The 119,238-nt window shown below is 32.7% G+C and overlaps 16 protein-coding genes, 1 non-coding gene and 1 pseudogene across 22 annotated transcripts; 8 read left to right on the top strand and 10 right to left on the bottom strand.

Annotated features, from left to right (window-relative positions):
• The first annotated feature begins 6,782 nt into the window (after positions 1-6,782).
• LOC107426725 (bZIP transcription factor 29) lies at positions 6,783-11,000 on the top strand. The gene is given in 6 exon segments (XM_025077206.3): positions 6,783-7,160; positions 7,338-7,795; positions 7,798-8,803; positions 8,885-9,017; positions 9,112-9,196; positions 10,453-11,000. Coding segments are annotated over 5 exon segments (1,767 nt in total). The 5' UTR covers positions 6,783-7,160; positions 7,338-7,506; the 3' UTR covers positions 10,707-11,000.
• A 1,614-nt stretch (positions 11,001-12,614) lies between these two features.
• Positions 12,615-12,698, top strand: TRNAL-CAA (transfer RNA leucine (anticodon CAA)). Its single transcript has one exon. It is a non-coding gene; the product is annotated as a tRNA-Leu (tRNA).
• LOC107426709 (tRNA-dihydrouridine(47) synthase [NAD(P)(+)]-like) lies at positions 12,688-17,154 on the top strand. The gene is made up of 10 exons (XM_016036955.4): positions 12,688-13,169; positions 13,615-13,731; positions 13,851-14,087; positions 14,216-14,465; positions 14,565-14,821; positions 15,207-15,479; positions 15,737-16,018; positions 16,179-16,299; positions 16,534-16,703; positions 16,808-17,154. Exons 1-10 carry the CDS (start codon positions 12,882-12,884, stop codon positions 16,904-16,906), a joined length of 2,094 nt encoding a protein of 697 aa, XP_015892441.1. The 5' UTR covers positions 12,688-12,881; the 3' UTR covers positions 16,907-17,154.
• Positions 17,155-18,167: 1,013 nt separating this feature from the next.
• On the bottom strand, positions 18,168-20,346 carry LOC107426528 (amidophosphoribosyltransferase, chloroplastic). The gene has a single exon (XM_016036725.4). The coding sequence runs from the start codon at positions 20,234-20,236 to the stop codon at positions 18,473-18,475; it is 1,764 nt and encodes a 587-aa protein (XP_015892211.3). The 5' UTR covers positions 20,237-20,346; the 3' UTR covers positions 18,168-18,472.
• A 6,647-nt stretch (positions 20,347-26,993) lies between these two features.
• LOC107426588 (uncharacterized) lies at positions 26,994-29,191 on the top strand. The gene is made up of 3 exons (XM_016036809.4): positions 26,994-27,161; positions 27,456-27,521; positions 28,881-29,191. The coding sequence occupies exons 1-3, from the start codon at positions 27,114-27,116 to the stop codon at positions 28,926-28,928; spliced, it is 162 nt and encodes a 53-aa protein (XP_015892295.1). The 5' UTR covers positions 26,994-27,113; the 3' UTR covers positions 28,929-29,191.
• Positions 29,192-34,562: 5,371 nt separating this feature from the next.
• Positions 34,563-38,304, top strand: LOC107426535 (uncharacterized). 2 transcript variants are annotated; one of them, XM_016036731.4, is made up of 5 exons: positions 34,563-35,289; positions 35,386-35,648; positions 36,283-36,420; positions 37,162-37,410; positions 37,968-38,304. In XM_016036731.4, exons 1-5 carry the CDS (start codon positions 34,668-34,670, stop codon positions 38,082-38,084), a joined length of 1,389 nt encoding a protein of 462 aa, XP_015892217.3. In that variant the 5' UTR covers positions 34,563-34,667; the 3' UTR covers positions 38,085-38,304. The 2 variants fall into 2 exon arrangements, with proteins under 2 accessions (XP_015892217.3, XP_015892218.3); XM_016036732.4 differs by having other exon boundaries at positions 34,566-35,289; positions 37,171-37,410.
• Positions 38,305-40,449: 2,145 nt separating this feature from the next.
• LOC107426611 (probable ribosome-binding factor A, chloroplastic) lies at positions 40,450-43,337 on the bottom strand. The gene is made up of 4 exons (XM_016036837.4): positions 42,877-43,337; positions 41,652-41,825; positions 41,189-41,392; positions 40,450-40,904 (listed from the first exon to the last, which is right to left on the bottom strand). Exons 1-3 carry the CDS (start codon positions 43,237-43,239, stop codon positions 41,246-41,248), a joined length of 684 nt encoding a protein of 227 aa, XP_015892323.1. The 5' UTR covers positions 43,240-43,337; the 3' UTR covers positions 40,450-40,904; positions 41,189-41,245.
• Positions 43,338-43,608: 271 nt separating this feature from the next.
• LOC107426624 (uncharacterized) lies at positions 43,609-45,958 on the top strand. 2 transcript variants are annotated; one of them, XM_016036853.4, is made up of 6 exons: positions 43,609-43,765; positions 44,653-44,818; positions 44,891-44,959; positions 45,096-45,171; positions 45,265-45,329; positions 45,516-45,958. In XM_016036853.4, the coding sequence occupies exons 2-6, from the start codon at positions 44,654-44,656 to the stop codon at positions 45,582-45,584; spliced, it is 444 nt and encodes a 147-aa protein (XP_015892339.3). In that variant the 5' UTR covers positions 43,609-43,765; position 44,653; the 3' UTR covers positions 45,585-45,958. The 2 variants fall into 2 exon arrangements, with proteins under 2 accessions (XP_015892339.3, XP_015892338.3); XM_016036852.4 differs by having other exon boundaries at positions 44,565-44,818.
• A 778-nt stretch (positions 45,959-46,736) lies between these two features.
• LOC107426746 (protein GFS12) lies at positions 46,737-54,544 on the top strand. 4 transcript variants are annotated; one of them, XM_016037014.4, is made up of 17 exons: positions 46,753-47,047; positions 47,203-47,291; positions 47,397-47,460; positions 47,547-49,475; positions 49,659-49,986; positions 50,078-50,293; positions 50,434-50,506; positions 50,592-50,797; positions 50,884-50,946; positions 51,210-51,418; positions 51,558-51,669; positions 51,799-52,320; positions 52,541-52,851; positions 52,950-53,193; positions 53,265-53,338; positions 53,462-53,597; positions 54,212-54,544. In XM_016037014.4, exons 1-17 carry the CDS (start codon positions 46,998-47,000, stop codon positions 54,359-54,361), a joined length of 4,776 nt encoding a protein of 1,591 aa, XP_015892500.3. In that variant the 5' UTR covers positions 46,753-46,997; the 3' UTR covers positions 54,362-54,544. The 4 variants fall into 4 exon arrangements, with proteins under 4 accessions (XP_024932899.3, XP_015892500.3, XP_015892499.3 ...); XM_016037013.4 differs by having other exon boundaries at positions 47,397-49,475; positions 50,455-50,506; XM_016037012.4 differs by having other exon boundaries at positions 47,397-49,475.
• A 3,570-nt stretch (positions 54,545-58,114) lies between these two features.
• On the top strand, positions 58,115-59,068 carry LOC107426617 (protein SMALL AUXIN UP-REGULATED RNA 12). Its single transcript, XM_016036843.4, has one exon. It carries the CDS (start codon positions 58,212-58,214, stop codon positions 58,662-58,664), a length of 453 nt encoding a protein of 150 aa, XP_015892329.1. The 5' UTR covers positions 58,115-58,211; the 3' UTR covers positions 58,665-59,068.
• A 5,241-nt stretch (positions 59,069-64,309) lies between these two features.
• On the bottom strand, positions 64,310-65,229 carry LOC132805447 (uncharacterized; annotated as a pseudogene).
• Positions 65,230-76,267: 11,038 nt separating this feature from the next.
• LOC107426754 (auxin-responsive protein SAUR50) lies at positions 76,268-77,157 on the bottom strand. Its single transcript, XM_016037022.4, has one exon. The coding sequence runs from the start codon at positions 76,988-76,990 to the stop codon at positions 76,676-76,678; it is 315 nt and encodes a 104-aa protein (XP_015892508.1). The 5' UTR covers positions 76,991-77,157; the 3' UTR covers positions 76,268-76,675.
• A 5,139-nt stretch (positions 77,158-82,296) lies between these two features.
• On the bottom strand, positions 82,297-85,751 carry LOC107426753 (transcription initiation factor TFIID subunit 14b). The gene is made up of 6 exons (XM_016037021.4): positions 85,330-85,751; positions 84,809-84,897; positions 84,488-84,709; positions 83,575-83,762; positions 83,376-83,497; positions 82,297-82,663 (listed from the first exon to the last, which is right to left on the bottom strand). Exons 1-6 carry the CDS (start codon positions 85,357-85,359, stop codon positions 82,577-82,579), a joined length of 738 nt encoding a protein of 245 aa, XP_015892507.3. The 5' UTR covers positions 85,360-85,751; the 3' UTR covers positions 82,297-82,576.
• A 131-nt stretch (positions 85,752-85,882) lies between these two features.
• Positions 85,883-88,089, bottom strand: LOC107426752 (pentatricopeptide repeat-containing protein At3g12770-like). The gene has a single exon (XM_016037020.4). The coding sequence runs from the start codon at positions 87,885-87,887 to the stop codon at positions 86,379-86,381; it is 1,509 nt and encodes a 502-aa protein (XP_015892506.3). The 5' UTR covers positions 87,888-88,089; the 3' UTR covers positions 85,883-86,378.
• Positions 88,090-88,186: 97 nt separating this feature from the next.
• LOC107426756 (auxin-responsive protein SAUR22-like) lies at positions 88,187-89,197 on the bottom strand. Its single transcript, XM_060820369.1, has one exon. The coding sequence runs from the start codon at positions 88,694-88,696 to the stop codon at positions 88,400-88,402; it is 297 nt and encodes a 98-aa protein (XP_060676352.1). The 5' UTR covers positions 88,697-89,197; the 3' UTR covers positions 88,187-88,399.
• A 1,344-nt stretch (positions 89,198-90,541) lies between these two features.
• LOC107426755 (auxin-responsive protein SAUR21) lies at positions 90,542-91,502 on the bottom strand. Its single transcript, XM_016037023.4, has one exon. It carries the CDS (start codon positions 91,075-91,077, stop codon positions 90,778-90,780), a length of 300 nt encoding a protein of 99 aa, XP_015892509.3. The 5' UTR covers positions 91,078-91,502; the 3' UTR covers positions 90,542-90,777.
• Positions 91,503-92,307: 805 nt separating this feature from the next.
• LOC112492762 (auxin-induced protein 15A) lies at positions 92,308-93,688 on the bottom strand. Its single transcript, XM_025077013.3, has one exon. The coding sequence runs from the start codon at positions 93,284-93,286 to the stop codon at positions 92,990-92,992; it is 297 nt and encodes a 98-aa protein (XP_024932781.3). The 5' UTR covers positions 93,287-93,688; the 3' UTR covers positions 92,308-92,989.
• A 2,718-nt stretch (positions 93,689-96,406) lies between these two features.
• LOC107426685 (auxin-responsive protein SAUR21) lies at positions 96,407-97,315 on the bottom strand. The gene has a single exon (XM_016036927.3). The coding sequence runs from the start codon at positions 96,889-96,891 to the stop codon at positions 96,589-96,591; it is 303 nt and encodes a 100-aa protein (XP_015892413.1). The 5' UTR covers positions 96,892-97,315; the 3' UTR covers positions 96,407-96,588.
• Between the last annotated feature and the right edge of the window lie 21,923 nt (positions 97,316-119,238).

The raw sequence follows: 119,238 nt of genomic DNA, 5'->3' as shown, positions 1-119,238 counted from the left end.
GTATTAATTAATGTATGGATTTTCGTGCCTTCGTGGAATTGAGAGGTTGAAACTGATTTTTACTATATTTTAAGTTATCTCAATCAAATACTTACTATAAGAAGATTTATGTTGTTATTATTTATTCAAATTGAATAACCTTTTTAATTCTCATATATCGAAATAAAATTTATGTTAAAAATAAATGTAAATCTAATTTAAATCACCAATTGATTTCGTACACAAGCAAGATTTATATGATACAATAAGTCTAAAGAAGTATTAACCGAAGGGGTAAAAAAAAAAAAAAAAGGTCTAGAATAGTTTAAAAATATAATAATAATTACAGTTGATACGAATCATATGTTGCAACAAAAATTTATTTGTTGTGTATTTAATAATATTTCTTTCGGATCATTAAAAATGGATAAATAATCAACAATATATATGTAGATGACCAACGAAGCAAAAAGGGTCCTTTGGTTGTATTTATTGAGCTTTTTTTTTCTTTTCTTTTTTTGTGGTTAAAACGAAAAGTCCCTAAGCAATTTCAATTTAATTAAAATTGTTTTTAAAAAATAGAAAGAATATACATAGAAAAAAATGGTGAATTATTAGATTTTGCAATACGTCACTGTTTCTTTTGTTTTAGATAAACGCTGTTCAATTAGATTGTTTTATATTAGATATAAATCAAGAAATAGTTTTCAAAACAAAAACCAGATTATATGTTTTCTTTTATTATAAAACCAAATTATATCCTAGAATAACCAAAAAATCAATGGCAATTTTTTATTCTAAAAACACAAAGTTCGTGATGTTGCATGGTCAGTCGTGAAAACAAAGAACAAAATATAAGAGCTGAATGACAATGGTAAAAGACAAATTCACCCTTGTACTCCATACTTTTGACAAATAAGAAAAAAACATGAAAGATTTTAGTCATAACCAACCAGGGGTTTACCTTTATAATCACACAAATTTCCAACTACTTCTATCTTGCCTTCCTTCTTTTTCTATTATTTTATTTTATTTTGTTTTGTCGTTAATTAAATAATTAAGGTCTTGCATGAAAGATAATCATTGCTGTTCTTATTTAAAATAAACAAATAAACAGAAGGGAAAAAAGATAAATCACCTTTTTTGTATTGGTCAAATTTGAAAATAGTTTATCATAATTATGTTATGGAATATAGATGTGACATATTTCTTCCTTTTGGATGCATTGCTGGTTAAGCCATTTGGTGGGACTAAGATCTTCTTAAAGATCTTTCTTCCTTATGGTTGGCTTAAAATTTGAAGGATTTAAATTATATTTTGAAAACTTTAGTAAAACCCAAACAAAAAAGGGTAATTGCATGCATGCCCTTTTAAGTAGTCTGTTAGTATTTAAAACTTCTTATCCACCTCATCTAAAAAGTATAAATATAATAACAAGAAATTAAGAAAACAAAGGAACAAGACATTTATGAACAATTATTTGTCCACACTGATTGGACCACCCTCCTACCTCAGGTACTCTCACAAGCTGAAATATTTATACAGGCTATTGGCGATTCCCTTCTTATTAATAATTGTGTTGTGTATGACTTTAGAAAAAACTTTTATACTCCACCAGACACCATCGTTCTAGGGATAAGATAGTGTAATAAATAATTATATGAATAATATGATATAACAAATTATTTAAAATAGAATATTTAATAATTTTATTGTATTTATTTATTTTAGTTTTATGTTGTAAAAAATTATAAATTGTTCAGTATACATTATATGTGTAATTAAAAATTATACAAGTGATATAATATAACTATTAACAAAGTCTAACATTGATTAAAATTGGAAATTCTAAAAAATATATAAGAAGGTTAGAACTATTTTTGAATTAATATTGTAGAATATAACCTCAAATTTTAAAAGTGGTATTAGAATTAGACACAAAATAGAGCAATGAGTAAATGCAAATTGAATTAAAACAGTGGTGTTATAATTAAAAATACATGTATTTTATTCTTTAAAAGAGTACATTTTGACGTTCAACAATTCTACTAATTTCCTACATCAATAACTTAGTTAAATGGTAAATTGTGCTGTTTCGAAAATTACATTTTGAATTTGATAAATCCAGAACATTTTTTTTTGCTGGGGAATCAAGAGAAAATTCTGATTCTTACAGTGGGAAAAGAAACGAAAACAAGAATAGAAACCCTGTCTCTATCAAATTAGAAAGCGCACACAGTTTGGAAAACTTTTTATTTCTATGTCAGTAAGAATTGGTTTTTCTTTTTCGTGTATAGAAAGTATATAAAAAGAAAACCTACCCTTTGATTTGGTATATATATTGTATATGGTATATATGTGAGGTTTATTTGATGTTTGAACCTATACCGCAATTCGGGTTGGTGGGTCGTGTTCGTGTCAACCCGTTTAATATTCGTGTCAAAAATGCCTAACCCGAATACGACCCATTTATTAATCGTGTCAGGTACCTAAAACACTAACCCGACCTGTTTATAAACAGGTCAACACGACACGACCCGTTTAACACGATTATTTTAACGGGTCGTGTTGACCTATTAACCCGTTAACCTGAAATTGACCTATTAACCTGAAAATTAACATATTAACCCGTTAATCCGAAAATTAACTTATTAACCCGAAATTTTTTTTTATATTTTTTTTTATGTTTTTGTTTTATTAAAGATGTATTTTTTGTTTTTAAAAAATTAGTAATAGAAAATTATTTTTATAAAATTTTTAATTTATAATATTTTTTAGTTATTAAATATTATATTAGTGATAAAATATTAATTTAAAAGGGTTGTAATAGGTATATAATCGTGTCGGGTTGAAACTGACACGTTTAATAAATGGGTCGTAACGGGTCAATTTCGAATTAAACAGGTCAACCCGAAAATGGCACGATTAATAATCGTGTTAAACGGATTGACCCGATTATAACCCAAACCCATTTATAATAAACCCAAACCCATTTATTCTTTGTCGTTTTCGAGTCGTGTCGTCGCCGTATCATGATCCAAATTGCCAGATCTTTGAACCCATTTTGTATTAGCCTTTTAGAATGAAGTTCCAAATGCAGGAGAGTAATCAAAACGATAAAGCTTTTCGAGATTGGCAAGGTGCCAAGAACACGAGTCATTTTAGCTACGCCAAGCCAAAGGGACCACATCTGAAACCTCGTTTCTTCTCTGTCTTTTTTCTTTGTCAAATAAACTTAATAAAATTAAAAATTCTGCATGGATGCCAATCAACTTTTACCTTCTGACATGTGCCAAAGGCCAAGTATCTAACACCTCAAATTTAGCTATATGTGCAAGTAGTAGCTTGTTTTTCACTCATATACAACTTAATTACTACGTAACAACATGTCCTAAGGTGCCATTTTGGTTACACGTTGTTGTTGTTGTTGTTTTTTTTTTTTTTTTTTTAATAACTTAATTCTGTATGATTTGTTTATTTTAAATATTTATTTTATTATAATAAGAATATGTATGGAGTTAATTAGCAAGTAGTTAAGTATTTTAAATAACTATAAATTAAATTAAATTATACATATCAAATTGAAAACAATTTTAACTGTTATTAATTTGGTATATATTTTTTAAATTGTGGTTAATGAAGATGTTTATCAAATTTTGTGACTAATAAACATTGAAACAATAAAACTACACACAATTCAGTCAAATGTATTTTCAAGCCAAATCTAAAATATGAACATTTTGTGACTAAAGACCTTAAAGCTTGATTTTTGGTCTTCCATTTTGTACCAAGTCTAATATGGAACTTGTGATTAATGATATTGAAATTTGCAGGCCATATTTAACAACAAATTTTACATATAGAATCTGATCAATATATATAATTTTCTTGTTCTCTCTATCCGGCTGCTTTGTTTACAATATACATGTCGGTCTTTGTTTTCGGTCACATTGGCCATCTTGGTCCTAACAAAGCATCCATTTGCCAAATTTTCATCGATCAAAATCTTCAAAGCTTTGGTTGGAGTTCAACTATGGCCATAGAACAAAGAACAATAATTTAAAATTCTAAAATAGAAAATGGAGAGTCATAAACTGCACCTTCCTAGAAACTCTTTACTTTTAATTTATTTCTTAATACATAAAAATATTAATATGCAAGGTGTTGATTTTTGGGGTTAGGTAATTGTAAAATTTGGTAGGTCGAGGTTACGAGCCTTTTTGTGGTAAGTCATGAGCAAAAAGGCTAAAGAGGGGTAGGTTTGGTGATAATTCTCTCGCACTCTCCCTATTATGATTTTTTATTAATAGTTTTTCATTATTATTTCTTATTTGCCTGCGGGTGGGGGGTTAATCCTGATTATTAACCAAAGCTCTTGATCAACGGAATTATTCAAAATTTAAAGTTTTTTTTTCAAAGAAAAAATTAATGTTTATATCTAGAGCTAATGTAATTACTTCATATATATATATATATATATATATATTTAATAATGTGTTATGGGATAATTCAAGTGACACTGTGGTATTATATAATTCTAAAATAAGGTTTTTGTTTTATCTGCTAATACCAAACATAAACAAAATAACAACCTTATTTATATTTACAATATTACATACATATGTATATTCAACAATGCATTTCTTTGTTAAAGGAAAATTATATTTTATGCGAAATACATCGTGATTTGTGAGACGTGCATGCATTTGTTATATTGAAGTTGATAATGGAATAGTGGCGTTGGTGTATTTTGGGTAGCATTCACAGGACACAAGAGAGTCTTGACGTCACAAAATAAGTATTCTTTAAGCAAGTCATATAAATATATATTATAATTAATTTGTATATAATTGTTATCTATATATAAATATATATATATATATATATATATCAAATTTAATGTATGGATATATATTTGATTCTTGTAAACCCCCCTGCATCTATATAAATTAATTACCTGCCCTTTAACAAATGTCCATTGAATAGTAAATTTTGTTCGTTTTCTAATTTGAAAAGTAAAAAATTGCAGGAAGAAACACGACAAACCTTAGTTAGAAAGCTCGTATCATCAAAGTAATCCATTGTTCTCTAGGTTAAAATTTTTGACAAATTAATTTTTAAAATTAAAGATAAAATTATATTTAAAAAAAATTTAAATTGTTTTTTTTGAAATTTTTAATATGATATTTTTATGAATGGAAATAACTTTTGCACATAGATGAGAATATAATTTCTTAAACCTACACTTTTTTATCTCAAAATAAATATACAAACAGAAAAAAATTATTACTCTTCTAAAAAAATCAAAATTTCATAAATTTTATCATTATTTAAATAAATGTAAAGATTGTTTAATTTTTTACTTCCAAACTAAAAAATTTTCTTTCTATATTTAGACTATAAAAAAATATCTTAGTAATTATAATACAAAACATAAACAACAACTTCAATTCCTAATATGTTTTTTTTTTTTTCCAAAACAAAATTTATCAACACAAAACTTGTAAATTTTCAGTTTTAATAATTCCAAATTTGAATTAACACTATGGTGTGAATTGTCATGGAGAGTATTGTGCTATATTGAGTAAGAAATATAATTAGTCAAGAAAGCATAATAAGAAAAGGAAGGGAAAATCTACTCATAATAGTCAATGTTCTTAACTATTCTAACAATCTAAACTTTTCCAAATCATATGAAGATGTTGAATTAAAATATTGTTTTAACCTTAAATTCAGGATATTAACATATAAAAAATATATATCAATTCCCTATCTCGTGTAACATCTAAATATAAATCAAGGTTTTGGTCCGTTAACTTAATTTGCTATAGTTTATTGTCGGCCTTCTGCCGATTCTTAAACCATATATCTAAATTCTTGTCATCATACATATGACATCTTTTTTTTTTTTTTTTTTAAATTTATTTTACAAGATTGATTAAGTTTGTTAGAATGGGGAGAAAAAGAAGAAGAAGAATTTACCAACCCCACCGCCAGAATTAAAAAAAGAAAAAAAAAAAAGAAAAAAGGATTTTATTGAAGTTAGAGGTTAATATACAAATATAATATTTATTTATTTATTTTGTTTCTGAAATTTGTATAGAAAATGAGAGATAAATATTTAAAAAACAAATAAAAAACTTTCAAAATTAAAAAGAGATACAATAAAAATAATGTGGAGATTCGGTAATTTTTTTTTCTGAAAATGTTACCGACATCCCAAATTAATGTGCCAACACCTTCGTATTTCTCTCTCTCTCTCTCTCTCTCTCTTTCTCTCTCTCTCTTTTTATACTCTAAAAAAGGAAAACATTCTAATCACCATCCAAACAAAACAAATATGTAAATAGAAAAAAAAAATCCAAATTTTCCACAAAAATAAAAAAATTACTAATTTCTTGACCCGCCTTGTGCAGTGAAACATAAAAACCAGTTTTTTTTTTCTTTTTTTTTCTTTTCTGTGGGTAAAAAAATGTTCATTGATTGTGGTGGAACAAAAAATCAAAACGTTATAAAAGGTTAAAAAAAAAATGAAAATTCATACCTGGTTTTTACGCGGTATAAAGGGCGCGTAGGATAGTGCACAATTTTCGAATTTGGGAATTAATAAAAAAAAAATAATATTGTATTTTAGAGAAAAAATAATAAAAAAATACGAAAGAGAAGTCCATAGAGAGAGAAAACATAAGCTGCGGCGGAGACAGAGGAAAATGAGGTCGGAATGAAATTGAAATGAACTTGAAATTCAAAATCGGCCTCAAATGCAAATTCTTATTAAATTCACGCGTTCTTCTTTAATTTCTTTTAAGCCATGAAATCCGTGTAGGAGAAGTTACACGTCTCGTCCTCGCTCTCTCTCTCTCTCTCTCTCTCTCCGTCTTTGCCTTCTAGAGTGAGAAACTAAGCTGTGTGTTTGGAGAGAGAAAAGAAAAAAAAAAGAAAAAACGCTAATTTTCCGGTCTCTTCGGCATTTCCGCCGCGAAAACGAAATGAAAAATTAAAACCAAAAGAAGGATTTTTTTGGTTTTCGGCTTTGATTTAGAGCAATTTCCCGTCAGTTGTGGCGAAAATTTATCACCTTTTTAATGTCACCAAGACCTTCCTGGGTTATACCTTCGCTTACTTGTTCTTGCTACGCCATTGTTGCTTCTTTTTCTTGCTGAGAATCAAATGCCGTACTGGTAATGACTTGCTCTTTCTACTTTCTGCCACCCAATATTGTGTAGGAAAAAAAAAAAAATCTTTTTTTCCTTATCTTTTTGGTCTGAGTGTTATTATTTTTTTTGGGTCTATTTACAAATTTTATTTTTAAGTTATTTAAAAAAAAAAAATTGGTTATGGTTTTGATTTTGGTGCAGATTGTTGGGATTTGATTTGGTTTTTTTTTTTGGGAGTTTTTGGATAAAAGTGAAATTGGCTTGAGCCAAAAAAAAGTCCTTTCGGAGTGGTATTATTTTCTTTTTTTCATAGGGTTGGGTTGAGTTGAGTGCAGTGTTAGAAGTGAAACAAAAATAAATAAATAAATAAATGGGTGACACTGAAGAATCACGCGGTGGTGATATGATGCAAAGGCTTCATTCTTCATTTGGGACTTCTTCTTCTTCGTTTCTGAAACAACCTTTAGCCATGGACCAACTCAACATACCCCAATTCAACCATTCACAAATTCGTTCTCGCCATTTCCAACAGCAGCAAAGCTTTGCTTCTGGGGATACTACAAAAAGAGTTGGTATTCCTCCTTCACACCCACACCAGATCCCACCCATTTCGCCGTATTCTCAGATCCCTGTCTCCCGTCCGGTGAACCAGCAAATGGGTCTCAGAATTTCAGTCCTGGACCTACCCATTCCCGATCCTTATCTCAACCATCGTTTTTTTCCCTTGATTCACTACCCCCACTAAGCCCTTCACCGTTTCGTGACTCTCCGTCGACTTCAATTTCCGACCAGCTGTCCGCCGATGTGTCTATGGAGGATAGAGATGCCAGTTCACACTCTTTGTTGCCACCTTCTTCTCCTTTTGCCAAAGGTACTTCTCCAAGGGTCGGTGAGAGTTTGCCTCCTCGTAAAGCTCATAGGCGGTCTAACAGTGATATCCCATTTGGGTTTTCTACTGTTATGCAACAAGCTTCTCAGCCATTTATACCATTGAGGAGTTGTGGTGGTTTGGAGCGATCGGTTTCGGGTAGAGAAAATTCTGGGGTGGCAAAGCCTGCTCAGTTGGTTAAAAAGGAAACTAGCTGGGATACTGGTGGTGATAACAATGCAGAAGGGATGGGTGAGAGGAAATCTGAAGGGGAAGTTGTGGATGATCTGTTTTCTGCCTATATGAATTTGGAAAGTATTGATGCATTGAACTCATCGGGGACTGATGATAAAAATGGAAATGAGAATCGTGAGGACTTGGATAGCAGAGCCAGTGGGACTAAAACAAATGGAGGTGATAGCAGTGATAATGAAGCAGAGAGCAGTGTAAATGAAAGTACAAGTAGTATGCAAAGAATGGGGCTGAATTCTTCTACAGAGAAGAGGGAAGGAATCAAAAGGAGTGCTGGTGGTGATATTGCTCCCACCTCTCGGCACTACAGAAGTGTTTCCATGGATAGTTTTATGGACAAGTTGAATTTTGATGAGTCGCCTAAACTGCCACCTTCACCTGGAACGCGTTCAGGACAGCTTTCACCCAGTAATACCATTGATGGTAATTCTAATACCTTCAGCTTGGAGTTTGGAAACGGTGAGTTCAGTGGGGCTGAACTGAAGAAAATTATGGCTAATGACAAGCTTGCTGAGATAGCATTGACTGATCCAAAACGTGCAAAAAGGTATTCCATTTTTCATCTTCTAATGCTTCCCAATTTTCAACATCATTGGACATGTTATTGATCATTAAGGGTTTGTTTTAGGATTTTGGCAAATCGACAATCAGCTGCTCGTTCCAAAGAAAGGAAGATGAGATATATTTCGGAATTGGAGCACAAGGTTCAGACTTTACAGACAGAAGCTACCACATTATCTGCACAGCTTACATTATTGCAGGTGGGAATTTGTATTTAATGAGTTGATTTAATATATACCATTCTTTTCTATATTGTTAAATTTCTTGGTACCATCTTGTTTACAATGCGTGCAGAGAGACTCTGTTGGGCTCACAAACCAGAACAATGAACTGAAATTTCGCCTTCAAGCTATGGAACAACAAGCGCAACTCCGAGATGGTATGTATTATTGACTGACTCCATCACACTGTTTGGTATTAAAAAGTATAAATTTTGTAGGTGTACACATAAAATTCTTTAGACTTTTTAGATTTAAGATAAAATAAGATTCATTGAGATTTTAGAGAGAGAAAACGAAAAAAAAAAAAGCCAAGTCGATGCATGTTATGCTTTAGCCTTTGTTTTGATTTGCAGTGACTAATTAATTTGACTTTTGTGTTTATAGACTGGATTTAGAAATAATGTGTTTGGTATTGGTACCAACCAATGTTCACTTGTTTTTCAGCATATACCATGTGCATGTCATAACATGTTATACCTCAAACAAGTTGGTTGTTCTTTAGCCACCAGTGTGGATTTTTTCAATGGCTTTGACGAGAAAAAAGTTCTGGTTGTGAAGAATTATTTATTATCTCTAATTTCAATATCTCTTATGTACCTTTACTTCCACAAAGAAAGCAGTCATTTTCAGGCATCATGTATAAATGTAGTTTCATAGATGCTGAGATAGAAGTGTTGCAGATACTCATCTCATTTATGAAGTAATTATTATGCTAGCTTAATTTCCAAGCATTATTCTGTCTGTTATTGTGGAAGTACTTGATGAATAAAAGAGCTGTAAAACAAAATATGCGTTTGAAAGAAAATGATTGTTAGAAGGACAATCAGAACATGAGCTGTAGTTCTCAGCATGGCTGCCACATTACTTGCTCTGAATTCGGTAAGATTTAAGTTAGTGCTCACTCCCACTCCCACCGATTACACCTGAGAGTGTTGCAATTGCTTGGATTATGCAATTGCATTTCTCTTAGTTGTGGATCAAAAGTTGAAGTCAAGAACCTCTCTCTCCTGCCTTTCCCCTATATCTCTGCGTGTGTGTTCTGGTCTACGCACGGATAATCCTAATAATTTGAAACAACTTAACTTGTAGAATTGAGGCATTTTTTAATTTCTAGCCATTGCCCCTTGATGTGAAGTGAATGATATCTTTGCCTGGCTCTTTCTCCTGCTCATATGAACTCTTTTAACTTATAGAATTTTGTTGAGTCAATGCTTTATATAGAGAGTCTTGTAAGTTAGAGGATTTATGAACAATATTTTTGTTTTGGTGTTTTACATATGTTCAGGAACTTTCTACCATTGCTACCACTCTCGTTGATCATCCAATTTCTACTAACACTTAAATTTCATCAATTCTTGTTCCTTTCCATGTATATTAAGTGTGCTTATGCCACTTTATGCTTGTGTTATGACAGCTTTAAATGAAGCCTTAACTGCTGAGGTCCAACGCTTGAAGCTTGCAACAGCAGAGCTTGGTAGTGATTCTCACCCTTCAAAGCGCATGGTTTCGCCGCTTTCTGTTGGCCCGCAGATGTTCTCGTTGCAGCAGCAGCAGCAACCTCCATCCCAATTCAACATCCCTCACCAGCAACAACAACAACAACAACAAGCATCCCAACCTCAACAACAGAATGGTAGCTCAACCTCTAAACCGGAGTCAAATCAATAGGTTTTGAAGGATGACTTGCCGTTGCAAAGTGGGGCAGTTCATGTAATTCATTGTTGGTCTTTAATATACGTCAGTGTTACTTTCAGTGCATTTATTCATTAGTTTTTCTGTCTCCAACAGAAACTCTTTTTAAAGGTGTTTGTGATCATAAATTCAACCTGCAACGAGTGTCCAGCCCGGACTATGGTATTTAGGCTTTTTTGATTTTGTTTTGTTGTACGACATTAGAAGAGTGAAACTCTTCTGTTTTAATTATTTAATTTTCCTTAGCGAAAAATGACTTCATTTTCTTTATGGGCTTTGAAAATGTAATGTAGGTCAGTGTTTTTGATGACTTTCAACACGGATGAGTCGCCATCTCTGTTTCCAGGGCCATTTAATCGTGGTCATAGCTATTTTTCAAGATGTATAAAGAAACCTAAAGGTTATTCCATTGGAAAAGGTTTATTAACAGTCGTTGAAAAGTATTATTATTTAGATCATTATAAAATAGTACATTCTGAAGGGCAAATACAATTCGATCAGAAGCCATAGATTTATTTATTTGTTTATTTATTTTTTAAACAAAGTGTTTCTATATATTTGCACGAATTGTTTTAAGTTACACCAAATCACTAAAATTATTGTTGGTCGATCTTTAATATTTAATAGCCCCAGAAAAAAAAGTAAAAAAAATCCTCGATAATTTTAAACCATTACATTTACTGTAACCTCAAGTAGAACCGAGTGTCTTCCATGATAGAAGAAGAAATATTTTGTGGCTATCCGAAGTATAAAGTAGAAAACTTTGGATATCTTTTAATGACAAATCGTTTATAAAAACTTGGAAAGTTACAGGGAAAAAGAAAATAAAGAAAAAAAATAATAATAAAGTATAGGAGGACCAAAACCAAAGGACAACAAAAAAAAAAAAAAAATACATTTCCATTAATATCAATTTGCAGATTTTGTGTATCAAATTGCTTTTGAAAACGTAAAAACCATTAGCCGACAATCACTCATAAGGAGATAAAAGGCACCGCATTTTTTTTTTTAATAATTTATTGAATTTGTTTGCAGTTGATTCTTTTATTTATTGGATGGTTAAAAAACTAATGAAGAATCCCACCGACACCTTTTGGACTTTTGGTGCAAACACAGGATTTCATACTTGAATTATCCTAATTTTTTTTTTCTTTTTTAAAGTTTGAATTATCCTAATTATATATACTATTTTTGTTCTGGTTTTGTGCAGTTGAAGTAATATTTATCCATTTTTCATATATATTCAAAGTTTGAAAAAAATATGCTCGTAGAATACGGTGTTTGCCATTAATATTTCATCTTTGTGAATACGGTTTTTCTTTTTTTCTTTTTTTTTTTAATTATTATATATATATATATATATATTTTTTTTTTTTTGAGAAGCAATATTTCATCTTCCAACCTAGTTTAAAAGGCATATTATGTACAGTTCAATGACAAATTAGATATATATTTCCATAATCAAATATATATAAAAAAAATGTATTTATTTTCATAGTCAGACAATCCAATGAAAAGTATTTTTTAATTTTTTTAACTTCCTTGTCTTGCCTCAGACAATAATCTTAAGTTAGAATTACCTCCAATATATATATATATATATAAGAAAGTATGCTTTCACATAATATTATTATTAGCAAATATTAGTGAAACATTTTTGTATCTATAATTTTTGTTCTAATATATAAAAAAAAATATTGAAATTAATAATCATTATTTCTTTACACAGGTGATAATCAGGATTTGTGACAAATAAATAAAATTGTTATTATTATTTTGTTAAATAACACTGACGGTTAATTTATTTATAGAAAACAAAAGTCGGTTATCATATAATCGAACCAAAGAGAACATTAAATTAATTCTGAAAATCGATGCACGTAAGTCAGGATGGCCGAGTGGTCTAAGGCGCCAGACTCAAGTTCTGGTCCTCGTTAGAGGGCGTGGGTTCAAATCCCACTTCTGACAGTTTTCTTACTTTCTTTTTTATATTTTTATGTTTTTGGCTTGCTGGAGAGTGAAGATACAGTGAACAAAGCCAGGGAGGCGTCTCTGCTTCAAAAACCCTACTCTTTACTCTTTCAGTATTATTACCTGTTTACCTTTAAACACCATCATTAGGGTTCCCGAGTTTAACTCGCCTACCACGCCATGGACGAGTCACAGGCTGAACTCGTTCAGGACCACCCGATTGTTTCTTCGGGCTCAACTCCATCGGCCTCCAACGGAGGGACTCAGCAAACTCCGGAGGAGCTCGTCGCGAGAGCCATAGCTCCTGTAAAGCGCGAGTTCCTTCGCCCTCCGCCTGTCAGACCCTCTTCTTCATCTTCTACTACCAATAAAGACGACGCCGTTACTGATGCAAAGGATAAGCCTGCCCAGTCGGCGCTGGATAAGGAGAAGAAGTCCAAGCGCCAACTCAAACGTGAGCGCCGTCAGGTATAATTGCCTTTCTTATTCCTATCTACAACTGCTTTCTGAAATGTATGTCATATATATACATATAGGTATATATGCGTTTGAAATTCATATTATTTTATTTTATTTTATTATTTTTTTTATACATTGGTAGGTTATGTTAATGAAGTTGGCAGATTTTTTTCCTTTTTTTTGTTTTTTTTTTTTTAACCAATTTTGCAAATAAAATGTAATAGGAAAAAAGGGTTAAATGGTTTGTCGAGACTTTTGGATTGTATTTCAAATACATATGGAATTTAATATGTAAGTTTTCTGAATTGAAAACGAATAGACTGAGTAATCCTGGTAGCAGATGGAATTTACTGCTTTTTGTTTATTTTTCATATTTATAATAAGAAGTAATGTTGTAATAAGCTGTTTTTTGATGATTTTCTGACCATAAAGAGAACTTTTGGAAACATTGCAGCAACAGAAATCTGCTCTAAGTATCTGCCCTGAGGTGGCAAGGACAGGAGATGTTAGTACTTGTCCTTATAATGATAAGTGCCGCTTCAGCCACGATGTGGAAGCTTTTATGGCTCTGGTAATGGAATGAACATCTGGTTTTTTTAATTGGGTTCTTATTGTTATTGGGACTGATATATTTTATCATAAATGATAACCACATTCGACCATTTTGAAACTTAGATGTTTTAAATGCAGAAAGCAGATGATTTAGAGGGCAAATGTCCTTTTATAAGTGATGATGAGCCATGCCCTTATGGTTTGGCATGTAGGTTTTCGAAAACACATCGAAGTGGTGTTTCTGTGGGAAATGCAAACACTCGTAGAAAAGGCTCGGAGGTGAATGGATTGAGCAAAGATGTTCAGAAGCTTTTATGGAAAAATAAAATGAAGTTTCCGAAGGCAGATGCCAAACTTAAAGCTCTTGGACTTCTGGTATTGACATATAGTATTACTTCCTTTTTTTTTTGGGGGGGGGGGGGGTAAACAAGTAGTATTACTTATTTCTTCTTATTTTGTTCCTCACTTTATATTTTTAAATAACAGCCGTTATTCTGTTGCAGGGGCCTGCCAATTCAAAATCAAAGAATTTGGTAGATAAGGAGGTTGATCAACTTGATTCAAATGATTGTCATGTTAACAATGAAAATGGCTGTGTCGACTTGACAAATGACATAGATGTTAAAGGGGACATATCAGCCAAAATTGAAGAAGAGGATGCTGTGAATGAAACATCAGCAAATGATGAACATCCACCACCTTTGAAGAAACCAAAATGTGCTACTGAAAAGTGTTGCCCCGGTAGAGCAGAAGGTGTTTACTTTTCTCTAGCTTTTTATCTTATTTTAATTTTTCCTTAAAATTTTGGAGGCACCTTGCTTATTGTTTATGCATTTGCTAATAATATGACAGATGAGAGTGTTGGGGAGAAAGTCGTCAGTGACAGCAGTATAGAACCTGAAATACAAGTTGCTGCTGATACTATACACCCAGAAACTGAGAGAAGCCTAAAATTGCATCCGCGTGAAAGAAAGATTATTGATTTCAGAGAAAAGTTGTATCTTGCACCTCTGACCACTGTTGGGAATCTTCCTTTCAGAAGGGTTTGTAAATTCCTAGGAGCAGATGTAACATGTGGAGAAATGGCAATGTGTACGAATCTTTTACAGGTTTGTATGCAGTTTCTGCGCCCTTTACATTTTAGAGTAGTGCATATTGTTACAATATCTGCTGGTTTGAAAACGTGTTGAAGCTGATAATTATATACATCTATCTTTCTCTTTACACATGCACAGATAAGTATATATGGGTGTTCTAGGGGAAGAAAAATGATGTTTTCAAATGATGGAGCTTGGCGACAAAATATTTTTTTCCTGATTCTTCATTTCCATCCTTTTAATGTCGGGATTTAGTTTATCTATATTTGAAGCCAATGTTGAAAAATTCTTCATTTCCATCCTTTTGTCGGATTTGGTTTATCCTGATTTGAAGTCAATGTTGCATGTTTGAGTTGCTGTATTATATTTCTTTAACTGCATTTTCACGTGATAATAGGGTCAAGCATCAGAATGGGCATTGCTGAGACGACATTCATCTGAGGATTTGTTTGGTGTACAAATATGTGGGGCATATGCAGACACTGTGACACGTGCTGTGGAACTTGTGGATCAGGAATGTGTGGTGGATTTTATTGATATAAACATGGGGTGCCCAATCGATATTGTTGTAAATAAGGGTGCAGGATCAGCTCTTCTTACAAAGCCAATGCGGATGAAAGGCATTATAGAAGCTGCTTCTGGCACCACGGATAAACATTTAACTGTTAAGGTACAACTTTCATACCAGATTTCATGTAAATACTTTATTTGTTTTCAGTTTAGTCAATACCAGTTGAAAAATGTTGTCTTTTAGTTGATTTTCTGTTGTTTGACATGAAAGTGTGCTTGTGATGCTTTCTGTGTTCTTTGCATCCTTTTTATCTGCTAGTGCTAGCCTTTGCTGTCTTTTCTTCTGCAGTCTCCCTTTTTCCTGTGCATTTTCATCTAAGAATGTTGAGTATATCTGTCGTTTTCCTGCTGTGTTAGGTACGGACAGCGTATTTTGAGGGGAAAAATCGAGTTCATTCACTTATTGCTGACATTGGCGGTTGGGGAGCCAGTGCAGTAACAATACATGGTCGGTCAAGACAGCAACGCTATAGCAAGCTTGCAGATTGGGAATACATATATGAGTGTGCTAGAAAGGCTCCAGATGCTTTGCAAGTGCTTGGAAATGGGGACATCTTTTCATATTTAGATTGGAACAAGCACAAAGCTGACTGTCCTGAGCTTTCTTCATGTATGATTGCTCGAGGAGCATTAGTTAAGGTCTGTTCTATGGTATTTTGGCTGGGTTACAGCAACCTTCCCAGCCTTTTAAAGTACATGCGTGAATTTCTTAGGAAAGGCACAGCACAAACATATTTGATGTAGTAATCGATCTGAATTTTGTTTATATCTTATGAATGCTATTGACTCTGCTTTTCAGCCTTGGATATTTACTGAAATCAAGGAGCAGCGGCACTGGGACATCAGTTCAGGGGAGCGTTTAAACATTTTAATGGATTTTGCACGTTTTGGTCTTGAGCATTGGGGTTCTGACACAAAAGGTTTGTAATATTACTTTAATAGCTGCTAAGATATCCTGCTGTTATTTAATTCATTAGTAGCTTGCCTTCTTTAAGAGCTGTGTGCTCATGATTACGTATTGATGCATGAAGGACATGATTTACTGCTTTTGTTTGCTAGTCCAGTACGTGGAATTGTGTTGTATTAAAACTACAAACATGTTTGCATATCGAAGGTATGTTTATCATTGGTTATTTTGTGTCTTGCATCTCCAGGTGTGGAGACAACCAGGCGTTTCCTGTTGGAATGGCTCAGCTACACGTGTAGATACATTCCTGTTGGCCTTCTAGATGTCATCCCACAGCGTCTCAACTGGCGCCCACCCTCCTACTTTGGGCGCGATGACCTTGAGACACTGATGGCCTCCGATTCTGCCGCTGACTGGGTATGCAAATGTCTTCTTATTTTAGTTGATTTCACTGCTGTCATCGACTCACCATAGCAAGTTGCTAAACATTGTTGGTTGATGATATCTCCTTGTTTGTGCAGATTAGGATCTCTGAGATGTTGCTTGGCAAGGTTCCTGATGGGTTCACCTTTGCACCAAAGCATAAGTCAAACGCTTATGACCGAGCTGAAAATGGCTGATGTTGCATGGTTTCGTGGATGCCTGTGTTCTTGCCTCTTTTTCAATTAAATACTCAATTTGTGGATGCCAGTACTGGAATCAGATGAAGGCATATGTGCTTTATTTACAAAAGAAAAAAAAGAAAAAGAAAAAAAAAAAAAAAGGAAGAAAAATAGTCAAAGCAATTCATGTTTTGATTGGATAAATAATCCAATGTATCATGCATTGCACAATTATAATTTAAAAGGTTTCATATTTTCCAAAGTAATCCTGAATTTTCATGGAATTTATTCGCCATATTTGTAGTAAACTTTGTAATGGTGTAAAAAACAATGGCGGGGTACTAATGCTTGTTCTTCATTTGCGTTCATTGGCCGTTGGTGGTGGGGTTGCTGAATGTCCAATCAAAAACTATGTCCTTTAGAAGACAAGTAGTCAACTGTGAATTCTAAGACTTCGAAAGGCAATATGCGCCGAAACTTTTCATACTTTTCGATATAATATAGGGATTTTGACCAGAGTTATTCGTCTTTTAGTCCGACAAAGTCATTAAGAAAGGAACAGATTGAATATTAGAGTCATATCTTGTCTATGATGAAGTGATCCACAATTTTCCCAAAACCTCAAATATGCATACTAGGTTCAAGGAGACAGAACCCAAATTTCCCAGCGTAAATTTCACTCAAACTCATTTTATTGCAAATCGTCCCGTTAATAAATAGACAAAAAGTAATGCCAAAATGGAAAAATGAAAAAGGGCTTTAAGCGCTCCAGATTGAAAAATGAAAACCAGCTTCCTTATGTGGTGATATGCTTTACAATCCTGCTACAACCTTTATATACTTTTACAAACTAGAACAAGTACGATGAAATATTAGAGTTAGACTCAGATGGGGGGACCTTTTTTTGATAAGCTCAGATGGGAGAACTTTAAAGAAAGAAATGTTACATAAAGGACAATCTCTGTCATCAAACTCCATACACCATCATCTCAGGAAAAAAAACATACAAAGAATGTTAAACATATTCTTTTAACAGCAGAGAACAACAGCTCGGAAAACTTTGTCGATAATTATTTTCAACAGATTATTTTAATTTAGATCTGAAATATAAAAGCAAAATTTTAATAAACAGGTACGTCAACTTTACCATATCTTATTTTGTCTTCTTTACAAGCCCAATTCCTCCTACCTAGACCAATATTTGCGCTTTAAACTTTTACTCTGTCTGTTCAAGCATTCATAAGGACTTATCATCATTAATGTCCAACCAAATAACAGATTCTGAACAAGCAGCTACATAGAATTAGAGAAGTATGAACTGGAAACTATACAAATGGTTGATACAAGAGCAGGCTCAAAAAGGTATGCTTATACGACAAATATGTCAAGGATCTTAGTTCATAGCTGAGAAACCATTGTGTATAATCACGAAAATACCAAAATCAAATAACTATCAAAACTGAAAGAGGAAAAACGACAAGATTGTGTAAGCATTGGACTATTACAACTCCAAATTCAAGGCAGCACTTAAAAAGTTTAATGACACCCCCCTAAAAATCTCAGCACTTCTGATCACTAAAATTCTTATACTTGAAGAACACTATCCTCACATTCCACATCCTTATCTTTCTGATTTAGATTTGCTTGAATCCAACCACCATCAATAGATTCTAAACTGCCATTCAACCCATCATCCACAAAATCACCAATCCTTTTAACCTTAAGCTCTCTAGGCTCCACAGGGTATTTTCCAGAGAAACAGGCGTAACAAAAGTTTGGAGAGTCACCACCCAACAATTTCTGCAAGCTATCAATTGGCAGAAAAGCAAGAGAATCCGAGCCAATAAACTCCCTAATTTCCTCCACACTCATCCTATTCGAAATCAATTCCTCTGAACTCGGTGTATCCACTCCATAATAACAAGAACCAATTATTGGAGGGCTCGCAATCCTCATGTGAACTTCTTTTGCACCAGCTTCCTTCAACAACCTAACAATTTTTGAAGAAGTTGTTCCTCTTACAATTGAATCATCCACAACCACAACCCTCTTGCCCTCCAATACTGCTCTGACAGGAGATAGCTTGAGCTTTACTCCAAAGTCCCTAATCTTCTGCGATGGCTCAATGAAAGTCCTACCAACATAGTGAGACCTAATCAAACCCTGTTGAAAAGGGACACCAGCTTTAGCAGCATAACCAAGTGCAGCCACCACACCAGAATCCGGCACCGCTATAACGACGTCGCAATCCACCGGAGCTTCGGTGGCGAGTATCTCGCCGAAAGTCCTCCGGGACTCATACACAGACCGGCCAAAGACCACAGAGTTGGGCAGAGCAAAGTATATGTGCTCAAAGATACACTGTTTTGGCCTAGGATGAGACATTAGGCAAAGTGATTGAATCCCTTCTTTGTCTACCACCACAACCTCACCAGGAAAGACTTCCCTCTCATATGTGGCTTCAATCAAATCAAGCGCACAAGTCTCAGAGGCAAACACAACAGCTCCATTGCTCCTCCTTCCCATAACCAGAGGACGAAAACCATGCGGGTCTCGGACCGCAACAAGTTTATCTTTTGTCACAAACACCATGGAATACGCACCTTCAACCTGCTCACAAGCATCAACAATCCTCAAAATGAAAGGTCTATGCTTTGAAATGGCAATAAGGTGGAGAACGACCTCTGTATCTGAGCTGGTATTGAATATCGATCCATTATCTTCGAGCTTTGCTCTAAGGGCTTGATAATTCACCAGATTTCCGTTGTGGGCTACACCCACAGACCCAAACCTGTAGCCTGCAACAAAGGGCTGGACATTCTTGAGCATGGAGGCCCCAGCCGTCGAGTACCGGACATGCCCAATAGCGGAATCGCCGGGCAATTGGTCGAGTTTCGACTCGTTGAAGACTTCTGAGACGAGCCCAACGCCGGTCACCGATTGGAGGACGTTGTTGCTGACGGAGACAATCCCGGCTCCTTCTTGACCACGATGTTGGAGGGCGTGGAGAGCGAGGTAACAGAGACGAGAGGCTTCTGAGTCGCCGTATATTCCAACAACTCCGCACTCCTCGCGTGGCTTATCGTCATCATCATCTTGGGCAGCAACATAGTCGACAAAAGCTCCATCTGGGTATGATTGTTTCGCAGAGACAATGTCGGAAATAGGATTTTTGGAACAGACGGTGAAGGAGGTCCTCTGGGTATTATTAAAGGTTGAAACTTTGGGAGGGGAAGAGGGTTTTTGTAGGGGTTTGGGAGAGAAATAGTGGACAGTTTGAGATGGGGTTAAAGGGAAAGATGTGGATTTGGAAAGAGTGGAAGAGAGAGGCGAGAGATTGTTCGCCATGGAAGAGACTGAAAGAAAAGAGGAAAAGCTTGTTTTCGGAAAATCAGAGGGGGAGAGAGAGAGAGAGAGAGAGAAGAGTCTGATAAGAAAGTGAAGGGCGGGGTGGGCTTGAGAACGAGTTTTATTAGTTCGTTCTAGGTTTTTGGAGTGAAGGGAATCCTTGGAAATTATATTTTCACCCCTTGGGTCACCAAACTCCATCCCCCCGATATAGATTCTTATTGGATTCTACCTTGTATGGATACTCTTTTTTTTTTTTTTAATCTCCAAAACAAAAATAGACGTCACCTTTATTTTTAAAGGAATTTGTTTTATTCTTAAAAAACACATTTTGTAATTATTGATAATTATTATTAATTGAATTTATATATCATTGGATAAATTAAATAGCAATGTGAAAAATTCATTTACTTCAAATTAAGGTTTTAGAATACAAATTTAATCCAGAATAATAATCACCACTAATTGAAAACAAAAAATATAATTCCGCTACTAACAAATATCAATATTTTTTTTTATTTAATTGTACTTATTTAAGAAATATTTTCTATAATTATACAAATTAGAACACATTTACAAAGTCCACAATTTTTTTCCATTTATTTGTTGACATGTATTTAAAATAACTAAAAAACAATGATAAAAATATATACATAAAGCATTTTACAACCAAAAGTTTCATGTGCGGACAGTCTGATTGTGTTTTTTTTTTTTTTAATGATCCTAAAATTAAATCACTTCATTTTCAGTTACAGAATTAATGTTTATTAGTCTAATTAATTCAATGTAAGATTGATCACCAAAAAAAGAAAAAACTAAATGCAAGATTGCCTATGTCCGAAATAAACAATGCAAGATTGTCCAACTCCAACCGTGAAATTTTTATTGCTCAAAGTTCATACAATGTTAAGATATAAAGTAAAAATCATAGTATTGCTAGTGTTTATGGCTAAAATTTTGGTAGATATATTGTGGCTCATGCTCATATCAAAATTGTATAGATAGCAATCTAAAAATCCAAGTATAGAATTTTTTTTCTGGTAAGCTTTAAAGTAAATACAACAAATATATATATATATATATAAGATCTTTACGATGCATGTTAGTAAAATTTTAATTACAACCTTTTTAATTGTTGAACATAAAAAGTTCAAGTATACAAACAGGGCTAGCTGAATCTGTTTAGGGGCCTGAGGCAAGGATTAAGAAGACCCTAAATAATTTTTTTTTTTAAATGTTAAGTGTTCAATTTATAAATAACTTTTTTCTTCTGCCATAGGTTTAAAATTTGAGAAAATTATTTTTTTGTTCAAAAGAAAGAATTTTGCTTGTCATGTGTAGAAAGAACAAATTAATGTAGGAGTGTCTAACATATTTTGAATGCAAGAGAATAAAATCAATTTAATTCACTTGGTTATCTCTTAAAAGAAAAATTAATTAATGATTGAAGATATATATGGATATAAATGTTTGATTGATTCCATATGGAAGTCTAGAAAAATTAGGAGATCTCTACAAAAAGTCTATGTCTCTTTAAAAAAAAAAAAGAAAAGGTAAAATTGCTATATTTCATAAAATAAAAAAAGAAATTAAAGAAAAACACATACATTAGGTAATTTTATTTTTTTTGGATCTTTCTCTCGCTGTAGGACCTTATGCGACTATCTTGTTCGCCTTACCCTTGAGCCGTATCGTATGCAAAGGTATTTTTTGTCCAAATTGCAATTAAACACAATTACTATATGTGGATGGTGAATATAATAATAATAATTAATTATTATAATTATTATTCATGAAATAGTAATTACTTTGAAATTCAGCCAGTGTTTTACAACTTGAGAAATTAACAAATAAGACCGTTTACTTTGTTTCCTTAGTTTTTATATACCAATTTATATGCTTTACGCCTTTTGCCCCCCACCTCTCAAAAAAAAAAAAAAAAAAATCATATGCTTTACGCAAAGGTATTTTAATTACTAAAAACTTACAGTAACATTTCACATTATCCTGTCTATGCAACACTTGTAACAGGCATATATTCTGCAACATTACTATTGATATATCATATATATAATTTCATCAAAAATATATATCGAAACATATTTTAAATTTATATTTAGTGGTAATATTCATTTTCAAAATATTATCCATGACTTTTAATTTAATTATGATGAAATATATTATATACATAATTATGTATCCTTTCCTTTTTCTTTTCCCCTTGCAAATTTGGTCCTAAATTTGTATGAAATTCATAAAGATTTTATTTTGAATTTGGTTATTGTCTTTATTTAATTATGTATATGCATGATTTACATAGATAATTCATTTACAAGAAAAGGAGTTTTATATCTGCAAGTTATTCTAATCTTATCTCTCTTTATGGAATCCTTTTAATATAGAGTAAATAAATTATTCTTAATATATCTCTCCGTACATATTCGTTTCCTTCAATGTGGAACGTTGAATTCCCAACTCTAAATAGAACGAATTTACCTTTTTTTGGGGAAAAAAATAGTAAATATAAACGGGATATTAATTCTCTCCAATCTCTGTATGTATATATATAATCCCAATTAGTTTGGAATGTAAGTAATGCAATTTTTTTTTTTAAAAGATTAAATAATGCCATACTTGATTTGTGAAAATTGAACTCATGCTATTTTTCAATATGTAAGGATAAAATAATGGGAAATTTCAGAACAATGTGAGGAATTTCGGCGTATCTTTGATCCTTTGAGTGAGAGCTCTTCCAACAAAATCTTACACGCTACAAATCTGTATAATATTATTATTTTTTAGGTTTACCTTAGACAGGTCCATGATAAAAATGATAAAATACGGTAATAATTTGTTAATATGTTAAGAATAATTTTTTGAAAATATATATATATATTATATTCTTATTTGTTAACATTAATTCAATATTAGTTTTTCATATGTAATAATTCATTTATTTAATACTTAATTTTATAAATATAATTATTTTTTATATTACTAATCATTAATTAAGTCTAATTTTACATTGGTTATTTATTGAAATACTTTTGTTTTCTCAAAAAAAAAAAAAAATTTTATGGTTAAGTTTATATATTCTAACACGAAAGTTTACCAAGTCAAATTTGGCCATATGTTGGCAGATCTATTTAAAGTACCATGCTTCAAGCTTTATTTTACTATTTTTCAAAATTATAAAACTTTCAAAATTGAAAAATTATTTATTAAGGTTTAATTATTAGTTGTTCCCTTGGCAGCCATATTTGTTTGAATTGCATAATTAGTATAAAGTTTTTTTTTTTTCTTTTTCCCTATGTTGGTATTTATAAGTAGGATTTTTTTTTATGAAAGACTTTTTTTTTTTTTTAAATGATTGATTATTTTGTTTGAATATAATAAATTAATAGTTTCCGTGCAGGGTATGAATGGTCATTATGGTAGACCAATAAAATATGAAAAAAGTAGTAGTGAGACTTGGATTTTTGGAGAGGGTAGTCAACCCGTAATTTGATGGATGGTGGAGTGGTCAAACTTTTAGGGTCAGTCGGTGCCACATCTTGTAATTTGACTCGTTGGTTGCCTTTCGTTCAGAGAAACCTCCCACCAGACGAGACCACCCTTCATCCTCCTCCATCAAAATAATTATACAGTTCGGAAGGTTGGAAGTGGAAACTTCTGTTAAATATCTATATATATATATATATGGTTAAAAAAAAATCGAAAAATCAAAACCAAAAATATTCAATCAATTTACTGATAAATTTAAATCGGTATATACATTTCCATCTTTTATAACCCATTTAATTGAATCGGATCAATTTGTTTCAGATCAGTTCCGAAGGTAGAAATATCCTTTATATATATATATATAAACTATTTTTATTTATATTTTTTACTCTATATATATATATGAATACTATTTTTATTTTTTACATCCCATCTTAATATTTGAAAGCAATGATCTCATATAGATAAATATAAATAGTTTATTAATTGAGTCAGATTTAATAAAAAAATACAACCTAATCATTTAATAAAAAAATACAAACTATATGATTGTTTTTCTGTATTTATCATCTTTTTCTTTTTTAATTACTATATACTTTTTGCTATTGAAAATCTAATAATTAAAATCAAATCTTCATTTGAGAGACAAATGGAAAGTTTTTTTTTTTTTTTTTTTTGATTTTGTGTCATTTGTTATTATTATTATATTGGATGTAAGAGAATTACTAGGATTATTATATGAATTGGTTTTGTATAAGTTATCTGTTGAATAGTTTTCTCTTGAACGATTCAAACATTGAAATTAAACATTAAGGTTATTTTTTAATTGCATTCTGATATTCGTGGGAAGTAACTAGAAAGTATGCATTTCCTATAATTAATCAATAGCCTTTAGACTATGTATAACAATTAACTGTTGACCCAAAAACAAAAAAAAATTATGAAGAAGAAGAAGAAGGAGGAGGAGAAAATGGCTTATTTTTGTTTATCAGTAAATTTTGCGTATTTGTTTGTTGGCATTCACAGCCTTTTCATCTTGCCGTGTATGGAACGTGCCAACGTGGGCAATATTAGAGAATCAAATACTAATATTAATAATATTTTGGATTTCAAAAAGTGAAAAGAATGCAATACATTATATATAATAATGTTCTTGTCATAAAATACATGAACAATTTTTTTAAAACGAAGATGATAGATTTTGTCCCATGCCCAAAAGCGAAAATACACCAAGCAATGTTTTTAACCCATCTTTTTCTTATCCACTCTACTTGAAATATTTTCTTACAAATACTATTTTTTTTCAAATAGGATTTGAGAATTACTTTTAAACTTGTTTAGTAATGTATGAAAACTCTTTTGTAATATATATACAATTTCGATTCGTGTGAGTATATGCTCAATTGTTTAAATTAAGGATAAAAAAGCTTTATCATTTTGAATTAAATTACACCCGTATCAAATTTAGCATATAAATACATATAAATTAACAGTTCTAGATCAATTTTTTTGAATATAAATAGTTGTAAATAATTAAATTTATTTATTTTTAATTTAAAGATTTAAAAATATCTTCGCTGTGACATCTTAATATACATATATTTTAATCAATAAAATTTATTTATTTATTTATTTTGTGGAATAATAGACTTCGATGATGAATACAAAGTTTGGAAGAAACTATAATGAGTGGAGGTCCACATCCAAGGCTTACCTTTTCGCTTTTTTGTATGGTGAAAGCGAGTCCTCAGCTCATACACACCAAGAGAAATGGCTAATAAATGTACGGATGACATGGGCATACGATTCGTTTTACTTTAGATTCCAATCCAAACAATTTTCCCATGTATTTTCTAATTAAATGCTACCAATTCCATTCCAACCATATCCTGGAAAATAAAATAGCTCAGATAGCAATAATTAAAAAAAAAAATATTTAAAAAAAAAGAAGAAGAAAAGATAGCAATAATCACTGCAGTTTAGTTTTTAAATCTTAATTCAATCTATCAAATATGAAATAAAAATTTACCGTTTGCAGAATTTAGTATATATCTATTCACTATGTCCTTGAAGACTAAACACAATTCAAGTTTTTACTACTTTTACAAATGCACCAAAATAAATATTGTTGAATGGGGTTTGGATTTGGATAAGTATATATTTGAGTGTGGTATGGACGTTGATATGAAGGGATAGCTTGTTTGGTAGCTGAAAAAGAGGACAAAATAGTCAGTTATTGGAAATATTTGTAGTTCCCTAATAACTCCAACTTTCTAACAAAATTATTAAAAATATAGAACAACCATTGTTGAATCTTTGAAGGACCAAGATAAATTGGTGGAATAAAAGAGAATCTTTACAAAATGTGTGTTGATGATGAGTTTGTGGCTAACAAATAAATGGGTCATTTTGATATGAAATCCGAGTAAGAAGTTGGGCTGGGAGTTGGAGTCAGTTTCTATTAGGTGGAGGCATTTTGGTTTTTGACCAACCTTGTTAAAAGACATTGGACCAGCTGTGGGCTTCATGAAGGGGACGAGTTGCTTTGTTTTTTTTTTTTTTTCGAGTGCACAAAATGGCAAAATTACTCGGTTCTACCCCTTAAACCTTAGGGACAAATATATATATATATATATATATATATTTATTTCTTTGTAATATATAATACCTTGATTTTGATTTTTAAAAAATAGGTGATATTATTATTTTTTTTTTTTGGTCTCTCTGATAATGTAGTTGTTGAAACTTAGAAAGAAACATCTCAGGTGTATGGTATGGTCTCTTCAAAGGGTAATACTTTTCCAACCTCTATATTTTATATTTCTCCATATTTTTATTCGTGTAAATGTTAGTCAAGTTAAACGAATTGAATATTCAACATTTGCATGGTTGTCAAAATAATTTTGGAAGTACAAAAGAATGCTGAATTATTTTGATGAAAATAATTACCATGTTTTAAGTTCCAACTTCGAAAGTCGTGTTTTGTTTTTTTTGGTCGTTGATTTTTGTTTGTTTATTAGAACGTAAAAAGCGGTAAAGACGCAAATAGAAGAAGATGCATCATTTTCTTAAAATTCTGTACTAACCCCTCAAATTTTACAAAATACTACTTACGGCTTTTTAAGGTTTAAAAATAGACCCGGAAGCGTTGGGCAATGGGCCTGAATCCTGATCCTGAGAATTTTATTTTATTTTTGTTTTTAATTAAGCCAAACAGGCCTAAAAAAGTCTCCTTTATAAGGCAGCAAATAGAGGCTCTTTTCAACGTACTGAAAAAATTTAGGGCTTGGAGGCCTCCCAGAATATCAATTGAACATCTTCATCTTCGATACAAATCCTCCGAGAAACAGTAAAAGCACAACACAGTAGTCCAATGGCGCCGCCTCCAGGACCCTATTCCGGAACCAGCACTCTCGCCTTGGTAAATCCCTAATTCTCCATTTGGTTTTCTTAAACTTGAAAAATAAATAAATAAATAAATAAAAACAGAATAATCAATAATCATCGTTATTTTTTTTCCCTGTGATTTTATTTTTGAAACAATAATTTCCTTTCCATTATTTCATTTTTTTTTTCTTTTTTGGATTTTAATCCATTTTTGAATTTCATATTTATTTTTGAAGTTTTTTTTTTAGAGTGTTGAAGATTTTGGCCGATTGTTGAATTCGTTAAATGTATATTGGGGTGGTGTGGTGTTTCTTTTCTGTGTGGGCAGGTAGCTCGTGCTTCTGCATTCTCTTTCGGTCTTGTTTACGGAAGCATCAAGCTCAAGTATCTGAAGGTACTCTATTTTATGCTTCCTTTTTCCACTTTATTATTATTATTTTTTTTAATAATTTAGATGATTTGTGGGCATGCTTGATTCCGATTGATCTGCTTCAATTGCAGATGCTTTTAGATCTTTTGGCCTTTTTGTGTGTGTGTGTGTGTGTGTGTGTGTGTAATTGGGTGTGATTCCGATTTGCTTTTGATGTTTAATTTCTCTCCTCTTTGGGTGTAGGTCAGTTTAATTCTTATTTGCATTGAGTAAGAATATTTTGTTTTATGCATCAGTCTTTCCTGCACCCACAATGTTCATCGTTATGAAATATAGTTGATTTTTAAGTTGAGTTGTTAGATTCCTGATGTGTTATACGCTAGTTTAATTGCTAAAAGTTGGGCCATATGGGTTGTTTTTTTTCCAGCAAATCGAAATGTTGAGAGTTGTGAATGGTTTTACTTAGGGCATTCTTCTTACAGATGATATTAGGAGTGGAAACTTGTCTTGGGTTAGTTTTTGGCTGAAGGTGAAGTGAGACTCATAAGTGGTCCAATCATGACCAATTTTTGTTGAATTTGTTCATAGGTTTTGTAATGCTTGCAAATACAAGATTTAATTGAAGTTTGCTTTAGAAATCTTCAGCCATCTGTTGCACGGGGTTGGTTTTTTTTTTTTTTTTTTTTTTTTTTTTTTTTTTTTCATCTTTACCTCTTTCTTTAAATCTCAAAAGAAAACTTGCATTGGATCTTTTAGTTGCAATGCATGAGAGATGATTATGTTGAGGAGAAACAGAAAGACAATAAATGGTAGAATGTATTATATCTATATATTTATACATACTCTAAAATAATGGCCCCAAAAAAAAAAAAAAAAAAGAAAAAAAGATCTTCAATAGCGATGTTTGTTTAAATGATGAAAATAGTGGAGAAAAGGAGCAAAGCTAGTGACAGAAACTTTTCCTGCTTGCAAAATGAAAACAAGATAAAAACGAAGAAGGAAGAGGGGTGAAATTGAGTATTATGTCCTGCCGAGGGCTTTTCTCTTTGAATTTATCAGTATGTTACTGGTCAGAGTTTTTTTTTGTTTTTGTGGGCACATAAATTGTTTTAACGTTAGTCATTAGGTTGTATGAGAGAGGGGAAGAAATCGAGTAGGTTTTTAACAGGTTTGCACGTTTGAGTTTTTGGGCTGGTACTTGATGTTTGGTTCTGTGGGATCAATATGTGTGAGAACAGGGAAGATTGGTCTTTTATATGAAAGTGATTGGTAATAAGTTTAAAACAATGGATCTATTTTTTAGCATTAGAAAACCCCTTGCATTGGACTTGCAGACACTTATAGAAGCTCATATTGCTGTCTTTTTCTTTCCTTTAACTGCAGGCAAAGGCCAAGTCTCAAAAGAAGGCTGAAGCAAAGGCTCATCACTAAAAATGATGGATTTTATTTACTGCTGGGAATGAGGCATGCATTTTGTCGGATATGGAATAATGGATAATGGTGGACCTGTACCAATGTTTCATCTTTTGCCTTATGAAGAATTTGAGAAAATTAACTAATACTTATAAGATTTATTCAAGTAGTTGGCCCTGCCTGATGTAATGGGCACATCCATAATTTTTTCCTCAGCAAATGTATGGGAACTTCCATAGTTTTGTTTTTCTATGTTTTAGTTTCTAACATTTTCAAGATCATTAGTGAGTCTCCCTTGTTCTTATGATCATTAATCATTTACATATATTGCTGATTTCCGTGTGAATGAGATGCAGTGAATAAAGTTGTTACTTTATTCATGTTTTTAGCGAGCTAAAGGTGCTCTTCCATATGTTCTTATTTGCAAGCATATATAGTTTATGGTTTGTTTGTTGAAACGGATTATAAAGTTGCATTTTCACTCTTGAAAAGTTTTAATCCAATCGGTAGCTCAAATGACCTGAATGCGTATTTATCAGGCAAGCGAAAGAAGGAAAACATGGACAGGTGAATCCAATAGAAAAGTACCACGTTGTTATATTATACTATTTGATAGTTTTACAAAATATTAATGCTATTGCAAAATTTACCAAATTAACTTGTTGGATTCAATTTTAGGAGAAGCTAGTTTCTTTCTCAGATTATCTGCTGCTTTACATAATCCCTTGTAAACGAAACAACCAGACGATTTCAACGACATAGGTTCCTCTTCTTCATGTGGCTGGTTGATAACCTTGTATGGGATAAGCTAAATGTTTATTATAATAATACTTTGATTAAATAATTTTGAGATGATGTATTTTTAATTGGAACATTTATCATATTAAAGATAATAATTTTGTATTTCCGTATTATGTCTAGACCTTCATCCTCTATTTCACTCCATCTCTTTTGTTTGAACCCCAAAACAGAACAATAAATTGGCTCATCTAGCTTTGCGATGAGAACTCTCTAATGACCACACGGGTTTTGTTTCTTCCTTTTCTATCTTTATAGATTTTGTAAGGTAAAAAAAATAAAATAAAATAAAAATTCACAAAAGCAAGCCATCAATATTTGGGTGGATTATTATTTCAGGTTACCACAAATCCACCAATAATAAAAAGTGACTTCAATTTATAGAAAATGCGGAGGTCCAGTGCTTTCTCCATAATAAACATGGTTTGGTATCTTTTGAATATTTTGATTTTATATGTATTTAATCTTTTGTTTAAAAATGACATTATCTATTTCTCTTATTGCTTATAACTTTTGTATTGGGATCTATTGAAGTAAAATAAATGAACCAATAAATATAACTAACTAATAATCAAATGCTTAATATAAATAAGATGTGTAAATTATCTCGAAGTGTCCATATAGTGTAATGTCTGAATTTCTTCGATGTCTTTTTCATCATTCCCATTCCCATTCCCATTCCCATTTCTCATCTTTACATTTATATTTTTCCACACATGGTTGGAGTTTCTAAACAAAGATGAGTACTTAATTTGTGTACAGCGTTTTATTTATTTATTTATTTTCTGTACGGTGTTTTATGCACTTTTAATGTGTGTATAAGGAATGGATAAATTCTGCTAAAAATAAAATAGCCATTAAAAAAAATAAAAAAGCAGCTAAGAATGAGAAAGAAAGATCAAGATCAAACAGTTAGAGAGATGGGAACAAAAACGTCTTAAGTATTTAATACTATTAATTTCAAATTTATAATTTAAAAAAAAAATAAATTTATTATGTATATCTTCATATTTCTCTTTGTTTTTAGAATATTCTAATTTCAAAAAATATTAAAATTTGAATTTAGATATTTAAAATTTTAAGTTTTGATATTATATTAAATTTTTAATTATATTTAAAATTTTAAGCTTTGATATTGTATTAAATTTTTAATTAAACTTTTAGAAAATGAATTTATTAAATGGGGAATCCAAAATACTTTTTAACAGTATTTTTTAATACTTTCCCAATTGCCCTCTTCAAAATGTGAAAAAAGTTGAATCCTTTTTAAATTTTCACTTTTGACCATTTTTTTTTATATAAATTACCTACTTTATAAAATTATTCAAAATTTTTTCACATTGATTTGAATCATATTTTTATGGATAAAAATAAATATCGTCAACCATTGAAACTTTTGATCTATATTAACCATTACAAATTATTCAAAAAAAAAAATATTATAGTCGTCCGATTGTATCCAACAATCAAAGGATAATGCGTTTGACCAAAAAAATCAAATGCACAGACCAGTACCGCAATCCAATTATTAAAAAAAAAAAAAAAAACATTTACCTTTTTTTTTTTTTTTTTGAGAAAAGAAATTAAATTAACTTCAAAGAAACGGAAGCTTTTAAGACCGGTCTCACCACAAAAATATCCTAAGGAAACATATTACATCATCATTAAGCAGAGAGTTGGGCCAAGGAGGCCCTATCCAGTATAAACCATACTTAGGTAGAGCATGAGCCACCCTGTATGTACACCTTTAGGAGCAGAAGACGCAGAGATCTGAGGAAAAATTCCTCACGTACAAAGGAACAGACTCTTCCATCGAGGCCCTTCAGATCATTCAATTCTTTTGTGGGAATAAAACTACGGGTATTCTTGGAGTACCATGGGTTCAATCAGTCCATTAAAAGTTGAAGTTAGTACTTCTGGAGTACCAAAAATTTACTCACTTTTCTTTTTTTGGTTTTTTGGTCAGAAAATATGTTTTATTTTATAAACCAACAGGGAAATTAGAAAAAGCCTAAGCAACGGAGTTGGCCAACGTGCCACTCTCCTGATTTACAAAAATAGGAAAAGTACCGGGTAAGGAGTCCTTGGACAGGACACCCGAAATATGGTTCTATTAACACCACGTAATTTATTTATTTATTTTTTTGGCTAAAATTTTGGGTTTTAATAGACAAAGAAAATTAGAAACCTAGATAAAAAAATAGGACCTTGCTACAAACGCCAAGTACATTTTGTTGTTATCAAAATGTTACCAAAAATTTATTCACTTTGCTTGACTTCGTTAGTCTAATTTTAATTACTCCCCCCTTAAAAGCTAGATCAGTTGCCAAATGTGAGATAAGGTTTAAAATATGTGATATTTTTTTGAAATTTTTTCAATATATCTATTTTTTGAAAAGATCTAAATAAAATTTAGATTTGAAATGAAAATGAATAAAACTTCCATAATATCTATTGAAGTTTCGCCAAAATTTCCATAGAAATTTCTATAAAATATCCACATCAAATCCTTAACGATTTAGTTAAAAAATCTAAAATTTCTATAGAAATTAATTAAATTTCCACGAAATTTGAAAAATATCCATAGAATTATAAATATTATTGGTATTTAGTAAAAACATTTTATCAAATTAACTTAATTGATAATTTTTTTATCCTTTAATTGTTTTTTAGACATTTAGCGATATAAGCAAAACTAGTATATTGTTGTTATAATATGAAACTCAAGTTGAGGGATATGTAAGCTGAAGAAGGAAATCATCAAGACTTGGATCCAACAATAATATTTGAAACTATAATGGAAGATGATGATGAAGAGAGCAATCAAATGTACCAATAGATTAGAGATGTTCATTTAGATGCTCATAAAGGGAATCCTAATCCAATGATTGTTCGACAATCTGAAAAAGAAGGAATAAATGTTCAAAAAGTGATTGTTGAAAAAGTAAATTCTAGTAGTAGTGATTCGTTTCAAAGGCTTATAAGAGAGCAAACTATAATTACTAGTGCTTCAGCTTCATCAAATGGTACACATTCACAATTTGAGACTCCTAAAAGTCACTCTAACTCTAGTAATGATGAAGATAACTTCAATAAATTATTCGAATCAGAAGTTAGAAGAGATAGTGGCCAAAGGGAATCACCAAGTCAAGAAATTGGATTAAGCGCATTTATTGGTGAACAATATTACATACATGCAACACAAGATAAAGATCATGGGAGTAGAGATGCAGGTCAAGGATTCGGTACTGTTGGAAAGAATATATACGAAAAAAAAAATCTATAATGAAAATGTCACAATAAGAAGAGGATTCGATTTCTATAAATTTTGGATCTATGAAGGTTATAAGTCATTTTCATAATTCTTATTTAATGGATATTTATGAAATATCATCAAGTAGCAACTTATGGGTTCCATCTCAAACTCAATCATCAGAAAGTAGTAGTTATGCACATAGTCAACTAATAATACAAGATCCATATGGTTGTCATATTAATAATTATATACAAAATTATAAAGAAAATACATATTTTCATAACTACTTTTTACATTTCACATCTCAAAATCAAAATGAGAAGGAAATCGATGATTTTCAACCACCTAGAAGTTTTATGTGATATTAAGATGACATTTATGAACTATAACGTAATTGTAATAATTGTTTTATATATTTTAGTTAATAAATAATTTTATCATATATATATTTTTTGATATATTTTTATTAATAATAATTCATTTATGATCATTAATGCTTATTATAAATCAATTAACTAAGAAGAATATCACATATATTCAATGTTTTAGCAAATTTTATTATCAATTTGATAAATGATGAATTAAATAAGCTAATTCTAAAGTTTTAATAAAAAAATTTATTTTTTAAAATAATTTTTCATTATTTTTATAACTTTTTATAGATATTCGATATTTTTCAATATTTCTATGGAAATTTTTGTATTTTAAACTCTTGATATTTCCATCGATATCGATTTTTTGAACCTTGATGTGAGATCATCCTAGGAAAATGTTTAGCCAAAGGTGAGAAAAGCCTTGTACATAAAAATAAAAGCCAACAAATAAATAAGAAAGCCTCCATTGTAATGCCACATCAGCATAGAAATAAGATTGATCTCTTATAAAAGTCCGTTTGGTATAGCTGATGAAAATAAAATTTTAGTATGTAGAGCTTTATATAACGGTTTGTTGGGCAGAACTTTTTTTTTTTTTTTGGCTTAAAAGCTTTATTGGAAAGTTAAAAATTCTTTTATAAAAAAATAAAGGTGTTTAATAAAAGTAAATAAATACTTATTAATCAAAAAATAAATTTTTTCAAGCTATTTTAGAAAAGTTCAAATTTTAAACTTTTTTTAACAAAATTCTTGTTTTAACCTTATATGGAAATTTAATAAGCATTTAATACAACTTGATAATCATTTAATTCAGTTTTTTTATTTACAACCAAACATTTATTAGAAAGTTCTATAAACTAAAAATCTACTTTCATTAGTTATATCAAACGGATAGATCTTTTTGAAATTTTTTTCTTTTTTAAAACTAATAAGTGTTTAATTGTAAATTAAAAACTGCATTAAATACTAATTAAACTGTATTAAATTTCTATATACGATAAAAAAAATTATTTTTTTTAAAATTTAAAATTTAAAATTTTTTTAAAACAGTTTAAAAAAACTTATTTTTAACCAATAAATACTTATTAATTTTTATTAAATATTATTAATTTTTTGATAAATTTTTTTTAACTTTTCAGTAAAATTTTTAAGTTAAAATAAAAACAAAAAAAAAAAAATCCCTGTGAAACACAACTGCGAGTAGAGGTGGAGCTGCTTAGTTACCAGAGTTGTTTTATCATCTCTCCCAGGAAAATCTGAAATCTAGTCCGCTTCTTTCCCACGCCCACACGCACACAAAGTGGAAAAAAAAAAAGAAAAAAGAAAAAAATGGAATTGAAAGGTTGCAGAGGTTTTGCTGGCTGGTACAGTGTTCTCACTCTCTGCTTGCTTTCTTTCATATATATGTCATCCACATCAGCATCAGAAGAAGACCCACCATCATCATCATCGGCGGCGATTATATCAAGATTCCAACACTATCTCCAAATCAACACAGTCCAGCCTAATCCCAAATACCATGAGGCAGCCGATTTCTTACTCGCACAGGCCAAATCTCTTTCCCTCGAATCCCAAACCATCGAGTTCGTGGAGGGCAAACCAGTTGTCCTCCTCAAATGGCCTGGTTCTGACCCTTCTCTTCCTTCAATCCTACTCAACTCCCACACAGACGTCGTTCAAGTTGAGCAGCACAAATGGACCCACCACCCTTTTGCTGCTCATCTCGATTCGCAGGGGAATATATACGCCAGAGGGTCGCAGGACATGAAGTGCGTTGGTTTGCAGTATTTGGAAGCTATTCGACGCTTGAAGGCTTCTGGGTTTCGTCCCCTTCGGTCTGTTTATCTCTCGTTTGTTCCTGATGAGGAGATTGGTGGCCATGATGGTGCTGAGAAGTTCGCCAAATCTGACATCTTCGATGATTTGAACGTGGGCGTAGTGCTTGATGAAGGTTGTTTTTAGTTTTGAAAATCTTTTGCGAGTGATAGTTGACTATCCATTTTTGTTGATTTTTGCTTTTCGATTTTTTGTGGGGTTTCGAAAACAGGGTTGGCTTCGCCTAATGAGCATTACAGGGCGTTTTATGGTGAGAGGAGCCCGTGGTCGTTGGTGATTAAGGCTACAGGGGCGCCGGGTCATGGTTCAAAGCTCTATGACAACAGTGCCATGGAGAACTTGTTGAAAAGCATTGAGAGTATCTGGAGGTTCCGTGCTTCACAGTTTGATTTGGTCAAGGCTGGTCTCAAGGCTGAGGGCGAGGTCATCTCGGTTAACATGGCGTTTTTGAAAGCTGGAACCCCATCTCCTACTGTAAGTTGAATCGCTCTAAAAGCTTTGCTTGTTCATAACTTGGTTTATCAAATATCTTCTTTCTCGTGATAAAATTCGGTGGTTGGCTATTGTATCTAATTGTGAATGAAAATGAAAACTTTGATTTACATGCCTAGTAACTGTACATGTTTTGCATTTGGTCCCTTTAGAGATACCAAAAAACTTTCAACATGCTAACAGGCATTTTAGCATGAATGACGAAAATAATTTTTTTGTTAGGTACATAATGGAACGGATCACTTCTAGTTGGTGATATTTTTCAGACATTGCTAGGGCTGGTTTACGCATTGAGTTAACATCTATGTAGATTTCAACTAAGTTTTACACTTTCAGTGAAAACCTCAAGTGTTAATGATCAGTTCACTGCTGAAAACTCATGTTTTGGTGGGAGGTGTTGCATTTTTGCCCCAAAAACATAAGCATGATGTGTCTTGTATGCATGAGGTTTACACTCAAGGCATAAATTGAAGCCCAAGATGACAAGCACTTGATTATCATGTTCTTAGGGACTTTTAATTTTAAGTTATCTTTTTATAACGCAGCCTGAAATCTTATAGCGGTCTATTATGCCCTCCCATTTCTGTTATAATCACTTTCCCTTTTTGTCTATCAGGGATTTGTCATGAACTTGCAGCCGTCTGAAGCAGAAGCAGGTTTTGATATTAGGGTCCCTCCTAATGGTGATCCAGAAGCTTTGGAAAGAAGGATAGCTGAAGAATGGGCGCCTGCTTCACGCAATATGACATTTAGGGTATTACCTTTTTCCCTTTATGAGTTATGCTTGATATAGAAAGGGAGGCAATATCTTAGTATTATGTGATAATTCTTTTATGTCCAAAAAAATTTGAAAATGAAATGCATTTATTTTGATGCTTATAGCACTAGGCAATTTTACCTTATTATTTTATTGTTTCAAGTGACAAAAAAATCCTCTCATTGTTATGAACATTAAAAAACCATTTGAGATAATTTCCCAAGTAATTACTTAGCAATCTGCATTTAAAATAAATTGGGTGAATGGGGAAGTGGAAATAATTGCTTACTTAGCTAGGACGCCTCTGATACTGTTAAGATGAACTTTGCATGCGGTACACTTTGTGAAAGGAAGACAAATAAGTTACATACAATTTGGAAGAGAAGATTGTCATTAAACTTTGGTAGGTTTGCAGTTTTTAGCCTGGGTATATACCTAATCCTATCATCTATGATTCTCAGTCAGTACCTAGTGTTTATAGACTGTCTATCTGCTAATAACTATATTTCCTCCTAACCTTGTAAGATTCCTAGGTTCAGCCTTGGCACATCGCATGGTTGGAAGTAGGACATCTATTCTCATTGAAGTTTTCTTCAGGAGCACGAATAGTTCAGACATATAATTTTTCTTTTGTTTTACTCACATTATGAACCTTGAAATTTTACCATATAAATGTGAAACTTGAAATTTTAACTTATAAATGTGAAACTTGAAATTTTCTCTCTAATTATTGTTTAGCTTGGACAGTTCAAAGCGAAGGTGTCTGTGCTGGATAAATCTGGAAGACCTATTATTACAGCAACTGATAGTACAAACCCCTGGTGGAATCTGTTAGAAGAAGCCGTTAGAAAAGCTAATGGAAAGCTTGGTAAACCAGAGATCTTCCCTGCTTCAACGGATGCTCGGTATTTCAGGGAAAGGGGTTTGCCGGCAATTGGCTTCTCTCCTATGGCCAACACTCCAATTCTTCTCCATGACCACAATGAGGTAAGCATCCAGTTATATAAGCTTTTGAATTTGAATATTTTGATTTTATGCACATGCACACACTGATAAGAAATTATGCTTGGAGTATGGGTATGCATTTAAACATATTGAAGACGATGATCAACATTGTATGTGTCATGTCCAGGACATTATACAAGATGCATCCTTTGCTGGGTGCTTGAGAATGATTGTTCTCTTTTTCCTTTTTGTGTTTAAAACTGCCTCTATCTGTTTCTCTCTCTCTCTCTCTCTCTCTCTTTTGGGATATGCAATTATCTTCTTGTTGCCGAAAAGTTAATAGTCGGATCCATTGAAATGAAGTCAATTAATTCAGAAAGATACATAATGAAGCATTGCATGCTTGATATACATAGGATCCTTAAATCATCAGGATCTGTGGATTTTTACCAATATAGTGAAATTTTACTGAAAATTAATATTAGTAATAAAGTAATGCCGACATGTCTTTCTGGTGTCTTTTTTGGCCTTTCCCATTCCCGTTTCTCATCCTTACTGCTGAGCTGATCGTATATATTTTTCTTATACCTGTGTTGCAGTTCCTAAACAAAGATGAATACTTGAAAGGAATTGAAGCTTATGAATCTATAATTGAAGCTTATGCATCTTATGTTGAGAAAGCAAGTGGTGGTGATGGCTCAAGGGATGAGTTATAAGGAAGCAAAGTTTGGCCATTCCCGTTTTCCAAATTTCCCAGAGAAGATGGTTGATATTAGTCTTTGTATCTTTGTAATGTCAATATGGTGGGGGAGATAGAGAGATGACCTTGTAAAATAACAATAAGTGGGGAATGCTAGGGGCTTGAGCTTTCACCGGCATCTCTGTACCGAGATTGAGTCATCAAATAATATCCTTGATATTTTAGTAGTAGAAAAATGATTCTTGTTAACAACATATTACAAAACAATTTTAACCATGCACTAATTTGTATCGCTTTTTTTTTTTTTTTTTTTTTTTCTCAGTTGCAAGTACAATTATAATCTCTCTAGTTAGGAAAGTAAATGGTAGGTATTTAATTTTTCTAAGAAACTCAATAGGTCAAAACGTCAATTTATTTTTAATAACTAAAAAATTATGGAGCAAATTGAAAATAAGAGACATTTTTTCTGATCATTGCTATTGAAAATATGGCAATTAGGATCTCAAAGACGTAGCAGCACATATAATGCTGTGATTCATGTGGAGTTTAATTAAGAATTGAGAAATTCTTTTTACAATTTCATAAATGCTTGAATTACCAAAATGTCCATATTTAATTTCCTTTTGTAATTTTTTAATTTTCAAAATTGAATTATATTTAAATTTAAGTTTATTATTATTATTTTTAAAATTTTTCAAGAAAGGAAGTGAACGCGACCACGTTGTCGAATACATTCAGGGCGACATCACCGATGCTGACAACATCAACAAGAAGCTCTCCAAGTGGATTGATGGCAGGCACCTCTTCTACATCACCTGGGCCAATCGAACATGAGAATTGCGAGGTCAACATTCTATGTAGCATTATCTCAAACGCTCCGAAGCTCCTCCGCCATATTTGCCCGGAAGAAGAAAATGATTAAGGACTAATCCATTCAAGATGTTGTATTGCTTGACAAATTAGATGGAGCATTTGTTTGCAGCAGATATATAAATTTTTTTTCAATTCATGAGTTCATAATAAATAAAAATATATTTTTATGTGCTTCCAAATGGCATAGAATTCAGGATATTATAGAAACTCATTTAATAATAAATTTATTACAAAATGCCAAAAAAAAAAAAAAAAAAAATCTAAACTAGAACCAGTAGTTGCTCTTCTAGGACACGGAGGCTTGGATCTCACTGAGCCATTAATTATATTCCTTTATTCGAGTCCAAACATTGAGAAGGACTAGATCAATGAAAGGAAGATAAATATAGCCAGGACCAAAACTGGGTAGAGATCGGGGAATGCAAATCAAATCCAAGAAAATAAAATTACAAATAAATTTTGAAATTTGGCTTTTTAAAAGCTAAAATGAATAGATGTTATGGAAATTTAAAATTTATGACAGTATAAAATTTGTTTGTTTTACACTGCAATTAACATTTTTCTTAAGAATTTAAAAGCCAACTCCAACGGTGCTCTTTAAAATATAAAGTATATTCTTCCTTATAAATAATATTTTTTTAAATAAATAATAAATTTTTAAATAATTTTCCAAGAACACTTTTTATTTGCATTTTCTATTTTGATTTTCCATGAAAATATTTATTACTTTACTTATAACTCTTTCCTTTTTTTATTTTTTATTTTTTATTTTTTATACATATGAACAATCTATTAAATATTATAATAGTAGCGGAAACATATATTGTATTAAATTATATCAACATAATATTAATTATAAAATGTATTAAAATATCTCTAATATACTCTTTAAAATCATTATCATCTTTATTTTAAAAAGCTATTCTTCATTTTCATAATTTCAATTGGTTTTTAAATTAAATAATTAAAATAAAGAGTGGAGTTTAATTCTACAAATTTAGAAAGTGAATTTACTTTCTAAATAAAAACATTTAACGAATTTATTTATAACTTTACAGTTTTCTGCATAATTTTAATTAATTTCTTAATTATAATTTCTTATTTCAATTTGCTACAGGAAGGAGAAAAAAGAAATAAAAAAAAGAAAATGTGAATGAAAATTATTTATGGGGAAATGCAAAATAAAGGGTTGTTATAAAAACTGCCATTAAATTAAATTAAAAATCTTATTCTTTATTTTTTAAGATTCTTCAAATATACTCTTTATCTTCAAAATTATGCTTTTTAAAATAAAAAATATCATTGAAGATGTTCTTAACTCTTTAAATTTAAAGCGTCTAATTAACTCTTTTTAAAATGTTAAAATAAAGTATCCTTAATCCTTAATCCTTTATATTTAAAGAGTCAAATTAACTTTTTTAAACATATTAAAATAATGAATCCTTTAGAGTTATTTTCCAAAATAAATCCATAAACACATCGTATAATAAAAGAAAAACTTCAATCTATTAACTGAATGGTTTCATGGTGTATGTATATATATGAATATATAAAAAATTGTTTGGATTTTGTTTGACAATTGAAAATCATAACAAACATTGATTAAGTGGGTTCATGGTATAATTAAGCCCATAAATAACAGAAACACTTGAAAATTTGCTTAGAGAGAAAACAAAGTGGTGCCTGGGAATTCTCTTCAATAAGCCATGGCACTTTGCATATACTGTTGTATGTTCAGCTTTCAAGTAGACAATAATTTCCAGGTGATTCACCCAAAAAAAAAAAGGACAATAATTTCCAGATGGCAGGTATCTTTTCTCTTCTTGTCCACTCGAGCAGCTGGACAAAACCAGGATGAAATATTAAGATTAATTTCACAAGGCATGACTTGAAGCTCATAATTTGGACGGTTGGAACCAAGGTGATAGAGTTGTTCCTGAGCATTCTGGCCAGTGTTTGCAGCCTGCATCAAATAAGGCAAATATTTTATTAGTTCTGTGAGTTCCAAATGCAAAAGAAATGTACGGAATCAAATTACTGGTTAGATATATGTGAGGCAATTCAGATATCATTTCTCACCAAATGAGAAATTAATTTCATGTTTGCATCTCCATTCAGAAGTAAATTTTATGATATATATAGGTAATACATAGCAAGAGACCAAAAGCGAGGAAGTGATATTAAGATAACAGTCACATGGAAATTGACAAACTATTGCTTACCTGAAACACAAACATATTAACTAACCTGTGCAAGCAAAGCTTTGCCTCAATTAGAACAAGCATATTGTAAGCATGGGAGAAACTACTTTATATAAATGATGTCTCCATCAGGATCGTCATCCTCCCAATCTTTGTCATCTTGAGATGCATCTGACGATTCAATTTGTTCATCATATTCACTTTCTGCAGACATCTTCTCATTCTTTATCCTGTCTAAAATTGCAATCACCTGAGACAGTCAAAGCTAATAGATTAGCTTAGCTTAAAACCGTTTGTTGTAATTCTAAAAATTTCTAATCTAAACACGATGGCTTTTCATCCCAAAAAAAAAAAAGAACAAAGAACAAAAAAAGAAAAAATCTAAACAAGAGAAAACTGAGAGTTTCTTCAAAGGCAAAATTCTGAAGCATGACTTTTTTCTGCTGTGGAAAAAAAAAAAAGGAAAAATCAATTCTCAATCCTTGGATTTTCAAAATAACTATGATTACCCTGCTTCCTCTCTCTAAAGATTCATCTTCTATGAAACGTATTTCAGGAGTCAACCGCAACTTCATACGTCTTCCCAATTCACTGCGAACATATTTGGCTTTTGACTTTAATCCAGCAATGGCAATCTCCTTCCCTCTTTCATCACCAAAAACAGATACATAAACTTTAACCACCTGCAGATATGTAGATAAACTGCAGGTAAGAAAAAATTCATGAAATGGGACATATTTAGGTGGTTGTGAGACTGCACTCATAAAGTGCCAAAAAGACACCACAGTAATCTCATTCACTTTTATGCACCATGTTCATAAATATAAACCAGATAAAGAACTTACCAAGTAGCTTTACCAATTATCAAGGGAAGATTATACGGATAAAAGACCTCATATATATCACTGGTTTATAAGGATTTTAGAAGGCGTTTTGTGTCTGCTTTAGGAGCTTACACTCAAAAGATTCATGCTTAAAGAGAATGAACCAGAAGCACTGAAATACCCCCTTAACATTTGACTTATCTAAAAATAATAATAATAATAATAACATCAAGAGTCCCATTTTAGACTATTTTAAAAGGGAGGGAATCAACAGGTTTAAGCAACTTAAAGCCTACTGCCACAAAATAGTATAAGTAAATTACAAATTAGCATTTAAGCATTGATCAGAATCAGCTGCTTCTCTAAAAGTCATCCACCATTGGTCAAGTTTTTCATGTTATATACCAAAATAATAAAGCAAAGCCTCCTTCAGAAGATTATGGAGGAGACAGCAATACCAAGCCCACATTTTCTTAATCTAACTTCCCATAAAACCACCTATGCAGCACGCATAATGTTTCAAGCACAATCCATGACCAAAGTGAACACGAAACGGTCCTAAACATCCTACCTTATCCAATTCCTCAGTCGCCACCAAACACCTCCATTTAACTCTACTACAAGCCTGATGAATAAATGTGCGTTTGTATCAGTGTCCAATCCATGTCTGTTCGTATAGACACATACTATATGTAAAAATTCTATCTTTTATTCTCTATTTCAACCCGTAGCAACGTTAACTGTATGCATAATCTGCTAATGAGAAACCCTCCCTTTCGAACAAATTACACCACAATCCCGCCAGTTCTCAAATTCAACTTTTAAAAACAGAGGAAAAAAAGGAAACCCAAATTCTCCAAAAACTATATAAATTCTCGAAATCCAAGAAAACCCAACAAAGAAGGAGTACCTGCAAGTCGGATGAAACTTCGACATCGCTGATGGTGGTGAGGGAGGAGAGGTAGCGATCGGCTCCCAGAGCAGCTTCAGGCAAAATGGCGAACTGCAAGACCTTGTCGGTGAGAAGCATGTCAGAGAGCTCTCTCCTTATCTGCTTGGCCACCATTGCCACTCTCCTTGGCTTGGCCATGCACCTTATCGTTGTGGGCCGCCAACTGAGCTGACCCACTTGGTTGGTTGGGTGAACCCAGACCGTTGATCTCTGGGTGCGAACCAGGAAGCATGAAGATGATGATGATGATGTCGACGGAGTGTGGCGGTGAGAAACGGACGGCGAGAGTGGTGGGTGCTGGTGGAGGACGAAGAGCGGCATTTGCACACTGCTGCTACTCTCTCTTACCCTCTTCGCGGTCTTCTTCTTCCTCCCTCTGATTTTTCTCTTTTTTTTTTTTTTTTTTTTTTTCTGCTATTTATTTAATGTATATATTTTTTTCTCCAAAATTAATTTTCGGGTTCTTGGAGCAATCTTCCATGACACGTGGACAAAGGTAAACATGTGGGTCCTACACTCATTTGACGGATAGGATCACCATTACAGGAAAAAACTATCCAGAATATATTGGGTCAAAGTCAAACATATCATATCCAGAAAATCGGTTCCCGAAAGCTCTTTAACCTAGCCGGTAACCCGACAAATATCAGCCCAAAAGATCTTATTGGGTCACTTTTGGCCCAACCAAGCGAACCAAACCTTAGAGCTCTCTTAAACAATAAACGCCCTCTTCTCCTCCTGCGTTTTGACTCTAGGGCGTAGGAAGAAAAGGGTGGACGACGTGGTGTGTTGTTGTCGTTGCCCTGCTTCTTCTTCTTCTTCTTCTTGCTGGTGCTAATCCTCCCAGGTATTGCTTCTCTTTTATAAGTTTATTTTGAAACATGCTCAACCGATTTCAACCTAAGAACGTGCAAGTAAAACCTTAGTACAAGATTTGATTGATTTTGATGGTGGAAGAAATTGGTGAAATGGAGAATTGCTTTGAATATGTTCGACAATATGTGTGAAACGGGGTAGAATTCATGTTGAAACCCATTTGAGTAAGAACTAAAGTACCATTTTGATTTTTAGAATATTTCAAATTTACTATTTACCACCTCAAACTGATTTCCTCTACGGGACAGACTTGGATCAACATAGCAAAATTCAGTATATAGACAAATTAAAATTAGTGCTTCAGATTAAACCCACTGATACTATTAACATGCCCCAAAAAATGGAATGTATATTTGATTTTGTATGCATCAAGATGAATATAGAAACTGACAATTTAGAAGAGCTAGAAGCATGTATTCTTCTGTCTTGTTATATATATATATATATATATATAGAAGAAGAAGATATAGTGGGAAGCAATTCAAGTAGTTTTAGAAGTTTGAGATCATGTGGGTTTTTGAGATGCAAAGACAGAAAATCTAATGAGTTTTATTATTCTAGTTATGTTACCTACGAAGAAAAAATTGAACTCCGATTAAATATAAATGTCCTACAGTTTCTAAATTAAATGAGCTAATGGTATTGTGCAAAACTGAAATTAAGATATGCTGGAAATACCGTGAGGTAAATAATGTAATAATTTTCTGTGTTTGGTTCATATTTCCTACAATTTTATGTTGCTCAACTAATTTCATGATACTAATTCGTAGGCACATATCCATATGACATTAAGGCAAAGTGACTTCAGCTGTTAGTTGGAAGACATATCTGAACTAAGCATAAGTTGAGTGAATGCAGGATGGCAAGTGGAGAGTTGGACATTGAAGCCATGAACAAGACCCTTAGCTCAGTACAAATTTCTGAAGAGAACAAGGATGAAGGTGATGGTGTGCAGATCACATGCTTTAGTGAGGTTGTCAATGATGTTACCCTCCACTTCCAAATCATGCGTCTTCCCAAGCAGGTCCATCCCCAACCCTTGCTTTCCTATCCTTTTCTTTATAGATTTTGACAAAGGATGTGAAATTGATGTTAGATATATGCATGGATTGGTTGCAACTCCGCAAAACTAGGATACTTGTATGCAGCAGCACCTACACGACCTGTAAGTTTGGTGTTTTTTATTTTTTATTTTTATTTCTATTTTTATTTTTTTCTTTTTCGGAGAAAGGATCAATAATTTGTAAGGGATTCGTATCTTTAGATTTCCATTGAGGCATTTGACCATTTGACATGCGCAGAATAACGCAGTAAGTGTTAGCTGTGTGCTTGGCGGTGCATCTGATAATACAGGATCAGGCATTGCTCGAAGAATTGGTAACAAATCAATGAATATTTAATGAGTTTCTGTAATTAATTTCCATCAATTTTTTTTGAATAACACATGACTTGCCATGCAATGTTTCTCAGTGTTGAAAACGGGTCTCAATGTAATTCTGGCTTGTAATATTCCCAAAAATACTCCCATTCTTGAGGTATATAATCGTCCTCTCAAGAAGAATAATGAGAAGAACTTCCTTTTTTTTTCTATTTCACTTGGTGTTTTTTTTTTCCATATAACTTGATATTGTGTTTTCTAATCATTTGGATCATCATGCTAGGCTTTCTGTTTCATTTTTCTTAATTCCTGTCTTCTTTCATTGTCTTTGAGCAATTTACAGGCAGATGCTGAGAAATTGTTGGTGCAGAAGTTAATCAGTCTCGGGTACACAAAGCAAAAACCCAAATGATCATCTCCATAATCTGCTATAATCGAAGACATACATGATACGCCATTATGATTCTTAGTAGTTTAACTCATTTCCCTGATTGAAGCTATGTTGTCCAGAATAATATCACTGGTTAAAGCGTCTTAGATGATGGTTCATTAATTCTGTAATTCAGAAATTTTGTTAATTTAGAAGTACAATACCAGTTCTAAGTGGCAGTTCCCTCAAAGTTTCACAGTATTGTAAGTTTTTTTCTTGAATTACCGAGTAGATAAGAAAAACAAAGCCAAATTTTGAGACTTTTGAGTGTCTTGTTGCTGCTGCTGTGTATTGTTCTTCCAATGTCTGTTTACAGTGTATGTTGGTGGTATCTGGACCGTGAAAATTTATCTGCATTCGGCAAACTCTTTTTCGTTTTTACTATTATAATCAACAGTGATGAAAGGTAATCGCTTGATTTAATTATGTTATTATTCACAAATTTTCTACTGGGGTCATCGTGAAGTAGATAAGAATTTTGTTATTATTTCTGTTTTTCTCGACCCCAAGGCTCCATATGATATAATTATACAACCTAAGTAGAAAAAGGAATGAAAATAAAAAGAAAAACTTGTTTTAACAAGTGGACAGCCAAAACCATATGCTTCCTATTTTTCGCTGGAGAGCGAGTAAAGAATATATTAATTTATATTGGAATTTCAAAACAATTTTAGGTCCATTTTTATTTCCGTGAATTTTTTTTAAAAATCCTTTTAGACCTAATTATATGGTCCTAAATTTAATAATGATTTCTAAATATCCAATTGTTAATTTAAAATAATATTGTAATTATGAAATAAATTCAATTTAAAAATAATCCACATTAAACTTTAATATAAAACAAAAAGAAAAAAGCAATATAAAAAATAGTAGGGTACATCACTGCAATTTTCTAAGAATTATTTTATTATGTTTGATCATGTAATATTTTGTTAATTTTATTGTTCTCTTAATTATCAATATACTTTTAATTTTACTTATTTATAAAGTATTATCTCAACTCTGAACCTTAAATCTGTTTTATAATTATAATAATAAAAAATTACAGTATTAACATTTTCACATTTTGCACTATATTTCAATTTAATTGTTGGAATTTTGTGATGCTCAATTAATTATTTTTAATTTTTGTTTCGATTTCAATTTATACATAAATTCTTGCTAAAAATTATAGAAGGAAAGAGGTCAATTTTAAGGAAGAAAACGGAAAGTGAGGGCAGCTTGAGAGAGCAAGCATCAGCAATCCAACAGCTCCAAATTTCCGAATCTTAGACTGATGATGAAGGATAGAAATAGAAGAAGAAGAAGGTGATCGGAATATGGCGGAGCTGACGTGCTTCGATTGTCTACAACGCCGAATTCAGTCGGATTTTTCCGACAGACTTGTCTTCTCTTATGGCCTCTCCGACTCCGCTCTCCCTCTCGCCTCCACTGCGGTTGTTCGGGTTCGATTAACAATTACGCTATTTTGACTCTCTCTCTGACTTTCTTTGTGTTTTCCAGAGCATACCGAGAAAATTTTCCCAAGAAAGTTTGATTTTTTTATTTTTATTTTTTTTTTATTGATTTTGGCTGCTAAAAGAAAGTTTGGATGGTGCAGATGTCTAATACTATTGGGGAAGCTTCAGCTCTTCAGTTTCTGTTGGCCTATCTACCCAGTCATAACCACTGTTGCTTGGCTAACTATGTGTGAGCCACTTCTTCTCACTTTTTCATTTTATTGGATTCTCTTTTTTAAAGAAACGAAGTTTTGGTTTGTTTTTGAGAATTCAATTGGGTTTGAGTATTTTGCAGTAATGAATATATTTCGAAGCTGGAAGATGTGGAAGGCTGTGAAACGACTGAGGATCAAGCAGAGGTTAGCCATAAAAATGCTTCATTGAATTATTCTGATCGCTTATCAAATGGTATTCATTATGGTAGTGGTGGGTTTTCTTGCGCAAGAACAATCACCGCATTGGCGCCTATTGCCCATGTCTCCATTTCTTCCTACTCTACTGTTGAAGAGGTTGTTTCCAACTTTTCGTCTGGTTCTCTTGAAGACCATGTATTGTGTTCCCTTTGTCTCTTGATAGAAGGGAAAGCTTCAGGTCGAGATGGACACAACTTTCTTACTTTAGTTGGGGTGCCTTCTTTTGAGGAGACCCATATCCCTGGTTCCCTTAGGCACCCCAATATAGCTCCTGTTCTTGCTATACTCAAGACTGATTCTTATGTTAACATACTTCTTCCGAAACCTCCATACACCTTGGAAAACATTCTTCATTATAGCCCCAATGCATTAAGTTCTGAGTGGCGTATAAATTTTTTAGTGTATCAGCTACTCTCAGCCTTAGCTTACATGCATGGTTTAGGGGTTGCACATGGCAATATATGCCCATCCACTGTGATGCTGACTGAATCATGGTGGACGTGGCTGAACATTCCTGATAAGTCTGGCTTAGGATCCAGTTTAAGTTCAACAGGTGGTAAATGCACCAGCCCTGCCCCGGTTAAGCTAGGTTGCGGCATGGAGGATTGTAGTTCTCAAGGTCTTTACGCTGACCTAAACCTTTCGACATCTATAGACTGGCATTGTGGATTTAATCAGTGGTGGAGGGGAGAGCTCAGTAATTTTGAGTATCTGCTCATCTTAAATAGATTAGCTGGGAGAAGGTGGGGTGACCACACATTTCATTCAGTATTGCCATGGGTGATAGATTTCAGCACAAAGCCCGATGTGAATTCTGATGCAGGGTGGCGGGATTTATGCAAGAGTAAATGGCGGTTGGCTAAAGGGGATGAGCAGTTGGACTTCACCTATTCAACATCTGAAATCCCACACCATGTATCTGATGAATGCCTTTCTGAACTGGCTGTATGCAGTTACAAAGCAAGGAGGTTGCCTTTGAGTGTTCTGCGTATGGCTGTCCGATCAGTTTATGAGCCTAATGAGTATCCTTCTACCATGCAAAGACTCTATCAATGGACCCCTGACGAGTGCATTCCGGAGTTTTACTGTGATCCTCATATATTTAGTTCACTAAATTCTGGTATGACAGATTTAGCAGTACCTTCATGGGCTGGTTCTCCTGAGAATTTTATAAAATTGCATCGTGAGGCTTTGGAAAGTGATCGTGTCTCGTGCCAGCTACATCATTGGATTGATATCACATTTGGGTACAAGATGTCTGGCCAGGCAGCTGTTGCTGCCAAGAATGTTATGCTTCCTTCATCAGAACTCATGATCCCAAGGTCAGTAGGACGCCGTCAGCTCTTTACTCGTCCACACCCCATGCGCCGAGTTTCAATCACGAAAACAAGTAATGGTACCAAAGAATCGGCTGAGCATCAATTCATTGAGAATGAAGTAGGGAGTGAGTGTTCCCTCCTTTTGGAAACTGCATATTTACAAGCATTAGAAGAAGCATCTGCCTTTTCAGAACATGCTAGGCATTTAAATTCTGTTTATGGCAACCATTCAAAGTATTTTGTGATGAATAATTCTACTGTAGAAGAGCCTCCAAAGGAGAGTTATAGGAAATGCATATCACAACCATCTGATCTTGGAAAACACTATAGAGCACCATTTCATATTGATCTGAGTTATCTTCTTGAGTCTGTTGAGGTCGGGGATGAAGGTTCCATGGGATATCAAGAGTTAATGCTTTGGAGGCAGAAATCATCTTGTTCAATGAGATTTTCTGCAGATATTGCGAATGACATTTTCTCTGTTGGCTGTATTATAGCAGAACTTCATTTGAGAAGGCCACTCTTTGATTCAACCTCAATGGCCATGTACCTGGAAGGTGGCATCTTACCTGGATTGATGCAGGAACTTCCACCTCAAACTAGCGTAATTGTAGAAGCATGCATTGAGAAGGATTGGAAAAGGTATTGGTTATCACTCTTTTATGCTGTTTGTGCTCCATGCACTATGTTATTGTAGATTGAAAGTAATTTGAAATACTTCCCAACATTTGATTGGGTTGGAGTGGGTGGGTAAGATAGGCATTTATCTTACCGTGTGTTACTGAAGCTTCTCTCTTTCTATTCTGTCTCTCAATAAATATATAGGAGGCCATCAGCCAAATGTCTTTTGGAATCCCCTTATTTTCCTGCAACAGTGAAGGCATCATACTTGTTTCTTGCCCCACTGCAGCTTCTAGCCAAAGATGGATCTCGTCTTCGGTATGCAGCAAGTTTTGCAATGCGAGGAGCCCTTAAGTCAATGGGAACATTAGCAGCTGAAATGTGTGCTCCTTATTGTTTATCGCTTGTAGTGACTCCTTTGTCAGATCTCGAATCTGAATGGGCTTATACACTGTTGAAAGAATTCATCAAAAGTTTAAACCCAAAAGCAGTGAAGACAGTAATATTTCCTACCATCCAAAAGATTTTGCAGGCCAGTTATGACATTTTCATATTTATATATTTGTTACTTATGTATGGATCTTTCTTGGTCAACTTCATATTAATAGAGACATTTATTTCAGATGCCAGGTTATTCACACTTGAAGGTTTCTCTTTTACAAGACTCCTTTGTACAAGAGATATGGAATCACGTTGGTAAACTTGCATATCTAGAAATGCTACACCCTTTGGTCATATCAAACTTAAATTCAGCTGCTCATAAGAGTTCAGCAGCTGCTGCTTCTGTGCTGCTGATTGGATCCAGTGAAGAGCTTGGGGTTCCTATTACCGTTCATCAGGTTTGTCTGACCCTAGCATTATCAATATTATCAGATCGCAGTCTTCATTTATGTTTAGATTTTCATTGTGTCTGTTTATCACACACATACTTTGGTGGGATTACAACTTATAAAATACTAACCATCAAGATTAAACCCAGACAATCTTGCCTCTTATTCAGTGCTTTGGGAAAGGACTCAGTACAGATGGAATTGATGTGCTGATTAGAATTGGTATTACAAGTTCATTTGTTATGCTCTAATGTTTCCTGATATAAACATGTTCTGTTAAGCTACTTTTTTTGGTTTGACATGCCAGGTGGTCTTTTAGGGGAGACCTTTATTGTAAGGCAGATGTTACCACTGCTAAAACATGTTGTTTATTCCTGTATTGGTACTTCACATATGAAAAAGCCTGAGCCTGTGCAGAGCTGGAGTGCTTTAGCTGTTGTTGATTGTTTGATGGCAACAGATGGCTTAGTTGTATTCTTGCCAAAGGAGGTGGTTGTAAAACAGCTAATTGAAGTATGGATTTGACTATGAACTCGCTTTAATTTTAAAATTGTGTAATGTTTTTTGAAAATGACAGAGCATTTGCTTATGATATGCAGAATCAGCGTTGCCTACATGTTTTGGTTCTTATGCAGACGACCTTGGAGATTGGAGTACTACAGGTCTTCCTGTTTCTGTATTATTCTTTCTGCTTTAGTTTTTTAGGTTATTTAAGCATCTTGTTTTGTTGTCTGTCCTCGTATAATCATCTTGATGGATGAATTGAAATCATCAAGAAATAATTGATTATTACTTGCAAAGATTAGTTTCATATCTGTCCACTTATTTAAGAAAAAAAAGTAATGCCTGTTCTTAAATAATATCATCTTATTATCCATAAATTGTTGTATCAAAAAATAATAATAATGATGCCTGTGTTGATTAGGCTGCTGCTACCACCCTGCTGGCCATTTGTCAGCGGATTGGACCAGAATTGACAGCATTGCATGTCCTACCGCAGCTGAAAGAACTATTTGATGAGCTTGCTTTCTCACAGGAAACTACTTATGGGTCTTCTCCCTCTAGCAATAGCTCAAGAGTTTCCAAACCCAAAAATGATGGCAAGGCTGTAATTGAAAGGCGTATAGAACTTGTGTGAGTGCTAATCTTAATTGACACTGCATTTTTGAATTTGTAGTCTAAAATAGAGCTTCTAAAGTTTTTGTGTTTTTGTTCATGTATGTATATATATTCTTGTCCTCCTTTAACATGATGTGAACTATTATATTTGCAGGTTACTTCTGTATCCTTCTTTTGCATCTCTTCTTGGGATAGAGAAGCTTCGTCAATGTTGTGCAACATGGTTGTTACTTGAGCAATATCTTCTGCGATATCATAACTGGAAGGTATGCTGCCTTGGTGCTTTCAAGCATCGTTACTATAAAAAGATTTTTTTTGTGTGTGTGTGTGCTCTCTCTCATATGCACAGATACACATGTTTTGCACTTCATGTTTCTGAACCTGTCATGATTCAGTGGGAACATACAGGAGAATCATCTCGAAGTGGTTCAGAAAGCACAATCACTAAAAAGCTTATATTTGGCAAGGGCTCAACTCCTGAATACCATCCTGCTAAGATGTTGCTTAATGGGGTAGGATGGTCAATTCCACAGTCACAAGGGAGTAGAGGTGCCAAAAACTTGATGCCTCAGAGAAAGATTTATGATATTCATCGCAGTCCAGTTGATATGCATACAGTACAATCAAACTACATGAAGTTTGAGCCTTGGTTTTGGTTCCCTAGTGCTGCTGCTAGCTGGGATGGACCTGATTTCCTTGGGCGTGTTGGGGGTCCAAAGGATGAACATCCATGGAAGATCAGAGTATCTGTTTTATACTCAGTCCGTGCACATCAGGGGGCTGTAAGATCTTTAGCCTTCTGTCAAGATGAGTGTATGGTTTTTACTGCTGGAGCTGGTCCAGGGTTTAAAGGAACTGTTCAGAAATGGGAACTGACAAGAATTAATGCTGTCTCCAGCTACTGTGGTCATGAGGAGGTTTGCTTCTATTTTCTTGTGCTTATAATTAATCCTTCTATGCTTCATAATTTGTAATTTGTATCAATCACAGTTAATAGATTGTGCCTGTGCCTCCAGAATTTTGAGGTGCTGGGTGCCTTTTTCAAGCATAGTTTTCTTTTCTTTCCCTTTTGCAGATCTCATCTTTCTTGGTTAATAATTATGGTCGTGCATATCTAAGTTACTTTTGCAACTATAGGTCGTGAATGACGTTTGTGTCCTGTCATCTACTGGAAGAGTAGCGTCTTGTGATGGTACAATACATGTATGGAATAGCAGAACTGGGAAACTATTATCTTTGTTTACTGAACCATCAATGGATCCTTCATATCATGCAAGTCCCCTAGCTTCTGCCTTGAAGTTTAACACTGATGAGGCTAATATGCTGAATTCCAATACATTGTCTGGTGGATTGTTGAATAATGCATTTGATGGGAGCTTGTATACTTGTATGCATCAGATTGAATTTGTTGAAAAGCTCATTGCTGGCACTGGAAATGGTTCTCTCAGGTTGATAAGTACTTTTGGATGGAGGATTCCTTTATAAGCTTACTGAATAAAAAACTTTCTGATGCAGGTCAGGTTTTAATTTTAACTTTATGTTTCAGGTTCATTGATGTTGCGCAAGGTCAAAAGCTTCATTTGTGGAGGGGGGAAACCATGGAATCTAGTTTTCCTTCTCTTGTCTCTGCCATGTGCTCTTGTGGGTCTGACAAAATGCAAGCTGGTGGAGCTTCTACTTCGCCATCTTGGATTGCAGCTGGACTAAGCACAGGTCATTGTAGGTTATTTGATGCAAGGAGTGGAAATGTCATCACCTCTTGGCGGGCTCATGATGGATACGTGACAAAAGTATGTTAAAAATCCTACAGATAAATCCATTTAATTTGAATTGAACTTGTGTTAACCCCTTTTGTCTGCAGTTGGCTGCACCCGAGGACTATTTGCTGGTTTCAAGTTCTCTTGATAGGACTTTACGAATTTGGGACCTGAGAAGGTAATGCAGAAATTCTATAATGATAATTAGTTATTAACAAATTGCATACTAATTTGATGGTATGATTCTTTGATAATACTGTGGTGAATCTTAAATCTTATCCGGCTACTATTTTCTATACAGGAATTTCCCACCTCAGCCCACAATATTCAAAGGACATACAGATGGTGTATCTAGTTTCTCCATCTGGGGCCAAGACATCATTTCAATTTCCAGAAATAAGATTGGACTTTCTTCTTTATCTCAATCTTCTGATGAAGTACGTAATCAACAGTATACTTCTTTATCTTCTTTTTTTTTTCTTTTTTTCTTTTTTTAAGAAAAGAAGTTGGTCAGCAATTGTGGGAATTGCTTTGCATGTTACATTTGAATTGACTCATGGTCTTTTTTCAATGACAAAAAATAAAAATAGAAATAGAAAAATCATACTCATTTGTCAATACATTGGTCCTGCGATTATGAATGACATGCCTCCTCATTGCATGGTCAATGAGCCATTTATTAGACATATATTTTTTTTGATAGGAATATTTTATAAAACATATTGGTGTATCACCAGTTTGTTATGTTCTAAGGGCGAGTTGCGACCCTTACTGTTTGTCCACTGATTGCTTGTGTTTTAGAATACATGTGTTGGAATTAAGTTTGTTGAATATGGCCGAAAATTCTTACAGAGTTAGATTGGCATCCGTTGTAAACTAGATACTCGAACACCACCCAAATAACATTCATAGGTTTTATAAGTAGCATGTTTTGTTATTATGTTGTCATTCTTCATATTTCTAATGGATGAATGTTTCAGTTCTATTAATTGATTTCTATCTTACTGTGGAAATATTTAGTCTGCTGAAAGAAAACATGGTTATGTTGCAGGGTGGTCAGAATCAGGTTATTCCTCAAAAACTGTACATGGCAGATCAGGGGACAAGGAACATGTCAGTGTTATGTAGTATTACTATTTTACCCTACTCAAGATTGTTTCTTGTTGGAACAGAAGATGGTTACCTAAGAATATGTTGTTAATGACCTTCATCCAATTTTAGCTCTTCTGGTGGGTACGAGTTACCCCATTTTGACATGAGTTTGGCTTATGTGCCTTTTTTAAAGGGCAATTTTATATTTAGCTTAGGGTGTATTTGTTTGAAGGAATGGAATAAACAATGATTATTGATTAATTTTATATAAATTTTAAATTTGTGAACAGAATTTTATCGATAGGGTCGTATGTGATTGGTTTGTGCTGTATATCGAACCACCAAACACTTGGACTATCCCAAGAGTGAGTAACGTATCAACTGACTTTACCAGGCCTGAATGCGTCATTGTCTTGTGGGGGAGGGCCCAATTGTTATTGAGAAACAAATCAAAAGCTTTGTAGGTGAAGCCCATCTACCCGCCTCTTTCGTCTCTAAAATTGTTTCATTAAGAAATAAAAGTGTATAAAATATAATATAATAAATAAAGAAATAAGTATATAATAATATTAGAAAACATTAAATTTTCGTTAACATTTAAAATATATTAAATTTTCATTACAGTTTTGAGTTGTGAAGTGGTTAAGTGCCATAATTACAAGAATAAGGTGGAGAAAGAGCGTTAACAGGCATCTAGGCAAAGGATTTGATGTGCCCTTATAAATTGACCAAATCAAAGATGCTTTGCTTGCTAATTACATTAACATATCACTGCTTCAGTTGGAGACCCTTTTTTTTCTTATTGTATTATATTTATATATATATTTTTTTTCAGTTATCAATAAATTATTTGAACGATTTAAATGCAAGTTCGAGTTCCAAAAGTATCATTAATTAGATCTAATATTAACCCTGCCTTCTAATCAGTCCATAAAAAGCAGGTCCCAGCATATATTCCCTAAATCTTCAATTATTTGTATTTTAATCCGTATTACAGTGTTTAAAAAAGATATACTTGGAGACAAGAGATCATGGGGTTTGGAAAACACCCAAAAAGGATAAAAAGAAATTGTTTCTGTCTTTTTCACCCTTTCAAGATTATCATTATTGTAGTTGATGAGCTTGTTGGATGGATCGGCATCAGATCAATCAAACATTAATTTGCAGCCTTGCATTTAAAAACAAGATTATTTGCTAAGCTAACCATAGTCAAAAATAATATTTGTTTTCTATCAAAAAATTTTGATATATAAGATGGAAATTAATGTCCCAAGTTTCTCTTATACTTAAGTAATGATCAGTATTCTGCTTTCTGCTGGGCACAATGGAAGATCAGTTCAGTAAAGTTTCTTTTCTCTCTAGCTCTCTTCTTCTTCTCATTTTTTTTTTTCTAAACAGTGTTAATCATCATCAACATACAGTTATTATTATTTTCTTTTTGGCCTCGACTGGTAACTAAAACGAAGTGTTAAGTGGAGAAAAAAATTTTAGAATTTTAAGGCCATGTGGATTTCTGAGTTGCATAGACAAATAGTATCAAATCTAATCATATTAATCTAATGACAACCGAAAAAAAAAAAAAAAAAAAAAAAAAAAAAGAAAGAAAGGAGAAGGAAGAAACTGAGGATGCACCTTGTCAACAAAAATTCTCGTAATTGAAGATGGAAATATTCCGCAGGTTCAAGCTTTAGACATTTAATTCTTGTGGCACAGTGGCTTTAAATTAATTATATATGATATATATATATTATGAAAAATAAGGGTTGTATATATATAAAGTTTTTTGTGAACTACGGTGTATGGTTTATGTATCGTATTAAAGAAATAGTAGAGCATATATATTTTATTAATTGGCTTGCCATTAAAACCTAAAAAATGGTACACTAGTCCATCGAAAGACTACTATATATATATATATATATATATTTATAATTATAGTTAAAGAGTAAAACTCTTGCTTGAAAGACTCCGCAATCAAAGGACTTGTCACTTCAGCTATTTATTACCAAACAATTACATATTGCTAAGCTTCCTCCATGAATAAGCAAAGTCCAAACTACCCAAAGCAGAAACCACTACTAGACTAGACACTAGTGGTGAACATGGAAGAATTAAGTAGTAGTAGAATATTAATTGCATTGACCCCAAAAAAAAAGCTGAATTATTAACCTCATGCATGGATCATAATATAAGGTAAGATTTTCAAACTCTATGAAACTAGGTTCTCTTTCCTCAACATAATTTTTAATTTTTTGCTAATTAATTCCATAACAATTTGTTGTACATGCATTAAAGTATATTATAATTTATAGAGCTCTAGGTATGCGTAAACATATATTTGATAGATGATGGACATTGTTAATGCAGACACTGCCACAAGTGGTCAAATATTTTTTATTAATCCTTTTGTTTTGCCCGAATATCTTACTGAGCACAGAGTGATTTGCTTGTTGGTCAGTATGAAACACTATAGAATCACCATGTCAGGCTCAAAGTTGGCAGAAACTGAAATCAAAATCTTTATAATTTCATCAAACACTTAAACTGCACATTTATCTACCAGTTTGATTAGTATATTACTAAAGAAATAAATTCGGCACATTAGTGAATTTGCAGAAGGGGCATCGTACATAAGTTATTGAAATTTTTAAGCAAAATTATTAGCATGCACTTCATTTTCTACCTTTGATTGGCTTTGGGTTGTCAATGTGAGATTTATTAAAAATAAAAATAAAAAATAATAATAAACCAGTGGAGAAGATATAGCTAAGGATGTGAGAATATAAGTAGATAAGTTTATAATTAAGTTTTGAGAGACCATGTGAGGTTTTGAGTTGCTAAGACAAATAGAATCAAATCGAACCATATAATCAAATTTTAATACATTGAGGAAGAGTTATACTGTCCTTAAAATTAATGTCAAATTAAATCAAGGATGTTGTAGAGCAAAATGACATTAATTAAGATCTTAAGAATAATATGTGGGTGGTGCTCAAAATTAATTGAAATATTAGACATTTTCATTCATATATTTCTCATAATATAAATCAATGAAGAGCAATATTATCATCAAGTATTGCAAGATGTGATTATGCTTTGCTTTCTGAAGTGAGCATTAGATAAGCTTGCAGCAAAACCAGCATGGAGTAGGTCCCCTATTAAGGAAATAAAATAATTATATAAGGTAAATAATGCAAATGTTTTTCCCTTTTGCTACAAATTTCCAACAATTGCATGCTGTATGACTGATCTTATTTATAATAATACTCTTTCTTTAATCAAAATACATGCACAAACCCATATAACACTACCACCAACCTCTCTCTCTCTCTCTCCCCTTTTGGTTTTTTTGTCAGTTGGAAGACATAACTGAAATCACGAAGCTTTCTATTAAATTTTATGCAGAATAAAATCTTAATCAACATAGTCTGTTTGTTGGTCAGTCAACAATGTGGAGCCAATCTCAAGCTCCGAAACTTTCCTAATTTTTATTACTAAAAACATTATTGTACTCTACTGGGGACCACCTCATCATGTGTTAATTTTTAATTTTTATTAAAAGAAAAAAAAAACACAAAAAAATACCCATCTCAAATTTTCAACAACTAAAATGTAAAATTTATCTAAAACCCAATTTAAATATTAGAGAAATAAATAATAATTAAAAAAAAAGTTTGCACATTTATCAAGGAAGTAATAAAGTAACGAGCCATGTCTAAATGTCCATGCTGTGGAAAAAGGTATACCCATCACATGGCCCTGACGACTTCTTCAACAACAAACATAATCTGGTAGTTATCTCCAACTGTGAGGGTATTTTCGTAACACGATCAACCTTATTTACTTTATAAGACCCTCCACGCTCCAACCGAACACTCTCACTCAAAACTCTCAAAAACCCATTCTCACCTATTTTTATTTTCTCGATTTTCCGTCACTTTCCGGGAAAAGGAAAAAAAATGGCGTCGGGAAGATGCAATAAGATTCGGAACATTGTGAGAATCCGCCAAATGCTACAGAGGTGGCGCAGGAAGGCTCGAATAGCGGCGGCTAGACCAGCGCCGTCCGATGTACCGGCAGGACACGTGGCTGTCTGCGTCGGCAGCAGTTGCAGGAGGTTTATCGTGCGGGCGACGTACCTGAATCACCCGATGTTTAAGAAGCTTCTGTTGCAAGCCGAGGAAGAGTACGGCTTCACCAACCACGGTCCCCTTGCGATCCCCTGCGACGAGTCGTTCTTCGAGGAGGTATTACGCGTCGTTTCCCGATCCGAACCGGGTTCTAGCTCGGGTCGGTTCCTCAGCCTCGAGGACTTCCAGAGACGTTGCCACGTGGACAGCCGAAGTAAGCTCGAACTCTTGGGCGAATCTCGACCGTTGCTACATGGGCTGGCTGATGAATCCGTTTTTTAAAAAAGTTCAAAAAGCAACTTTCTTCCGCTCCGACTCGGATTGAGTCGAGTTACGATGGATGACTCAGCTGAGTTTCCAACAACGAGGACTAACTATTTTTTTTTTTTTTGAATTTATTTCTGTATTAATTAACTAATTTAAATATTTCGGAGCAACCTTTTAGGTTTTTCATTTTTTTTTTTAATTTTATTATTATTATTATTATTTTTGTTCTCTGGGGTTGGGTTAAAATATAGGCTTTACTTTTTGACCGAGTCATGCCGAGTTAAATCGGTGAGTCGAGGAGGTTAGTTTGAGTACTTGTAAATTCGAAGAGCGTACTGACTAAATCCAAGGACATGAGAAAATATTTAAATTGAATTTTATGGATAAACATAATATCCAAAGTCTATTCTTCTCTGTAATTTAATTGATCTTTAATCTTTAAATTTGTGTTTGATAAATTCGTTAATCGAACAATTTCTTGTCTTTGTTATTTTCTGCTAGAACTTCAAAGCTTAATTTTTCAGCTCCAATCTGAGTCCAGTGATTAACAAGTATATAATATAGCATAAAATCATTTTTTTTTAATTCTTTTATAGATCTTAAAAATCTACTTTTCAAAATTTTCACTCTAGGTCCCAAAAAAAGAAAAAAGAAAAAGGAATAGTTTCTCTCAAGTTTACATTATTATTTTATATTAATAGCATTTTGGTTAATTGTTTTTGTACACCTTCCAGTTTATGATTAATCTATGACCATTTGCTATCGTCAACTTAGTCTTTTAAAATACAATTTTGTTTGAAGACTTGCAAGTAACAAATTTTTTTTTAACTAATTAAAGCAAAAACGTAGCCCAAAAAAAAAAAAATTATATATAAAGAAAGTATCAAATTTTAATATATAAGCGTGATGAATACTTAACAAAAAAAAAATAAGTTTAAACTTTTTTGTTTAATTTCATATTTTTTGACAACTAGTCGTACTATGTTTTTACATAAATTAATTTTATTGTCTTTAAACTGAATTGAATTTGTAATTTTAACAACTCAGAACTAAGAACTTACATATCTTAATGCATCTAATCTGTAAGTAAAAAATAAAAATTTTGAAGTGCTTAATTACATTCATTTTGAACCAAAAAAAGAAAAAGAAAATATGGTACACACAAAGTGCACTAAAATATATATAAAAAACAACCTCATATACTGGGATGCGGGGATGGGCTGGTTTGACACATAACAGGATAGGATTACTATATATGTATATATATATATATATATATATTTTTTTTTTTTTTTTTTCCCTTCCCATTTTTTTTTTTTTCCCCTTCCCATTTTTTTTTTTCCCTTCCCATTTTTTTGTGAAAACAGGATTACCGCATCCTTGACTAAGAAAGAAAAAAGTGAAAAAGTAGAAGCAATTTGGTCATTGGATATATAATTGCTGGATATGGTACACTTACTTTTGCACTGAGCAGCCAATAAAATTCTCGTATAGATTAATAAAGCTGTGAATTAATATTGGTGAGGTCCTACCAAAAAACTAAAGTATGGAAAAAATGAGAAGGTGGATAGCACTTTATCATCATGACACAGTATATTTTTTGTTTTTCCAATTATTATATTTTGTGGTGCATGCAGTCATTGTTTCAAAATATTCAGCTATGTCTTAATTTGGTCCAAGACCCTAGATCATTATTTAAATGATTGTATACCAATAGGAGTGGTTCTTTTTTTTTTTTCTTTTTTTTCCCCTTAAGGATTCACATTTTTCTTTATCATTGACAACCATAGAAATGGACAAAAATCCAGAAATTAAATTAAATTATAGAATCAGCTAGCTTGTTTAATTATTCAATTGATGAAACCATATAATCACCATAATTATAAGGATACAAAGCGTGCTGTGGATAAAGTTTGGAAAATTGAGGACATAGGAAAGTGACAGCCTGAAGTGCACAGCTTTTGATTGAGCCAACCATTTTGTATGCTACCACTTGAGAATGAAAATAATAATGATGATTAATATTTTGGGTAGAAACTGATAGTGTCTGGAGGGCATGAACTGATTATAATTCTGTATGTATGATGGTATATTTTATAGCTTCTTGCAATAAGTCAATATTGGTATACTTAAAGCTCGCCAACCGAAAACAATTTCTGTGATTAAAAATCTGTGGCTGCGTCTAGCTACCATATGCATTTTCCAGGAATATATAGTAGTACTTATCCATTTCTAATTAATTTCTACAGTCAATCTATATCTATATCTTAGCGGTTAAAAAAAAAATATAGAGATATTCGGTTAAATTGATACAAACTTAATTATTCAACAATATATATATAGATATATAAAAGTTGAGTGATTTTATGATCAGGATCGTTCGGATAGAATTGCTTGCGGATTAGGAATAAAATCAACGCAAAATCGATGTTTTTCAGAAAAACTGATGTATTTCGGATAGAATTGCTTGCGGATTAGGAATAAAACCAACGCAAAATCGATGTTTTTTAAAAAAACTGATATATTTTTTTTGTGTAGCGTTTGTTTTTATCCTGAGAGAAAAGCCGATGTATTTTTTTTGTATAGCATCTGCTTTTTATGGATCCACATGTAATTTTATCCGGACGATCCTGACTGTAAAAAGACTCTATAAAAATTTTCTACATGAATTTTTTTTGATAATGATATGCATTAGTAAATGTTTCCTACATAGATATATCTTTGGTAATGATATGCATTAGTAAGTTGACAGGTCAAACTACAGGTTATTGTCACGTTTATGTCCAAATTAATTACCAATCTGTCAAACCAAATGAACCCAGATTAACAAAACAATATTAATATATATATATATATATATATGCACATATATATGATGAGGAAGTTATAACAGAATTTAACTCTAAACAAAATCAAAGATTTTAAATGGAATGTGATAATTTTTAAACTTGTTACGTAAACATATTTTATTCTATAAAAATAAAAATTCCTAATTAAAAAAATTCTTGTATATATATATAATTTTTTTTTTCTTTTTGAAAAAAAAATTATTGTATATATAAGAGTAAAGTCTTTAAACTAAATATGAGATGCAACTTAGCCAGTGGATAAGGCGATATTGACATTCAGCTCCACACATGGTTAATTGTCTTCGTTATTTTTATTAGATTTCAATATGAAAATGTATATATATCTAATCAATTGCATGTTAGAAAATTCTAGGAAAGTGATCAGTGGGGCTCCTTTAATTTCATAGGAAGCGTGGATAACTAGGTATCTTTTACTTCTTCATTTTTTATTTTATTTTATTTTTTGCATTTTTATTATGCCATGCATCGTCAAGTCTCCGTCAATCAAAAATGAGATGAGAGAGAGTTGAATATATATATATATATATATATATATATATATATATAAATATATTCTGGTAATAGTGAGAGTGAGTTGAAATTTGATACATAATCATGGAGCCAGGCATTCATTTAATTAGTTTTTGGTTAATTTTCTTTCTCTAACTTGAATTATATTGTTTCTAATTAATTATGAGAGACAAAATTGTAGTCTCTATTAATCGGGGAAAAAAAAGCTATGTTATTTCAATTATTGTCCTACACATTTATTGTTGAAAGCAAGTATATATGTGGATAGGTATAATGTATTTCCAAGTCAAAACAATCATAGAAAGTAAGGACTAAGTATAACTTTGTTTTTAAGTTAATTAGGATGTGATTGGAGAACAAATGGCATGGCGTTGTTTAAATTGTCATTTAAAAACTTAAAGCAATGTATATATTGTTTGATGTTTCCACAGAAAAATAAGATTCCAGCTGTTAGAACATATATTTAATTTGCTCATAGAAGCTATTTATATATTTAATTTGTTTTCACATATATTGCAATATGAATCTCAAAAGGACAGGTTAATTTCAAACGAATATAATATTATATCTATTTTTAAATGAAAAAAGAAGTTTAATTATACTTTACCTTCTCAAAATTATGGTTAAAATGCATTTCAATATTTTATATTTTTATCAAATTTTCGTTTAGATAGTAACATTTAGTATCTTCTATATTCAAAATCATTATATTTCAATATTTATCATTAAAAGGTGGTCACATGAATGTTACATTTTTTAATATTTATTGCTAAAAAATGGTTACATGAATATGGTGTGACCAAAAAATTGATCTTTTAAATAATTCTTATAATTTTTTAAATTATTTTGAGGAGAAATAATTATAAAATAGAAAAAAATGAAATACATCACATAAAAATGAAATAAAATGAATATATAAAAAAAGGATTTAAAATAGTTTCCTCTGACCAAGCAAATGAAAAGTACAACTTGGGATTTCACCCCAAAAAAAAAAAAAAGTACAACTTGGGACACCGTAAAGTGCATATTAAACTAAATTTTGAAGGTGGGAATTTTAATTTGCAGCGAGTTGCTTTATATGGGCTTTTCATAAATACTCATACCAATTCTATGTTAGTTTATCCAACCCAACATGATGAAAAGATTTGCTTAAAAAAAAGAGAAACCAACTTATTGAAAAGACATTATAACATTTGCAACAAACAAAACAAATTTTTGTCTTGTGGGGCATTGATGAGTCCGTGAATTTAATCTTTTCCATCTTGAATGAAGGGACATTATAATTAATGGAAATAAAAGACGAAATAATGCAGGACTAATCTCTACTTTAAGATATGAAAGTTAAGTAAAATGATACAAAAAGTTGTTAAGGATAATGACATGATTAGGAGTGCAGGAGACAAGCTTTTTAATCATGTAGTGGAGTGATTATGATGTTAAACATTATTGCCACGGAAATTGTTAAGCAAAAAGACGCAATAATCCAAATAAATTTGCTTCCAAGGATAGTGAGACGGTTGATTTTATTATTATTATTATTATTTGAAAAAAGATTGTTGGTTTTACTAGAAGCTAATTTCTTGATGTAGAGTTCATTAAATTGAATTGGTTTATATGAAAATGATTTATGTTTTATATTGAGATAATGAGGGTTTGAATTTTGAATTATTTGTGAAAAAATAATGGCTTTACCATTGAGTTTCTTACATGAAGTTGTTCAAGAGCTTTGGAGGAAAAAACATATATCAATGACTAATTCAAAGACCAAGGAAGGTGTATTCAATTAGAAATTTAATGGATTTTAAAAAGGTTAAAATATTTGATGGAATTCATGGATTTATTTAGAATTCAACAAACTCCATATGCATTTTATCACAATTTTATATGGAATTTAATGGAATTTATGAGATTTATATTATAGACTTTAATAGATTTTGATGGAATTCTAATGATTTTAAATATTTTTATATAATTTATTTTACTATTTTGATGAATAATATCATTTATTCTATAATATAAGCATAGTTTTTTTTTTTTTTTTAATCATACCATTAGCATTGTTGAACATTTATGATATCGAACAAATTAACAAATATTAACAAATAGGCAAACAACATATACATGAATATTAAACTTTAATAATATTATCCTTAAAATATTTTTAAAAAAAACATTATCAAAATAAATTAAAATAAAATTAGATAAATATATCAAATAGTCTTATATCATCTCTATTATTATTTTTTATTGTATGCAAAATTTTATTTAAAAAAAAAAAACTCATTGCTCATTACTTTGATTTCTTGCATTTTGGGCATCTACCCACATATTTGAAGCCATTGTAGTTCTCCATTCATTAGCACTCTCTCGTTGTTGCTCTTGACTTTCAAGCAGCTCTTCAAAATTATTTTTTTTAGTTTCTTATGTTAATAACGATGATAGAAATTCATCATTTGGCTCTATAGGAAACTCATTAGAGCGACATTCCTTGCAAAGAAAATTGTGCAATCCTACACAAGCTAAAACTAGCTCTGCTTGTGTTTTAAATGGAAATGGAGGTGCATACTTAAAAATTGTGAATCTAGATTTGAATATACCAAATATCCTCTCAATTACGTTTCTTAAAGAAGAGTGATGGAGATTGAACAATTCAGCTGCAGTTTCGGGATGACGACCTGGACCAGAAAAATCTTGCAAATGGTATCGAACCTCTCTAAATGGAGCTAAAAATTGTCGACGATTTGGAAATCCACAATCCACAAGAAAATATTTACCTAAAAATATAAGATATTAATTATTAATTCATAAATATTATTTTGTAAAAATTAGTACATATTGAAAAATATATATAATAAAAAAATATATACCTTGTGGCACTTTAAGTCCATTCCTCCTTGATAAAGCATCATGTAGTAATTTTGAATCATGAGCCGAACCCTCCCATCCACTAAGCACGTATATGAACTCCAAATCAAAGTTACAAGCTACTAATACATTTTGTGAAATTTTTCCATGGCGATTACGATAGCTACTTATATTATGACCCTTTACTGTTGCTGGTATATGTGTGCCATCAATAGCTCCAATACAATCCTAAAAGAAATAATAAATTATATATATATATATATATCTATATATTATAATATAAATTTATTAATTGATAGAAAATTGTGTGGCTAGCTTTTGACGTGTACACTCATTGTGCCTAATCTACCAACTCTTTTTTTTTTTTTTTCAAAGCTATATAAATTTATTAATTGATGGAAAATTGTGAGGCTAGCTTCTGGCATACACATTCATTATGCCTAATCTACCAACCATTTTTTTTCTTTCTTCAGAGGCGGTGATCACTATCCATCTGTTTTCTTTTTTTATGTTTTATTTTTTTTTTTGGGTACAAAGAAAATACATTGATCATTGATCATTGATCTGAGATGATCTTTACCCTCCTGAAAACTAACCCCTCAAAATTTTTGTCATCTGGCAGTTGTTTCTATGCTCTTGCTTTCGTCTGTGTGTGTGTTTGGGGGGGGGGGGGGGGGGGGGCGGCGGAGGGGTTGGGGTTTTCGTCTATGTGTTTATGGCTCAAGGAAGAGGGGGGACTGTGCTGCAAAAGATTGATGGAGATTATGTATAAAGATGGTGGACATGTACTGTTAATAATGCTTCAAAAGAACAAGTTAATTGGTACTAAAGTACAGCTGCACAACCTTCTATTTCTTTTTACACTAGGGCTAAATATATATACAACATATATGAATATATTTACAATAGCAGATAGCAGATAACAGATACATTAATAGATACGTTCCTTAGAAATTTTCTCACTTTTTTTTTTTTTTTAACTCAAAACTTCTCACTTGAAATTCAAAACTTTCACAACATTGATTTGGGTTTTTATTAAACAATAGAAGGATAATGCGAAAAAAGCAGAAAAATTGAATCATACCCAAAAAATCAGATCAACCAAGGAAGCACGGGGAGAGAACCCATAGGAAAGATCGGTGTTTTGGTTACTGTCAGTTTGCCAGTTTTGTTCGACTGTTCATCCAGCGAGTTGGGTTTGTCCGTCTGTTCTTCGTTCTTCGTTCTGTCTCAAAGCAAGGTCTCACTCAATGTTTTGTGTTTTACAATCCGATGAAATCTTTGGGGTGGAGACTGGATTTTTGAAAGGCTTGAATATTTATACCTAATGTCTCAAAATCCAATCAAATCCATCAATTTGTAAAATCCTTCTAAGTTAAGACTTTTTGAATACAAACATATTTTTATGGACTTTTAAAAAGTCATAATTGAATAACATCAGATTTATATAGATTGTATAAAATTCTGAATTGAATACCTTAATATTTTAATGAATTCCATAAAAATCTTAATTGAATACCTTTGGACTTTTAAAATCTTTTAAAATCTATTAAATTCCTAATCGAATACACCTCCCTAATTATATATGAAATCAAATGGTACCTGTTTTTGGGCAAAATTTGGGTTGAAAAAAACAAGCCCCAAAAAATCAAATAGAACTTCAAAGATTCAAGAACTAAAGTGAAAGAAAATCAAAGTTTTTATTGAAGATTTTTTTTGCCAAACCACTTCTCTCGTGCCTTTATATCTTTAAAATTTTTCTTTTTTCCTCCCTTGACAAATGAAACTTTCCTCCTATTTACAGGCCAAGCATTCAATATGATCCTCTTGACAATATGTGATTGAGGGAAATGATTCCCATATGACAATATTTGACTGAACCTTCAACGGCGCTCCACTAAACATTGACTAGTTAGTCACCTTTTTGAGACCATCAAACTGTTATCGTTGAATGTTTTGTAAGTCATCTTAGCTAGTCTTCCTACTAGACTAGATATCTAGGAATTCACCTTTCTCTTTTTTCTTTGTACTAGGACAATTCCACGTGTAACAGCACCCATAAAAATTCTATGTATAAAATTCAGGTTAGAGTTTGATAGAAATTAATGAAAAAATAACTTGTAATTAAACATCTGTCTTTCTCATTAAATTAAAACAAGGTCAAGCATTTATTTTGGGCTAGCTTTTTTGACGATGAGAGGGTTAGGTGTTCTTACTCTCTTCCAAATTCCAATTGAGTTCTAAAATCCGCAAAATTCTGGGCCCTCCTAGCATGTTATGGGTCCAACAATAGGAAAGGCCTCCTTTCAAAAAAAGAGCCCTTTTTCCAAGTCTTTTCCAAGTTTTGCAAAGACAAATAAATAAATAAATAAATTTCTTCTTAAAAGGAAAGTGATATCCAGCTCTAAATCATATATAAGATCGAGCAACAATTAATACTTAATTAATAAGAATGTATTCTTAAAAAATAAATAAATAATAATAATAATAATAATAATAATAAGATATGACAAGAATAAATAATATTTAAAACCATTATTTAGGGGATTGGAAATTCTTTTCGAGGGAAACAGGTATCAATTATCTTCGTTATTTTAATTGGTGAAGAGACAAAATTAAAGTGATAATGTTGAAAAAGACGTTCCAACACTGCTTTAAATATATAAAGAAAAAAAATACAAATGTATAAGAATAAGACAATTTATCTCCTTGACAAGGATTATTAATATCTTTAATAATAATACTACAAATTTGGGTATCCAACTCCAATCATCAAATTAACAATCACAATTTTGACAAATTCCTTTTGTGTTATCCTTTTTACATTTTGCTATTAAACTTCATTGCTTCTAGTGTTTATTTATTTATTTATTTTGGTGGAAATTTGGAGATGGACATTTGAATTTTGAAACTTTTACTAAAAACATAATAACATTGCTATTGGACTGTTTCTACATAAATAGTTCTATTGCTTCTTTTAAAAATATGTAAACTTTTACCATTTTATTATGTATAGTTTTATTATTTGTCAAAACTAATGATGAACACTAATGGGATATTGAGATAGCAAAAACTAATTAAATTTATTTAATTATTTATTGATTCTCTTTATGCTGAAAAATCAATATAAAAAAATTGAAAACTTTTAGGAATGCTACTTGAATTACCGACAGTACTGGTAACAATTAGCATTTGCAAAGTACCACTAAATTTTCTTATAATTCAAAAAAAAAAAATTTTCATAAAAAAAAAGAAAGATATATATTGAACCAACAACCTTATAATGTTGATCTACAAAAAAATGTGAATCTCACAAGCTTACCAAGAGACCAAATTCACATTTGCGAATATATATATATATATATACAAAATCATATTCAAATTATATTTTTAATATCAGATTAACATCATAATTTTATTTTTTAATTGTTTATATCAACAATGAACCTACCAGCGACTAGAGCAATTTTTTTTTTTTATATTTATTTATATGCTTACAATTTTACTCCTAAATGAGTAATTGAGCCCCCCTCCGTCTCTCTATCCCAAGGGCATATTTTGGATTTTCTTTTGCAATTTTCTAAATATTTTCCCCACGTATTTATTTTTATTTTCATATCTTACTTATCTTCAATTAAAATTATTTATTTAATTCAATATTTATCTATAATTTCATTTATACAATACTTATTTGATTACTATTTGTGATATAATATTTCATTACAATTATAATTAGTTAAACATGCATTTATCAATAACAATTTAAATAAAAATATATGTATTATATATTTATCTACTTTATTTTGTTTTAACAACAAAGATTTTGAGTTGTCACTTTTTTTTAAAAATTTTACTTACACTTCTTTTATTAGTTTTTTTTTTTAATTTTCAATTTACATTGTTTATTTATTTATTTTTTTAAGGAGTATAATATATGCTTAAGTTTTTGTTATATGTATAAATTTGTAATCAATCTATTATGATTACCAAACCATATTTTACTAATTAAAGCATTGAAAGCATTTTTTTCCTAAAAAAATTGAGAAAAAGTTTAAAGAAATTTGTCTTTTTAAGTTTAAAGAATATTTTCATTATTTTGACTATATATATTGAAAATATTGCATTTTATATATAGTTTTGTATTTCAGAAAAAAAAAATAACTATATGCTATTTTATATGGGTGTTCCCTTAAAAAAAATTTTCTAGATTCACCACTATCTTAGATTATATTAAAAATTAAAATTTACATTTATATTTATTAATTATTAAATTAATTATGATTAATATTATTTAAATAAACTTTAATATATTATTAAATTAATATTTGATTATTTTTTTTTTAATTTGAAATCATTTATTTAAAGAAATTTTAAAATTAATAAAGAAAAACCTTATATTGCAACTAAGTCGTCTTAATATTAACCTGTATTTCCGATATATAAATTTGAGCATCAAAAAAAAAAAAAAAAAAAAAAAAAAGAGAAAGAGGACGGAATTCGAGTATTTGAGCATGGTCCATGGACGGGATGGTAAATATCGGCGTGAAAGAGGGACCAGCGTTCCAAAGTGGGTCCAGAATATAAGGTCCACATTACGGTAAGCGTGGGGCAGTGATCACGTGCTACTCATCTCCAACTACAGCACTACTCTACTACGCAATTTGCATGGGACCCACCGGAGATACGAGACCATTCACTTGATTTACAACAACATTCTCGTCTGTCACTTTCGCAAATTGCTATTGGGCTAGTATATGATTTCTTTTTTCTGAAAATAAAGAAATATATATATATATATATATATATCTATATACACAACAACAAAAAAAAAAAAAACAAAAAAAAAAAGAAGGAAAAATTGCGAGCGCAGCGCAGTGGTAAAATGGTAAGCACAGCAGCAGAGCAGAGCCAGTGGTACAGATTCGTACTTTATTAGTAAGACAATTATGTCCCTTTAGTCCTTTGGCTTCACCACCGAAACTCCTTCCGGAGCCTCAGAAAATTGTTTGGGACGTTGTCGCAAAAAAGCTGAAAAGAATATTCCTATTTTTGAAAATGATGTTCTTCTTCCCCAACTTGCTACTGGGACCAGTTTACCACCATAAAACCACCCACCTTTTTTTTTTTAAATATTATTTTATATTAAATTTAAACTATATGCAGTGGCGAAGTCTTTCTACTTTTTTGTTTTTTTTTTTTCTACAACTTGTGTCTATTCAAAAAAATTTAACCAAAAAAAAAAAACTTGTGCATGGATTACTTTGTTGATTCTCTATAGATTTTTATTTTTTTAATAAATATGCTATAGAAATTAGTGAACCAAAAATGAATATGTAAAAAAAATAAGAGGGAGGTGGAGATAATAGTAGGAAACAGAGAAATTACTTTAGATGTTCACAGCAGCATCAATGCTTTCATATTGAATAGAGAAAACGACCATACTATCTAATTGCATACATCTTCTTAAGCAATTCAATATGTATCTGGATATAATATGTGCAATATTTATTGTCAAGAATTTAAATTATCTTCTTCTTTTTTTCTTATGGTATACCATGGTTGAGATTTAGCAAAAAACATGTAGTTAAACAACCAATTCAATGGGAAATCTAATGAATTTATAAAAATTATAATTAAGTTCTAGGTAAAAATTAAGTATGACACTATCACATAGCAAACTACCAATATATACGTATAATATAGTACATAAGATTTGATGAACATGGGTTTTAATTAATTATATTTGGCATGTGAAAGAATTCCCAAAGTCAAGGACTCTTGTATTCCTTGTAAGGACCTACTAAATATATATAGTTGAAAGTCATATATAGAGAAAGCATATTTAGAATAATAATATGATCACATAAATATAAGGTGTAGAAAAGACAATGAATTTTCCACTTGATACTGAAGGTTGGTAAGAAGATTAGGCATTGAAATATGTGTTTGAGGATATAGATTTAGTCATATAGATGTAGGTGAAACATCAAAAGAGATTGAAAATGAAATAAGCAAAAGGGGTCACAGAGAGAGAGAGAGAGAGAGAGAGAGAGAGAGAGAGTATAGAAGACAATACCCACTCATACTATCATTTCCTCATACATTTGGAGCCCAACATGTCTTCCCCACAACCACACCATAGCCCACCTCTCTCTCCTTGCAGGTCTTCTCCTTGTCCACTATAACTCTCTCTTCCTCTCTCTCGCCAACTTGTATATACCAAATGCATGCAACACCCAGCTTATTCAATGGGAAAACTATTATTCAATGGGAAAACTAAGGGAAAAAAAAGAAGATGGAAATTATTATTATTAATAAATAATTTAGAGATAACATATACAAGCAATAAACACATATGCATGCACAAACATATAGACCAAATGTGGGGTGCTTGAGAGGGGCTAATAAGAAGCAGAGAAGCATAGGGGGGAAGATATGGTGTATATATCTTATATAATAAATATGTAGTAGAGTTGATGAATTTATTGTGTACATATGAACTTATTTATCACAACATGTTGCTTTGCAAAATTGTCGATGTCTTTATATTTTCTAATATTAATAAAGAAATTTCCTTCTTGGCTGTGAGTAGGATCTAGGGGAGACCGCTTCAGATTAAATTTCCTTCTTGATGTTTAATTATAAGGAATACCCACTTTTACTAATAGTATATTCAATTTCTTGCAAGTGAACTTTTGTGTGTTTTCGTTTCTGTTGCTACCAAATTCCTTCAAATAATGAACACCACAATGCCCTGTATCAAGAATCAATATTGGAAATGCCCATTAGGTATCTTTAAAATTCTTAATTAGATTTAAGATAAATGATATTTGATTATTTTTTATTAATTTCCTCTAATTTAACAAATTTTTTTAATTATTATTATACATGTATAAATGGGTAGAAAAGAGGAATTAATGAGGGAGAAAAATTGAAGAGACAGAGGGCTCCTTCGAGGAACTTGCGAAGAGCGAAATGGTGGGGACATGATGCAGAGAAAGAACATGTAGCCAACTGTAAGCTAATCCATCTAATCTTAAAATCTTCAGCTTTTTGTCTAACGGTCATTTTTAAGACAATGACCAATTCTTTTTTGTTATTTTTACTCTATATATATATATATATATATTATAATTCTAACATATTCACTCTCTCTGTCCCCATGACCATCTCCTTGTATAGCCCTCGATTCTGATTGATAAGACTTGATCTCAGCCGCCTCAGGAGTCTAGAAAAAGGTCATGGATTAGATAGCAGAAAAACCATACAATATAGTTAATTAAAGCGTTGATCTTTTTTAGTGTGTGTTGTGTGTGTGTGTGTGTGTGTGTGTGTGTGTGTGTGTGTGTGTGTATTCTAATTATGTTCGATCCTTCTAATACCAGCTGTCTTAAGTACGTACCACGATCAGAAAACTATGAATTAGTGACGAAATTATGAGGTTGCATTTTCAGTTAAAAAGAAAAATTAATGCTTCTGTATACATGCAACTTTTGCTATTTAAGTTAATTACACATGCATTAAGATGCAGTTTCCAAAAGACCAGGCCAGCTGTTAAGAAAATTAACGTAGAGTCTGAGAATATTGTGATGGGAGACAATTAATTCCGGGGCAAATACTGGATCTAAGATTAATATATATATAGCAGTCCGTTTATGGTGTGGACGGTTTTCATGCAGACCACAATATTGGTAACGGTTTTTCATAGTATTGGTGACAATTTTCTAAAAAACCGTCGTTGATACTATGAAAAACCATCACTAATACTGCGGTTTTCATGCAGACCATCATCACCATAGAATTTCTATATATATATATATGTTTTGGTGTCAAATGATAGCGAATAGATCTGAACGAAGCTATATATATATATATATATTCAAACACTTGGTATGAGTAGAAAAGTTACTTAATAGGCCATATTCTATACATATAAAGAAAAGTTGTTTAATAAACCACATAAACTATATATAACCTTAATTAGTAGCTCGTGAGCTATTTCAATATTAAAATTTAAAAATGTTTTGATAGATTATAATTTTATGACATATTAAATAGGACAAATCCTTTTTGCATGCTGTTTAAATTTCAACTACATTTTTAAATTTCAATCATAAAATAATTTAAAATAATTAAGTAAGATTCTAATAAGGAGAATTTCTATATTTTTATACGAGATATTTTGCATATGTCATGTTTGCATATGTGCAATTACATGCAATCATGCAATTATGGTAATATATCCCATGAGTTATGCAATAGGAATAATATATTGAATGTTAATTGAACGCACACGTAATGTGGGCATATAGGCATATTATAACAGGATTGTTGGTATATTTTCTTCGTGTACATATTAATATATGAATTCAACAAACAAGAATAATCATGGTTTAAATTATTTGAATATTTTTAAAAAGATACGTTTGTTTGGGACAAAGGAGATGCAACAGGGGATAGAGGGAGGCACATGAAAGAGAAACAACAGAGAAATAATAATGGGGATGAGGATATTTTTTGTGAGGAGGAAAGTTAGAGAAATATTAGTATTGGGGAAGTGTGAATGGGACTGCAGAGATATTGTATGAGGGTGGGAAGTTTGAGAAGAAGTTTGATGCATGGTAGAGAGAGTGTCAGAAAGAGTATGTGGTTCTTAGGAGAAGAAACAAAAAAAAGTTGCATTAATTATAAAGTGAGTGAAATCAGGACCATCTAACCAGAGGCACACTTTGCTAGCTTCTGGTATATACATGGTCCTACACTTTCTCTCAAAACAAAAAGCACGAACAATATAATATATATACAGCTACCAAAATATGAACAAAACTGTTTTTGTAATTATATGCTTCATGATGCATATTCTTTGGAACACCTTGTGTTATCTATAATGTGACTAAAGAGAGAGATAGTCATGAATGAATGGGTGGGTGGGTGGGTTATAATTTTTGTCCTTGCTTTGTGACCAAAAAAAAAAAAAAAAAAAAAAAAGGAATCAAAAAGCAAATTAGCTTTTTCAGCAGCTTGTTTTAGCTATAAGAAAACGAAAACTAAAAACTGCAATCGGCCAATCACTTTATTTATTTCCAACAACTTCAATAATGTTGATATCCATCCTAAGTGCCTAATTAAGTTGACTCGATCATTTCCCATATTAATGTTTCCGTACTATATCCTTTTCTTTCTCTTTTTCTTTTTTTTTTTGTTAATTATTATATTAATTGATCTAGCAAAACCACGGCTAGAAATATTGGTGTTTTTATTGAAACTATACTAATTACATACTTAAAAAAAAATATATAAAAATACATAAATGCGATATGCTAAACCTATACTAATTGTTTGTATAGTACACACATATATACTGTATGTGTGTGAGTATAGATTTTTTTTTTTAATGAAATAAATGTTGATAGAGGACTGTTCACAACTAATATTTGGACCATTTGATTGAAATACTAAAAAATATTGATGGACTAAAAGATTACGAGTGGATGAATGAATTGTTGTTTATAATGCATGCGGCCAGGCCATATATGGACGATAGAGAGCGCATGTAGCATATATATACATGACAAGGGAGATGGATAAGATAAAACTGACATATCATTTTTCATGTAATTCAATATTATATATAAGTTTAGAGTTATACTCTTTAATGATTATCATTTTATGTGATAAAGTTTAATTAAAATATTTAATTTTATTATTTTTTATTTTAAAATCTTAAAAATAAACTGTTTAACGTTTATTATTTAAATTGTTATTTGACATGTAAATCTCATGGGTGATTGTTCATCAATGGTAATAAATATCATTTTTTTATAAGTATACATCTTCTAGGTACAATAAAAAAAAAAAAAAACATACACCAATTTCTTGTACTATTAGAGAAAAAGTATAAAATAAATAAAATTTCAATAAAATTTCACCTTTTAAATAGCAATTCAACTTGGTATTAGAACTATAAATTTAAAATGTTTTGAATTTAAAATTTAACAACTCTACCAAAAAAGATGGAACACATGTAAGAATTAAAAAAATAAAAAAAAAAGACAAAAGAAGCAAACCTACATGTGAGAATGAGTATTAGAAAAAAAAAAAAGTATAAAAGAAATAAAAACCTATATTCCATTAGCTTAATTTTTTTTTAATTTTAAAAATAAATGATAATTCAACTTGTATGTGATAGTCATATATATATTGACCATGCCACAAGCATTGCATTTACAGTTCCCACTTGCATGGATTTACCCATAACATTATATATATATATATATATTGCATACATTATATATAGATTAAGTAAAAAAATTAAAAAATTAGTGCTTACTGTATGTATTAACTTTGATAATTTATTATGGGTATTAGATAGAAAGAAAAAGCTACATAGAAGAAAGCAGGCACTTTCATACGTACTATTTGACTTTTCCAACTTTGTATTAATCTTTAAATTCACCTAACATTTGAGAAAAATAATATTTTTAACCAAGGGAAAATTAATAATTGAAGTACACACAAAGCGCAGTTTCTTATTTTCAAATTGAAATTATTTGATAGTATATGACTAAACGTTTGTCTTGTTTTGATGAAGGAAAATTTTTATATCTAGCCATTACATGAATGATATAATATCATAAATCATTTATCATTATATAATGTTGCACATGATTATACATTGTACTTGATGATTCAAAGCAACCCTTTCTCATTCATCCAAAGGTATAGCCGTATTTCATTATATTGTTATATTGTTATTTTTTTCCTAAAATAGAGCCAGTTGTTCACTCGGAGACAATTGTAAAACAATTGCTTATACTAGTTTTTGGTATATTCTCAGGATGAAAAACTCGCATCCCCATTAAATACATTTTTTAAAGCATTCACTATCAAGGTATGCTTCATAACTTGCAATTAATGTGCTAATTTATAATTGAAAATTGGTTAGTAAAACCAACAACACTTCACATGCATAAATTTTCTCGATCCATATAAAAAAATAAATAAATAAAACCCACCATTATTACAGTATTTTATAACCGAAAACCGATTGAAGGTACAAACTAGTAAACTTAAATCCTCAAGCAACCAGCGATCCGTACATGGCTATGTACCCCACATTCTCTGACAAACTACTTTCTTTGCGTAGAATTATTTTATTTATTTTTTTTTTTTTGAGATGCTCTTGATTTGATTTGACACAAGATCTTTCCTTTACCAAAGCCCATGCACAGATCTTAAAACCAGGCTCAATTTCAAACTTTTACTTAAACCTATGCACATCTTGATTATTGTGTTCAAAGAGGGAGAAAAGAAAAAAAAAAAAAACGAAAAGACAAAGAGAGACAAAGAGATCAAAAATTAGAGATTTGTCAATTTGCTAAACATGCAAATAATTCTTGCTTCCTTACCATTAAAATATTTCTCTCACAGGGTTTTAATATTAGATCCCCAACCTCTGTGAGGAAAATTTTCAAACTTTATACAAATGCCAAAAACCCAATAAGATTTTTCCAATTGGGTTTCAAACATTTCAAGTTAGAGTCATAAAAAACCCCATCAAAAAGGGGTTCAAAGCACAACCACCCTAAAAAAAAAATAAAAAAAATAAAATAGAGAAACAAAGATCACCATCAAGAATGACAAATGGGGAAAAAGAAAAAAGATGGTAAAAAAAAGAGAAGCAGAGAAAGGGTTGTTGGGCTGCTGCTTCATCTTAAGCCGTCTTTTTTTTATTTTCTCTCCAAGCAAACACCACTCTTAAAGCTGTTCGACCTTTTTCTTTCATCTGAGCATTGATGTTAAAGAGCGGAAAACTACTTCTTCACAAGGAATCGTAAGACCCATATCGTGATCGAAACCAAATTCTTCTTCAGCTCGACGAAGCAGGCATTGGAACTCAGGGTGAGTTAGGAATGAGATTGGAACAATGTACCTTGTTCTGTTTTCACCCACATAAACGGCAAAATGGCCTTTTGGTACATCTAATGGAAGGCCATCTTCATCGTAGCCATTTTTCTTCCCCAAGCTTGAACATCTCTTGAGGATTTGCTTGAGAACGGCGGTCTGAGGCAATCTGTTGGATCTTTTAATGGCCATTTTTTTGTTTTTGTTTTTGGGAGAAAATAGATCAATAGAAAAAGAAAAAAAAAAGGGGGAAAGAGAAAGCAGAGGAAGTTGATGAAGGTGAAGAAGATAATGCAAAGTGGAAAGTAGTAGAGGAGTGAAGTGGTGGTGAAGAAGAGTGAAGGGTGATGGGGGGTATTTATCGTATTTATGAAGAGGGTGAGAAAGAGAGTTAAAGATAGAGAGAGAAAGGGAGGGTCATGTGGAGTGTGGGGGCATAGGACATACCACGGGTGTTTTGGGGTTTGTGTATATGTGTAAGGACATGGTGGGAGCCAAGCCCATTGGGTTTTCTATTCTTTGTTGGCCCTCCAAATGACAACATGGACCCCTGCCATTCCTCTCTCTGTCTCTCTCTTTCTTACCTTTCAAATTGGTGTATACAATTAGCTAATATTGTATTTTGGGTATTGTTTTTATACTAAACCAATTGTTTATGAGTATGATTTTGATAAGAAAGAAAAAATTCTGTACATGCTAATTGACTTGAAAAGCATTTGCAATTTGAACCAGTTACGTTTTGGGAAAATGGAAATGATGTTAACCATGAAAGGGATGAAAAAGGGTAGAGAGGATGAATAGTCATGAGTATGTATTGAATCGAGATAATCATTGAAAAGGATATTATATGATTTGGAAAGAGATGAAAGTCAAGAAAGCATGTTGAAAGTTTGAGACCCCTTTTAACTCTTTTTGCATTTTGGTGTAACCTTTTCACGTAGGACTAGTAATTTTCTACCAGAGACCCTTTTCCATGTGCAGCATTGCCTATCAAGTTTCTACCTTTGCTTTTTCTCATTTGGTGTGAAAGATTTTGCCATTTTGGTCAAGTTTCTACTTCTACTCTATACAACTGAAAGCAGATCTTTGCCAATATTAAATTTGATTTGCCTTTAATTAATTGATTTTTATTTTTATTATTTTTAATTTTTTTACTTTGTTTCTGTGTTTGTTTATACCTGAAATCACGGACCAATAACAAGTGTACTCTTTAGTACACTCCTGTAGATGGTTTGGCATTTTGTGATTGTTTGGCCAGTTGGTTTGTGATTCCTTAAGACTGGTTTGGCAGATAAAAACAATCGCTTCCCAGAGAGCAATACAAAAACATTGCAGAAACCCATGTGGTCGTTTTACTGCTTTTATCTGCACAATTTTTGACCTCCACCCATTTTTATCTTCAAATGGACACACTTCCTCTTGCTCATATCAACTAAAATAACTTTCACCCAAAAAAAAAAAAAAAAAAAATCTAAAATAACCTCAACCAGTTAAGCCTGCAACCCCATTTCTTACTTTCAGAATTTCGGTATTTTTAAAATCTTCCAACTGAAACTGTTAGATTCACCCAAAACATTAAAAAAAAAAAAAACCTCAATTACATGTCCAACTTCATTTATACTCTTTGCTCTTCCACACTTCTAGTCTGTAGTTCACTGGTTTGTGTGTATATATATATATATATGTTTGTTTATATATGTACATGTACGTATATGTGCATGTGAGCATATAGGTAGACTGGACTTTTTGGGTTTTGGTAATTACTAATTATAGTAAAAAAAAAAAAAGAAAAAAAAAAGGACTAGGCCCTGGTACACCAGAAGCTAATCTTTTATTACATTAGGATAGTATCATAATTCATGAAAAAAGCAGAGGATCTTATTTTTTGATGGATAGTCATTTACGAGGACAGTGCAGTACGAAATTTAATGTGTCATGTGGAGAACTTTTTTGGTTTTTCTTTTTCCAAATTTATGAATAATGTAGGGAACTGGTTTTGTTTGTACGAATTAAGTGCCACAATAATGCAATTTGTTGACACCAAAAAGCTGAAAAGGATTCCCATTTCCAATCCCAAAGTTTACCGTCCTAATTTATCTGACAATTTAACCTATTCCAACCATAGTTTGCCTTGAGATTTACAGGGGAAAAAAAAAAAAAAAAAGGGTTTAGAAAAACTAAATTAAAGAGAAAAGCGAGTTAAACTTTTTTTCCCCTAAAAGATTTAGTGAATATCTTATTATCCAAAAATATTTTTCAGTGCCTTAAATAACATAGAGAGTTTATATTCCCATGTGTGGTCCAGCAGAAACGAACACCACTAGATATAGGTGTTATAATCAGACATAAATCCGCTTCAAATGTACACCATTGGTATCTTTTTACTAGTTTGGCTCCATTTTAGCAAAGTCATTGTCCAATTTTTCTAAGGCTCATTCATAAAGTGGTCTACAAAAGCTAAGTTTTAATGCTCGATACGGCAGTGTCCTGTATCTCTATCTTCTCCTTTTGTTTTTCTTAACCTCCAAACAGTATTGCAAGTACATAACATCCTTCACAGACACCCAAAAAAAAAAAAAAATAAATAAATAAATAAATGTAGGACCAAAAAACCAGAGAATATTTTGGTCTTTTAAACTGGTTTAACAACTAAAAAACAGGTTTTAGCTCTGATCTCATTGAACTGACACCTATTTCTTGTCCAATCCTCAAGATTATTCAAACCATAATAAGTGTGTCCATATAAGCCTTGGAAAGTTGATAAAAATTTCAGGAGAAGCATAGAAAAGAGAGTAACATTTATGATAATCATTGTTTTGTTGAAGGGTAGGAAAAGTAATCATAAGTAAAATATTTTGTTGGTTGGATTATGTTTTTGGAGTTCTAGAATGAATATGTATTGGACAGGAAGGACTGCATAGAAATTATAATCAATGTCACACTCGATGAGAGAGCCTTTCCCATGTTCTGTGAATGAGATTGATTTGAAAACAAATAAAGGAGGGGGGGGAACAAACAAGTAAGAGACTAGAAAGGCCCACCATCTTCTCTCACAGCAAGATTGCGGTGCCTCGCTGAGCCAATATACTAAGGTAGAGAGAAAGGAGGTGGAAAAAGGTGTTTTATTATTATTATTATTTTTTAAATTTGATGGTGACTCTGCCTTTGGTTTGGCACATGAAGACCATGTTACTCTTGCCCCCAAACTATCCTGTAAGGACAACATTGTATAGTTTTTTTTGTGAGATCATTTTCTAACTGCTAGAAAACAACCATGAGTTAATTTTACCTTTTATATTACTCACACACACCTTTCTTAACTGTCTGCTTATTGGAAGTTGGAATCTTCTTTATCCACCTCTGGATTCTATGTAAAACCTTTCTTTCTATCACCTTTGTCCGTTGCACTCTTCCTGAGGACCTAGTAGAGAAAATGAGATAATAAAAAAAAATAAAAATTAGAGACTTTGTTGTTATATTCAGCTCTGAGTTGGCTAACTCTCAGATGGGTCGTTTGGCATAGTGGAATTCCCCCAAAAATTTAGTTATAAACCTGAAAACTGTGAATCTTAGCAGCTTGAGATGGACAATTGTATAATATTTTTGTTCAAATAAACTATGCCATTGTGCATCTCTAGGCATTGAAAGATTAGCAATGAAGTTATGAGATTACTGCTGGTTTGGTATGTGATATCAGCAGGATGAAAAAATAAGAAGCAGTAAATTCATACGTGGGTTGTTTTAAGAAAGTTTTAGAACAATGAAGCCTGAAAATTGAATTATGGAACATAATGATGATGTCAGAATACATGGTCAGATATTGGCTGTGCAAATAGGGAAGCTTTGAATATGCTATGAAAAATCTGGTATTATATATTCTGGTTTATTGAATAATAGTTATAAAATAAAGAAGATTAGTTCAGAATTTGCCCAGAAGTTGGTACTATACATGTCCATATCCATATCTACTCCTGCAAAGCTCGCATAACGTCAGTGATGGAATTTACAAGCAAAGTGTAGAGACGGGTTATGTATGTGCCCATGTGGGTTTGTAAGCAAAATGGCTACAACTCACTAGAAAATGCTCCCAAAAGAAATATAAAGATTGCATTAAAAAATGATATAAAGATGATGAATGAGTCAATGCGTTTCTTCTATGACAAGTTTATTATATATATCACGACCATCTAATCAGGTATTTAATTTTGTAAGCATTACTCATTTGACTAGAATCCATAGTATAAGAAACCTGGATTCAAATTGGCCTATCCTGCAATTATAAGGAAGAGGGAAAAAAAAAAAAAAATAATAATAATAAAAAAATATTCATTTTGGACCCGCACTCGAACAATTTTAAAAGGCATTCGGTGAGATTTAAGGATAGACTCATACCTGGTATGTACCAAACCAAGGTGAGAGAGAGAATGACATGAAATTAAATTTTATTTATTTATTTATTTTTCAATACCAACAATAATATATGCAGGACCCATCTGAAAATCCAGAGTGGATGACCCCATTTTCCATTCGGTATTACTAACCACAGGCATTAAAAAGACTCTAAGTACCTGAACGGCCTTTTACTTCGTTCACATGTACTGCGTAGAATTTTAGGTTACTTTGATGTTAGTCTGTGCTTCGATTTGAACAACTAGTCACGCTTAAGGAGGGATGGTTCGAGGAAAATGAAAATAAACAGAAAAAAAAGTTGCTTAAGAAAAGAATGATAATGAATGTCTAATCCATCTTTTCGCAATTTATGGTAGATGTATTAGTAAAAGCCAACTGTTTAAAAAGTAGAGTAATACAAGCGATGGTTGAATGATCAAATGTGTCAGGGATCAATAACATGGGAGATATCCAGTGCAATATATTTTGTTTGATAGAATAGTTCTAAAATTCTGCTTATCACAAAGTGAGCCTACAAGTGACAAATCAATAGTGAATGGAAGCACAGATCGCACTCAAAAAGTAACTGATTTTGGCCAATGATTCTGAGTTGGAATCTCCAATTCAAGACCAAAGAAGAAGGGGGATGAAACATTTAAAAAAAAAAAAAAAAAAAAAAAAAAAAAAAGAAGAAAAGCTAAGCGTAGATATCCTACTAAGGGCTGGCAACGCCCAAGAAAAAGTTTGAGAAAAGATTTTTAGCGCACCTTGTGCTCCTATAGGAATACCATCTTGGATGGTTTCTGGTGTCAGTGATGCTGCAATCGTGTGGCAGCGAGTCTTGCTGGAAGGCTCCTTGGCTGCTCCAGCACAGCAGCATTTGATTCCAAACTACCGCAAGGCAGCATTGGACTCTTGGAGCTGTCTAGCAGCACGTTGAATATCACTGTTCAAATAGAGGTAATGCCTTCTGCTATGCCAATGCAAGTATATGTTTATCGATCAGAATAAGATTATGCATTAAATGCATCTGCTCCAAAATTCCAAATAGATAATGCTTTATAATTTGTGTATCTTTACATCCAGACAAACCAACATTAACAAGTTACTTGAGGAAAAAATGAGGCCAAGTAACTGATTGCATTGAATTGTAAAAGAATATTGTTATGGATTGAAAGTTATACATTTTTTTTCCATTTGTTTTTTTGATACCGAGAGCCAAGTTACACTAAAGGAAAAAACTGAATACAATTTTTAAAAGTAAAAGAAACTGTAAAAAGAGAAAAGAAAGAGAAGAAAGGAAACTCTCCAAAGGTAAAACAATCATGTGACTATGCTGCAAAACCAGTTTGAAGAAGAAATCTTGAGAAAACTGTAAGTAATGTACTTTCACTGGTCAGAGACAGATTTTGACTGCTGATGCTGCCCATCTATCATACTTATCTGTCGTCGAAGTTTAGCAATATGAGCTTGCACCTAAGAAAAAGAAAGTATGAAATCAATCTGTCAAAAATATTGGTCTAAGCAATTTTCTGTCATCATAAACATTTTATCTTAGCTAATACATTCCAAACGGAGTCTCCATCATGATTTATGGCTTCAACATTAAACCTGACTTATCATAGGAGATGAAAATTAATAAGAAAAGAGAATGGCTTAACAAAATCAGTGATGCTATTTGAGAGCATAAAGAAATGCATAAGAAAAAGAAAAGAGCAATCTTAAAATTGTTTAAAATAATTTTGACCTTGGAAGAGCTTTAGCATTCATTTACAGACCTAATGAAATTAATTTGTGAATGAGGAATGGTAAATCGCATAAATATTGGGTTTAGTTTGCTTGGTAATGATTTCTACAAAAGCTGAAGAACCATAGCAATGGTATGGAATTTGGTAACACTACTGTATATAGAATAAGGGTTTAGTCAAGACACGCCTGGTCAATCAGTTTCTGTTGATAAACAAATATGCAAGGAATCTTCAAACATTGCTACATTGGCATATCACTAAATAAGCAAAATGGTAAAACTTTCACTGATAATACGTGCATCAAGAACAGCCCTAGATGCTAGCCAGGATGTAACTATGCACCATAAACCAAGTAGAATCAACCTCAAATGTATTCAAAATTTTCTAACAAGGGATTGAAGGAAATCATTGGTAATGAAATTAGAATAATTGATACTAACCTGTTGACGGGCTGCTGCAAGTTGTAAAAGCTCATCTGCTTCAGAGAAATTCAAGAACCACTGGCTTAGGGGATGATCTTTCGTGTCACCTCTCCTTTTTCTGCTAGCATCCTCAGCTGGTACTGCACCAAGCAGGAAAGTTTATTCATCATAAACCTCAAAAGCTAAACTAATAAGACAATGCTAGGAAAAATCATACCAGGAGGTGGCAAAGTAAAGCCAGCAGGTAATCTTGGAAAGGATACAACTGGATGATTCTGCACACGAGATGCAAAACTCTCTGAAGGTTCAGGGAAGACAATCTCGTCATAAAGTTCCACAACAACAGGCTTCTTTGTTGACATAGGGCCAGATTCATCCTCTGGGTACAACTTCAGGTGATGATATCTGTGAATAAATGAAACTTGAATAAAATACAAGCCTAATTGCAGCATCCTATTTTCATATATTGTGCTTCCAAAGTTGGTCTTATTGTACTCAGGAAGCACTTCCATTTCAACAACTGAAGCATTAGGACGAACCCATCAGGTTGGACACTGTGGTAATTAATTACAATAGTATCAAAATATCAATCATGTTCTACTACAATAAGTTTATGGGTTGACACTTAGTCTACCCAAACTACCATGTGTTACTCCACACCGAAATTACAAAAATCCTCAATCTGCATCCTACTTAAACATTAGTGATGTGAACCAGATGTAACTCCTTATAGGATCTAATTATAAAGTCTATTTATCATATGTTTTCCACTTCTTCCCAAAGTTACAAAAATCCTCAATCTGCATCGTACTTAAATATTGTGATGTGAACCTTATGTAACTCTTTTATAGGATCTAATTATTTCATTCTTAAACAGTGTGCGTGGTTAATATCATTGTATTTGTTGGCTATGATTGCATATCTAAACTAATATGAACGAAGTCTGAGGTGCAACATGAGAGTTTTTGTAATTTTCTGATCAAAAAGAAAAATGGGAGGGTAATCTTTTATCATACTGAACATTTATTTGATATTGGCTCCATGTTGCAACATGACACAGTATTCAAGTACAAAAATTGCTAGCCAAATACCAAGCAAATCACTAAAAAATAAAATGCAAACTGACTCACAAGTTCAACGGCTTATCAGAAACATCACTGTGGAAATAAAGTGTAATGGCAATTTCAAATTCCCCCCAGCCAGCTTCTGATAATTCAAATGGCGGTGCTTCCACCACCCTTGTGGGATTGTTGAAACTGGAATGCAGCTGAAAAACAGCACGCTTTATTACCACACCTAGGTCCTCATTGGTCGCCCCACGAACGTAGACAGTCCACTTATGCGACTGATACCTAATTGATATATTCAGAAAGTAAACTAATTTGCATTTCAATGTAATAAGCAAATTCAAGAAACCAACAAAACCAAGCAATATTTAAACAAAAACTTACTCGCTTGCCTTCTTTCCAAGCCAGAATGCAGCGTTACCATACACTATGGGAACGCTAATTTCAACATCTTTTAGCTTCTTACTCAAAATCTACACCAAAAACCCATGAAATCAATACAATGAAGAAGAACGCAGATACTAACTTTAATTTAACAACTGAAATTCTAAAACAGAGTACCATAATGTGTGATACCCAAATTTTCACTTCCGGGTTTAAGGGGGGGTTAAAAATAATACTGAGATAAGAACAATTACGAATGCTTCAAATTTGATTTCAATACAAAAATTAAACATGAAGCACTATAAATAAAATCAATAAATAATAAAAATACAATGTAAAATTACGAATATCACAGTATAAAATCATCCAAAAAGAGGATTTTTGAGCTCAGCTCAAAACAATTTTTACAATTACGAACATTTTGGGTTCTGGGTAACTTCGAATGATTTCAAAAAAGAATGTGTCATCTTCATTTTGAATCTTCAAAATACGGAAACTGAATAAGAAGTCAAAAGCTTTACCTTCTTTTCGCCATCTTCGGGTTTGCCCATTTCTGCGTGCGTTTTGATTTTGGCACGAGACCACTTGTATCCGGCTAATCTGGACCGTTCTTTTATCAAAAACGAATTGTTATTCTAGTGGGTTTTTCTGAGAATTCGGTGCAATCAGGCAAAATTAGGGTTTTCTTTCCGACCAAAATTACGGCTTCCGGTTTCTATGCCGATTTGGTTCCGATACTAAAAACCTAACTAAGCTTGTTTTGTTGGGACGAATAGAAGTTGGGCATGTCATTCCAAGTAGGGGTATTTAAGTCAGTGAAGAAAACAAGCGGTGATTGAAATGACTAAAAACCCCATGGTTGGTCGCAGTGGCAGTCTACGGGTACGAATAGCATGTGTAAGCGGATCATACTTGAACCCCGTTATTTCCTTGGACCGTTGACTCTCTGATCCCATTTCCCGCTTATGGTTGTTGCACTTGAACTTAAATAAAAAAGCAATATTCAAAAAAAAAAAAAAAAAAAAAAAAGAGCAATAAATTTTCGAATTATGCCAAATCTGAAAACGGACAAAAAATAAAAATATAATAATAAATTACTCAGATCATAACCATGGGTCCAATAATTTGTCATTATATGCCTTGCAATAACAAAATAAAATCAAAGGATGACTCTTCATGGCTCCGGACAACATCTTTCCTGATCGGCTATGGAGACTTCATTTTCAATTATCTGGGTACTAATCAATGTGCTTCGTAGTCAGAATGAGAAACTTGACCAATTAAACAGTTTCAGTTCTTTAATAGCCACTAAAGGCTTATGATGAACTTCCAGCTTCGATGTTTGTCCTCCTTGTATGATCTCTCGCTCGAAAGTTTGTGTGTCATGAAGTTCTTCATGTCATCATGGACGCTACCATTTTATGACTCATGTTGCAGCTTCAAAATAATGATTGGAGTCTGATTCTGCTATCTTTGGATGTTTGTATAGGTTCCCATTTTGTCAATAAAACGGTAGCAAAGAGCAGCTGAAATGTTTCTCTTGTGGAAATGCTTTTAAGCACTGCACTGTTCAACTTGTGACCTCAATCCAGCTACATCCGACATCTTTTTTTAATCCTTTTTCCTTCATCAACTCCCTCAACTTCCCAATCTCATCCCACATACAAAACCTAGCATATAAATTTGATAGCAAAACATATATTCCAACGTTGTGAGGATCCAACTCAAGTGCCCTATGAGCAGCCTCTTTACCCAACTCAATATTCCCACGATCCTTGCAAGCGTTAAGCAAAGCACCCCAAATTGAAACGCTGCAGCTGCTATGTCCTTTACTCAGCATCTCATTGACAATCTTCCATGCCTTATCCAATTCACCAGCCCTACACAGCAAATCAACAAGACAGCTATAGTGCTCTGGCCCAGGTTCCAACTTGAAGTCACAAGACATGGATTCAAAATACTGAATCCCAAGATCCACTTGGCCGGTGCGACCACAAGCAGAGATGACAGTCACAAATGCCACCCCATCTGGTCGGATCCCTTCCATCAACATCTCCCTATACAATTTAATCACCTTTGTATAATATCCATTTCTACCATAAACACCAAGCAGTGAAGTCCACAAAATGATGTCCCTTTTTTTATCTCCTCTTCCACATATTCCTGCCAAAGTGAAAACTTTCCAAGCTTTTTCCACCAGACCGCATTTGCCATACATTTCAATCAATGAACTTTGCAAAAACACATCTCTGCCCACATCATAAATTGAGCGGAACAGATAAGCATGCACCTGCCTACCTGATGCTATGGCAGAAAGTCCAGCACATGAACGTAGCATTGCTGATAAAGTGAACTGGTCGTAATTCAAATTTAACATAGGCATCTTCCGACTTAGTTCAAGTCCCTCAATCCACATCTTAGCCTCACCATAACCTGATAAAAGTGCATTTGCACAAACAGTATTCCTAATCGGTAATTCATCAAACACCACCTCTGCATTTCTAATTAGCAACGATTTTGCATACAGATCAATCAGAGCACTACCCACAAAAACGCTGGACGACCAACCTGATTTCGCCACATGGGAATGTATATTTTTGCCAAAGTCGACACTTTTCGTAGTAGATGAAGCTGTCAAAGAGCCACATAAAGCGTAAGTATCTATAGGAACACCATTACTATGCATGAAAGATAAGGTTTTTAGTGCAAGAAAATCAAGTCCATTTTGACAGAAGTTAGATATTATCACATTAAAGGGTAATGGGTTTCTGGGGTTCACGCATTTGAAAAGGTTGAATGAAGTTTGAAGGTTGTCTTGGTCATGGCATCTAGTGTAGGAAAGAACAAGTTTAGCTTGGAAATCAAGGGAGAAAAAGAGAATGCCTGAGGTAAGTAGGTAAGCATGGATTCTCTTAATGGCACCGAGGTTCTTAGTCTGAGAAAAATGGTGCAAATAACTAGTCAAGGAATCAAAGCTTTGTGAATTATAGAAGCGGGAATTTTTAAGAATCAAACATGGGATTAACGAGGTTTCAGAATTAGGTGCTTGATGGTCTTTCCGTAGAGGTAATTTGGTCATTCCTTGAATTTTCTGTTCAAGGCTGGTTTAATTGAAGTTTTATTAAAAAGCTCGGAACTGGGTTCTTTCAAGCCCAAGAGACATTAGCTAGCTAGAGCTTCTATTTACAACTGTGATAAATTTTATATACACCTCCATCTTGTAACAAATTACCAAATGTCCATATGAAAACTCTCTCTCTCTCTCTCTCGCCCGCTTAATTTTGGTTTTAAGAATAATGCCAAATAAATATAAAGAAACATCAAACAAAAAAACAGTGGTAAATTTCATTCGAGAAAAAAAAATGGTAAATACTGAAATGCTGTAATGGTCCGTATATATGTAGAAGTACAAGCAGATTGAACTGAATAATATATTGACTTTATAATTCATGGAAAATGTGAGGGAGATTCCAAGCAATTCTTATCTACAACTCTCTCCACTGGTCGACCAATTTTCCAACCCCTAAGGAAAAACATTTACAAGATTTTTACAAAATTGTCTCTTGATTATTCTCAGAGTGTTGTCATGAATCACAATCCATTGGCAAGATGAAGGAAGACATCTTCTCTGCAAGGAATTGTGAGACCACCCATTGGATGGTCATATCCAAATTCTTCCTCCACCTTGGTAAGCAATTCCTGAAATGAAGGCTGACTCAATAATGATATTGGAACTACAAATCTCTTCTTCTCTGTTTCTCCAACATATACTGCAAAGTGGCCTTTGGGAACTTCAGCAGAGGACACTGAAGCTGCTTGGTTGGTAGACCAACTTGATTTTCTGAGGATTTGCTTGGCATGTATAATACCAGGAAAGCGAATAGCCATGTTTTTAAGATTTAAAGTTTTATGGCCTAAAAGGAGAAAAGGAAGAATTTTTTTATGAAAAAAATGTTAGGATAATTGATTTGATTGTGGGATAACATTTTTGAGTATATATAGAAAATAGGGTGTGTGAAACAATCACTTAAAATGTGGACAGGGTTTGAATGGAAGGCACAATTAGGTGATGAATGGGGGTTAGGTTGAAGAGTCACATAAGCATGAAAAAACATCACATGGGTTGTCTTTCAACCATCTCAAAGAGCTTGGTAGTGATTATGACTAAATATTTGTTGTAATGGAATATGCAAAAGCGTTTTCTGTGTGGACAAACAGCACAAGATTTATGTGGGAATATAGAACAATTTTCTTTGTTGATTTAGTGGCTGAGCTTGAGTTGAGAAACAGGTTTGGGACATGATATGCTGTTATCATTCCTAGACCAGGAAAAATATTATGATGTGTATATCTTATATGGACCCTATTAGCCTTTTTATATTGCAAATTCTCCATCCATATGTATATTTGCTATGTTACGAAAATGAAACTTCTAATTGAATTTTTCTAGACACCCATGAAAAAAGAAACATGGAAAGAGCTGTAAAAAACATGAAATGAGTAGATACTTCATTTGTCATCATCTAAGCAGGCAATGAGATAATGCAATTGATAATATGTCCTACAGCCTCAATATAAACCAATGGAGAACCAGCTAAAGATTGCAATTGGACAGCCACTTAAATTTTGACATGGATGCAAATGTATGTGACCCCATTAGAGTATTAAGGGGCATGCCTAAGCAAAACTAGTGGTGTAGAAATAGAGCTTAAGAACATGGGTGACAGAGAAACAAAGACCAATAAGTAACAAGGCAGCAGCAAGCAATTAACTAAAATAGTATAATCGATAACGAATTAGTCTTTTTTATTTTTCATTTTTCATTTTTATTTTTGATTAGGTTCCTAAATAACTTTCCATCGCTGTTAGATGGATGGTGACCCTTCATTTTCCTTTTAGTTTCTTCATTGTCATGCCACATACTTAACCTAACCTAATCCATGCAAAAATGTGGTCCTCACATTTTTGAATGCCCTTTTAAGGAGCAAATCAATCAAACTCAATATTTTCACATTTAAGTTTGCAATGGTAGTATATACGGTTCAGCATGGAACATTTTCTATCCTATGTACAGTACTCCATCGTACATATTACAAAGAGGTTTTTATTTAACAATTGAAGGAAGATGTAAATTAGAAAATGAAATAATTTGATAGTTCATAGTTTTAATGTTCCCATAATTTTTGGTTTATCCAGGCATATTACAAGTACTTACTTCTATTGTTATATTTTCCTCTTGATGGATAACTTAAGATGGCAGAAGAACAAGATAACTTGAATTTGAATCACTTGGATTAAATGTTAACTAGATGATTACTAGCAAAAATAAAAAAGATCATTGAATTCCATACCTTTCGTTGAAGGACTATTCAGACAAATCTAAGTGACTAGTGTTTAGTTTTTCCACATGGGTTAGTTAGCTATTTATTAATCTTTTTTGGGTGGTAGGAAACCTAGGCAACACTTTGTTTATTTTCATTAAGATACTCTGTTAAAACATTAAAAATGACCACATCAGATAATATGTTTTACAATCCTCTGATATGATGGTTGAACTTTTATATTAACATGTATGCATGCCTTATGTTGTTTGTATGCATCATTTTCTGTTATTCATACTCCTCATGATTGAGGTATGGGAACACCAATTGATGCTGACATAAAACAGAGGTGCCGGGTTATTAAAACTAGAGGCAAACAAAAACAAATTAAAGAAGGTAATAGACAGATACATTTCTAATGAAATCTGAGTTTAAATAGTTTCCATTCAATAATATGTGGTAGAAAAAGAATAAGCAATTTCCTATTTACAACTTTCTTAAGTGAAACAATTGCCAATAAAATTCTTTTTCCTTTTCTTGATTCTTGCTTGGAGCCAACCCAAATTCTTCTTTTGCTTGAAGAAAAAGGACAAGACTCTTACAAAATTGTCTCTGCTAATTTATGTCAGTTGGGTTTCCCAAACACATTCAATTCAAGTTAGCAGTGAGATCAAGGAAGATATCTTCTCTGCAATGAAGTGTAAGTCCACCCATGGGATGGTCAAATCCGAATTCCTCTTCTGCTTTACTTAACAATTCTTGAAATGAAGGCTGACTCAACAAAGTTATAGGAACTACAAACCGCCTCTTTTCCTCCTCTCCCACATATACTGCAAAGTAGCCTTTTGGGACATCTACTGATGTTGATGAAGTTGCATGTCTTGCAAACAAATGTGACCGGCGAAGGATCTGCTTAGCGTGATAGACACCTGGAAAACGAATAGCCATGTTCAAGTTTCAAAGGAATTTTTTAGGTTTTTAGGAAGAGGGTTGAAAGTTTGGAGAATGACTTAAGAGACAAGGAAAGATATTGTGGCTGCAGATGATGTGAAGGACTTGGTTTGTATTGTGGTGGGATATTCTTCATTTGGTATATATAGAAGTAAAGGAGAAATAGTGAAATCTTTGGAATGTGTGGAAGAGAGTTGTGTGGAGGCAAAATGGTTAAATGGGTGGAGTTTGTTTAAAGAAAATGTAAGCAAGAGCACATGGATTGTCTTCCAAGTTTTTCCCCTGCTGAAGAACTTACTAGCAGTAATTGAGACTGATTTTTCTATTTTTGTGGGCAAAGCATATGTCATGCATGCCAAACAATGCCATAGAGGGGCCATTTGCAAAACATGAAAAGCAAAAGCCTCTAATTGTAAGCTGACAGCTTTCACACAGTTGAAAAGCTTGACAGGTCCTTGAATGCTTATCATATATTCTTTTTTAGGACTCAATCAAGTTGAACCAAAGTAATCTCTTTAATTTTATGTATGCATGTATTTAGAAATGACTTTTTGATTGCAGGGTTATGTGTTGATAGATGTTGCATTTGTTTGTTTCCCATAATTTATCATTTTCCAATACTTTTTAAAGTTCCTCTCTAGTCATGTACTTTTTAATTTTCAAACGTGTCACCTCTCTAGTATTGCCACAATAAAGAGCCAAGTCAAAATGTCCAAGAAAGGTGGAACTAGATGATATTCCAATTAGTGCTTAGATAAGTGCGTTCCCAACTTGATTATCTTTTCTTGTCGACCATACAAGAATTTAGATGTTTCAACTAAAAATTGTAAAAAAAAAAAAAAAAAAAATTTAAATTTTGCACTATGTCCATACATTCATAAGATCTTGAGATCATTTAAAAGATAATTTAATAATAGAATCATTGTTTTGTCAAACTAGATTTTTTTTTTTTCAAAAAGAAAATTGTGGCAGAGGTTGACATACTTATACAATTTTAATAGTGAATTTATTCATATTGATTGAGCAATCTACATATATTTTAAATATATAATTGAATTTTTGATCTAGATAATAATAGAACTTGAATCTCTACCTTATAAGTATTTAAATTCCTCATTAGCCCTACACATGTTGGGACCGAATAGAAGTACCAACATATGTATGGAGATGCCTAAACTAAAAATAAACATGGAAATTAAAGGTATTGTAAGAAAAATGAAGCAAATAAATTTATAGCTCTTGCCCGTACATACATGACATGTTCTAAAATCTAATTTCAGCTTCATAGTTGGATCAAAGCTTTGTGAATTTGAGTCTTACAAGCAAGCCCTACTACAATTCATGAATTATTAATCCATTCAAATTCAAGCCAACCTTTTGCTCTGATGATGAAAAATGCCGCAAAAACAAGTAAGCCCAGTCATTAATCATTTTTATTTATTTATTTTTGTAAATAACCATCAATCATTTAGACACGTTGAATGGGGTATTGATGTAAAGGAAAAGTTCTAGAAGAAAAATAAAGTTAGCCACATGTCACTGGGGGAATTACAGCTCTAGCTCAATGCACCCAAAAAAAAAAAAAAAAAAAAAAAAATTTGAAGTAAACAATCAAAGTTCTTGACTTGAAGAGCTCACGCGCTTTTGGGTTGGCACATGGGGTCTTTAGGTAACAGAGATTAATGGAAGCTTGCGCTTTGCATATATGCTTTATCATCGATCCCCATGGGAAACCAACTTAGCTTGAAATTTCCTTGCAAGATAGGAAACCCATTGCTGTCACATTCTTGATGTGGCAGTAGAATCTTCAACTTCTTCGGTGGGGTAGAAATTTTCCACCTTGGCCTTGTCTTCTTTACCGAAAACAAAGTTTATCTTTTCTAGTCTCTGCCTTTTAGCTTTTACTTTTTTATGATCCATTATTATTCAGGCGAGAAGTGAGATCAGTGAAAATGTCTTCCCGGCAAGGAATAGTGAGACCACCCATTGGATGGTTGAACTCATATTCCTCTTCTGCCATACTCAGCAAGTCTTGGAATGCTGGCTCTTTCAAGTATGAGATCGGTACTAAGAACCTCTTCTTCTGCTCCTCTCCTACATACACTGCAAAATACCCTTTTGGCACATTTTTGGATATCAATCCTGCTTCTTTTCTGCGGAGAATTTGCTGTTTTCCATGATTAATGCCAGGCAACCGAAAAGCCATAATTGGTATTTGCTAACTTGGAGGGTGAAAAGAATGATGTGCTACAAGAGAATGTGAGGAGAGCTCTCTATTTTGGCTGTGGGATTATATCTGAGTTTATATATTTATAGAAAAAATTATTGCCCTTTGGAAAGTTGGAAAATCTTAGTGATGTGTGGTTCTGGAGGCAATATGGGTATTGACAAGAGACATAAGCAATTGAAGTTCACATGGGTTTGTCCTCCTATTTATGCATAAAATGCTTAGATTGATTGAGACCTCATATCTGTTGGATTGCTCATTTTGCCGACTTGTTACCCAGAGAACAACCTGCCGTAGAGCCCACTTGAATGAAAGAGTTTTTTTGGCAAAGAGAGAAACCCTATTGTTGTTTGGCTCTCAATCGTGGAAAACTTCCTTCAGGTATAAAAAATCTACCTATTGTGAGTTATTTTTCTTGGTGTTATATAACTGAGGCTTGATAGAACAAGTTAGCTGAATGGATATTATCTTCTGTCAAAATCATGCAAATTTAGGTACCAAAAATCATTTATCTGGGAAGGATTTTGTATTGTAGGTTTATTCTTTAGCCAGCTGAAACAAAGATAAAATGTCATGTGCCCACATGTTTGATCAAACTCTGTGTGTGGTAAAATTACTACATAAAGACAGTTCCGTAATCCATTCCTAGGAATATCAGTTACGGAGAAATAGAAAATAGAACACCAATACAAAGCTTTCGGTAGCTCATAGAACTGTTATTGTTATTTATAGTGAGGCACTGTAGTTTCAGTGTATTAGCTGTGGCTATCTATTATAAACTAATGTGTAGATTGGAGAAAGAACAGAACAAAATCATGGTATACAAAAGCGCATTGGTGAGCATAATTCTATCAAATGGTCATCCCACAAAACAAAATCAAAGGGAGCAAACAAAGAATTTCTGTTTAATCCAATTCCAAATGAAATGAAAACACTGGATTAAATCTATGCAATTTTCTGAACTGAAGAGAAACCAAACCTACTTCGCTCAAAGCATTACACTATCGATGATCATCTTCAATTGCTTGTGTCAATGAACATAACTCTTTTAATACAAAACTTAAGGGACTGGCCTATGTGCTGTTTTGAGTAAGATCTCACTGTTCTCTGAACTACATTTTTATCCTTCTTCACTGGCGACTCAAACTACAACTGAGGCTAATGACTGATTCTACTCTGCTCACTAGGGAAACATTAACTGATGTCTGTTCTGATCTTAGAATGATAATGGCAAATTATGTATTTCTAAGGGTTCTTAAATATAATATTTAATAATTGTATTTATCTACCACAGATTGGCACTCAACAAAAATAACAACCAAGTCGGTGAGGCAATGTCTCTTTAGATTATCTGCTTGGATTTAACAGGTCAACCGAACCAAAAACTAACTTCTAGGGACAATAGATATTGATGGATCTGGTTTTTGGTAGTTTCTAACCAGTGGCTACTTCTGTGGTACATACGTATGTACTCTTTGCAGAGAGAAGCAGCAAAGGAGGAGAAGGTGGCATCATTGAATTGTTAATAATTGTACTTATCTACCACAGACTGCCACTCAGCAAAGCCAACAACCAACGCGGTGAGGCAAAGTCTCTTTAGATTATCTGCTTGGATTTAACCGGCTAACTGAACCAAGTACTAACTTGTAGGGACTATTGATATTGTTGGATCTGGTTTATTGGTAGTTACCAACCAGTGGCTTCTTTTGTGGTATGTACGTATGTACTCTTTGCAAAGAAAAGCAGCAAAGGAGGAGAAGATGGCATCATTGAATTGTTAATATAATAATAATTGTATTTATCTACCACAGACTGCCACTCATCAAAGCCAACAACCAATGCAGTGAGGCAAAGTCTCTTTAGATTATCTGCTTGGATTTAACAGGTCTACTGAACCAAATACTAACATGTAGGGACTATAGATATTGTTGGATCTGGTTTTTGGTAGTTACTAACCAGTGGCTACTTTTGCTGTACGTACGTACTCTTTGCAGAGAGAAGCAGCAAAGGAGGAGAAGATAGCATCATTGAATATTTATGGTCGTACCAAACCACCAAAAATTTAGTGAGACAAAAAAAAAAAAAAAAAAAAAAATTGACAGCTAATGCAATTAATTGATCAGTTGCTCGACTAACAAGATGAGAAACGGCGGTGACAGAAAATGGGGCCTAAAGTTGAAGGGGTGATATGCTGAATGGGAAGCACCAGGTAATCTGATCATGTGATTGTGTTTTATGATATCTGGATCCAACGTGACCAAAATCAGCAAGCTAAGCTCAGCTGAAGAAAGTCTTTGCTTTATCCTTTTCAAGCCTTTTTTTTTTTTTTTTTTTTTTCCAATTCTGTTTGGTCGATTTAGAAAGTTTTCATTCATTGACAATGTCAGAAAATCAAACAGATTGCTTATAAATGGCATCAGTTTTAAGCTAATTATTGAAATCCAGTGGTGATGAGGAATTTTAATGAGTATATGATTGAATGTAAGTAATGCATGAATTATTCCAAAAAATTTGACAAAAAAGATTCTCAAATGAACATGATTCTTGAGTTCAGGTTTTGTATGAATGGGTTGCCCTGTATCAACTTTTTCAATCCTATACATATTATGCCAGGCAAATGGAAATATTCCAAATTCCAAAGAAAATTTTGAGAAATTTGAAGTAAAATAATCCTTATTATGCAAAATGATAAGAAGCAAAGCAAAAAACAAAAAGAAAGAAAAGGATGAAAACAAATAATCCTGGAATATGTATATGATTATCCTATTTTCTCCTATATTATGCGGCAGATAATTTGACAATAATGGTCTCAGTAAGAGCCTGTTAGCTTTGGCTTTTTCTAGAGTCATTCAGTAGGGAGGGTGGTGAATAACTGAACATTCCTTTTTCCTTCCTCATTTTTGTGCACCAAGTTATTAGAATCCTACCTCTGCTTTTCATTCCAACAAAAAATTGTCATTCTACCTTATATGATGATTGTTAAACTAGGCATGTATGTATATTAGATGTTTATCGCTGCAGAAATACCAATATAGATGTTGAAAGACTGAGAACTTAAAAGCAAATGTAAAGACTGAATCTAAACAGGAAAAAAGTGAATTCAACTGAATGATGTCTTCAATTCTATTACTGATAGTAGGTGTGGTTGAATCTCAACAGAATTATCTATTTACAGCGTTCTTGTGTAGTTGGAAAATTTCCAATCTCATTTCTTTTTTGGAAAAAAGAAGACGAAAAGGAAGGAAAAAAAAATACAAGAATTTGTGTTTTAGTTTCACCAATCACAATCCCATCAAGTGAGAAGTGAGACCAATGAAGATGTCTTCTCTGCAAGGAATGGTAAGTCCACCCATGGGATGATCATATCCAAATTCTTCTTCCACCTTGGTTAACAATTCTTGAAAAGAAGGTTTTTTCAACAATGATATGGGAACTACGTATCGTTTCTTTTCGCCCTCTCCAACATATACTGCAAAGCAACCTTTTGGCACATCCATGGTTGTTGAGGCTGCTTGGTTTGCAAACTTAGTCGACCGGCGCAGAATTTGCTTGGCATGCATAATACCAGGCAACCGAATAGCCATGTTTTAATCAGTAATCTAGATTATGAAGTTGAAGTTAAAGAGGTACCCTGAAAGAAGTGAAGATTTGCTTGTAAAACTAAGAATGCGAGAAATTGATCTAGTGCAGGACAATATGTTAATGCATGTAATATATAGACTTGTGGTTTGAAGAATATGTCAAATATTTGTGGAGAGAGTTGCATGGAGGAAATTTAGTGGGGCCTTTTGGTTAAAGGCATAACCATTTAAAAGATCACATGCTTCTGTCCTCCAAATCATTTAAAAGAACTTGGTAGTGAATGAGACTGTTCATTTGTTGTAATACATGATGCCCAGCCATTTTTGCAACAACCTACTTGAAATTCTAAACAAATTCAAAAGATAAAAAGAACAGCTTGATCTCTCTGTTTGATTTTAAGGCTGACCTTCCAGAAAGGAAGACATGTCTGAGACATGTATAGTATATGTCTATTATTTTCTTGATAATAACTTATCAGGAGCTTATATATGGATCATAATCCATATTACTTTCTTTATCTGATATGCCCAATTTGTGTACCATTTCTGCAAAAGAATATAAAATCTTCCTAGTTTAGGTATATTTTCTTTTCCAACTTGGTATACATGGTGGTGGGCTAGAGTTAGATCTTCATGTTTTATTGTGTCTCGATTCGAAAGGTTGTCTGGTAAACAAGATCTCTGATTTTGTAACACTGAACGTAAGCTTTAGTTAAATGTTAAAATGAAAATGAATCTTGTTACAGTCATTATAAAACATGTTAGAAATGTCCATAAACAAACTGTCCTGATCCATAATTCACAAGAAAATGTTTGGTATAGTGCATGGACTTGCAAAAAGAAATTGGCATAAGGTGAATGTGAAGCGATTTGTGCAAGTAGGTCCACCAACCTCATTACAAGTAGGTATGATATAATGTGAAAGCAGTTCCAATTAAATGGTAAGATATTTTGGTGAGGAGAAATAAGCTCAGCCTCATGAAGCTTCAAGGACATTTAGCCTGCTTTAGGTAAGCCTTGGAGCCATCTTTCAACCCCCTTTTATTTATTTTTGTTTTTTTCTCCTTGGGAAAATGGCAAATTCATATGTATTATGTATATTAGATTTTGAACATTGAAAGGAAAGAGGGAAAAAAAGAAAAAAAAAGAAAAAAAAGAAGAAGAGCAGATTTATGTTAACAAATGGTGACCTCTAGTCTCAATATAGAAAAGACAGAATAAAAAATAAAAAATAAAAATCCTTGAGTCTCAATATAGACAAATTTGGGAAAAAAAAAAAAAATAATGTTCACATAAAGAAAGAAGAAATTCCCTCTCTCAGTCTAGTCATTTGTAGTTTCAAATAATAAAGTAATTTGTATGACTATATATGCATGTATATTTGGCTCAATTTATGTGGCAATGTTGAACCGAGACTTATTAAATCTAAATTAATATTAATTAGAATTCAGTCAATGGTGGTTAAGACAATTTCAAAGAGTTGAATTATTATTATTATTTTATTTTTCGAGATAATGAATTTCAATACATATTAACAAAAGGTCAAATTAGTCCACCTATTCTGTTTCTACACCCCCCCCAAACAAAAAAAAAAAAAAATTTGTGTTGAAATTTGACGGAAAAAAAGAAGAAAAAAACATGATCTTCTCATATTAAACAAAGAATAAGATAAATTGAACTAAAACTATGCGTTTTTTTTTTTTTTTCTTTTTTGGTTTAAATAACCCACGTCGAAAGTTAATCCGCACCTGCTAGCTTTCTGTGCATATTCTGTCAAATGTTAACTTGAAAGTGTAAACAGACGGACTAGCTTTATTTATTTATTTATTTTCTTCGTACTACAAAGATGAATTTGATTAAAAATTTGTTCAGAATAATACTGCACATGCCAACTAATCTATTAATACGTTTGCAGGATGATAAATGTTATTATATTATTAATTTATATTTAATAACAAATATTTTTTTAAAGGATTTAATTATTTATTTTTAAAGTATATTAAAGTTTTAAATGAATAAAATAAAAATAAATCACCTTGTCACATCCTTTTTTCGATATATTTAACATTACTTATAAGAACTAACAAGTGCATGAATGGATTTTGTAATTATTTTTTATTAAATAAATAAACAAATCAATGAAAAAGGAAAAAAATTATTATTTAATGTTTGAGAAATTCAATTTACATTTAATTAAAATAGTTTTCTTTTGATAATCATCATTCATTAAATCATAATTCTTAACTAGAGCCAAGCCGTCTGCTCCTCACCATTACTAAAGTCACGGTGTTTAATTGTATTTTGATAATTAAGTTCAATTTTGACATAAATTTTTTATTAAGAAATTATCCCTCGTATGGAAAATAAATGTACAAAAACCCACATTAATCCCCATTTTAGGTTAAAAAGTAAAAAATCGATCTGAAAGGAGATTACCCACTCTTAAGAATGAACTCGTACATATTAAATAAAGAATTATATATTTTAGATTGGTATGTGTTACTGAAGTTTTAATTTTTCAAACCCATTTAAACTTGTGTTATCCTTATGAGCTATTAGTATTAAACGAGAGAAGGGACATTAGCTAATAATTATATTAGGAAAATGGCGCTAAGCCCCCCCCCCCCCCCCCCCCCCCCCCCCCCCCCCCCAAAAAAAAAAAAAAAAAAGGAAATTGGTGCTAACAGTTTTTTGGTCAAATAAGATTTGCAGAAAACCTTTTTAAAAAAAAAAAAAAAAAAAAAAAAAACAAACAAATGTTCTTTCTGCTAAATGAAGCTTTTGTGTAGGTATATAAATTGACCATTACAAGAATAAAAGTCCAAGGAATTATTCTTTCTCCTTTCCCTCTTTCCTTTTTAACTGCTTTCCTTCCCATTCTGCACGTTGGATCCTTATCTTTTTCGTTTGGGATCCAAGCTTTTCTTTTTTTCGAAAAATAGCCATTGTACAACTTCATTTTTGAAAAATAGTAAATTTTTTTTTTTTTAAATTTAGCTAACTTTTAGTATATCAGGACCAAAATACCCTTTGTACTTTTTTTTTGGGGTCTTTTTTCTCTACCGAAATGCAACTTTCTTTTATTTTGTTGTTTTTGGTTTTTTTTTTCCTCCATTCCCTTTTCCTTTTAAAATACAACTAGGGCATTCGAACAAAGCTAAGCTTTCCTTTTCCCTTTAGAAACACACCAGCGCCATTTTCACTTCAAGCAAAATTGTCCTCCCATTCGCCAGTGTCATAGAAGGACCAGTTTTTGGAAAATTGTTCTCCCTCCCCATGCCCATGCGATGTTGTTTGATTTTCGTCTTTGAGCAGAGAGACAAGTTTCTGGAAAATCAAAATTAGCTTGCAAATTTCTATAGAAGGTCCACATTTTCGTCAGTTAGTTTTCCGAAGAAGAAAGTGAAGGAATCGTGAAAGAAGAAAGTGAAGGAATCGCTGAAGAAGGAAGTGAAGGAATAGCTAAAAGAGGTAAGAGTTTCAAGAACTTTTTTTTGACTAAAAATATGGACTGAAAATCAAATTGTGGAATGTAGGGGCCACGTGAAGCCGATTTTCTTCTACATACTGTCTCTCTCTCTCTCTTTCTTTTTCTCTCTGCCTTTGCTAGCTTCTATCACTCTCACAAGAACACTAATACTCTATTCTTCACCACATCTCCCTGTGTCCTTGTAATTTAGTTGCTTCTTAAATATTTTAAGTAATATGAATTATCCTTAGTTATTTTTAAATTTAGATTCTTTAAGGCTTGTACAGCTGTCAAAACACGTTTATTGTACAGTTAACCTCCATTTCATTGGACAGATTGTTGGAATTTTGTATGGGTTTTTATGGAAACTTTACCAATACTAAATAATTAGTAGAGTTCCTAGTTACAATTCCAGGATTTATTATGTCTGCAGACTTAGATGAAGAACTTTTTTATAGTTTTAAAATAGAAATGGTTTGCCTTTTGCTTCTCATGGTGATTTGATTAAAATGTTTTGAAGAATTGAGCTATAGATTGTCAGTGGGGATGTATTTGATTATTTGTAGCTTGTGAACTTTGTTTTTTTTTTTTTTTTGATTGCCGTTACTTCTAATGTTTCAAAGATTCATTTATGGACCCCTGCAATTCTCAATGGCTTAAATTATATCTATAGTTTGACGTAGTATGTTTAAGGCTATTTTCAGATTCTTTTCAATGCCCACTTATCAATCGGTATCAGGGTTTGGAGTATTTGGTAGTGATGAGTGATGAATAGAAGTCTAGTAAAGTGAATTGTTTAGAAGATTCATATAACCCATGGATGGGGAGCAGTTTACAGAGTGTTTCTTGGATAAGCTATTGGTTCATTTACTTGCGATAGGGAACTAGATAGATAAGTTTACAGACTTTTCCTTTTGTTTTTATTTGAAAATTACCGTTTTTTGACTGGTTAGTTCTCCACCCTGGTGTAGATTTGAATGTGTTTCTGCATTGTCATTGATATTTCTGTAAGTATTTTACTTGTTAATATTATATACCCGATCTTTTCCTTGTGTTTAAATTTTATTTTATGCAATTATTTCTGCTAGTTTTTGCTTGCTAATATACCGATGCTTTTATCTTTGAATGTTGTTACTGCTTTGCCAATTTTATTATGACTGTTCATAATGCTGTTAGTTTCATTGTCTGTGCATCTCATCTGGTATTATGTGTATTGCATGGTATGCATGGATAATTCTTCTTTTCTGATCAATTAGTTTTACTAGTAGCATTTACAAAGAAAATTATTATTCTAGAAAGCATGATATATTTAGTTTTTTTATCATCCATGCCTTCTGCTATAATTTTGTTGCTTGTTATATCTTACTTTTATCTCTAGCATATAATTTCATATATAATATACATCTGCGTGATCTCTTGAAGTGGACATGTCTTGATCTGCTGCCTAAGTTTAGGGTGCATCTTTTTTGAACCTTGTCAAATTGTAACAATGAATTTTTAATGCATTATGTAAGAGTTCTAAATTATTTTTAGTCTATAAGGGATTTTTAGTGGATATATAATCTTTGTAAATATAGAGTTATCAAGATTCACAACTTGAGAAGGGTAGCCTAATCTTTCTGCCAATGTTCGATTTGGCATTCCAGAAATTTTCCCTTTTTTTTTTTTTTTTCTTCTTCTTCTTCTTCTTTCATACAATAATATGAAATTGAAATGGAAAATAAAATCGTTTGGGCAAAGAACATAAGGTCGTAACATGATGTAATACAACCTAATAACATTTTCTAACAATAAAAAGTACAATACCTGTAGATAAGCTTACCTTTACCTTCCTCCACGCTGGACAGAGATAAATGTTTTCCAATTAATGTTAAAACTTATAAACACCTCCTAAATGCTGTCGTCAAATAATTCATCACTGGTTTGATTCTCTAGGAGCAATAATAGAAATATTTCTTTAGCTGAGTAGGCTTTTAGTGGTATTTTGATTGTGGATCTACCCCGCTTAACATTGATGGTAAAAATGCCCCTTCTTGGAGTAGTCCAAAATTTTCTGTAGAATATATTGCAGCCCTCCAAATAAATAACTCCTTATCACATATAAAATAGAACTAAAAAATGGGGCTAAGGATTTAGTTATAGTCTAATATCCCTCCTACCTATTTTGAAAATGTCTTTAAGACACAGGAATAAACGTTTTTTTATTTATTTATTTTTTCAAGTTTGTGGTGCAAATGGTAATCCTCATTTCCTAAAAAATGTTAGGCATCCTAAGCTTCCAATTTCTCAGATTATTGTTGTCATAATAGTTTTCTTACTAATATGGAATTCCACCGTGCAAATGCGTTGTTGCTATGAGTTAATAAATGGAAAGTTATGTTGTTAAAGTAGATTCATATTGGAACTATTTTGTTGAAGTAATGGACTTGATGTATGAGTAAAACAATAGTAATCAGAAAACAATAATGATAGAATACCAGTTGCTGCGTTGTCTTTTTCTTCAAATTTAAGAGTTGTTATTCCATAAATTAAAAGGGTAAATCGGAAAAGATATGATGTATTATTTTGAAGGAAAAAAGAAAATCTATGCTGTTTAGGTTTCCATATTTGGTTAAACTTGTTGCAACAAATTGAAAGACGTATATGCTTGTACCTCGAGCATTTTGTCATTGCAAATGAAGACTTGCTATAATTGAAACTCGTCCAACAATTGTTTCTGGTAATACAACTCTTAACAACAATCTCCTATGGTTCCAACAGCCTCCATTTGCCCCGTTAGTCTCTTCGCTCGTCCATTAAGATAGATGATAATTAGATTCTGTAACATAGATAATATCTATTATTATTCTACAAGTTAAATGGGGAAAAGAACGATAAAATCTATCTTAATTTTCTTTTGTGATCTGGGGATTGCCTATAAGAAATATAAAAAATAGGGTCTGATAAAGTTGTAGCTCAATGATAAGACAATCAAATGCTTGTTTGTATTTCTGGTTAGTGTTATTCATGCATATGCATTGCTGTTGAGTACTGTTATTTCATTCCGCTCACATAAACCTTGCTTCTCTATTGCGTGTTAGATTCTTGTTTCATGTTTTCTGCTCTTGATAAAATAAGCCTTTCTGAGACAATAAATATGCACATTACTTAGAAAGAGGTTGGTTCTAGATTTTTCTAAACAAAATACAGAATTGAATTTGAATAAAATTGTCCTTTGTTGTTGTGGGCATAGGTCAACAAACATACAGCATTTCGTGTTACAGAAAACTGGGTAGCATCTTTAGAATATGACATACTATCCCTCCCACATAACATAGGAACATTCTGTTGGTAAGCTAATGGTAAGCTATATCTTCCAGCTTATTACAAAATTTAAATGATCTATTCCTAAGTTAGTATCTTTTTTTTTTATTTTTTATTTTTTATTTTTATAATTAAACTCTTTCTCTAGCAAACAATTCGTAATTTTCATAAGGAGAAGATTAAAATACATTGAAATTTATTTGCAGTTGAATCTGTTATGTATGGATTTTAGTAGACTACATATATATATATATATATATATATATATATATATATATATATATATATATATATATATATGTTAAAACAACTGTATTTAGAACACGCAATTTTGATTGGCCATCGACTAGGCATAGCTTAGAAAATATGTAACAATAGTGCTTTGATTAGATTTACGAGATACACTTGAGCTAGCTTGCCATTTCTTGCCACCAAAAGGAATAAATAAATTCCTTATAGCTATCAGCAGACAAAATTAAACAAATTAATAAGACAAGTTAAAATATTATCCTTCTTTGTTCGTCTTGTAAATGTCATTTGTAAATAATTCACCTTTATTTTATTCATGTTATTGGGGATGATGATGGTCAGCTTGCAATCCTTAATTTATTTCTATAAATATAACAAGGGGACAGATTGTTAGGTCCAAAATAGCAAAATTAAAATATTGCAAATATTTTTTTTTTATGCTATGCTAGTGAGTGAGTGTTATTATGGCTGCATAAAAAAGAAATAGAGAGAAATGGCAATGGGGATTGGTGTTATGGTTTAATATTCCTACTTCAGTATTCCTACTTCTTGATCCAAGAAACAAAATAAAACCTTTTATATTGCCCTTTGAAATATATTAAAAGTGAGGAAATCTGGAAATTTTATGCAATGATTTTGTATATTTTTGTAGTTATTTAGTTGTTAGTAGTTCTTGTGGTTTTTTTCTGTTGGTGGAAAATTTCCAAATTTCTCATATGCTCTTGTTCATTTGAATAGAAATCAAAGAAAGAATATACAAGGAGACATTTATTTATTTGAACCTCCAGGCTCCATCTTATCATTAGCTAGGTAAGCAGTATTCTGTGCCCTTTCATATGCACATCTTACACATATAATATGCTAAGTTGATTGCTGCATGGTTACTAATATTGATTTTATATTTCCTTCAGCATTGGAGGAGCAAGTGATGAACTGAGCAAAAAATTGAAGCACAAAATTTGCGATCATGGAGTTACAAGTGCAAGCTGATAAAATTACACATATACTCACAGAGATAGAGAAAGAGAGAGAGAGATATATAAATAGATAGAGAAGCATTGGTGGTGGTTTGTCCCCCATTAATGTTAGTTGCTTCTCTGTACAACATAGAAAATATTTTGCAAACTAATTTCGCTTTAATGTAACGAACTTATCTGAAAACCTTTAGTTGTGCTGTATTGAATGAGTTTTAGAATTGTTGATAATTTTCATGATGGATTATTTTAGAGATGATAAGTCATCTCTTTATAAATTGCTCAATTTTGAACCTTTGTCATTATGCTCTATGCTTATAATATTGTGTTATTTGGTGTGACGGAAATGTTTATGTTGCATGGTTAGAATGTGAAATGTGAAATTAAAACTATTGTGAAGTTGTGTTTTTGTTTGAATTTAATGGGAGGTTTGAATGTGAAACCTTAATATATCTATAGGTTATCCTTAGGAAGCAATGTATAATGTACACTACTAATGTAGAATGTATTATGCGCTGGTTCGAAAAGATTCTTTAGCCATTTTCATTATATTGTTGCACAAATCCCGTTAGGTGTATGTCATTTAGGTTTTGGGAAAATTTTCCACCCGGAGGAAAATTTTTCCTCTTTTTTTCCTCTTGGAGGAAATTTTTTCCTCGAGGCGGAAAATTTTTTACTCCAGGCGGAAAATGTTTTCCTCCTGGAGGAAACGAGGAAAATTTTTCCTCCAGGCGGAAAATTTATTCCTCCAGGCAGAAAAATTGTCCTCCAGGCTTTCCTCGTGTCGGAAAAAATGTTTCCTCCATCTGTTATGCTTTATTGTATTTGATTTGCAGATAAATGAATTCAGATTACCAAGGAAGGTTTTGGGATTCGGAGATATCGAGGGAAAATGTTAATTGTAGATAGAACTTCTGGAAAGCCATGTCGGATATTAAGTTCAAGCTGACTCCAGCCCAAATAAAGAAGTTTGAGGATAGCTGTTTTGGCCACTTTTTGAAGGCCAACGAGATATAATTTAGTGGCCACATCGTCAACAGCATGCTATATAGGCAGTGTGTTTGCGACGACAAGGATTCTATGGTATTCAATTTTGGAGGGCGTGGTGCTAGATTTATACGGAGAGACTTCACCATAATTACAGGTCTACGGTTTGGTTACGAACCCAATAGGCGAGTTAACATCATTACTCGTATTAGTGACACGTATTTTGGCAGAAAGCGAAAGGTCACTAACTCAGAGATAACCGAAGCTTTCATGACCGTACAGTGTAAAGACAATGATGAAGCCGACGATGATAGATTAAAGTTGGCTTTATTATATTTCCTAGAGACGGTTCTTCTAGGCAAAGAAAGCATGGCCACTGCACCTCATAATCACTTGGAGATGGTGGACGATTTAGAGTACTTCAATAACTATCCATGGGGTACTTTATCATATACTACCACCATTAGATCGTTGAAGAGTGCTTTTGAGCATAGAGAGTCCATGGCTTTAAACAAGTCAAAGAGTTATAGTTTTTATGGGTTTCCTTTAGCTTTCATGGTAAGTTTGTTACACTATTATTTAAAGTTTGTTACACTTGTATTTATGGTGTGTATTTCTTTACTTATTCATTATTAATTAATTGTTTGATAGATTTGGGGTTTTGAGACAATTCCTTCGTTGGGTCAAGCATTCGGAAAGAAGTTGCCAGACATGGCATTCCCTTGAATTCTTAATTGGCATATTTCACAAGTGTCAAGATTTGAGAAGGCCACTGAACTCTTCGATCATCGTGATGTAAGTATATGAGTTCTTCCACTTATATGTACAAATATATATATATATATATATATATAAATATACATTCCAACATAGTAATATTATTTATACACTTTTGCAGTATTTGTAGGAATATTAGTATTACTTACTAATCACTTGATGATAATCCCTTTTGTCTTTTGCAGTATCCTGTTCATGTCTTAATGAATGTGACTGAATTTGAGCATGCATATATCGGCAACTTGGCATGGGATGTACGTCATGACAGTACTCCATACAATGTTGCACCTGCTGTTCGAGACAAGCCACCACAGGCAAGTCATGATGAAAAAGATGAAGGTCTTCCACTTACAAGAAGTGGAAGAAGTAAGAAACGGAAAGAGGCATCTGTGGAAATTATGGGAAAAGGAGGGAGGCGGCGAATGGGACATAAGCTGACAGACCAGCCTTCATCATTGACTGCAAGAGTTGCTGCTCATGTTCGTGTTGAACCATCGACTCCATCCCAACCTCCAATGACTCCATCCCATGATGAGGTTTGAATAAATTGTATGAATGTTTATCTTTTTTATTATTGTAAGTATTAATCATTATTGTTTCTTTTAGGTACCTTTGAGAGAGAGATTAACAATCCTTGAAGGCGAAGTGGCTAATGTACGGCAAGACGTTAAGGATTTAAGAATCGCCATGCTTAGAGAGTTTGCAAGTTTGGACACTAAGCTTGATAAGTTAATGAAGCACCAAGGAGTGGGAGTTAGTGCTGATGGGTTGGGAGATGGGATGGACGTGGACATTGAAGGGGATGAAAATAAAGAAGAGTTTGGTCCCGATGCGACCCCCGTTGATAGACAGTCACATCCATCTGTTGTAGACGATGCAGAACCAAGTGTTACGATTATCGAGAAAGTGTCTCCATCAAAGTTTCCTGCCGGGAGACGTGCAAGAAAGGTAGCAGCTGCTAAGCAAAGTATAGATATTGGGAGGAGGGATAGGAAGGCGGCAGCAGCTATTACAACTCCTTATAGTGTTGGAGGCTTGTGAAAAAAACTACAGCGCACTTTACCCGGTGCATCTTCTACTTTGAAGTTTGACCCATACAAACCAGTACCCACGCGACTTGTAAAAAATTTTGACCAATTTATGAAGTCCGGTTGGGCAGCAAAGGTTGATATGGACATTTTGACTGCGGGTAAAGACTTTTTCCAGTTGCTTATAACCAGTGAGAAGTGGCTGAATCACGATGTAAGTATTTTTCGATCAAGATTTTTATTTTATAATTTGATAAATTCCATAGCTAGTTGTTCAACTGCATGGATGTAATTTAAAATTAACTCGTCTTTCAATGCAGCATATGGAAGTCCTGCCTTACTTATTTTGTGTACGTGCCAATCGATTTCCTGATATTTTTTATCCTAGTTTTGAGGTGATAGATGGAGGATTTTGGGTAAGTAACGGCCATGTGTCCTATATGTGGCTATTGTGATTTTGGGTAACTAATAAATTATTTTGTTGTAGGTATACATTGAGCAGTGTTATGGAAAGTTCCTGGCCAATCCATCTAAGTTCCAATTCTCATACGCAATGCAAGAATATGTGCTGGGGATTCGAATGAAGGAGTCCAAGCCATGGAAATGCGTAAATCATCTAAAATATACATGTCCAAATTGTGTAATGTTAACTATTCATTTATTCGTGTGCCTTCCTTTATTTGTTGTGCTAACTGAAATCCTGTAATGTATTGACAGTTGTTGATTCCAATAAACAAGCGCAACATACATTGGCTGGTAGGGCATGTGGACTTGAAAGAGCATTGTATGACTGTATATGACTTAGATAAGGCTGGTAACCGAAACAGGGGAGAAATTTATTTCTAAAAATTATGCATAATGTTACCATATTTACTGCAGTCTACATCCTTTTATGAGCAGCGGCCGGATCTTGTAGACTCCGTTGATGAGTTTACATGTGAATTGGCACAAAATACCCCTTAGTAAAGTAACGGGTAAAACTCCTTAATACGTACATGTTTGTTGAGTAAATATTAACTATTGAATATGGTTCTAATAATACTAATATATGTTATAATAATTGTTTTTTTGTAGTGGTGACTGTGGCATGTTTACACTTAAGACCATCGAATTTTTACATGCTAGATTACCAGTGACATTCACACAAGATGACATGGAGTTCTTTAGGAAGAAGTATGCATATGAGGCTTACAACAAAGAACTAAGCATATGAGCTGAGTGGCGATGCATTTTTCTTTCCTTTTGTCATGTTTATAGATGCATATTATTTATTGTATTTGACTTTTAATTGTAAATATAATGGTGGCTTATAATGTTCATTTAACAAAGATAACAATGTGGTATTGATATAAGGATAAGTAATTGACCTTATAGGAAATGTGCCATGTTTATTTATTAGAATTCCATTATGCACAAACGCCTTACAAGTTCAATTGCAAATTTTAAAATATTTTCCGCTTGTCGAAAAATATTTCCTATAGGCGGAAAAATTTTCCTGCAGTCGGAAATCCCATATGAAGATAAATTGAAGCCTCTGGATAAATTTCCGCCAGGTGGAAAATTTTTCCTCCAAGCGGAAATAGTTTTCCTCCTGTTGGAAAAAATTTGCTCCAAGCGAAAATTGTTGAATAATTTTTACCCCTATTAGAAACTAATTTTCTCCACTTGGAAAATCAATTTCTAATAGATTATATAAGTTAATAGTGGGGTAAAAAAATTGGGAGTGGAGACAAATATTATATAAGATGAAGATAGAATTAACAAAAAATGTAGTGACATTTAAAATCAATAACCATTTTAAATAAAAAAAAATGATATATGTTTGTTTTTCTTTTCAAAATCATTTGGACATTTCATAAAATGATATGTAAACTAAAGATTGAAAATCAATTCCAGAAAGCCTCTTTTCATTTGGGATTAAATTCAAAAAAAAAAAAAAAGATTGCTAATAAATCTTCCACCGTGGAGTAGAAAATATTATATCGAATATATGAAATAATTATCAGAACATATTAAATCATAACACTAAATTAAAACTTTCTAACTCGAAGCATAAAACAATGGATTCGTACATTTCTGTCTATAATGTCCAACACCACTACATTAGCTACGTGTACGTCCAATAACATCTTCACCTTTGGATGGTATGCGTTGCATCCTCAGTCTACCGGCTCGCCTACGTGTCCATCTTGGTGGAAGAACAATGCGACTTGCCACGTCATCCGGGACATGCCACTGTTTTTCATCTAACAAAGGATAAATGGACTCAGCATAAGCTGCACGATATGCATCCACAGTGTAGTAGTGAGAACACATGCCATAAGGAGCAATTTTTTGGTCTCTGCAAGCGGCAATACAATGATCACAAGGATATTGATCAAGATCGAAGACTTTGCATGAGCATGTTTTTGATTGGAGATTAACTGTACTCCTCAAACTCCCACCTTCCACAAGAAATTCATGCATATTAATGGCTTTCACACGTAGTCCAATGGACTCCAAATTTTGTAGTTTGAGTTGCTCTTCCATATGGTCAGTCACAGGCTTTGTCAATTTTGCACCTGCAGTACGTCGCTCATAAAATCACCGTTGTAGTAAATCCCGTATGTGCTCTATTAATGCTACTATTGGCATCTCTCTAGCAGCTAGCAAAATGCCATTCAAGCTTTCTGCAATATTGGTGGTCATGATAGTGTACCTTCTACATGGAAAAAGAGAACGTGCCCACCTTGTAGGGTCACATGATCGAATGTACTGGGCAGCCTTACTGTTTTTTGCCTCAATTTGCCCCATATAAAACTCAAAATCTTCAACCAAATATGCACTAGCTGCGAGCATGAAACATTGTATTATTGATTCATCTTTCGCATGTCCATTTGCTTTAATATTTCTTCTTATATGGTACGTGCACAACGCATGGTATGCATTGGGAAAAACTTTGCGTAATGCCCTTTCAATAGCGGGGTGTCTATCACTCACAAACACCAAATCCAGAAAATCTCCGATGGCATCCTTGAGGTTTTGGAAAAACCATGTATATGCTTGCTCGTTCTCTCCATCTCCAATGCCGAAAGCCAAAGGATATATTTGCTTATTGCCATCCATTCCCGATGCAATATACATGTACCCTTTGTATTTCCCTTTCAATGTAGTTGCATCAACAGCCAACACGGGTCTTATGTGGGATTTAAATCCCCTAATGATTGCTCCAATCGCCATAAAGAAATATACAAAATTGTTATTATCGTCTGTTTTGATACGTGTAACAATTCCAGGGTTCTTCGACACTAACTCATAACAGTAGGCAGGTAACTTAGTAAAATTCTCCTCTGGAGATCCCCTAACACTGTTAAGTGCATACTCTTTACCTCTCCATGCTTTGTTGTAGCTTATATTCACCCCATATTTCTGCAAAAAATCATGTTGAATTTCTTTGGGTTTGTAAATACGTGCAATACCTTCATATTTAGATTTGATACATTGCCCGATAACTTGTCTACTGGCCTGCTTATGTTCTCGATGCACAATATCTAACGAGCAACTGTGTACATTATCAAAAATTCTCACAACAAATATTTTTCCATTTTTAAATGTGGTTGCACGTAGTCGCCATTTACAAGTATTTTCCAAGCATACAACCTCATATCATTGTGTAGTTGACCGTGTCACCTTGAACTCCTTGTTTTCTCGCATGTAATAGATACTCAGTTTATTCTGTAGGTCACGTTTGTTGCGAAATAATTGTCCAACTACTATGCTTTCACAGCCAATGAACTTTGATGAAAATATGGCCATAGAACCACTTCTGTTGCTCGATGATATGTGGTCACTTGTAGCACGATGAACCCTAACATCATCAACTCCTTCATTGTTAATTTCAGGATGCATATCATTATCATTGTCTGGCAACTCATGATCAAAATCTACATCATTATGATCAACATCATCCCCTGCTGCATTGTAATTCTCATCATGATCAATATGATGCAGCTGCTCATACTCCTCATCGTTAGGAAACCGTTCAGCATAGTCACCTCCAACATCAACTCCTTCGTGGATGTTAAATGATGTCCAGGCCCCACGAACATCAACTTGATCTCTAAACTGAGTTTCTTGAATCATAATTTCCTGAGATGTAGCCTGAATAGGTTCAGTACCGGAAGCTTGTGGTAGACGAACGCTAATTGGAGGACAAGAAAAAGAATGAAGATTACTCCCACTATCCGAAGCAAATGCTGTTTGATGAACATTTCTACATACATGTTCAACTTTCGAAATTACCTCAACATACAATGGAGGCCGCATAATTGTCATCCCTCCATTCCTCACTTCTTGAAGAAAGCATTTCACATCCCTATCACATCGTATTTTTGTAGGATCCAACTTTTCTGCACATCGTCCATATATCCATTTTAGCTTTAGCAAATATTCATTTCGATCTATCTCAATAGAATTGAAAATCTCATCCTCTAATTCTAATTTTGTGCATCTTTTGCCGACGGAAACCATTATATTTTTACCATTTCGATATTCCCAATTCCCACCATCATTTTGTACCAATGTTCCATTGTATAAAACCGCAATTATAATGTCATCATCTTCCATTTTACTACAAAATTAAATGAATAACGTTAAACTAAATCAATAAATGTATAAAATTTTGAATAATACTAAACAAACATATTAACTGTATTAAAAAAGTTGATTCTGTTTTTTTTTTTCCCCTCCAAATATAGCTTTTTCCTACTGGCGGAAAATTGGCAAAAAATTGGTAGAAATTTTGCAAAAACTGACAAACTGGAGGAAATTGGCGGAAGTTCATCTTTTTCGCCAAATTTCCTCCATTTTTACTATTTTTCGCAATTTTTCAGTTTTACACAAAATTTTCCCCATTTTCAAATCATATGCCACCTAAGTATCTTTACATATAATAGCTCATAAATTAATTTCTTGCATACCCATATTAAATAAAAAAGCTTAAAAAACCCTAAACTAATAAAAATACAAGAAAAAAGAGAAAGAGAAAAAACAAAAAAAACACATATTTCCTTACTTTCATCTAATAAGAAAAAAGATAAAATTTTTATCTGAGTTTAGTTTGAGATATGAGAAAATACAAAAAAATGAGAGTGAGAGGAGATGAGATGCAAAGAGTGATCTTAGAGAAACCCCATGAACAGCTGTGTAAAGGAAGAAGGAAAGGGTAAAAAAAAACCCTTTTGCGTAATTTTCAATTTTATCAAAGGTATTTTTGTCCCAAGGTGGCTATTTAAAAAAAATTTTTTTTTTTTGCTATTTTTCTAAAATGGAGTTGTAAGGTGGCTATTTTTCGAAATAACCCTAACTTTTATTATCTTTATGTTCTAAGGTCCCTGTTCTCTCTTGGGCTCGGGTGGTCATGGAGGTCTATGGTATTTACCACATGTCATAGGCTTAATGTAGCATGGTAGGCCCAAGCTTTATGCTCTAATTTGCTTGACCCTGCTTCAGTATTCCTCAATCACATTTTCTACGTACCGACACGTGGCAATCAGAGATTAAGCCTAACTATTTATACCAACAATCAGTACGTAAAAAAAAAAAAACTTAATTTTTATACTACCTCTCTGTATATGTCCTCCTTTTTGAAAGAGAAAAATGTATTTAATTTACTTAAATTGACATCTAAAGGGTAGCCAAAATCGATATCTTAATGAGGGGAAAATGTAGAAATTATCCTATTGCTTTATCAAGCAACTACTCTTAACGGTTAAAGGGTGAGAGATAATCATATGTTGGACTGAAATAGAAGTACTTTATTTTGAGATTCCTAACTGAAAGTAAACATGATTATTAAGATGTTTAAGAAAACATGAAACAAGTAGATTTCATGGTTTTTGCCCATGCATAGCATGGCCTAAAATCAAATATTTCACCTGTAAAGTTGAATCAAAACCCTATAAAAGCTTGTGGTTTGATTCTCATAAGCAGTCCTGCCATCATTAATTATTAATCCGCTCAAATTCAAAGCGACCCAGGCTGCAAACAAATAGATCCAACCCAAACTTTTAGAGGAAAATAAGGTTAGCCACATGTCACCTGGGGTGGGACCTACAACTCTAGTAATTTGGAAGGGTGCATGAACAGTAAAAAGTCAACTTCTTGGAAAATTTTGACTTCATGCTCAAAAAAAATATAATAATAATAATAAAATCAAAATTTTAAATGCTCAAAGTTGAAGAGTTGTAGAGCTCACATGCTTTTGGCTCAAAGCTATTACCATTCATGATGTATTCTATATCTCTATGTCTCACATGGATATTTTACATTACATACAGAGATTAATACAGTACCTCATCATTACATGCTTTCTGATGAATGATACCAAACACAGTCGAGAATCAAAAGGGAATCATTACTTTAATTTAAAAAAAAAAAAATGAACTTCTCTAATTAAGATAAATGCAAGTGTGGATGTTATCAGCATAGGTAAATATAATGTATATAGATGTACAAAGTCTTCGTCTTGCTTTGCTTTCCAATTGTTGGATTTATGCTCTTGGAGCAAGCTAATCCATGATCAAGAGTCTTGATTAATAATGGATCGTGGGATCCCCAAACTAGTTCATTAAATGACAGAGCCCATTTAACTGATTATTAAGATATAAGAAAGAACCCATTAAGTAGGCCCAATGTGTTATGAAACCCTAGGAGGATTAGGGTTAGCAGTGTATAAGTACACTGCTTACTAGCCTCCATAAAAGAGGTTTTTTACGTATTATTTTCTAGAGATTGAGAATCTCAATAGAGAATTAAAAACACCTTGAGAGAAAAATAGAAACTATGAGTTTTAGGATTTTTTCAGATTAACCTTCTTGTTTCTTTTGTGATCAGGTGCGTCCACCCGCAAATCTGTCACTAGAGAATAGTTTGGAAGGTCCTGCGCATAAATGTTAGTAAAATTAATGGATAATGACATAATTTATCACATGCTTTATTCAATCTTGATCAGGCTTCTGCTGTATATATGATTCCAACAATAGGTATTAGAGCGGTGATTGAATTGGTGTGTGATAAATCGAATCCAATTTTTTTTACAAGTTTTATTTTCATGTATATGTGATGTATATTAGATATATGGCACTTAGTATTCTATCATTCATGTTATTTATAATTTTTTGTATTATGAATGAATGATTTGGTTTTGGCCTTAATCCATGGTAGATTTTTGCTTGTATTTTTTTTTTTTTTTGGATGTAACAAGGAGGCTAATCATAAGATTAGGGTTTCCTCCTTGATTGATTTATTTATTTATTTTTCCTGCAATTTTATATGAATTTTTATATGTAAATTTGGATTTATTGGAAAAATATGTAAAAGTACCCGAAAAAACCTGCATACTCGTTGCTGTTCAATATTTTTCATGAGAATCGGAGCTGCACCTTGATAAACCAACACCATAAGCAGTTGAAGGACACAAAAAAGGATCAGTGGGAGGAGAACGGTCGCCGGAAACACCGTCACGCGCCCACATGCACCATCCAAAGTGGATGAGAGTGGGAGTCACGTGCCTGAATTCATTAGGCGCGTGAGGGCACGTGCATGGTCGGATTTTGATGATTTTTGGTGGGATGGTTCTTCAGATGGTTGTCTACCTCCCTGTAAAATTTCTTAAGGATTTTAGTTTTTTGTGGCTGCTGGCTGTGGTTTTGGTGCTCGGGATCAATAGGGGACATGTTAGGGTTTTGTGTTTTTGGGCCAAAAACCTTAGAAACCAATTTTAACTTGGCACACATCCCATAGACTTGCAAGATCAGAAGAAAAGAAGAAGAACGGGCCAGATATCAAGTTGGGCTTCTTAGCCCTATTGGGCTTGTAATTTTCTTTTCTAGAAAACCATGGATTATGGCCTATTAATTATTCTATGTTTATAGTTGTTTAAATTATATGGATATAACATGTGATATATGCTTAACATGCCATTTAGAATAGGTGGTGCCATATAATTGCATCATTTGATATATACATGTGCATAATAATATTTGTTTTATCTAGATAATATTATTATTCAAAACCCTAATTAATTAATGAAACATATTGAATGGGTGAAGGTTAAAAATTAATTCAATTAACTTGAAACCTGCGGGCTCCATTAAGGGTCCAATAATAAAATGGTTATTTGATGCCCCAATGGATAAGCATGACCGGATTTTATTGGATTGGATCTAAAATAATTTCAAAATTTTAATAAGCTTGTACGGCCCAATGTCGACAATGCTTAGATATTAAAGATAATTTTGAAATTAAATTAATGGTTATTATATTCAATTTTAGTGACATTAATATTCCTCCCAACGAGGCTCTGTCAGTGTTATTAAAAGTCCAAAGATTATTGAAATAATGGTTGATTTCTAAAATTAATTTTGAATGATGTGTGTTTGTGTTATCTAAGAAGGCTCTCTCTAAGGAGGTAGGTTTTTAAGGAGTCTGAGACTCACCTTACCTTTTCTGGGAGCTGACTTGATAGGACACTATACATATTGGGTTCAAAAAGTTTTAATTTTTTAAATCAATTTTGAGTGGTGTGTGTTTGTGTTATCTAAGAAGACTCTGTCTAAGGAGGTAGGTTTTTAAGGAGTCTGAGACCCACCTCACCTTTCCTGGGAGCTAACTTAGTAGGACATTAAAACATACTATGTTCAAAGTTTAATTTATTACAAATGTCTTGCCCAACATAAGTATTTATAATGGAAATTAAATTATTGTTACAATAAATATTAATAATAAGTAGTTTAAAGGATCTACATATTTGTATGTTTGTTGTGTTGATTATGTGTTAATATGTGTGCATTTTAATTTTCAGAAATGGCATCCTTTAATCCTCCTGCTATAATTTTGAATAAAAAACCATTGGATGGAAATAACTACGAGCTATGGAAAACCAATCTCTACATTGTCCTTGATTTTGAGAGAATTAAATTCATTATAACAACTCAAAAATCCCAGGAGCCCGCTGCTAATGCTTCAGAGGAAACTAAGAAACAATTTGCAGATTGGCAACGGGCAAATACATCAGCTCGCTGTTATATTCTTGCCAGCGTTGCAGAGTATCTGCATAAGTAACTTAATAATCTAGAGTGTGTATAAGAAATAATTCTGACTCTAGATGGGATGTTTGCTAAAAGAAGCAGTACTGCTAGACAAGCAGCTGTAGAGGCATTAATGAACACTCGTATGATTGGAGGAAGTATGCGGGACCATTGTCTAAAGATGATGGCGCATATCAGTACTGCGGAAGTGATGGGGGCTAAGCTGGAACAAGAGACGAAGATAGATATGATCTTGGAATCTCTACCAAATAGCTTTAGTCAGTTCAAAATGAACTATAATATGAACAAACTGAAGCTTACTCCTGTTGAATTGATGCACGAGCTTGAAAGTGCTGAAAGGTCTCTCGGGAAGCAAGAAAGTGCTTATCATGCTAAAAGTTCTTCAAAACCTAAAGGGAATCCTAAGGGTGGAAATAAGAACAAGAAGCAGAAGGGAACAAGTCTAGCTACCAAACCAGCTGCAATGAAGAAGCTGAAAGGCAAGTGCTTCAAGTGCGGACAAAAAGGTCATCGGAAGAAGGATTGTCCTAAATCAGGGATGGGTAATCTAAATGTTGTTGAGGCTTGTCTAGTGGAGAATTACAATGATAAATGGATCATTGATTCAGGAGCCACTAACCATGTTTGTTACTCTTTGCAGTGGTTCAAACAAAGCAGTCCACTCAATAAAGGACAAAGAAGTTTGAAGTTGGGAAATGGGAAATATGTTTCCGTAATGGCAGTAAGACTGGTGGAGTTATGTTTTAATAATAAAACTTTATGTTTATCAGACTATTTATTTGTTCTGGATTTTAAGAGGAATTTGGTTTATGTTAGTTGTTCAGTTGAACATGGTTTAACAGTGCAGTTTAATTCCTCAGTTTCAATAAAGAATAATAATACTTTTATTTGTTTTGGATTATTGATGAATGGTCTATATTTTTTAACTCCTTTGTCTTATAGTATAAATGCCATTGAAAATACTAATGAAGAGTAACTTCCCTTATCTAAGAAAAGGAAGGTTTCAAATGAAACCTATCTATGGCATTTGCAATTGGGTCATATTAATTCTAGCAGAATTCATGGTTTGGTTAAAAGTGGAATTTTAAATTCCTTAATCTTTGAACCTATACCAGTATGTGAATCATGTTTAGAAGGTAAAATGACAAAGAGGCCTTTCAAGGCCAAAGGAAATCGTGTCACCATACAATTAGAATTGGTACATACTGATGTATGTGGACCAATGAGCGTTCAAGCCAGAGGCAGGTATGAGCATTTCATCACATTTACCGATGACTACTCAAGATATGATTATGTTTACCTAATGCGCCATAAGTCTGAAGCTTTTGATAAATTTAAAGAGTATAAGGCTGAGGCAGAAAAGCAATTGGGTGTCCATATCAAGCAGCTTCCGTCTGACCGAAGTGGTGAATACTTATCTGGAGAGTTCAAGTCTTACTTGGCTAAAGAGGGGATAGTTTCTCAATTATCATCTCCTAGAATGCCCTAGCAAAATGGAGTCTCTAAAAAGAGAAATAAAACCCTTTCAGATATGGTGAGGTCAATGCTTAGTTATTCATCATTACCTGAATCGTTCTTGGGATATGCCTTAGAAACAGCTGCATACATACTAAACTTGCTTCCATCTAAATCTGTTTCAAAGACACACTCAGAATTATGGAAAAGGCACAAATCCAGTTTAAACCATATTCAGATTTGGGGTGCCCCAGCACATGTCTTAGCATAAAAATCTCAAAAATGGGAATCTCGTATGGAATTATGTATGTTTATTGGCTACCCTAAGGGAATGAGAGGTGGAATATTTTATAATTCAAAGGAAAAGAAGGTGATAGTAAGTACTCATGCCACTTTCTTAGAAGAGGATTATATGAAAAATTTTAATTCTAAGAGTAAAGTGGTTCTGGAAGAGTTTGACTTAGTTCGAGATCCATCAGAAACTCCTAGTCTTCCACCCCTGTTTCCTGTTGATGTTCAAAGAGGGAAAAACATACAAATTGTACTCGAAGGTGAACAAACACAGGAAACAGCTCAGGACCAAATTCAAGAAACTCAAGAACAAGATCATAATGAAGAGGTTGGTGATCCACCTGAACTACAAAACTTGGATCCTCCTGTACATGTACAACAACCAGTGAAGCAAACTCGTAGTGGGAGAATGATACGTAAACCTGCAAGATATACTTTGTTAGGAGAGACTTATCAAGTCATTCTGGATAATCCTAATGACGACCCTACCACATACAAAGAGGCATTGGAGGATGTTAATATGCAAGAGTGGAGAAAGGACATGGACCGTGAGATGGAATCTATGGATTCTAACTCAGTCTGGTCTCTTGTAGAAGCACCTAAAGGGGTAAAACAAATTAGGTGTAAGTGGATTTACAAGAGAAAGAGAGGACCAGATGGGAAGGTTGAAACTTCAAAGCTAGATTGGTGGCAAAAAGTTATACCTAGAAAGAGAGTATAGATTATGA

The sequence above is a fragment of the Ziziphus jujuba genome, chromosome 9 (genome assembly GCF_031755915.1).
Source record: "Ziziphus jujuba cultivar Dongzao chromosome 9, ASM3175591v1".
Classification (NCBI taxonomy): domain Eukaryota; kingdom Viridiplantae; phylum Streptophyta; class Magnoliopsida; order Rosales; family Rhamnaceae; genus Ziziphus; species Ziziphus jujuba.
This window is presented reverse-complemented; position numbering and strand designations above follow the sequence as displayed.

Bases quoted from the DNA above. Each gene is read 5' to 3' on its own strand.
- LOC107426709 (XM_016036955.4), top strand. From the start codon at position 12,882: ATGGACGAGTCACAGGCTGAACTCGTTCAGGACCACCCGATTGTTTCT. The intron at 14,088-14,215 runs GTATTGACATAT...ATTCTGTTGCAG, and splicing joins TTAAAGCTCTTGGACTTCTG to GGGCCTGCCAATTCAAAATC. The intron at 15,480-15,736 runs GTACAACTTTCA...CTGCTGTGTTAG, and splicing joins ATAAACATTTAACTGTTAAG to GTACGGACAGCGTATTTTGA.
- LOC107426528 (XM_016036725.4), bottom strand. From the start codon at position 20,236: ATGGCGAACAATCTCTCGCCTCTCTCTTCCACTCTTTCCAAATCCACA.
- LOC107426588 (XM_016036809.4), top strand. From the start codon at position 27,114: ATGGCGCCGCCTCCAGGACCCTATTCCGGAACCAGCACTCTCGCCTTG. The intron at 27,162-27,455 runs GTAAATCCCTAA...CTGTGTGGGCAG, and splicing joins GAACCAGCACTCTCGCCTTG to GTAGCTCGTGCTTCTGCATT. The intron at 27,522-28,880 runs GTACTCTATTTT...CTTTAACTGCAG, and splicing joins TCAAGCTCAAGTATCTGAAG to GCAAAGGCCAAGTCTCAAAA.
- LOC107426535 (XM_016036731.4), top strand. From the start codon at position 34,668: ATGGAATTGAAAGGTTGCAGAGGTTTTGCTGGCTGGTACAGTGTTCTC. The intron at 35,290-35,385 runs GTTGTTTTTAGT...TTTCGAAAACAG, and splicing joins GGGCGTAGTGCTTGATGAAG to GGTTGGCTTCGCCTAATGAG. The intron at 36,421-37,161 runs GTATTACCTTTT...ATTATTGTTTAG, and splicing joins CACGCAATATGACATTTAGG to CTTGGACAGTTCAAAGCGAA.
- LOC107426611 (XM_016036837.4), bottom strand. From the start codon at position 43,239: ATGCCGCTCTTCGTCCTCCACCAGCACCCACCACTCTCGCCGTCCGTT. The intron at 41,826-42,876 runs GTACTCCTTCTT...ACATATCTGCAG, and splicing joins AAGTTTCATCCGACTTGCAG to GTGGTTAAAGTTTATGTATC. The intron at 41,393-41,651 runs GTAATCATAGTT...TGACTGTCTCAG, and splicing joins CTTTAGAGAGAGGAAGCAGG to GTGATTGCAATTTTAGACAG.
- LOC107426624 (XM_016036853.4), top strand. From the start codon at position 44,654: ATGGCAAGTGGAGAGTTGGACATTGAAGCCATGAACAAGACCCTTAGC. The intron at 44,819-44,890 runs GTCCATCCCCAA...AATTGATGTTAG, and splicing joins TCATGCGTCTTCCCAAGCAG to ATATATGCATGGATTGGTTG. The intron at 45,172-45,264 runs GTAACAAATCAA...AATGTTTCTCAG, and splicing joins AGGCATTGCTCGAAGAATTG to TGTTGAAAACGGGTCTCAAT.
- LOC107426746 (XM_016037012.4), top strand. From the start codon at position 46,922: ATGGCGGAGCTGACGTGCTTCGATTGTCTACAACGCCGAATTCAGTCG. The intron at 50,798-50,883 runs GTATGGATTTGA...TATGATATGCAG, and splicing joins TTGTAAAACAGCTAATTGAA to AATCAGCGTTGCCTACATGT. The intron at 50,947-51,209 runs GTCTTCCTGTTT...TGTGTTGATTAG, and splicing joins TGGAGATTGGAGTACTACAG to GCTGCTGCTACCACCCTGCT.
- LOC107426617 (XM_016036843.4), top strand. From the start codon at position 58,212: ATGGCGTCGGGAAGATGCAATAAGATTCGGAACATTGTGAGAATCCGC.
- LOC107426754 (XM_016037022.4), bottom strand. From the start codon at position 76,990: ATGGCCATTAAAAGATCCAACAGATTGCCTCAGACCGCCGTTCTCAAG.
- LOC107426753 (XM_016037021.4), bottom strand. From the start codon at position 85,359: ATGGGCAAACCCGAAGATGGCGAAAAGAAG. The intron at 84,710-84,808 runs GTAAGTTTTTGT...TATATCAATTAG, and splicing joins CTTGGAAAGAAGGCAAGCGA to GTATCAGTCGCATAAGTGGA. The intron at 83,498-83,574 runs GTATGATTTTTC...TGCTTGGTGCAG, and splicing joins CTTTACTTTGCCACCTCCTG to TACCAGCTGAGGATGCTAGC.
- LOC107426752 (XM_016037020.4), bottom strand. From the start codon at position 87,887: ATGACCAAATTACCTCTACGGAAAGACCATCAAGCACCTAATTCTGAA.
- LOC107426756 (XM_060820369.1), bottom strand. From the start codon at position 88,696: ATGGCTATTCGCTTTCCTGGTATTATACATGCCAAGCAAATCCTCAGA.
- LOC107426755 (XM_016037023.4), bottom strand. From the start codon at position 91,077: ATGGCTATTCGTTTTCCAGGTGTCTATCACGCTAAGCAGATCCTTCGC.
- LOC112492762 (XM_025077013.3), bottom strand. From the start codon at position 93,286: ATGGCTTTTCGGTTGCCTGGCATTAATCATGGAAAACAGCAAATTCTC.
- LOC107426685 (XM_016036927.3), bottom strand. From the start codon at position 96,891: ATGGCTATTCGGTTGCCTGGTATTATGCATGCCAAGCAAATTCTGCGC.